Source organism: Harpia harpyja, chromosome 3 (genome assembly GCF_026419915.1).
Source record: "Harpia harpyja isolate bHarHar1 chromosome 3, bHarHar1 primary haplotype, whole genome shotgun sequence".
In the NCBI taxonomy this organism is placed as follows: domain Eukaryota; kingdom Metazoa; phylum Chordata; class Aves; order Accipitriformes; family Accipitridae; genus Harpia; species Harpia harpyja.
The window spans coordinates 41,624,517-41,765,512 of record NC_068942.1 but is presented as its reverse complement, the minus strand read 5'-3'; the positions used below and the strand labels follow the sequence as shown (position 1 = coordinate 41,765,512).

Sequence of the window (140,996 nt, the reverse complement as noted above, 5' to 3'; positions counted from 1 at the left end):
CTTTTATATCTGAGCTGACGTCATATGGTATGGAATATCTGTTTGGATAGTTTAGGTCAGCTGTCCTGGTTATGTCCCCTCCCGAGATCTTGCCCTGCCCCAGCCTGCCATTGGGGGGGGGGGGGGGGGGGGCAAAAATGTTGGAGAGACAGCCTTGATGCTGTGCCAGCACTGCTCAGCAGTAGCCAAAACACTGGTGTGTTATCAACACCTTTCTAGCTACTGATGCAGAGCACAGTGCTATGAGGGCTGCTATGGGGAGTACTAACTCCATCTCATTCAGACCCAATGCACCAAAGAAAACTCTTATTGTGGCATTAGACAGGTCTTTCTCAAACATGCCTAACACATCCGCATCACTGCATATCAAAATGAATCATCTGTGTTTTAGGCAGTGTTTTCTTTGGGAACTAAATCATTGCGTTACCATCTGCAAGCTTTGGGGTCCATAAGATAGCTTTCAAATGTTCCATTTCTCTTTTTTTAATTATTTATTTATATTGAATTGGTTGGAATGCAGGGCAGTTAATATGGATCTTTTCGTGGGAACTAATATTTCACTACTTGAAAAGGTGGGGGTGTTTATCAGCCTCTGTCTTCAATGACTAGTGTCTATTATGGAGAGTAATAACACACTCGACTTAGTAAAATCTCTCTTTCCCATTACTTTGCTTCAGCATCATTGTTACTGTAGTAAATCTGCTAAAGGAAACTATAACCTGAATGAAACTGAGCAGTGCTCAAACTGAAAATTAATTTGCTTGGAGAATCTCTGTAATGCCAGAGGACTTTAGAAAGTAGTATAGGAGGATCTTTTACTGAGTACAGTGCTCAGACTCTTTTTCAAGAGACTGAAAACATGAGTCTCATGACCCAAAATCATCCTAGATAGTAAATGATTTTGTATCATTGGGTTCTTTTTCTCTTAAGCTGCCTTTCCTTGGCTTCTGGATTAACTGAATAATTTAAATCTTGTTTAGCTTAAATTTGCCCTTGCCTTTTAGATTACATTAATGGAAAGTGTGTATTTGTACTTCATGTACACGTATACTTCAAGAAGAGATCTTTGTGGAAGAGATTGACTGTGTTCAACTAAACTAAATCAGTGCTGGCAAAGCTATGATGGAAATAGTTACTAGAGTCGCGGCTGAGATTCTGAAGAGGAATACTCAACTTTGCTCTTCTTTCATGTAGACATGGCTCTTCCTGTGCATAGATGTTCCTTTTCAGCTTCTTGTATGACTATTGATGCTTGACCTAATTTATGTGTTTTTTACATTCTGAGGTGGTAGTATTTATTGAGATACATTAAAATACATTACACATGATATTGTCAAGTACAATTATACTCTATGTTTTGTTTCTTTTTCAGAACGTTCTCAGGTAGACCAGTTGTTGGCTATTTCACTGAGGGAAGAAGAGTTAAGCAAGTCCCTGCATAGTGTGGACAGCAGTCTCTTGCAGGCAAAGGCTGCCCTGCAGGCTGCATATGTTGAGGTTCAACGGTTCCTTGTATTAAAGCAACAGGTAACAGTGGGCTTTTGAGACTCTCTGAACTAGAAGTTAGCAGCCTGAAAAACTGCCTTAAGTAGGACTGATTTAAACCATAACTGTTTTGTAGATAACAATGGAAATGAGTACACTGAGAAGTCAGAGAATCCAGATCTTGCAGGGGCTACAAGGTACGAGATACCATAAAACTACAACAGTCGAATGCTGATTTTCATATTCTTTGAACTCAGCATCTTTTAAAAATTGCATTTAACTTGAATTCACTCATGTAAAATGTACAATAAAATTGTAGTCTTTCAATATTGAAGTCTTTATTGTTCAAGTGTGATCTGTTGTCTTTGGTAGTGCCATCTAGTGGGTTTTTTACAAATTTTTCTCTTCCTTGTCTGTATTTCCCCAAGAAATAAGTTCTTGGGACCACTAAATTTTATTGTAAAATGTGAACATTTTTGTTCTGGGTTTTTTTTTTTCCCTCTCCTCTTTTACTGTTAGAAACATATGAACCTTCTGAACTCTCAGAGCAACTTTCCTGCAGTGTCTTAAGTGACAGAAGAAATAGCAAATCTCAGATGGCAGCTGACTTAACTCCTGCAGGCTCCTTCCTGCCCCTTTTGGACACTTTGTCATCTTCTGTACCTCCGCTGGGGGCTTCCGTTCATGTAAACATGCCGTCACCATTCCAGTCTTCTGGCATCACACCTGCCACTCCTCCTGACTCATCAGTACAAGTTAAACAAGAACCTGTGTCTCCAAAAGGCTCAGAAGAAAATGTGAATTCTGTACTCCAGAGGTCTCCATGTGCTTCCCGAGCAGAAGAGGTGGAGCAGAAGGATGGTATGTGTGGCTTTTCTTTGTTTTGAGAGAACTAGCTTTAAGAAAATGAGGAATTGGTTTTTTTCCCCAGAAGAATGTAAGTTGGGTCTCAAACCTGCAGCCTGTTGTGCAGGGCTGAACTCCCATTAACTTGTGTAGGACTTTGTCAACTTAATAGTCTTAGAAACTGGGACCTTCTTTACAATACATCCAAAGGGATTCCACATTTTTAAATTGTTAAGCGCATGCAAATTGTAGTCATATGCACCTATAGGTTTCTAGTTGTACTTTAAGAATAGAACAAACATGAATTTCAAGGTTACATCCTCTTAGAATAATTTAGTTAACAAAAAAACCCCAAACCTTAAAACCTCCCCTGTAATTTTTCTCTTCTACTCTGCGTCATTTAATGGGCATTGGTAGCTGAAAATCTGCCTACAAAGGAAAAATGCGTGCCTGAAGATCTTTTTAAAAAATTATGACCAACTACATTAGAGTATTCTGTGTTCTTCTTGGGCCCTGCTGGACAAGCACAAAGAGTATGATTTATGATACTAAAAATAACAATCCATCTTCTCCTTATCTCCATCTCTCTAAATCCCACAGGGCTGGAGATGGTCATTCAAAGTTCATGCGATCTTATTTGTGATTTCAGTAGACAATTTACTCTAAGAAGGATGTTAGGCACTGTTCACTCATGTGAGGGGAGTGGGAGTGAGTAGGGCAGGGCTACCAAAGAAGGTATGTGTTCACTTTTGTCAGGAGGAGAAACCACTGAATTAACTGAACTACTAACGTGAGAGCTACTGCTTCGGAAAAATGAGATCTTAATGGCTACAGCTGAAATTGCTAACTCTTTATTTAGACAGTTTAAAACCCCTAAAACTCATGTACTGTAGTCTGTGGTCAAAGACTTAAATGCCATTGGTACTTTCCACTGCAACTTGCTACTGTGACTGAAGGTACAAACTGAAGATAAAAAGCTCAAACATCCTTTCCTTTCCTAAGAGCCTGTGAAGCCAAGCAGGGTGACTCTAATGACAGTTGTTTGTCTGCTGTAACAATGTCACTTACCCAAACCTTTTAACTTGGATAATTTGAGATAATGGTTCATAAGCAAGATCCTTGGTACAGGTAAATATAGCCAACGCAATTTTTTTTTTCTTCAACTGAAGTGGAAAATACTATTGGAAAAATCCATGCTGTATTACTTTTATAAGTGTATTTTTTTTCTCAAGCACAAGATAAGTGTTGGCTAAATTGAAGCTTAGACTTCTGTAAATACAAGAATTTGAAGGGTTTTTTACCTTTTTGCAGTTTGCTTCAGACATAGAATTCTGTATAAATAGTGTTCTTTGTGTTTTTTTAGTCACCATTGCATTTCCTGTATTCCACTGTGTTACATTACACACGTGTAGTATTGTGAATTTTGCTTCATCTCTTTTTGGAGGATTTGATAGGGATTATGAAGCTCTGGGGGTGTACATTAAAGTAATCTTGGGGGGGGGGGAGAATCAGCTTTTGTGTTTGTTTGCATTGTTGAGATTCAGCTTGTAGGAAGCCACTGCCTTTCCTTCGCTTTCCCATTTTTATTGGCGTATGCTGTTCTGTTATGTTTAAACATCAATGAAGAGAGGTGTAATTTTTTTTTTAAGGTTAGAATTGGAAAATTCAGAATAAAGATGTAGTGATCACTAGCTGCAGTGGCATGAACTGTCTTGCTTGCAGAAACTTCAGACTTTATTGATGTCTGTGCAGGCCCAGCAGAAGCCGAAGAGGTTTTTCAGTTTTCTCATAAAGATGAATGTTCAATGTATAGCTGTATTTATTACTTAAATAATTACTTTAAAAATGTCTTAATCACATTAGCATATTTGTCAGTTTCCTGCAAACTTATTTTTGACATATTAAAAGCAAGAATGTTCTTTTGATGTTTGTTTGTCAAATTAATGTGGTTTTGGTATTGATCAACTTCTGTATGTGCTACATTTAAAATGAGTGTCTGCCATCAAATGAATTTGGTAATTTGGGGGGAAAATAAGCATTTACCATGAGGTAAATGCTGTAATTTGGGGGAGAGGAATTCTCTCTGGGGGCAGACTGCTTTCTGGGCGTTGAACATCTGGCTTATCAGCTGCCCTAGGAGGTCAGCTCAGCCTTGCCTTGAAGGAGCTGATTGCATTTTGTTTTCCCTAACTACCAGCAATCTCTCCCACCTGTGAAACTGGGGGATTCTGCTTTCTTGCACTGCCATGGTGATTTCCTACTTCCTTTTCTAACACATGCAGTACTCCAAGTGCTGAGAATAACTTTTGGTTTCAGAAATTTAAGTTTAAGTTGCAGGTTACTCTTACTTTCCTGTTTGTTTTGGTTTTAAGTGACCAAATTCCTTCCCTCCCCCTTCCTGTGGGAAATGAGGAATGCACAATGTTAGAGGTGTATTCAGAATTTAAGGGTTTGTGTGCCTTCTTCCCAGTATAATTCAACACAGTAACTGTTCAAACCTTGTCTAAGCATTCACTTCTTCTGTACAGAGGGTTTTCTAACAGGTTGCAGCTGTGTATGACAGTTACGGGTCAGGGGAAAAACAGCTTTCCATTGATTTACTTTAAATATGATACACCCTACACTGTCAGCAAGTTCTGGTTTTATCTTGGAACTTCCCATCTGAGGAGGGTGTGGGGCGAGATGTTCACTTTTAAGGTGTCTCTAGTTGGATGCGTAATTCCAAAGCATCAAATTTGTACTGTGATGTGTTAAACAGTCCAACAGCTTTGTCTAAGCATTGCTGTAGGTTTAATTTGCTGGTTTCTAAGAGACTGAAGCAGGGAAGTGTTTCAAATACTGCCAGCTTCCCATTTGCCTTGAGGGATCCCACCCAATAAATGCAGTGAACTTGAAACATCCTGGATTGTAGTTATTGCAAATGCAACCAGGGAATTTTAGGGTGTGGGAAACACAGCTGTGAGATGCCACCTGTGCTCTTAGCCTGTCTCAGTTGAGAGGTTGGATTCATTTGTTCATATTAGCTTCAAATTAAAATGACAGGGAGAGTATGCTTGCCCCATCATTTAGTCCACCACAGATGAACTAACAAAGCTTATCCTGATGGCATACAGTGCTGCCATTCCCACGATAGAAGGTACGATGCTGCAGAGTGGGTTGTGCATGACTCATCTACCCTGACTTAGGTCCAAGTAACTTGGTAGAAATAACTAATGCAGGTGGGTTAAGCACAAGGTCTTCAAACTGTATCACTGAGCAGCTGAGATGCATTAGGCATGCATTGGTTAATACCAGTCCTATGGCAGTGGTGACAGCTGGTAAGGGAGCACACAGTGAAGGGTGGTAGTATCTTAAGCTGACAATGTAGGATTCACCAAAGGTTGTTTGTCAGAACTTTAAAAGCATATAGTCAGCCGGCAACTTGAATGATGTGCCCCATTCCTTTGCTTGTGGGTACACAGATAAACATTTTATACCCCAGCTATGTTTTTTAAAGGCTGGACAGCTGACTGAAATAGCAGATCTGCATGTGCACATAGCTTTCAACATGTAGGAATATGTACTTTACATGCAGAATTAAGTATAAACAGAAAAATGCAGGGAAAGCAATTTTGCATAAATACTTATTGCTGTAGAGATTGAATATAACACTAGTCTGTTTTCTTCAGAAGAAACCAACCAGAAAACTTCAGTGTATCCAGTTATCTCTGCAACCATATCCCTATCAGAGCTGGCAGCTTGTTTCCAACACGCTAATGAAGATGTTCACAAGCCTGCTGTGGACGTGGGAAAGGCTGGACTTCCGGAGAACCCTTCTCCTCATTCACTGTCTGTTTTCAGCAGGAGAGAAGCAAATGGTACAGTGACTGAAAGCTTTTTACTGGATCAGTGTAGCACTTCTCTTCCAAAGCATTCAGTCCTTCTAGAAATGCCAATGGACAAAACCCCCAAATTGTCAGCAGAACCATCCGAGCAACAGACGGCAACCACTGTAGTCCCAGCAGAAAAAGGGAACAGGAGGAGGAGAAAGTTAAGGAAGAAGAAAACTCTGAGGGCAGCCCATGTGCCAGAGAACAGTGATACAGAACAGGATATAATTGACTCTAAGCCTGTCCGGAAACTCAAGGGTGGGAAGGTTCCTAAAGGAGAAAAAGTTACTACATCCACTCCTCCAAGACACGAGGATGGAGCTACTGCTCAAACAGCAAGAAACAAAGATGAGAATGACAGTGATGCCTCTCTGGAACTAGTGGAAGTTCCAGCACCCCAGTGTGAGGTGGTTGATGTTCGTTCATCAGAGTCAGGAGATGAGAAACCGGACAGTCCCTCAAAGAGGGATTCACGCAGCTCCGTGGATCAAGCAGTCCTAGAGGCGTCTTGCTCTGGTTATGATGAAGTGAGCTCTACCAGTGAGATTGGCACAAATTATAGGGATGATGGGAAAAGAAGGTAAGATTATTGTAGATCTCTCAAAAGCAAAAGCATTATACTGTATTCATAAGAGGACTCTCTCTTTTCTTTTTTCCTATTCAGGAAGTCTTACAACATCAGTAACTTCTAATTTCATTCAGGAGTGAAATAAGAGGGAAGATGAAAATTGAATTTGCTTTTTTGGTCCAACAAATGAATGTGTCTTGTTACCTGCTAGTTTCTCTAATGCAAGAACAAGGCTGCCCTCCACGGGAAGTTTGTTTTTGAGCTTATCTGTCACAGCCTATTTTCTACTAAGTGCAGAGTTGTATTCTGGAGTATTACTTACACTAATATTTTGTCTGAAAATGAGCATGCAAAGTCCATTCTTGCTACTCTTTATTTCTGTGTTACAGTGTGGCTGAGACACAGACTTCCATATCGTCACTAAGAGGATCAAAGAACTCATCAGGTATACCTTTTAAGCTTTTCTTCTGATACTTTGTGTATAGTATCTTGCAGGACTTTGAGTTAAGTCTGGATCAGACTGCTTCCAGAGGGGAATTTTGCCCTGAAGATAAAAACCTGCAATAAAAACTGAAGTGGGAAGTGATGCATACTCACTTATGTCATCTCACTGAATGCTTTGTGCCTTGACCCGTCCACATCCCCCTGACCCCTCCCACAGAAACACTTCTGCTCCACAGTCTCTGTAGAGCTGTAGGACAAACAATAATACAATCCTTTCGCTATTTTAAAGATCTTTCTGGACTTAATATCATATAAAGGTTTGTCTGGCGTTTTATATTACCTTCTGCCACTTACAAGCTCCAGCTGGGACCCACAATGAAATCTGACTTGAAGGTGCTGAGCCCACTAAATAGTTCTGCTGTTGGTGATGCAAACAACAGTAGTGTGTTTGCTTGAGTGTGTTCCCATAATCAAAGTACATGTGTCTCTGTCCTACAGAAGTGTCTTCGGAGCCAGGTGAGGATGAAGAACCTACAGAGGGAAACTTTGAGGGACACCTGGCTGCAGTGAATGCTATTCAGATTTTTGGGAATTTGTTGTATACCTGCTCAGCAGACAAAACTGTTTGCGCCTACAATCTGGTTGTAAGTAAGGTTGTAGGAATGGTGTTATATTAATTGCAGTCACAAGGTTGCAGTTCTGTTTTTGTAAAGCCTTACTATGTAGTTAAGGAAGCAGCTGCTTTTTCACGTGCCTAATTTTTTTTAATGCTATTCTTTTCTTCAAACCTCTCTTCTCCCCCTCCCCAACCCCTTCTCCCTCTGAAAAGGGGTAAGGGGAGATAGATTGCTGCATGTTAGCTGTCCTACCCTACTCTGTCAGGCACAGATCCTGAGGGGCATTATGGGCCTTTATGTTGACAGACCCTATGCTTTTCTTTTTAGAGCAGGAAGTGTGTGGCCATCTTTGAAGGACATACTTCAAAAGTGAACTGCCTCCTGGTCACTCAGACAAATGGAAAGAATGCTGCACTCTACACTGGCTCAAGTGACCACACTATCAACTGTTACAATATCAAGGTACTCAAACTCTGTGTTGATTAACATGTACTGCATTTTTATGCGAGTGTTTCTTTGCAAATATAAATGAAAAAAGCCTTTTAAACCCATATGAGCTGGACATGAGCCCCACTTCCTGCCTCATTAGAGTGGAGCAGGGAAAACAAACAAACAAACAAAAAAACAACCCAGCAAACCATTAAGTTATTTACTATCTTAATATTTTGGCTAGCATGTCAGCAGAGTTTTTGCCAGAACAGCATGATGGGATCCTGAATGTTGGGAACACCAAAGTGCAGGATGGTTGTCTGGCCATGAATATCATATTTGTCTTGCTATATTTCTAATTTCATTGCTTATGGAAGGCACTGCTCTCTTTGTAGAGCAGCTGTAGAGAGAATAGGTTATCGGTTATTCTGAGGGCAGGTGGAAGAGCAGACTGAGACTTCCTGAAGCTGGACTTTTAAGGATAAATGATAGGAAGGTTTGTCCAACCTGTGGCTTGAAGGACTAGAAAGCAAATTTTGCTTCAGGGGTGCAAACTGCCAGAGGTTTTTTACTCTTAAACTGATGATTCATGGCAATTCCCTGTGGGGGACTTCATGGGGATTCCTCAAACTCAAGCATGTAACAGGGTGTTTTTCATATATATAGTCTGTACTCTGAACTTCTATATGCATTAGGGGTTGTGACTAAAATAAAGCTTTTAGGGTTATAACTGGTTGCTGAAGTACAGTCAGTCTCAGAGATGGGATTGAGCTGTTTAAAACCAGGATCAAACTGCCATGTGACACCAGACTTTCAGATGTTTTTCTCCGCCAGCTCTGTTCAAAAAATGCAGCTTGTAGGTGAAAATCCTCATTCACTTTAGGCTTTTTTCCCTGAATTGTTTTCAGTTAATGAAAAGCTTTAAATACTTCTTTCTATTGCCAGACCAGAGAGTGCATGGAGCAGTTTAAATTGGAAGATCGAGTGCTCTGTTTACACAGTAGATGGCGGATCCTTTATGCAGGCCTCGCAAATGGCAGTGTGGTTACTTTCAGCATAAAGGTTAGTTTGTTTAAATATTGGCACCTAAAAGCCTGTTGTGATGCTCTTTCTCTCCACTTTGTGTTTCTTTCCATTCTTTCTTCTTGAGTAGTAAGTGTATTTGTAATTAAAGTATTTTGGTATAAGTGGGCACTGTTGGCCCCTTTTGGTCCTTTATTTTGTCAGTGCACAAAACTGTCCCATCTCCCCTTCCCTCTGGTTACCTCTTAACTGCTGTGTTGTTGTCACGTTTTTCCTTAAGGTTCCACCTGGCCTACCAGTCATGTGTCATGAGAGTTTTCTGACACAGGTGATTATTTGTGAATCCCCCTTTCTTGCCCATCAAAGTAGTGTGAGAGACTTTAATGTGTTGCTGGTTTTGCCTGCTCCATTTGTGGTTATAGACTCATTCACATGTTTTCTGGCAAAGAGGCTTAATTAGCCGCCCCCATGATATTTAAAAGTGAATACAAATCATTATTTAAATAAATTATTTTTCTGATTATTCTTTTCATGGATCCTAGACTAATTTCTCAAATTTATCCTTACAAATTTATCCATTTTTGCATTTTTCTCATAATACTATTTCCTCTCATTGTTCTAACTCAGAAGGAGGATTTACTGGACCTTTGCTAATCACGAAATATTTTTTTAAAAGAGAGAAAATTGAAGCCTAACATAAGGAGTTATATCCTTGATTTGGAAACTTGGTTGTTAAGATGCAGCTCTTACCACTGCTGAAATGGTGTTTTATTAAACTGAAATCAGATGCTATAACAAGTACAACACAAAAAAGACTCAGTGGTCTAGTCAGTGTCATAGCAAAGCTTTAATTCTTAAATACCATTTTTTCCTACCGCAACAGAACAACAAGCAGGTTGATACCTTTGAATGCCATGGCCCTAGAGCAGTGAGCTGTCTAGCCACAGCTCAGGAAGGAGCACGCAAGTTGTTGGTAGTGGGCTCCTATGACTGCACCATCAGTGTGCGAGATGCACGGAACGGGCTGCTTCTCAGAACCCTGGAAGGTCACAGCAAGACTATACTCTGCATGAAGGCAAGTGTCTCTGAAAATACGTTTTTGAAAAAGAATGCTTAAAATGGTGTGTTTTTTCTTTTCCTTTCTCATCTAATAGTTAGCAGATTGTGGTAGGAAGTAGAGGATTTCTCTATTTTAAATGATACAAACTGAGTAATTTGGTAGGAAAATTGTCTCTGGCTGCCTGCCATATCTCATGTTCCCAGCAAAACTGTTGGGGTTGTGTATGTAGGAAGCATGTTTATTTCATGTTGTTGGAAGATTCAGGGAATCTTGAAATGTGAGTTTGCCAACAGAGGGAAAGTTGGGGAGAAGATGAAGCTAGTTTTCATGTACCCTGATTGTACAAACCTCAGAGGAAACTGGAAAAAATGTAACTCTGGAGAAGTATTCTTCTTTTTTAATAGAAGAATCACTAGCACTTATTTACAGGTTTCTGGCTCCTGAGATTACGATCTGGAACATATGCTTGTCTGACTGCTTTGCTGTGACCACTATCATGTAACAGATGGGGGATGACTTCCATAAATTGTATTTGTCACTTTAGATATTACGGTGCAGTGGCATAGCCTTTTTTGTCCTGTGGACTATCCTAGTCCTGCTTGCATAGCAGCATACTGTGGTCCCTTCTTGATCCACGATGGATCTGTTAAGCTTCCTTTCTAGATTAGTACTTGTCAGGAGCACCATCTTACATGACCAGAATGTAAGTACACAGCACAGCCAATATTTCCAGGAAACAATGGGCTTTACTGTGCATGTGCAGAGCAGCATTCTACATTCAGTTTGTTTGGTCCCTGATCTGCTGCTGAGCTGTCCCTGAGAATAGTCCATAGGTAGGATGAGTTAGCCTAGTGGGCTGCAAGTTAACTGCTTCTAATATCAATTGTGAAGTGTCAAAAGTCATCATTAAGATAGCATAGTACATTTTCTAGCTCTTATGTAAAGAAGTCAGTGCATGCTTTTTTTTTTCATAGTCTGTTGATTTTAACTGTCAAATTTAGGAAATACTACAGTACAACTTTAAACTGAACAGTGTCTTAATGTTTTGCTTGTCCATTTCCATATCTGTTACAAAAATAAAACTTTTTTTTTTTTTTGGTAAGGTTGTGAATGATCTGGTATTCAGTGGCTCCAGTGATCAGTCTGTCCATGCCCACAACATTCACGTGAGTCTCATGAAGTTGGAATGACTTTTGCTATTAAGGCAGTGAATTTCTGTGCTATAAAGTCAGTATTTCCAGAATTTTTGACTGACTGGTGGGGCAAATTGCTTCCAGAAAAGGAAGTCATATGATTTTGTTAATGTGACTATGTACTATAGCTAACTAAGGAGACATGCAGAGGATACATAAACATGCTGATTCTTGTAATATCATATGCAATACCTTTTTGTCTGGGGATCTGGCTTTTGCAAATATTACTACAAACATGCTGATAATGTGGAAAGGGTTCAGAGCAAAGCAATGTGGGAGATTCTGGTGGGGGAAGAGTTTCTTTATTACAGGAAAACTTGAGGAATGCAGTGTTCCAAGCTAGCTTGTTCAAAGGCTGTTAAACTGTTGTGAATGCTTTGTCTCTAGCCTGCCATTGTGTTCTTCTTTTACACCATCTTTCCTCTGTGCTAGCAGAAGCATTCATGTAGCTATGTGATAAGTTAGATTAAGAAACTTATCAGAGGTAAATTTTAATTGACAAAAAAAATCATGTATTTCTGTGTATTTAGCTAAATTTGCCCACCGATCCTTGTGGCTACATAAATACTGCTGGTACTAATAGCATAGTACTAGTTGCAGGATAGGTGGGAACATGTAACTAATGATGGAAAGAGAAGTAGATGCTTTCCATAGTGGCATGCGTTTCTGTTGTACTGGAATGGCTCTGTGTTAACATGGGCAAAGAAAAGGATAAGTAGTATTTGATCACAATCTAGAAGTGCCTTCACAGGAAAAGCAAGTCTAATAAAGGGTGTTTCCATTTTTTGACTAGTAAGCATTGAAGCTAGCTACCCTATCAAGGTTAGGTAAAACTGTTTTGTTTTGTTTTGTTTTATTAAAAAACCAAACATCTATTTGCCTTTGCTTTTTATTGATGCAGACTGGAGAGCTGGTACGGATCTATAAAGGCCATAACCATGCAGTAACAGTTGTGAACATTCTTGGGAAAGTGATGGTGACAGCATGTCTGGATAAATTTGTTCGTGTTTATGAGCTACAGGTAAGAAAATAGATGGTTGCTAATGATATTTACCTAATATGGGTTAATTAATTATTTTGAAGTCAAATAGAAGTCATCTTTGTGCTTACTGGTCTCTCCCCATCCCTCTCTTTCCTGTCACTCAGAATATATAGTTGTCTCACCAGCCAAAATACATGGGTTTTAAAGAATATAACCTAAACCACTCTTTTAGAACCTGGGTTATCCTAAGACAGTGACGGCTCAGAAAAGTGGGGAAATGTTAGTTTTGTCTGCTGAAAGACCAAGTGCTTAGTTGGACGAAAAGACTCACAGAAGTCACGTGAGGAAAAGTGAGCTTTCATGGTGGCTATGAAGTTTGGAGTCCACCAGAGGAGTTTAGTTGCTACCCAGCAAACTGCTCTTGGAAGCATTGTCATTTGCATGTCTGTGAAAAATGGCTATTAACTGTCATGCTATTAAATGTCTGTTTCTGTTTCTTTCAAGTCGCATGACCGCTTGCAAGTCTATGGAGGCCACACAGATATGATCATGTGCATGACCATCCACAAGAGCATGGTAACTTCCTTCTTTTCACTGGTCTCAAAGAGAAGGTTGTAATTTCCACAAGCATATACAAGACAGTTTAATTTTTTCAGATAATGAAATCGACCTGCTGTCTGACTAAGAAGAACTTAGAAATGTCAGTCAAAAAATCACATTGCTGTCACAGCTTTGTATTTATGTAATATTATTGTCTGAGGAAAAATTACCTTCTAGCTTACTGTAGTCTTAAAACAGTAGTTCTGTTTACAGTGATGATTGCAATGAAGAGTCTAGAAATAGTAAAATATTTCCTCTTTTCAAGCATCAATCCTGTTTGACTTTTGCTCAAGAGAGTCACACAGATGCTAGAGAAAAACTTCACCCATAGTCAAACCTCTAGTAACCTTTGATAGAACCTAAACAAAGGTGTGCAATTGATTTAGGTGCACAGATTTCTTCATGCATCTGCCCTGCACAATAGGTTTTAGAAGCACTTCTGGATAAATAACTTGCTTAAAATAGTCATTGATAGCACTTATTTGCCTGCATGTGTAGGAATTTGTTTGCAAACTTTATTTCAGATTGTAAAATAAGAGGTATAGTAATGATCTATAATAACAGAAGAATCAAGTGTAACAGAACTGATCTCCTACTAGTGGGAATATATACTGCCCAAGCTTCACTTCTCATGTGAGTGAGATGGAGAGCTAAGTGCATTCAGGCTTTGTGCTTGCAGTCTGAGGCTTGAACTGTTCCCCAGCAATAGTCTGTTTTGGGCATTCTCTAATGAAAGTTTTCAGATGAGAAGCTTAGTGACAAGTGAAAGATTATAATTTTCTGTAGTAGTCTTAGTAGTAAAGTATAGTCTCTTACACACAGCATATTGGTTCTTATATGCTAGTGATGAATTTTCAAGAGACGAAAAGACTTGAACAAAAATAACAAATGAAATCTTCATCTTGCAGAGTTTTCTGTATTATGTGAGGACTTTTTTTAATGATGAATATCCTTTATGGGATTATGAGCGTCTGACTTTTCTTTCTAGAGGACAATTTTGTGTGGACCATTTGCCAAAAAAAGGGGGGTTTTTAAGATGTCATTTTGCCTACCTTTTCAGGATCTTCATCAGTCTTCTCTTTCTGAAATTCTGGTGTTCCTCCTCATCCTTCCTCTCCATCCCTTTTTGATATACATATAACTGGTTAAGTCCTGGAAATATATTCAACTTGACATTTACACCTAACTTTTTTCACTTCAGTGGATAGTAATATATTTTAAAGTTTTCTGAACTTTTAAATGCTTGACACTATCAATGATAGAAGTTATGGACACATGTCTTATTTGTTAGTAGGTTTTTGTAAACTATGAATGCAAATCTTAAAAGAATTAGGTTAGACCCATTTTTTAAATTTAGACGCCTTGCATGTTGATATTTTATTGTTTTTCACCTAATACATTCTACATGAAGCCTCCTTCAAAATTTGACTTCTTTCTTTTTTGTATTATTTCCAGCTTGCTTATCCATAAATGTTTCTTTTACAGATCTACACTGGATGCTATGATGGCAGTGTCAGAGCTGTGAGGCTTAATCTGATGCAGAATTATCGTTGCTGGGTAATGAGCAAAATGTTTTTAGCCTTCTTTGTTACAGTTTTAGACTAATTTTCTAGGGGTGGTTGCTACTTAGTCTTGGATATCTTGACCTTTAATTTATTATAATTCAGTAATATTTTTAAAATATATATGTACATTTTAAATGTAAGTATATATTACTAGTTCAATTTTTCATGGTCTTTAGTATATGTGTATTCTTTGGGGCAAGTTGATAGTAGCATCTTAAATTCTTTTTCTTCCTGGCAATTTTTAGATAGTGACATGTAACTGTTTAAAACCAAAAACTTCAGCTGAGTGACATAGAAAAACTAATTTACTCTGCTAAGTAAATTTAATTAAATTCCCAATGACTCCATCTCAGGTGAGCTTAAATCTCGTAAAGGCTTAGTTCCTTTCTTCCTCCTGCCATTCTCGCTGATGGTCCAGGCTTGGCTAGAGGCAGGAAGAATCTCTGTAAAGCTGTAATTAAAGTAATAGAGACCATTGAGGATGGAAATGAAATAAGAAGATTAAAAAGTTACAGGAGGTGACACGTGTGTGAACAGTCTTGATAGAATATTGTGAAGTTGCAAGAAGAAAAGCATTAGCTAAAATTCTTTTTCCCTGGCTGATTCTGGCATGTTTTTTCTACCAGTGGCATGGATGTTCACTGATCTTTGGAGTTGTGGACCATCTGAAACAACACTTGCTAACTGACCACACCAACCCAAATTTTCAGACCCTAAAATGTCGTTGGAAGAACTGTGATGCTTTCTTTACTTCCAGGAAAGGTTCCAAGCAGGTATGTGTTTGAACTAACGTGGTTGTATTTGGTAAAGTACTTTATATCACCACAATTGTGGGACTTGATCCTATTTCTCGTGAAAAGGGTTAAATTCTTCTAGTCTTTACAGACTTAACTGCATACTGTAAGAGTCATACAAGGCTAATAGGGTTCAATTCAACCTGTGACAGATGAAGAGTGCAGCTAAGTATGATAACTTGAGATATGGTCAATTTAAAACAGTTTGATCCTAAAATATTACATGGAAATGGTAAAATTCTTGAAATATTAGAAGAAATTCTGATAACTATACTCAAGATGTTATTAAGTTTTTGTAGGAAAAATATATTTTTAAGGTGAACAAACATCAGTCTTGAAACAGGTTTTTATCCTCTTAATTTTTATCCATCACTACCCCCCTTCATTGTTGTGGATGCTGATGCTGTTTATTTTTCACATGGCATTGGTTTTGCTAACAATCTTTAAATAAGTAGTGCATAAATTTCTGAGTAAATGTTAGCACAGATGGGAAAAAAAATGAAGATGTAAGAGTTGGATTAAGTGACGTGGAAAGTGTTGGGGGGTGGGTGGAAGGAGGGTTGTTACCTATAGGCTGATTGGTAAAAGTCCACATTTTACTCCTTGGCAATATAAACTACATTTCTGTTGAAGGGTTGTCAAAATACGCAATGGAAGGAGGTTTCTTTGAGAACTACGAAGCAGAAGTAGAATCCTTAATTTCTCTTTAAGCACTGGCTTTGGATATGTTTATTTGATATGCTCTTCTAGTCAGAAAGGAAGCTGGTTTTTATTTGCCTTGAATCATGTGGTATGTGAGATACTTTAATATATGTGATTTAATAGCTTGGCATAAATTCTTTTTTTTTTTTTTTTTTACTTTTTTTAGAAGCTTTAAGCTAATAAATGTATATTATCCAGAATGTCACTTTCACTGAGGCTTCAAGACTCTCTTGCAAAGTTTTTTGTGGGTTTTTTTGTGTGTGTTTTTTTTTTAATTATTATTATTTTTAACTGATTTCTCTGGTTCTTTTCTAGGATGCTGTAGGACACATTGAAAGACATGCTGAGGATGACAGCAGGATTGACTCATGAAGCTTTTCACCTCCCACATTGGGAAGTAATTTTATATGTCAGAATTATTCCAAATAACATCAATTTCTTACTCCAGTCTTTCCTTTTTTCTTTTCCAACTTGGAATGCAAATATGGAGTCGGGCTGAAATGCCTTACTACAGAGACTGCAGGTTGTGTTGCACTCTGTAGGAATAAGGCTGGTCAATTAAGACTTGGCCCAAATGGAAGATTCTTGCAAGTTTTTAATACATTGACAGATAAGAATATTCCCTCCTCTTGTCTGACTTGATTTTTTTTGTTGTTGTTTGTTTTTTCTGTTTGTTTTTTTGTCGTGGGGTTTGTTTTGTGGTTTTTTTTTTTAAGAAGCATAGTATTTGGGAAGCCCAGACGGGTGTTGAGAACTTAGATTACAATAGGTGCTGGTGTTTGCAAACTCAGCTTGAAGCCTGTGAAGTGTCTAAGACTTGTCTGGTTTTATGTTGTATCCAATTTTTTTAGCTGATTTTAATAAAATTCTGCAAACCAGAGTATCACAAATTCTAACAGTGTAACCTGAATATCCAGTGTACATTTTTACTTCATAAACGGAAAAGGTATTTTATGGAGAACTGGAATAAATAATTTTTTTTAATGTTAATTTTAACTTATTTTTTATCCTTGTGTAAAAATTGCTGTAACTGGCACAATATATACAGTAACAGACTGCCCTAAACACTATACCTCCTGAGGTATTTTGTTTATTTGGAGGAAAGCAGTTATTTCTTAAGAGGTATGCCAGTAGCAGCAAAACAGCCAGAACAGTAGCTCCACTCATGTGCTTTGCAATCTTAGTCTTTTTAAATATAGGTCCTGATGTACAGGAAAGAAGTAAGTGGTGTCGGCTTTTGTTTTAGTTGAATACCAGCATAACCACTGCTGTCTTGATACACCACCTTAGCTGGATTCCTGATTTTATTTGGAATCTTAGTGACTGAGTTTTGCTGTCCCGTATCTTCATGGCATAGCAAACTAAGAGAAATGCGAAGGCACTGCCTGTCTAAGTTCATCCACTTAAGTCATGTTTTGTTTCTGTTGTGAAGGGGCTTAATTGGCTTGGGCTATATCAAGTTCACAAAAACTCAACTGGAAAGAATGGAGCAGGATTTTAGAGGCTTTTAAAGTCTAAAGTTCTCAAGCAGAAGCTGAGGATACCAAATGCATATCGCATGTGAAAGTCTTGTTTTTACTAATGCACAGAAGGTACCACAGAGGAGCCAGTGCAGAGAAGACTGTACTTGTCAGGATTCCTCTGCAGGTGTCCCTTGGGGTGGAAAACTTTACCCATTAAGTTCAGTGAAACGTACTTCTTGCCTTTTGCGATCCTCTCTCCCATAATGACACTAATTTAGCAAAGAGCTGCCTTAAACAATGAGACTAATCTAGCAAGGAGCTTTTTGTTCACTTTTGCCTAACTTCCTGGTCAGGATAAAAAAAGCAGAGGTTTCCTTAAATTGTAACAGAAGGTAAAGACAGCCCAATGTCAAAACTGAGCTGCTTATAAATGAACCCAGTGCTTTTCAAACAAATTGACTGTACTATTTTTACTGGGCATCTCTTTCACCACTACTTTGAGGCTTGGTATGCCAACCATAGACCAAATAAGTTTTATAGCCTCGTTCTTTGACTATAAAGAAGCCTTTTTAGGCCAAGAAAGTGACTGAGGAAAGCCCATGGATGTTCCACTGCCATCAGATCAAGGAACTTCAGGGCCTTCTCTGAAGCACACTATTTTTGTATTGTCTTAGCGTACAAGCATAATTTCTCTTTAATTGCTTGACGTTGATGATTTTTTTGTGAGAGACAGGAGTAAAATAGCAATGAGATGCAGTGGCATCCTACTTCAGACATGGGAATCTCTGAGGTTCCAGTGCTTTTGTGGTGATTTGTTTGGGGTTTTTTATTAAGCTGTTTGTGGACAGGAAAAAACCCAATATGTGGCTCAGACCCGAGGCTATTTTTGAGGGTGTTTCGGTTTTTGGGGTGTGTGTTTGTGGTTTTTCTTTGTTTTTGGGGGTTTTTTTGTTTTTTTTTTTAATTTCTTTCTGTGGTCTGTGGATGAAGCAATTCAAGAGAGAATCAAGTTCAGGGAAATCTCTGAGCAGTGTAAATGTTTTCTGATGCAGGCTGTATTGCTCTAAAGTCTCCAAGAGTACTTGTTTTTTTCATGACCTAAAAGCAGAAGGCTGCATAATACTTAAACCATTTCCAAAATTACTGACATTCAAGAGTTCTTCTGGGTTTTTTTTGAACCACGATGAGGGAGCATGTAAAAGTGTGGCATAAACAATGTGAACATCTCAAGCTGTCCTCCTTCACAGACTGTGCTTGAAGTGAAGGTGTAGAAGTGTGTGTCCTGAGGGCAAGCGTGTGGAGTGATTGTAGCATTCTGAAAATGGTGTTTGAGAGTAGATTTTGTTAGTTCTTCTTTGTGATTCTTCACGTTCTTTCAGCTGTTTTCAGGAACGTGTAAAGATCTTTCTCACTAGGTGTTGCAACAAACACAGTTATTACACTTTATTTGCATTCCTGATTGCTTGTTGGGTTTATCTTTTCTAGTTGGTGGAAGCAGACTTCCTTTTCTTGTACTCCATGATATTTCCTTATCTGTCCTTGAAAACAGTCCTCCCGAAAAGTCTGGACTTCTGAAATCCAGCTTTAGCAGTGATGTCTTTTGCCACTTTGTAGGTCACTGCAGACATTGTAAGAATCTTAAAATGGATAAGAGGCAGGAAAATAGCAAAGTTGCATGAGTGTTTATAAAATTTTGCTTCACAAATTAAAAACCATTTTAAAAATTGCTCAGGGGCTCAGAGGAAAATGCTGTGCTGCTTTGTCTGAGGATATCTTAAAAGGATTTGCTATGAAGTTGTTGTGCAACTGTGGAAATCCCCAGGCTTCTCTGGAGTTCTGTGGGGAGGTATCCTATTTGTTCAGCTGGAATTCAGTGCAGCTTTCACTATTGGCCGTTCACTGCTTCCAGAGGCAATTGCAGAAGAGAGATGCCAAATTTATGTATTGGCTTGGTAGCTATTAATGAGATCCTCTCTGGTCTTGCAACTTAGGGTTTTGATTCCTGATATACCTCCAGTTGAAGAGAGTAATAACTTTGGGAAGGTGGACTGTTTGTGAAATTTAATGGAGTAATATTTGCGTGAAAAGCGGTACTGCACATCTGAAGCTTGTTTCAGGACTATTTTTGTTTTCAGTTTGTTTTTTATGCAAGTAAAAAGTTGTGGGTGGAAGAGTGAGTAGAGTAAGGGTTTATTTTCTGGTTAGCTGTGTTTATTTTATTAGTCAAATGTTAAATAATGAGCTCTGGACTTGCTATGTGGCTGACTACATATGGCAGGCCCTTTGGGGGGCAAGCCGCCATTTTCCTCTTAGCAGGACTGATATTGCGCCTATTAAGCTGTGAGCCTCCCCAGCAGACAGAAAGTGCTGAGAGGCATTGTACGCTTTAATGATATAAAGAATGGGCCAGGTGCTACTGAAACCAGTTATATCATCCTCTTCAAAGGCGTGAGAACTTGTTGTGCCATAGGCATACCAAGCCCTGACCGAGCTCCAAAAGGAGTAGCATAAAATGATCACTTAAAGTTCACGTGCTGCAAAGCTTAACCTTCCCCAACCCCGATAGCCTCACACGTATTGAATTGTAAGACAATGCTAGGATTGGTCTATAGTCGTTGCTCCTTTCTTCTCCAAATCACAGGGAAAAATAACAGCTAGCTGGCAGTGCAAAATACTCTATGGCCTAACACCGCTGCTTCTGTATGTGTAAGGGGCCGGACGGAAAAATGCTGCATCCATTGGTACAAAGATGCATTAAATATCTCAGCTTCTGCTTGCCTTCTGTCACTTACATGTGGATTGCAGACTTTAAACATGTTATCAGCGCATGAGCTGACTTCTGCAAAATAGCAGGAGTTTGGCCATGCGGTGTGTTTGAAGTAGTGCAGTTCTTAATGCATATTTTCACACTGTACAATAATGCTGGATCAAGGTAAACAATAACTGAAAACTCGCAATAAACTGCAGGTTCCCAGAAGCAAAAATGTGGTGTTGAGAAAATATTTTTCTCTTCTTTTGTATTAAAACACAGGTACAGATGAATCTTGGTTTTCAGGCTTGTGTGGTACTATCATTCAAACAGTCTAAGTTGTCCAGAGTTGCAGAATATGTAAGGAAGGATAAGGAAACGGTTACAGCTGCTGTTTGTAAAATATTTAATTGTGAAAGAGCAAACTGTGTAGATATATATTCCATTATATGCGCCTGCCAGCTTCTCAAATTTCATTTTGCTGTTAAGTGTTAAACAGTCTTTTTGAAGAATGGAAGTGGAATAAAACAACATGACTGAATATTTAATAATTTCAGCTGTGTAGAACATGTGCACAGATTGACCATGGTTTTCTTCTCTCACTTTGGTACAAAGCTGTGGGTGTAATAATGAAACTTTACACAGCAATAGAAGAAAAAAAGGAAGAGGAAAAAGAAAAATAAAAGTTCTTTATATTGTTATGGTTTGTCAGTCTGATTCTTCTTTGTATTGAATGATTCTTTTACAGGATTCAGTAGAACTTGACTTTGTCCTGGATTTTTCACTTTTTTAAGGCGGCTGGGAAAAATCAGACAGGCCACTTTGAAGCTCCAGCACTGACAGGAATGTTGCAAGTTTTTGCTTCCAGTGTGCAGGAATCTCGGACCTAGTCGTTTGGCAGGGAAAATGGAAAGTGTCCACCCAGCTGGTGCCTCCAAGATGACGTACTGACTCCCTTGCTTCATGGCCCGTTGCAAAGGGAAGTTGGTAGTTCACTCACCAGGACTTTAAGGAGCAGTTTTGAGTTGCCAGTCAAAAATCTTCATTTTGATCTGTTGACTGATAGATTTTGTTTTTCTCTTAACATCCCAACTGAGACCATCTCTGCCATATTTTTTGTATGGAAAATAATAGCTTAGTGGGGGTAACGTGTGGCTGGAGCCCGGGGCTCCTAGTGTTCCAGTCATCTTAAAAATGTGGTCTGGGTTAAAATAAAAGTTGAATTTAAAGGAGAATAACTCTTTATATAAACTGTAGGATTTTCTTTCTCTTTCAGAGTAAGTTACAGTGCAAGACAACATTAAGAACTTTATAGTCAAAAGGTTTTCTATTTCTTAGTGACCTTTCAGTTAAATGTGCTACTTAACAGAATAACTTTGAGTGGGTGCTATGATTTGGTTTCACAATTTTGCTTTACAACAGTGGATTGCTTTGTTACTCTTCACCACTAGAGAACTAAGTAGAAGGTTCTCCTGACAAAGTCTGGTCTCTTCACACCTTTTTTTGTATATTTTTTTTTTCTTTCCATTTTTATATTGATTGATGATTGACCAGTTCTGAAAGCCTGTCATCCTTAAAGCTGGTAATGATGGAACCTCTCAAGCTTAAGTGCTTTTTTTTTTTTTTTTTTTTTAATGCATTCAAGGAGCAAACCGGCAAGTGTTTGAGAGATTAAGCTGATTTCACGCTTGCCATAAAACTCCAAAAGCTGCTGTATATTCAGGAGAATGGTGGAAGAGTGCTCAATGTTTCATCCTTCTCTGTTCTTTCAAAATAAAAACAAAAAACAACCCTTAAGCTTAGGCCAAAATCCAGTTGGTTTTATTTTCAGTTCAATTAAACTAATTGTACTTGCACATTCGAATAATATTCCTAATGTGATCATGCTAACATAGTGTCTGATTCTGCTACAAGTCACCTCTTACAATAAAAAAATACACAATACTGTCAGGAAATAGGACCCCGAGGTGTGTGTGTGGAGTGGGGGGGAAGTGTGTGTGGATGCATAAATTTGTATGTATAAGAGGTTTTCTGTCTCAAATGGGAAACAACTTTCTCAACGTTACAGAGAATGCAGTTACAATAAAAAACATTTAAAATGTCCAATGTGTAATTAAGATACAATGGGGGTACTCAAAATGAGAGCAAATGGCACAGTTCTGATACTTTTGCTGAGGCACTAGACCAAGCTGTACCTAGGGATTGCAGTCTGTTGTGCCTTACTTCCACGGTTCTAGTGTAGCAGAGAACCACCTCCACAGCCACACCTATGACAACGTGATTGAGATGTGTAATAGTAATGTGATCTAGCATAATCTCATATGAAACATTCAGTCACCATTGTGAAGAGGCTGAAATTATAGTATCAAAAGCAGGACAAAGAATTAATGACTAATTACAGGTGGTAGTAAACACCTCCGACTTTCACAGTTAAGATACAGTCCCAGTTTTGCCTGACTTGAGGGAAGACTTTTCCAGTTGTCAGCATAAGCAGAACAATGATGCACGCTCCATGTATTTACCATGCAGAAAAAGCTTAATTCAGTCATCAGTAAATTAGTCCTTGTTGCCCAAAGGAAAATGTCAGGAAGTTATAAAAGTAGTTACAGAATACGCGCACTGGTCTGCCTACTGGGGTATGGTTGTCTCTTTTTCCAAAGGCTTCTTCCCATGCGCTGTTTCCCTTGGCAAGCAAAACATGTAATTAGGAAATGGTCTTGTTTGCACTTTGGGATGAATGGAGCTAGTTACTCAGAAGTCTTGAGTGCGTTCTTGATGAAGGTGGCCGCTGGCTCTGGTCTTACGCATACATCGTGAGCTGCAGCCACTGAAAGAAGAGTTAAAATTAAAGGATGGAAGACTTGTTGGCATCCTCCAACAAATTGTATTGAGACACCACCCTCTAGCGGGAAGGCAGCCGCTTGCTGACGCTTAGTATGAAGCACAGTGGCAGTGGGGAATTTTGTCTTGGGCTTCTTGCTCCTATTCCTCCTTCCCTTGCAAAAAGTGAAGAGTTTTTTTATGATCTCCTTAGCAGAAGACATGCTTTTAAGTTGAAACTTCCTAAGTCATCTTAATAAGATTTTCAAAAGGTAAAGAACTATGTTAAACCCCATTAACATATAACGCCCTATCAGTATGTTTGATTTAAATTGCCTTATTAAAAAAAAAGTCAAAAGTTTTTTGAAGCACTTTAAAGATGATCTGAAGAGTCTGCAGCTGTGCCCTTCAGCACCAACTGGAGTCTTACAGAGCAGCTGTTGCTGATGGATCATGGATGTTTTCTGTGTAAAATTGGTAGCGAAATTTTTAGGAGCTTTTGTGGCCTCTTACCAATTGGATGACAATTTCAGACCAACTCTTATAGGTCCCCTTGAGAACATGTGCAATGAATAATATGATTAAAATTTAGTATTGTGACCTTGTGTTAGAAATACTGGCATAAAGCAGTTTACCTCCAGGACATTGAGCTTAATGATGCCATCTCCATCTTTATCAAAGGCGTGGAATGCCCCTAAAGCAAGGAAACAAAAATATATGGAGTAGGTTAAATTACTGTTTGTGTAAAGATGATCCCAGATAGCAAACTAAATTGTGCTCCTGTTGTGTTACGCAAACTTGTGCAGGTATGTACTTACGTGCTCAGCAAGTATTTCTGCTGTGTTTTTTCTTAGCTAGGAGAAATGCAGTGGTTTCTTTCGTGTTTGTATGAGACGGCTGTCATATTTTAGATTCCCTGAGCACATATCTTTAATTATTAATACTATATATAGGCAGTAGTGCTTTAAACAAACTTTGTTTTGAGTACGACAGTGTGTTTTGGGGGCGAGGGGGGGAGGCAGCGCAGTAAAACCGGGGCAGCCACTCACTGAACATGGCGTCCAGGCGCACGAAGCAGCAGATGAAGCTGTCAAAGTCGATGTTCATGTTCTTGTCGGCGTAGCGCATGGTGATGATGTCGTAGAGCTGGTTGTTCAGCCGAAACCCTGCGGAGGACCAGAAACGGGGCACAGCTGGGGGGAAGCGCTGGTGCTGGTCAGGCCTCCAGGAGTGGTTGGGCCGTAGGCGCTTCCCAGGCCCAGCTGAGGCTCAGGGTGGAGGCTACTGCTGCAGCCGCTAAATAAAATGAAGTGAAGCTACAAGGAGCTTCCCTCTGTCCAGCTGCTTTCTTAAAACAGGAGTAACGTTTTGAAATTACGATTTGGGAGGGCCAAGAGCAAGTGAGTCGCCTCACGCTGTAAGTACGAAGAGGAGAGGTCTACGCCAAAGAGTCTGCGGCTTAGCTGAGCCTGGTAAGAGCAAAGCAACAAAAACCGGGTGACAGAAACATAGGAGGAAGTTGCAATGAAAACAACACAGTTACACAGTGGCCAAAAAATAGATAAGGAGGTAACTCCTGAGCGTGGCGTTACCGACCTGTGGCACCGACTGCTGCAGCGTGCGACTGCACTTCGTAAAGGGTCTGCCAAGATTTGGGTACTGCTGGTTGTTGGCTAAATGCAAGGTCATGCACAGCTTACGTGCTGTACGACTGAGAAATTTTTATTGCAAAATGTGTTCTTAGTTCTAAAGTCAGGGCAGGAGATATTTAAATTTTTTTTTTATTTTTTTTTTACATTGACAACTTTCCTGGCAGGAATGGAAACTTGGAAAATAAAAGTGACCTGTATTTCTGCTACAGCAGGAGTCCAAATCCAGGTGTAGTTTTGCCCTTAGCAAAGGATCGAATCACTGATGTTTTGTAAAGTACAAGATAGCCATCTGTTTCTGTTCCTTGATGAACTGGTAACTGATGTGCCAAAATACTACTGAAGATGAAGTGTCACTGAAATCGTCCCATCTACGTTTATAGTGATACTACAGATTTTCTGATTAAAGAAGTCATCTTGCTCTGTTACAGAGCTGGTAAAGACATTTGCTGGGGGAGGCCTGCTGTCCAGGGGAAGAAGCACACCAGTGTGTTTGAGACAAGAAGCAAGAAAAGTCAGAAGCCTCTCTTTGCAGGATGAATTTCATTTACTGCAAGTTTTGCAGAAATACTTTATTCTCACTGCACAGGTAGAAGAGGAGACTGAGCCCCCAGTGGCTCAGTGCCTAAGAAACATGAGCAGGAGTCAAGAAATGTCCGTCCAGTTGCCTCTGATGCAAACTTGGACATTGACCTGCTCAGTGCCTGTACGCTTGGGTTGAAGTTTTTCCACTGTTCTTTGTTTGTTACTTACACAAACATAAAGAATCCACAGCTTAAATGAGAGCAAATGTCTTCAGCACTCCCTGGTTCCCCTGAACAGCTGGACCCCAAGTGGGAGATCCTTAAGACAGCAGAGCGTCATTTAGCATAAAGTTTAAAGAGCTGAAGAGATCTATTTGGTTGGCAAGACAGACATACAAGGCTTGCCATTTGGATATTTGAGAACCTCTGTTGGGGGAAAAGAATTTTTTTAAATTTCTCTAGGGTCTGTCTTTACAAGGCAGCACTATGTTCCTGATTTCACCCTGTGATACATCAAACAAAATAAGGTTTCTTCAGCTGTTGGGCACTGGGCACTGGACACTGGGGGAAGTACCTGCATCCTTGACTGCATTGCGCATCTCATAGCTGTTAATAGTTCCTGAATGATCCGTGTCATAATGCTTGAAGATTTTCTGGAAAAAGAAAACAAATAAATACACAACAGAAATAAAAGCTTGTGCTCCTGTTGAATGTACCACTGACTGGATATGGGATGTGTGCCTCAGGCACTTGGAGGCTTTGCCATTTGCCTTACGTTGCTGCTGCTGGGCAGTCTGAGTTCTTAGCAGAGAGCTCCTCTCAGTCACAAAGTAAGATAATTTAGATCCATGCCCTAAGAAGCAAAAAGCTCTCCCCTAGAGACTCTCCTTGTTTGACTTGAGTTTATGCTGTTAATCCTCTCTCTTGATTGTCCTAATTAAGCTCTTTGTGAGGCCTGATTCTAGTTCCCTTCCTCCTCTTCCTCCCAATTTGCATGCATCTGTACTGTTCTCATGGGGGAAGTTCTTATATGAGTGCTGGAGCTTCAGAGATTCAGGTTATTTGCTTAGGCTGTGAGTAGGATAAGGAGAAATATTACTTATCCTTTTAGAAGCTAATTTGTAATTTTTTTAGGGTTGTTGTTGTTGTAGTGTATGTAGAGAGTTCTTGTTTCCTACACGAGCTTTTGCACTGCAGAAGCTGTGAAGAACAGTGTTGTGTATACCAGCAATACCTGCCAGCTTTTAATCTTGTCCCAGAGATGTCGAAACTCATCAAAGTTTATCTTCCCTGAGCCATCTGTCTGTGATGCAAACATTCAGGTAAAAAAACCACAATATTTTTAAGAGAAAATTAATTAAGTCTGCAACTACTGGTGAAGGGATGAATGTGAAACTGAGTTCAGGATCTCCTCAGCATTAAGAGCGGGCTGAGCTGTGCAGTGAAGTATTTGTGAATGTTTTTGTTATTGTGCGTAGTATTTTGTTTGAGGAGTGTGAAGTACTATTTGTACTTTGTGTAGAAGCAAACATCTGGTACAGGAGAGAGGCTTGCTTCTGCAGCTATTATAAAGTACGAGCAGGATGTTTTATTGGGCTCTTTCCAAATACCTCCAAACGTGAAGCTTACCCAATGTTTTGTAAGAAAACTGAGCTTTAACCTAGAGTGAAGCTCTTTCTGCCTTGCTTAAAGTTAATTGAGAGCTAAGCAAAATGTTGACTAAAGCCAATTACAAAACTGTGTTTAGGCTCCAACCATTATGGCTCTGGGTTGTAGTTACAATTTTGTTCTGGTTATGTTTGAATGCGCTTATGTTCTCTCAAAATCATGTGTTACATCAAACAGGAAAACTGAGTGATGTTGTATCAGAGGTAACCCCGTATGGTATCTTGTAGTGTGTTTTATTATACCTGCTCTGAGACAATTTCTGTATGTGTTGCATGCTAAACACACAGTGGAATGTATAATACATTATAAACTTAAGAGAGAAATACAGTAAGTTTGTTGGCAAGAACTGTAGTTAGGTTGAGTTGGTTTATAAAAATATTTTTGAAAAATCATGCTTTAGTACATGAGCTGGCCAGTCGCTGATACCTAAGGAAGGGTATCATACTGACTGACTTATTCTGTAGTTTTCTGGTTTGGGATATTTTCATCTGCCAACTACAGTAATGTTGAGATGACTGGAGTTAAGATGTGCCAAACCAGGAATGCTGTGTTCTCTGACTACACACTATAAGGTACTGTTCTCCTTCCCTGGCTTACTTACTAAATTGTGTGTGTAGTGGTGGGAAATACAACCTGAGTGGACTAGTGTGGTATCACGCACTCCTCTTTCACCAGAAAAGGATACATCCATTAAAGCAATCATGCTGCGGCAGGATTCCAGTTCAAATCCTTCTGTCTTTAGGTCCTTATCTGAAATAAATGATCCCAGGTGAAAACAGATCATGCAAGACAGCAAGTGCTTCTTCCTCTTAGATGTAACTCTACTCAAAGTAGAAGCCAAACCTACTTCCTTCATCCAGTAAGAAATGAATGGTAAAGAAATTTGAAAAGACTCTAAGTAATGTTATTGCTTGTGAATTAGAGATTACTTTTCTTGACCTGTTATACACAATAAAAACCTCTGGAAAACTCTAAACTAACTTCCAGGTAACTAAGCAAGCCCAGGGTCTGTAGGCTAAAGTTTGCTAAACAGGGAGAAAAGTCTGCCTCTCCATTAGAATTTTTTTTTTTTTTAAAGGGCATTTGCAGATTGCTAGAAATGCTCTATTATCCTGTGTGGTGCTTCCAATAAACGTTTGCTCGTTTCTGTGTTATCAGTACTTGGTCACTCGTAGAGAGCATCTCTATGAAAAGTTCAGCTTGCTAAAGTCTCAGATGCAAAGTCCATGGAAGTGTAAGTAGGAAATTTGTGAGTTTGAAACCATAAATAATTTTTAGAGTGCAACTCAGGGGCGGAGGGTTACATTATATCACAGATTTCTTTGTCCGGGGTTACTGAAAAAACATGGTCAAACTCACGTTTTTTTACAACATTATTGAGAACGTTCCTGAGTTCTTCAGCGTTGATCTCCATGTCCTGGTGGGAAATGTGGTGAGAATATCATTAATTACAACATTCCTTATTAAGCAGATCATTTTATGGATGGATATGCTAAAAGCATGAAGTCTTTGGTCACTTTTCAGTATGGCATATATATGCTTCAAACTAGAGAGCGTTCTAGGTCATATAAACATTAGTCCAAATCTTTCTTGAGGCTGCAGTACAAGGTAGGTCTAAAGTTACCATATAGTGCTTATTAAACTACAACTAGAAGAATGACCAGTAATTTCAAGCCACTGTATAAGCCAAAAAGCAAAATGCAAAAATCCCTGTAACCCATTTGCAGCATCTTGATTTATGCAGTTCTTTGATCTGTTTTTACTTTTAACTTCCCTTGTCAAGCATGTACTGGAGGGCATTGCATTTCTAACTTGTTTATACATGCTATGCAAAATAGCATCCTGTGGTAGTGATAGAAGTAAAAGCTTGAATTTAAATCGGGCTCCCTCATACACAATGGGAATAGCTTATATGTACATACGAGGATAGCTGTATACTTAATTGGATTTTGATTTGATTTTGCTTAGCTTCAAATCTCAAAGGAAATTTTAAAATTTAGTGGTTTGAATCTGTGAAGCAGTTGATTTAGGTGCTGCTGTGGCTAGGCTGCTTTGATGGCAGACACAGGGATCGGTTTGCATACTCACATCCCCTGCAATCTGTCGGAAAATATTTCTGAACTGTTGTTCCTCTTCACTCCTCTCACAAGCTTTTGCTGAAGGACGCTGAAAAGAGACAAGCAGAGACACATTCTTAGCCCAGCAGGGAAGGGAAAGAGCCTGGATGGCTCGCTCACCCTTGCACGAGGGAGCCTCTTAGTGAATCTGGAGGTCTTTGGAGGAACAGGTCATCCTCCTGTTCCTTTCCCCTTTTTTTGGTTAAATGTATTCCTTGGCAAAACTGCTGAGTATTTAACTTCATCCCATTACTCTCCTATCTCTTGGAAAGAGATGCTTTCACTGACAGATGTTTATCTTCTAGTTTTTTGTTTCAAAACATTGCAAAGGAAAGGTTTGGAGCAGAAGAGGCATATCTGCTCCATAGCTGCCCTGTAGGCTAGGAATTGACCAGAGGGACTTGGGCTTGAGAGCTCTTTGTAATGTGGGGGGTCCCTTGCTGGAGACAAGTAGCACAAGAGACAGAGGCAAACGATGAAAGTGAAGCTTTCTCAGACACATGCAAAGAGCAAGCCTGAACTCTGAGGCTGTTACTGAAAGAGGAAACTCTGTTTTATACCCCCCCCCCCCGAAATTACAGGAATTATGTGTAACAAAGTTAATTTCTTGGCTTAGTTCTTATTTTTGTTTGTCTAAATGCAGAGGGAAGTTAGGATTGGTTCCCACTTTGCCACCTGCATGTTCTGGCAGCTGAGCAGTGGAACAGCACGCTTGCTGTAAACTCAAGCCATGCCTCCAGATGCCATGAGCCTGGGTGCAGGATCTGGCCATTGTATCTTGTGTCCCTCACCCACCTGCAGGCAGAAACCCTGCATTCGCTACCCTGTTTTCCTCCTCTCCGGTAGTGAGAGAAAAGAGGCAGGGTGCAGGAGCTCCTGGGTTTACTCATCCTTTTCCCCTCTGGCCAGTGGGGACTGGTATAGGGATGTGTAACTTGTAGTGGGGGGAGGCTGGGATCATTGCCAGGAGCTCCTGAAGCCCCTCGGGCACAGTTTATGTGTGTGCCCTGTGTAAAGCGGGTACCGCTTCAGGGGGCTGAGCGAGAGTGGATTGGACTGCACTGCTCGTGGGGAAAGATCTGTCACAGCGGGGATCCTTGTATGAGAGACCAACCAAGAATAGTTTTCAAGCAACTACATCCTCCAGCACACGTGTTAAATAACTGAAGGGATAGTCTGTGTCATGCTCATTAGATCCACATAAACCATACGCAAGTTATGCTAAAATTTGATGTAAAGATGTTAAGTATCTTGGGACACTTCCTCGCCCTATTCCTGTGCTTCCCCCGGCCGCTGTCATGCCAGCCAGACCAAGCCCTATTTCCCCCTTTGCCACTTGCTGCAGAAACCTTTTTCTCATCTATGTGGGTTTTTTCACCGTCTTTGCCAGCATCTTCATCTGCTGTCAGCTCCTTATTGCTGTTTGCTCTGTCGGAAACAAAGATGATAGGCTAGAAGAAGAAGGAAGAGAGCAAAAGAAAAATGGAAATTACACAAGTAGATGTGGAAGCGAAAATATTTGGTGACAACCGTTTGGTGGTAAAGCACATGCAGCAACAGCTCCCACCCCTGAGAGCATGACTGGAGAAGCCAGAGCTGGGAATGAAAGCAAAGAAAGAAAAAAAAAAAAGGTGGAGGAATTTCTGAAGTTACTGTTCTCCTCATGCTAAATAAACTGCAAAAGTCTTTTTGCAAAATAGTGCAATCTCTGGCTTCTAGCTTTCCTTTTCAGAAAGCCGGTAACTGTTTAAACGTGTTCGTTGTGGGTTTTTTGGGGGGTTGTTTTGGTTGGGTTTGTTTTGTTTTGTTTTAGCAAAATAAGCCTCCCAGATTCTCAATTCTCTGTTAAACTGATGAAATTGCTCCTCTGTGAAGGACAGTAGTACTGAGAACAAACAGAATCTGAATCCTACACAGAAAAGGAGTATTTGTGTAGGAGCTTGTTAGTTATGCAAAACATATGTTCTTTCTCTGTATTAATTCTTGAAGCATTCAGCTGTAAGCAGCCATGTGCAATTGCTTTGTTTTAGTGCATTTAAAACAAGGAAAGCCACTACAAGATGCGAATGTGTTGCCCTAGAGTATTAATTGCAATCAGCCTGTCTTGAGGTTAAAAATGACTGATTACATTTTCAAGGTCCTAAATGTGTTGTGTGGAATGGAAAGCAGGATCCTGGACTTTGGTGAGCAGAAACTTCAGGAACGAGGAGTAGCTGCATTAAGCAATAGCAAATGTGAGGGCACATGTCTGGAGAAGGGGTGATTTTCACTAGAAAGGTTGTGTCGGGGTGCCTCTGGAGGGGCAGGCAGGAAGGGCAGTTTGAGCAACCCAGAGGATCAAGCTTTTAAAGCTGAAAAGTTTCTGTTAGCTTTTTGCCACCCCCTTGAATGAGCGGGGTGTATGATGCTAATGCTATGTCATTAGAATTTAGTGTAGGAAGACAAAATCTTTGCTGCCTGCAAGTGGCCTCTTATCCAGTGCCCTTCATTAACTAGATCAGTTTCTAGATGCGGAGAAATCATGATACCAAGGAACCCTGCTCCTGCTGCATGCATTGCACATGCTCCTTGCTTTGCTGGCATTCAGCACATAGCGCAAGTACCCACCTTGCCCTTTTTCTTCTTCTGTACAAAAAGAGACAAAATTAAAGAAAAAAAGTGGTTTTAAACAGAATTATAGATTTTACCCAGATTATGCAGAACTGATGGTAAAGTGTTTTTTTTTTTCTCTTGCCCTTTCTTACATTTATTTTTCCCATTCCTATATTCATACAATTTTTTCCCATTTCCTATATTCATACAGTTTTCAAATCTCCAAAAATGAGGGAAAATGCACCCACTAAGAAGTTGCATACTGAAGGACAGAAATTGCAGAAGCCATAGCAAAACAGTGTCCCATCTCATTTGGGACTTTGTCTGCTTGAATAAAATCTCTATTGTACCTTTAGCTCTGACTATTCCTTTTTCTTTTTCCCAACCTGTTGATGCAGTGGATATTGGACTTCCGTGCCCACAGGCCTGTTATCTGAAGTGGCAATTAAATTCCACCAGATCTGGACAAATATTTTGTTATCATGACAGCAAATGAAAGGGGAATACTTCTGAGCAAGGTTTGATGGAGCTCAATTCTGTGCAAGAGCATTTCCTCCGATTTTTTTTCAAGATTAATTGTATTGTTAGCTCTAGTATATTCCCACAAAGATGTGCAAGACCCCAGGCTGAAGAGTTAGAGCTTGTCATGGATGCTAGTTTGAATCAGAGTATCAATAGGATCCCTTTCCAGAAAGTATGTACTTCAAAATAAGTATTTTTTTTCTTTATTAGATGAGATGCCAGTTTCACAAACAAAATATCTTGGAGCATAGAGCTAGGCCTCCCCTGGTAAATGAATAATCTCCATTGATGGAGGCAAAGGCAATGCTTAGCATCCCGCGTCTTTATGCCAGGAGCAGATTTCAAACCTGGCAAAATGTTTTGGTCTGACCAAATCAGAAAGTAGTGTACATAATATATAAAGCAAGTGTTAATAGAAGCATGTTGATGAGAAAAAATGTGGGAATTTATGCTAAAGGAGCTGTTATGTGGCTGCAAATGGTTTCCTGCTGTAGGTTTTCCTTGATGTGATGCTCCTCCTCTCCCTACCCCTATTCATGTACAAAAGAGGCCCAGGACAGTACTTACTGATGGACGCTCTGCCTCAATCATGTTTTCAACCTCCCTAGAAGAAAGCAGAAAGTAAATAAATCGGGAAAGTGACTGTTCCCAACATTGATTGTTTCTGTAGCTGGTTTGTAAGCAGCTGCTTGAACTTTCCAAACAACCAGTGCTGTGGGCTGGCTTCCAAGCATTATCACTGCAGGCTCTAGACATAGGTTTTTCCCAGTTTGAGCTGTGCATCCCAAGTACCACTTCCAGGAGGGCTGTTGCCTGGTTTACTTCTCTAAAGAAGATCCTTGACAACACTGAACTTTGGCAGCAGGGAGTAAAACAGGAGCTGTTTGGCCTAAGTAGAGTGACACTGGCTGCAATTTGCTGAGCTCTGGGAAACTAGTTGAAGAGCAGGATGGAGAGGAAGTAACTACCTACTTCTGTATTTCTTTTGTGACTGAAATTAGGTCTGGTTCAATGATCTATCTGACCAAAACTCCAGCCAGTGGCATACAGCAATAAAAACCAAATAGATTCATTTTCATTATTGAAAACCGCTGATGGTATGTTTACAAAGGATATCCTGCAAGTAGTAAGCTTCTCCAAAGACAATTCAAAGCAGGCTCTTGTTAGATTACAAGGGAAGCTCAGGGAAATGAGTTTGTAGCTTGGAGTTTCTAATGAGGTTAAGAAAATTAAAAGCAGGGTGTAGCAAACTGGGAACATGACTACAGCAGACTAGTGAGCTCACCTCCATCTTTATGGTCAGATAAATGGATTTGCAACTTACTCTGAAAGACTTCTTTTCTCTGAGAAGACCCTTAGGATGAATTCTCCCTCCTGGTGGGGTTCGTACGTTGATGGGATGATGACGTACTCGCTGGGAGGTAACCGGAAGCGCTCAGAGATTTCTCGCATGTTTATATAGGTCTTACTTCTAGCTTTGGAGGCATTGTAGAGGAAAAAATCCTTTTGCAAGTGGTGCTTAGTACCATGCATCTGCAGAACAAATGAGTCAATTTGTCTTCAAGGAAGTCTTACCCATTCCCCAGGTGGCTTGTCATGCGGGCAGTACATGGTTGGGACAGAAAACACAAATGAAGCAGCAGCTTAGCAAGCAGGGAGCTGATGAAGGATGCTAACTGGTAACAGATACGGAGTCTGTCACCTTTAAGTTGCTACTGGCTGGGTCTAGTTGGCTTCTGAGGGCTGCTCCAGGGCCCACCTGCAGAGCCTTGGCTGACTTCTGCCATGTAGGCACTTTTACTTGACTGTTGTGTTGTGTGTAACCAAAGTTCAGCTACTTTCCTTGGAGGGTGGCATGGCAAGGAATGGTATATGCAAACTCCTACATGCAGTGTGGTAAGGTGAAGGTGCTTGCAGTGGAAACATGTCCTTGCCTGGACAAAACACGAATTCTGTATCTGCTAAAGAAACATGAAAATTAAACGTTGCATTGGTTCAAATATGAACATTAAGTCAAGAATTATGGGCTAAGAACACTTGCAGGCTGTTTTCTGCAGAAATAACCACCTGTAAAATTGTCAGCAAAGACAACATTCAGACTGTCATCTTCATGTTTTCCAGGTAACAAATCAGTCAGGTGAGCTTGTTTGGGAAACTTGTGATGCCAATGATTCAGCTACCGGCAAGCTCAGAAAAAACATAATCTGTGTACTTCTATATGTTTTCTTCGATGGCTGAAAATACCATTGATTTTCCAAACAAATTCTAAGACTATAGAGAAAACTCTGTGGCTGCAGGATATAGGCCATCGGCATTATTTGCAGGAGGAAACGGCAGTGGTTTAGGGTGGTTCTGCGTGGAGCGCAAAGGCAAAGTGCTCTCTGATGCTGCTTCCTGCAGCCCAGGCTCACTGACCGACCGTATCAGCCATGGCCAGGTCTCATAGAGAATAGAAAAGAAGAACTGAGGAACAGGTGCAAGTGAAAATGGGGCGCGGGTGAGAAGGAGCTAAAAATTATCGGCAAAATGTTACTAACAAACACTCAAAGCAGAAAGGTTAGCAGTTTCACCTCTGTTACGTCCCTGAAAACAAACTTGACTGGACAGTTTCCTGCTGACTTACAGACAAGCACAACAGTAACACTAGCTGTGAGTATACACCAAGATGTCAATCTGCCTCCGTTCTGCTCATACCTCTTTGGGCACCTTAAGGAGAAACAAAGAGAAGAAACAGTCAGAGCTACTAGGTGAGTCCACTTGTTTCTAGATCATACAGAAGGGTGTTCACATAGATTTCTGGGGGCACAGCCAGTAATTAAAATGCCCCAAGTTAGAGAAATATTCTAAGCAATTTCTCTCTTCCTTTCTAGATTTCTTGGGATCTACATGAGGTCCACTAAGATCTGAACTAAATATGTTTGTGCAAGGGACTGAGTAAATTGACTTCTTCACGAAGTCGATAGCAGGGACAGAGATTAATTGCTACATATGCATCTTGGATGTCTGTTTCCTTTTTTACACTATTCTGCCAATGAAATGTTTAGTTTCAGCAAGGATGAAAGGGAGAGTAAAGAATGTATAGGAAAGAATATGTTAAAATCTGGCATTAAGTCACTATAAAAGCCTAAAAAGTGTGTTACTTATAGACGGAGTAAACCCTGAGGTTACTACGGTCTGAATGGTTACAAAGCCTTGAATTTCCTTCCTTCCAGGCTTCCTCTGAGTCCCTTGTAAAGTAAAAATTGCAATTCATGTGATCAGGCTGAATGATTCAGTGACTTTCTTGGTAAATGCATATTGTCAGGATTTGTGACCATAGTGCGAAGAATGAAGGCTAGAGCTGGTACCTCGTAGATGGCAAAGCCAATGGTGTACAGGTTGGCTCCCAGCTTGCGTTCTTTCCTCCTATTTTTCTGCATCAGTGCGACGAGGAAGCTGCAGACGACCTGTTCATCCTCAGGATCATCATCTTCCTCCAGGAGCTTCAAGCGATACTGGGGATTGGTCCAAAATGTATCTGTGAAATCCCACCAACAACCCAAAGCAAACATGTAAAGCTTTTGTTTTCTAACAATACTCATGATCAGAGACAACTTTTAAGTTCCCTGCCTGTGGCTCCTAAGGAAAAGGTTAAAATTGGGCTAATACGTATGTATTTTTTTTGTTATGGGTTTTACATAATTCTAACAAAACTGCACAGCAAAGGAGCATATAAAATGAAGAACTGGCATCTGACAAACTTCTGAAGCACCTAAAACTGTCAGAAAGTGGATTTTGCAAGTGAAATCTAACTGTTAGAGTGAAATTGATCTCTTTAATCTTACTTGGGGTGAAGTATTTGAACAATGATTTATCTTTGGCAGGCCTGCCTTTTGGGCTTATGAGGTGCTGTCACAAACATAGTGACAGAAGGCTTCCAGCTACAAAATTGCGTGCCTCGTCCACTGAGGAAGCAAAGCTTTTCCTATGGCTGAGCACTGATTGGGCTGTGGTACAACTTCGCCTGTGGGATCTAACACGGTCCCCATCAAAGAGGCTGTATCTCTCAAGACCCATTGCTCACCTGGATAATTGCGGCAACCCCCAGCTGAGCAGCCTCTCACCCAGCGCCCTTCGTTGACTGACACAGTCCAGGTCTGGAGTTTATCGGCTTCCAGAGTATCAGGTGTGAGGTTACAGATCTCGAGTTTTGTGAAGTGCCTCATGAAATCCTCAAATGATATCCTGGAGGAATTGAGGGCAAACTGAGCCCAAATGGATTTACATGGTGGGTGGTTTTCTGAAAGATCCTGGTGGGGTGGAGGAGGGTGACCAACGATACTGCCACAATTAGGGCAAGTTTGCAGTGGGAGCGCCATGATTTCCTAATGCATTTGGCCTGCTGGTTGGTCAATTTACGCAGCTACAGCTCCAAACTGGGGGAAACTGGGCTGAGAGGATGGTACGTAGGAAGGGTGATGGAGTGCTCGTGGAAGTGTAGCATAATTAGGACTCTGCTGGTGGCACTCAATAAACCCTGGTGGGAGAATGAGGAGATTGCAGAGCAGGGCTTATTGGGAATATGAAGGGGAACAGGGATTACTGCAATGGTTTTAGCAGATTTAAGTAGTGCAGTGTGATTCATTTTTTTCTATGGATGCTTATCTACTAGAGAAGCACAGGCTTTTGACCGACATTCTCACCAGAACTCCCCATCCTCCGCAATCTTGTGCTGCAGGCGGATTTTCTCTTCTTTGTTAATGAAGTTCCACTCCTCTGACCTTCAAAGGAGTAAACAAGTTAGATTACGATTTGCAATACAGTTTCCATTAAAATTTCTACTCTTTACTGTAAGCCTCATAGAATGGAAAGTCAAAGAGTCATCTTGCTACGTTCATAGAATTTTTCCTTTGTGAGCTTTGCAGCCATTTGTTCTCATTGCTACCCTCCTTTCCACATGCCCAAATAAAAAAGCAATTGCCCTACTTGTCTCTGCCTTCTCTTCAGACTTCCTCTTAGCAGCTCTCAAAAATCTGCTGAACTGTGTTAATTTTATTTAGCTTGAAGAAAAAAGTGTTTGCAGACTCTCATTGCTGGAGTAGCTATTGAAATTCCTTTTAGTAAAACCTAATGAGAAGCTTTATCCAAACTCGTTCATGTACTGACATCTTGTTTCGTCCAGTTCTTTTGTAATTTAAAAGATTTTTCTACTGTCACATCTTGTTTTGAAAATGGACATTGCTGAACTTGCTAGACAGTAAAATCAGATTGACTATGCCATGAGACTTGGCTCTCTCTTCATTTCCATTGAGTAAAGCCCCTCTTAACACCTCTTTTAGGTGCTCTTCTTTTTACAGCTTCAGCTAAGCACTCAACTATGATCAACTTCAAAGTGCATGAGTCAAAATGACAGCAAAGACAATTCAGATACCTCATCATTAAAGGTTAGGGTCATGCACAAGCTGCATAAGGGCAAATAAAGCTGCAAATTTTTTTTTTTTTTCCAAATCAGGTGAAGCTCTGTTTTACTCACTTGTCACTCCAAGGTCCGTTCCATTCCACCTGCCCCCAGGGGTTTCTCAGCCTCACCAGACGTATTTTTTCCCCTTTAAATGTTGTCTAATTGAAAAAGAATGCAACAAGAATAGACTGAGGGTAGGTTCAAAAGGAAAAGCTCTGCCTGTCAAATAGCTGATACCAGCTCCTACCATGATGGTGCTTTCCTGGGCCATGGCCCGGCCTGACCTGCCTGGGGTGAGTGCTGGAAGGCTGTCACACCAGAAGGTGGCCGCCTGTGGTCACATTTGCCCAAGCAGTGGAATTTCCCCAGAAAGCCAAAACTTGGACAGGTTTGTTTCTCCACAAGGCTTTCATTTATTTAAGTATAGATGTTGTTTCCTGAGCTTATAATTTGTTTTGCTTTTTTCTTCCCTCATAGCTTTGCTGACATGCATGGTGCTAGGTGAGTGTAGACCACAGCTGGAGGGAAGGGACTGTACGTACCTCTTCCACGGCCGTGACAGAGTAGGCATGACCTTTGACGAGCCCGCAAGACATCCGGGTTTCATACTGCATTGGCATTATGGTCTGTTAGACACAAGATAAAAACTTGTAAGAGTCATGCAAAGCTCAGCCATCTGCTCTAAGGCAGGTAGTGCCACCCTGGGCTTTTGGAGGGAGGGTGACACCATTCAGGTGACAGCGTTTTTTGTCTTGTTCTCTTCTTTGCGTTCGCCAAGGTGGGCAAGCTTAGTGCCCACAGAATTAATGTTGTTGGTTAGAAAGGAGTGAAGCATGAACTAAAAAAGGAAAAAGTTAGTAATATCAATTGGAAAGGACATTTTGTGATTTACTTTTTCCCTTTGTGTAGGTTACTGCTTTTTGCACTTGGAACATGCTAGTATATAGCGTACTTAATCAAAATAATTAGATTTTCTACTTTAGGACAATTCAGCCCTTTCTGGGATAGTATGTTCTTGTATGGCTCAGTAAGGTTATTACATTAACTGGAAACATCAGAGCAGATCAACACCTAGAAGAATACTTTCATCTTTACACATGGCTGCTACCTTACCACAATGACATTAAACCACCCTGTATTTAATACACTGTTCCTACTAACTTAGACTATGTTTTTTTAAATTAATTTCCTGTACGTTTTATTCCATTATTGTTAAAATCCTCATGATTGAAATTTTTTCCAACTGACATTCAGGAAGGGTGTAGCTTTCTTCAGCAATCTGTTGCTCAGGCCTAAGTCTTGGTAAGCAACTGTTAGTGTGACTGATAGATTTTTATTTGCAGATCTCAGGATGCTGTTTATCTGGGAGATAAAGAATTGAGAGCAAGGTGGCAGGTGCACACAGTCCACTGTACTTGTAAGAGAGATCACAGAGATCAGTGGAAGGGAAGGCTCTGCTACGCGCACATGGACCATGTGCGAAACTTCCCCTCCTCCGTTATGTCTGTTATTGAGAGATGACTGCAAGGCCCTGCCAGTAACTCTGCTATCCCTTCTTGACACATTTGAGGTTGTGAGAGAGGCAGGGCTAGAAACAGAGAATTAGTAAGGTCGCACAGTTAGATTCTCAGCTTGCACAGGGAGGATCTCATCCAAATATTGCCTGGCTGTTGCAATTATTTTCCATTATTTCCCTTCTGCTCCTGTTTCTTTTTTTTTTTTTTTTCTTGCTCCTGTTTCCATACTTTTTATGCCTATAACCTCATATCTTTTTAATCTTTTCTTCATTTCTACTCATATTGTTGCTATCATTACTTATCAGAACCCCTTTGTCTTTTTTCTATTTAAAAACACTAACTTCTGCTGGTGCCCTGGGTCGCTTTTCTGAAGTGCCTTTGAAGCCTGCACTATCTGCCTCTTTCCATCAAGAGTCATGATTTCTTTTCTAGTGATGGCTTAGGAGTGTGTAATAACCAGCAGCACAATGGCTGCTGGGGCAGCAACTATAGAAAGAGAGAAACCTTCTTTCCGTAAACAGTCACTGGGGAGGAAATTCCCCCCAAAACATGGATGATTTGGGCAGCCATGCTTGCAAAACAAGACAGTCATACTGGGCTTTCCCAAAGAATTACCCATTTCAGTCTTCTAGGAAGACTAAATATGGATGTCAAAAGAGGAAAAATCAGCTCTTTCTGCTGCAAATGCAGAAGACAGTTTGCACAACCAAAAGTTTTAGATTATGTAATTGTGGAGGGTTTTTTGTTTTTTTTTTTCCTCTGTAAAGCAAGATATGTAATTTCATTGTCATGGAAATGCAGCTCTCTAAAGGGCAGTGTATGACAGCTGCCTGACAGAGAGAAGGAAGAGGCAATGTGTCCCTCTACAGATTTGAAAGCTTTTAAGCTTACCAATATGGGATTTTTCTCAAATGGTTTTAACATACCTCTCTTTATTTTGCTAGATACGTAGGTATGCTGGAGTTACTTTGTATTTCATCACACTTGTAAAACTCAACATGTTTTTCCGTTTCCTTGTTAGGCATTTTAAATGAGGATCTCAATGGCAGTATCAGCGAAGCCCTCTAGTGTCAGTCACTGTGTTTGAAAGCACTGTAGTCTTTTAACACATATGTCAAACAGCATCCATAAGAACAAGTCTTTAGTGTTGGGATAATTCAGTGAAGCCAAATAAGGATTTAAAAGCATGGGTGATACGTTTCTCTAACTGTCTGGAAATAAAAGCGCTCTGAAGTCAACCACTTCTGGAGACATACGAACCCAGGCTGGCCTCTCATCCGTCCCCTGGTAGTCTACAGTGGAGTGAGTCATCTGTGCGTTTTCTAGATTCTTCACCATTCGAGCAATCAGTTCCCCAATGTCGCTCCAAGGAGCTGATCCGTAGGAAAAGCCTAGGTTATCCTGGTACAGAGAAGGGGAGAAAAGTATCATGCAGAAAGATGAGGCAGGGAGAGGGAAGAGAAATGATACAAGAAAGATGAGTGGTAAAAGATAACTTTTCTTCTCCCTCATTGTGTCCATACTTATCTACAGTGGTTGATAGCACCGGTTGTCCTCTTGCTTTTAGTGCAACTTCATACTCCATAATGGTTATTGAAATGAATTTTTTTGCTTTTAAATTTACCATGATGAATGAAGAAAATCTGACGCTATGTTGGCAATCAAAGGGTGAATTTCCTACGTGTTTGCACACTTAGTCTTTGACACGAAGATTTGTGTCTTAACAGAGTTGCAGCAGCTGCAGCAGCCCCATATTAACTTCATTTTACTGGGCGAGGGCACTGGGGGGTGCCGGTTTTGCTGATTGCACTCCTTCTCTCCACCTCTGTGTTCTGCTTCTGTCCATTTCCCTTTTGGTGCTTGCTATTTGCTAATGGGTGGTGTCTAGTGGAGATTACTCCATCTCCTAGAAATGGATGTTTGCTATGGGGGCTAAACCAAGCAGTTCCAAAAGGTGGCATATATTTGATTATGGATGGAGAGGTCCCTCTCCTCTGCCATTTCTTACGGCTCATCTGTAAAGTTCATATGGACTCACATCAATGGAGCTGGCCATGAGGGATCCTCTGTCAATGGCATGTTTCATGATTTTATAGATATCCTTAGGGGCATCCTTTATCTCATAGAACTCTGTGACTCCTCCAGTGAAGTCCTCCATGGCTTCGGTGGTGTTGCCTCCTTTCAAAGCTTCGTATGACCCATGGAGTCTTGAAAAGAGAAAAGAAGAAGATTCTCTTTTACACAGATAAAGATACCTACCTATGTTTTTACATCTATCTTGTGCGTGTATGAATATAGGTATGTAAACACACATACTAAAAAAACCCACAAACCATCTGTTTGGTAAACCACAAATTAAAAGTTTTAAAACATGCCACCTGCACACATCAAAAAAAAAAAAAAAAGTTGAGAATCAAATATAGACCTCTGAATGAGTAGCAAAACCCCCTAGAAAATATGCTTTACCCCATCCCCAATTCTGAGGCATGAGATTCTATGGGGAAAGGCACTGGTATGTTCAGAGCCTCTCTATGTGCTCATTGTAAGTCCTGTACGTGGTGGTTTAACCACGTCCCCAGCCAAAGCCTCAGTGGGGAGCCTGGCACGGTCCAGCAGGTTGTTTTACTTTGCATAGGCCTTTTCCAGGAGGGCACTCCAGAACTCGTTGCGCTGGGAGGACTTGGTAAAGACCAGCTGGTTGTTGTACGTTGGTAAGCAGTCATCGATGATGACGTCCACCCAGTCTCCATAGCGCCAGAACTGAATAAAGGCAAACAGAAAAAAACCCCTGGGTTGACTCGGTGCAGGGAGGGGGAGCCTGGCTGAAAAGCCAGGCTAAGAGAGCAGAAATGTGGAAATCAACTGCTTCCTAATGTGGCAAAAAGTGATGGCCATTGGGAGGGAGGCAGCTGTACTGAATTCCCCTGGGCAATGCGTGCAGGACAGTGAGAGGTCCCTTAGGAGAGCCAAGGGAAATGCGGAAAGCAGTCAATCTTCTCTGAATAAGTGGTTCTTCAATAACTTGTTTTCGACTTGTTTTGTGGGCCTGAAAACAGATGCTCTTGCCAACTACCCGTGTGTCTGTGCTGGGTAGCATTGCATCTGAGCAGCGAGGCAGGACCAGGCCCCTGTTGCTATTCCTTATGTGCAGGACACAGCGATCTGCAAATGCTTCCTTAGTGGGTTAATGCTCCCTAATTGCCTGTATGGGCTGGCCCTTCTGTGATTGCCCTATTGGAAGAGTTTGGGGTGAGGCAATTCAATCCCTCTTCCTTCCCTGCTGTCGCTCACACTTCCAAAGGGTGGAGGAGCAAGAGGGAAGAGCGTGCCGAGAGCTGAGCTTTCTCTTGGCTAAATACAGTTACATCTGCTTCCTGCTAGATGAAGGGACTCACCTGGAAGTGAAAGATGCCAGCATAGTTTTGTATGAAGGACTGGTCATGAGGTATGACTCTACAGAGTAGTTTTTTATTCAGCGTGAGGCAAGCAATGGCAGCCAGGAACCAGCAGTCACCTGTAAACAAGCAGAAGCAGCAGACAGAATGAAGGAACAGAGCAACTAGCATCAAAGGGAAGACCTGAGATACTGCAAAGTGACACGTTAATTCTCAGTAGAGCATGCCATTGCCTTTCAGGAGAGGGCTCTTCTCCATGTGCTCTGCAGTACTTTAGCACTTTATTTATTTGTGCTCTGGAAATGCTCACTGGCATCATTCATGGCTAGGTACGTGCCTGTTAAATAGATGCTGTTTACTGTAATTTAGAAAAAGCCTACAATCTGACGAGCACTGTTATCTCTGTTAAGATTTCCCTGTCCCATGTGAATGCCTGTCTGACTTCCCTCATTAGTTCCCCTTCCAAGCTTAGGACAGAGACCAGCTGAGAGAGAACTCTCTGGCAGGTGGAGCTCTGTATAGCTGAGGTTCAGTCTCTCATTTTCATTTGCTGCTCTCAAGATAACCCGCTGTCCCAATCATCATTCTGTGGGGCCTCTTTCCTGCTTCATTGCTCTGACATGTTTTCCTCATTTTGAATCTGTGTCTGCGCTGTTGTAAACACTGTCCCCTTCTTTAGTGCTTTTCAGTTCCTCCTTCAGACTCTTGCACAAGTTTGCTGCCACTGTGGAAGCTTTGGGAAAGTGACCTTCTCCCATAGTACTTCTGTGTTCAGCAAAGGATGCCTCAGCCCTTAATTAAAACCTCCCAGCTGCTACTGTAAGAGATGTTATTGGGTAAGCTTGCCTGAGTAGTGTGTATTAGTGAGGTGAGATAATTATATGAGGTAGTAAAAACTAAACCTGATTGCAGGGAGCTGTAAAAGAAATTTATTAAACTGGTGGAGTGATAAAACATATAGAAATACATATATGTATATATTTTGGAAAGTCGACTGTATACGTCTAGCAGTATATTCTAAGTTACCTATTTCCCCTTAGGAAGGATGTGGGGTCCACTGTGAGTTTTCTAAACTATCCAATGTTCAGCAGTAGTCAAAAAGGTAAAAAATGCTATGAGTAGTTGGGGAAGGAATGCAAGACAAAAGAGAGAACATATTATGCACATAAATTCATTCATGTCCACACCTTGGCAACTGTGAAATTCTGGTCACCTCAAAAAGAAAGGCAGTTTTAAATAAAATAAATGAAAGAAAAAGTACTGGGAAGGTGATGAGGACACTCACAAGCACAGAATAACACTTAAATGAAAAGATTAACATACATTAGGATGTATCAGCTTAGGAAAAAGAATCACATGAGAAGTTATAAAACCATGAAAGACATGGGAAAGCTGAGAGGGGAATGACTTCACAAAGCAGTGCAGGTGAGTGCCGCGTGGACAACTGTTGCAGAGGCATCACTTGTACCTAAGTAGCGGCTCTATAAATCAAAGTATCTTTGAGCATCTGTGCTTAAGGTCTTCAATATAGGGGTAGTCCTTGAGTACAAGGCACACTTAGCTGGAGGCCTTCAGAAGCTCCTGTATGGAAATAACAGGACTAAATACCTGAAAAAATACAACAGTAGCTGATTAGATTTTTCTCTCAGTCAAATAACTCCTTCTCTTTATCTTTTATTCTTGTCTTAACTAATTTTGTCTCGCCTCAAAGCCTGAAAGAAAGGTCAAACTGTGTTTTGTAACACACTCATGATATTAGTTCATGAAAATCAAAACACCCTGCAAAGCATCTTTCACTTACAGTTCTTCCCTAGATTGCTACTAGGCAGATATCAGTAATCTGCTATAGAGAGAGGGAATCAGTAGATGTGTAGTGGTATACTGAGACAGAGGACTTAAAATGTCTCCTTGGAAGCAAAAGAAAATTAAGTGAGAGCTAAACTATGATGCAGACTTTTTAAAGTGCAGAGGTGAAATAAGAATTTCATACCTAATTCTCCTTGGCAGATATCTGTTCTGTTGGCTCCACCGATAATAAACCGTGGATTCTCACAGATTTCCTGCAAAATATAAAAAGATGGATGAGCAGGAGAAGCATGCATTATGATGCCTGTTTGCCACAGAAATAAAGGCTGGTTTAGAACAATGTTTTCCTGTAGGATAGTTTGTGGATATCAAAATCTCTTGCAGAGTTTTCAGCTGCAGAGTTTCACTACGAAAATGTTTTGGAATCTGGATGTTCCAGACTTCCAGCCAGAGTTTTCTCCATGTATCTACAGGGTCTAATAGCTAGCCTGGGGGACTTCCTCTGTATGAGGTGCAAACACATTAAAATGAGAAGAATAGGGAAAAATATTTTTCTATACCACAATGAAAAAAACCCAAACCACTGGAGGTGACAGGAGAACAGGTAGGTGGAAAGAACATCAGGGGACCAGATTAAAGTCTTTAAAAATGACTGCAAGTTTAAGGTGTCCAATCTCCAATAACTAATATGCTGGGGTATTAATAGGGTTGAAGAATGCATTCCATTAGGAATGAACCCAAGTAAAACCCCTCCTTAAAATTTGCCCAGGATCAGATGTTTAATACTCAGGAATAATCAATTGCTGGTTAAGAGATTTTACTCTTCTCCTCATGTCGCAGTATTTAACTGCCAATGCTGCATTCAGAAATGTATACAGGCATCATCTGTCTCTGAGGACAGGGAGGTCTTCTTTTGTCCTGCATTTAGGACAATGTACTGGGTTTCTCAGTATTTATACTAGTACAGAATGGGCACAAGATGCTGTACAGGCATAAATAATTAAGGAATTGCTGTAGGGAGGGAAGGACTACGTAGGAACTATGAGCAAATGAGGTGGGACTATTGCAGGGTTACACAGAACCTTTTCTATATGGGACAAAGAACTGTGGGGTATAGGAAAGCCGAGGGAAGAAGTAGGTACAACCTGTCCTACAGAGACAAAAAAAGGCTCTGCTTTATGCCACCTCTCATACTTAAATACTTGGTGTGGTGAAGAAAAAGAAGATGCTTAACTTTTGGACCCATCTCTTGTGAGGGTGAGGAAAGAAAGATATTGCAACTTGAGGACCACTTCCCTGAGCAGCTGCAAAGGTGGAAGAAGACAAAGTATAGTCCAAGAACCCCATCTGCTGGAAGATGGCAGAGCTGGAGTGGGAAGGAGAAAGAAGAAACAACTTGCAATTGCTTGTGTGGCAGTACAGGCAGCTGATGCTGCCTCTGTGGTCTAAAGTTCTTTTCCATGCCTTCAGGGTAGCCCTGGATTTTCCCAGACTCGTGTTTCAGGTCTAGTAGTTTCACTTGGCTTGAGCCCACTTTTTTGCTCCCTCACAGTAATCAGAAGAGTTGCTTTGATGTAAGTATTTGGATTAGTCATATAGTCAGATAGAGAGACCAGCTTCCAGCTCCCCCCGGCAGTCACCTTATTCTCTTCGAGGGAGGGAGTGGAGGATTTGACTTGTTATTTTGGGCCTCGGTCAGCTGTCCTGGGGTCCGGTTCTGTCAAGGCAGCTGTTTGAGATGCCTTCACGCTTTTTTCCACCCATTTGCTTTGTTGAAAATATTCCTCCTCACATTGCTGTGGTGCTCTCCTGAAAACTAGCTGTGAGATGCCAGGCTTTTTGATTGCTTTCTTTCAACCTTTATTACTGTATTTTAGCTTGATCCTGCTCCTATTGAAGTAACGAGCTTGAAATCCAGCATGCTGTGTTTTAGACAAAGGTAGTTAGATGGCACCTAAGTGTTTCCAAATATTAAATGTACAGTGATGATTGTTCCTCAGAGCAATTTATTGCATCTTGGGCTCGTTTGCTTTGAAGGATGGTTGGTAAAGGAATGCAAAGGAGGGAATCACACAATTGTCATATGGACTGATTTAGCTATGAGAGAAGTGCTTTTCTTGCATTTCTTTACGGTGGCTGGGTGTGTTTAGTACACTGTGGATATGCTTTTAATATTGTATTACTCTAGCTCATCTCCAGCTGTGCTAGCTGTGCTGAGCACAGCTGAAGTTAGAGGGAAAGGTTTCAAGGTCTTCCAAGGCTGATGAGAAGTACTCAGTCAGCAGAGCGAGATGACCTGGTCTTCAAGATGCTGGTGGCAGGTCTGTCCTTCCACTCTTCCTGGCTGAGCAAGGGATTGCTCTTCATCTCTTGGGTCAAGTTATCACAGAGAATCCCAATAGACTGCACTTCACGGATACAATTATTCATCTAGAAAGAGTCACCTCTGATCTGAGTGCCTGTCGTGGCTTAACACCAGCCAGCAATTGAGCACCGCTCAGCTGCTCGCTCACTCCCTGGCCCACCCCCACCCCCCAGTGGGATGGGGGAGAAGTCGGGGAAAGAAAAGTAAAACTCGTGGGTTGAGATAAAGACAGTTTAATAGGAGAGAAAAGGAAGGGAAAATAATAACAATAATAATAGAATATACAAAACAAGTGATGCACAATACAATTGCTCACCACCTGCTGGCTGATGCCCAGCCAAGCCCCGAGCCGTGGTGCCCCCTGACCAACTCCCCCCAGATTATATACTGGGCATGACATAGTAAGTATGGGACACCCCTTTGGTCAGTCGGGGTCAGCTGTCCTGGCTGTGTCCCCTCCCAGTTTCTTGTGCGCTCGCAGCCTCCACTGGCAGGGCAGTATGAGAAGCTGAGAAGTCCTTGACTTAGTCTAAACACTGCTTAGCAACAACTAAAACATGGTCAGTGTGTTATCAACATTATTCTCATCCTAAATCCAAAACACAGCGCTATACCAGCTGCGAAGAAGAAAATTAACTTTATTCCAGCCAAAACCAGGACAGTGCCTTAGACTGCCTTGGTACTATCCAAAGGACCTTTGTGTTCACTGGGTTGATTCAGTTTGGACTGTAATTTCATTACAAAGGGTCCAAGTTACAGCAAGGGAGATGGAATCCTAGGAAAAAAAACATTAGTAGTGCATGCTGCTTTCTGGGCAGAGGGTACTTATGAGTCGGTTGGAAGGGAGCACTGGAAAATGCAAAGGCAGCATGCAACTAAAAATGGCATTTGACCTTTGTTGTATTTTCATTAGCTTTTCTTCTGTGTCAGGAAAAATCCTCCGGTCAGCCTATACTGTTGCAGCAAAAGGCATTCATTCCTTTAAAATAAACTATGGCATGCTAAGTAAATTCCCTAAACTGATCCTATCAAGTAGAGGAAGCATCTTCTTTGGCCTGCCTAAGACAATTTGTAGCCTCATGCTTCTTCTCCCTTGGCCTCTCACGGTCTAGACCATGCTATTAAATGGCTGTGCTGCAGACTTCAAGGCAGAGGTTGATGTTGCCAGGCTGCAAGCTGGTTTTAGAGTTTTCAGAGTTGGATTACCCTCATCTGAAAGTCTTGCCTTGGTGACACTAAATGCCGTCTTTGCTTTGTGGTACTGCCTGCAGAGGCGCATATTTTGCGATTACTAAATTCAAATAGCTTCACACCTGTCCAGCAGATGATCTGACTAGATTTCATTCTAAGCAAAATCCACTAGTCTGCTGACTTGATTTTATTTGTATTTGTTATGAAAAGAAAGCTATTTCTGCTGATTTTTCTTGGCTATGGAGAGGATCACCCTAGGGAAGTTGCCGAATCTGATGGTTAATGCTGTGACCTCCTGGCTGTGAGCAAGGAGAATGACAGTGGTGCATTTGAAAGCACAGTGTCACAGCAGAGCCTTCCTGTTAAATGTCCTAGTGTCATTAGATCCAAACAGGACTGCAACAGGACCTTTCAATACTCTGCATTATGTTATAATACAGACCTTTTCTCCACCCTCAGATATCAACGACCTCGTCCCTGCTCTCTGCTGAGAGAAGCTCCCGCAGGCAGCATAGGTGTGAGAGGCTGAGGCTGTCAAGAAAGCTGAGCACAGCCTGTCACTGAGCTGGATACAACCTGGTGCAGGTGAGAACAGCTCTCTGGGCTTCTCTTACCTTCCATGGGCGAGCGAATGATTTAATATTATGCATTAACTGAGAGGGATTTTATTTCCCTTCTATGTACCTAAACCATGCTCATGCATATTCTGAACAGAAACACTGGATGGATCCTGCAGCTTTTGCTCTGGGAAACTTGCAGGGCTGTCACTTGGCTTTTGCCCGAATTGAGCATTAGGAGGTCTGCTCTGTGCATTCATATCGTGGCATGGCAGTCACTAGCTGGGTAGAATTACAGGGGCCTTCTCGCCACCCCCATGCCAAGGCTCGCAGCTGTCCTTCTGTCGGTAAGGCACAAGACCAACCCTTGTGCCCTTGCAGCAGCAGAGGCCAGTCATTTTGGGAGGTGGCAGGGGAGTACCTGACCTCTGGGTAGCCCCGACTGCAAAGAGAAGAGCCTGTAGGGCCAGATGCACGAGAGCGCGGGGTAGCTCTGGGGCTGGGATGCTGGGCACCTCTCACCACCTCAGTAATGAATTGCAGGAGCCTCGAGGAAAAGGTCGAGCCACAGCACGGCCATCGCCAGGGGAAGCGGAGAGAGCCCAGGTCCCGGCAGCCCACGCGTGGGAGGGGGACCTGCCCATGCTGGGCTCAGCGGGCGCCTCGGCTCAGAGCCGGGGATTGGGGGAGCGTCAGCCATGCGTCTGACTTGCTGTGGTGTCCTCGTAAATCCCAGGCGCGAAAGCAGACTCATAGCCTTTCCCTATGTCAGCACAGTATGCTGAGAGCTACAGCGAAGAAGCGCTGTTCAGCTGAGGAATGGCACCGTCGTCAGCGCTTGGTTATAGGGTTGGGAACCGGCAAACACGTGCCCTTTAGATTAACTTTGTGATTCCTCAAATAATACTTGGAGCTTCCGGAAAAACTTGCACTCAACAATCCCACGTGGATTCGTGTCATTGCAAATAATGCTCATTAAGGCCAGCATTAATCTTTCATGTATATTACATTCTCATACATTAATCTCATGTGGCGGGGCTAGAGCTTGGGTACAAATGGATCAGGTGGCATGACTAAGGGGACTCGGGAAGCCAGAGGCAGTGAGGAACAGGTTGCCTATTTATTTCACAGCTCTTTGTTTTAATGAGATCTTACAGCACATTGATCACTTGTTTATTTGCTATTTCTGGGGGTATGTGGCATATACAATATGCTATAGAAATTGGGGAAAGGATCTAGAGTGAAGCCTGTATTAGGATATTCTCTCAGGACTTCTGAACTGTTGGATATTTTGTTTTCTTTTAGAATACATTATCAAGTCTGATTCAATTCAAGCTTGACCTGAATTTCAAAGAAGTGATTAAAAACTATCACTTTATAAGACTATAGTTTATAAGCTAGTTGCTTTCTCTGCCAAAAAAATGCCATTGCAGTTTAGTAAGAACAGAAGTTGTCCGTATCTTTACAGACTATTACAAAACATGGCCTGTGCAGTTGAATCTTTGAATTTGGTACTTCAATGATTGCTTTAATCTCTTAATAAAATACTCTTTAGCCCAGTATTACTACTTTATATTCATTTGAATTTATGATGTTCTGTTAAGGTGTCTGTTGTGGCTATTCATGTATATAATGTTACCAGACAAGTACCAGTACTATATAACTTACAGTTTCAAAGTCCAGTGAAGCAAAGTCCTGGGTCAACCTGAGATAGCATCAATAGATATGGGTCTTTTGCCTCAGCGCCCAAGAGAAGAGTCACTTGGCAATTGTGGTATAGATGACAAGGTAGGGGACACATTATAAAAGCAGAAAGCATTATATGTGAGTCTCTCCTCTTTGGGGACCTGCTGGGCACAGCAGTGACCTGAATTACTGGGTTTGTTTTAAAACAAACACATTTGCAACAGAAGTCTCGTGGTTTAAAGACACAGGCATCGCTACAAATCAGGCCCGGTGTGTCCCCGGCAGGACAGCCATCTGTATCAGGGTCAGGACCGACTGGATCCATGATTCCACAGCATGGCAGTACTGGGCAGGCGCAGACTGCAGCTCTCTGGACCTCCTGCCTCTGCTCTACCTGCAGCTGGCACCGCAGATACATCAGGAGGCTGAACACTTGTGTCAAAAGAACACAGATAGCTTTGGTTTTGATGTTTAGGTTGTATTTTGAGTCTTACATGGTCCCTAGCTTGTTGCTGCTACATGAGTAGTAAGTATATATCTTCCAAACTTACTTCTTAATGAGTGGCTTAAAGAAACATCTTTGGGATAGAGACCCTGAAGTCTGAACCTTCCCAAAACAAAGGCTTGATCTGTGCATACTCAGTAATATTAGATAAGCCTGAGGTTACATTGTGCTTTTTTAAATGTTTTGATGCTTTCTCATCTGCCCACTTGCAGTCTGTCTGCCCCAGGGTGCTGGCACTCATCCACTGTACTGCTGTATTGCTTTCCTCTCTGTAGAAACAGGGGAAATCCCATCCCTTTACGATTGACTTGTGGCTGCATCTAACTCATTCACACACATTTCCAGGGGCTGATGCAGCCCCGGTGATGATGAAGGAATGACAGAGCACATATGCACAGGGCAAAGCAGATGGGGGACTCGCGTTGCTCCCTTCACGTTGCTCGTGTTGTTATTGTGACAGCAGCACGTGGCCTTCCTCTGCATCTCCAACAGCTACCTGCGTGAGCTCCCGGTCTTTCACTGTTCAGTTACGTTCCTGTGGTTAGTTTTATCTATCACCACTGACTTTGCCATTGAAGCACACATTTGGGTGTTGGGGAAGTATGGCAAATCTAGAAGAGGCAGCCAAAACCTGCCAGAGAGGGGCAGCTGGGGAAGCTCCTCAGAACCACGTCCTTGCTGCTGGGCAGAGGACAGCAGGGGCCGAGGCAGTGACCCGGGGGCTGCCTTGCTGGAGGGGAGCAGCTGCCTAGCAGGAACGACAGGGAAAGAGGATAATTCCTCCTGTGGCAGGACAGGGAATCAATTTGGAATGGAGGAATTAGTCCTCTCCCTGTGAGAGACTCAGGGTGTGAAAGAAGAGGAAGGCTGGCTGGGGAATGCTCACAAGACAGGAAAAAGAAATGGGATTAGTAGGCAGGATTGGGTCCTCACTAGTGATTCCAACACCCACATTCATGGTAAGTGGATACTATGCTAAACAACCTTTGCAAGTCGGCTAAGCAATGTTGAGAACAAACAGCTGAATAAAAGCATGTTTCAGACCATAACATGTCCTTTTATTTTCACAGATTACTTTAGCATTCCGCTGTTTTCCTAAAGTTGTAAGTGAAGTAAGGTAGCATTTAAAAATTAAGCGTCAGCAAACCCAATAACTTGTTGCAGAATGAGGAGAATTTTTCTTTGGTAGTTTCAGACAAGAAAATCCCTGGCAAATCATGCAAGAAGAAAATTAAATTCTGTATTCCTTTTTCTACTTATTTCATTCTATCTCTTTTTTTGTTTCATTTTGGTTTATTGTATTTCAGTCATTATGTATGCACTCTCTGAGCTTCCACAGCCCTAGCTAGTTACCTTCCAGGAGAGCTCTAAGGAAATATATTTCCAGCTTATTCCCCAGATCTCCCCCGACACACACTTTCTGCAAAAATGTAAACTCATGGTGAATACTTCAATTTACAGAAAGTAAAAGACACTCAGCAAACATGTTACTCACACGTGGTCTTTTCCATTCGAACTTGATGGGGATTTTCTGGCTATAGAAGAGGGAGGACTCATTCGGCGGGAAATCAGGATCTTCATAGAGAATGTTCTTCTCCAGGCACTTCTTGTGAAGCTCTTCATAGGTCTTCTCCTTTACTTTGATAATGGGCTGGTTGCGACTTATAATGGCAGAATAAATCCCCCCTGTGCCTCCACCTGCACCTTCAGTTGTAGTGCTAATAGTAGCGCTGGGAACTGACCCAGCAGCTGTCTGCTGAGCCACCGCTGCATTTATGGCGGACGGCATGGGAGTCGGGCTTAAAGCAAATGTTGAAAGAAAGCAAGATCTTGCAAACTGGAAGGAAATGCGAGGAAAGAGGAAGTTGCTGTGTAAACCGCTTTTTCTATCCGTTGAAAGTCTCCTAGTCAAATTTGCAAGCAACAAAATCCCATGCTGTTGAGCACGTTGGGCATCCTCTCAAAGGGCAGTATTTTCTCGTCAGAAATCAGAATTTATTCCTTGATGTGGAACAAGATAATCTGTTGGCTAACTCCCGTGCCTGAGTTGTAGTATCTATAGCAAGTGTGTGTGCCTGCTCTGTGCGTATAAGTGTCCAGAAGGGACAAGCTTTAACTGGTGAAATCTAAAAATAACTACAGGCAAAGAGTGAGAGAGAGGGAAAGTGAGAGGGAGGGGGTTAGTGAGATGGTGTCATTCTTCTGTGCAGCTTGTGCCGAGGCCAGTCGTGTTCCTGGGACAGGCTCCATGTGTAGGCTGACTCCTGGTGCAAGTGGCTCATCTTTTCCTTAAGTAGAGAGAACAGTGAAACTGGAAGCTAAACTCCTGCTGGTTTGGGAACGTACTTATGAAGTACTGCCAGCCAATAAACTAGTCCTGACACTCCTGGAGGAACTGTTGTACTTGACTTGTTGTTTCTACCCTTTACTGCAGAAAAGATATATAGAGATTTTTTTACTAGTGGAGGGGATTATCTGAAGACATGCTCTTAGTGGTGAAAAAGGTACTGCGGTCAGGTCAATACCTGCCAGCTGGGTTTGGCTCCTCTAGAGAGCAGCTTGCTAGCACTAAGATCTACCTGGTGATAGCTACCTCCCATGTAAAAGGCACCTTTTCATATAGGGGCAGAAAAGTTTTTATAAGGGGTCCAATGTGGAAACTGGGCAATTCTGTGTGTGTTAGGATATACCAATCTTAGAGGAGACATCTGACTTCACACATTTATTTTGTCACACAACAGTGGGATAAGGGACAAATTCACAGTCTCTGTGAAGAAAATCTAAATGCACATTGCTCTTCTCTATAACCCAGTTCTTTAAAAGGTGACATTGTTTATGTGTCAAGAAAAGCCCCCTAACATCTTGATTTTTCTTTGATTGGGAAGTCTTAAATCACATGATGACATCAGTGTTATTTTTGCCAGATGACACTAGTCTCTGGACTCTGGCTCATGTACACGTTGCTGACCTTCTGCCCTAATACTATGGCGTTTTCCAAAGCACTGATTACTTTTTCTTTTTCAGCCGCTTGCTTGCTTTACACATTTCAAATCAACAGTACAACAGACAATCTCTACAGCTCATTAAAAAAACTCCACTAGGGGAACTTTTACAGAAGGTAATATAGTTGGCAAGCTTGACCAACCTCTAGGAGTATTAATCCTCAGTCTCCTAATGGTGGCCTAAATCCTTTTCTTTCTTTTTATCATGAATGCAAGCCTTCTTGCACCAACTGGGCAATCGAAAAGGAGAGATTGAAGTGTTCGTGGAAATAGGAGTACAGTTGCTTCAGGGTGGGTTGTCCAGATGCAGAGTTGATGACTTCCTCATTACATTTAGATGTAAGGATTGCAGGTCTCATATTTGACATTACTTCGCAGGACAGCTTGGCAGAGCCACGTGTCACTTTCCAGGATATTTCAAGAGCAATGCAAGCATGAGATGCAAGGGCCTCTGACTGCACAGCTTCAGCAAAAATGCTCATTTTGGGGCCTGTGCATATGTTTGTTCTTTCATATTCTCCCTTCTTGCCCAACACACTAATTCATCTATTATGTCTCACACACAGAGCTCTGTTTTGAGAAGAATGTAAGTAGCACAGGTGTGATATTTGACAAACTCCTTGCGGGCTGCTGGGGAGGATCAAGTGAAGGATTAGCAGTGGGGTTTTTTGTCTTTTTTTCTTGGGATGATCAGCAAGTGTCAGGGTATGACCTGCTGCTATTGTTTCAGCTAACAGTTCAGCTAGTGCCTGCATACCGAATGGCAGGTGGGCATGCACTTTTCAATTCTAACCCCATGTTGCTCTTTACAGATGTTCAGGCGTATTTTGCGGTTATAGCTGTTCAAAAAACAGCTTCTCCTTTTCTTATTTTTTACTGAACAGATGGTTTTGTTATGTAGGTCTTTTCTGTGAGAAACAGTGCTTGCTAGTAAAAGACAAATGGTGTTTTTAAAGAAACACAATTTACCATAAGGAAGAATGGAAGTGTTGTCTGCTACAAATGGCAAAATAAATCTTTTGTCCATTAGGAATTAAATCACCTTTTGCGATGGAATTTCTTGCAAGCAGAAGTACTTCAATAGCTGACCTGTTCAGACAGAACAAAAGTAAACTACATGGATGATAACCTTTCTATTTAATTTTTATGAAGTTTTATCTCCAGTTGTTTTCACTCATTGAATTAATTTCCTTTTTTTGTAAAGGTATACTATGAATTTCTTTCTTCATTTATGGCATAAATATGTGGAGTAGTATGTGAGTTGCTACAAATATCAATGTAAGTGATATTATTTGAAATTTATTTTCTCATATCTAAAGACACAACTGCTAAAATTTTCAATAACTAATTCCTATTGAAATCCATAGAAGTTAGGCACTTCATACCACTGAAAGTTTGACTCCTGAGTACTTACTATAGTGCAGATATCATACTGAGGGCCAGAGTATAAAAGCTAGTCATTCACTTTAAGCAGGTACCCTTGGAATAATACTTAGTAGTGATTCTCAACAGTAGAAAGAAGGTTGGAAGGAATAAGGCATATAACTTGTTTCATTATTACTTTATTTCATTTACTTTCCAACTTCAGAAATACCAGTTAAAATGTTTCATTAAAACGCTCCAGACAAGAATTATATCCTGTCAGAAACACTGCTATACTTAAACATAAGAAGCAATCGTCAATTAAAGCTTAGAAGCTGATAGAAAAATAGGGTCTGTTTCAAAAATAGGGTCTGTCTCTCTTCTCACAGATGTAAAAGATCTATTTGCTACTGTTCTACCTGGATTAACTTGTCTGCATTAAACACAGCAGTATTTAGACTGCCAGTTCCTGGAGTGGAGGCTCACACTGTCCGCTAGAAGGGGCTGACAAACGGCTCTGCAGAATAAAAAAGAAGGAACCTAAGGGTCTGGTGGGGAGCAACCTGCGCTTGGCAGTCAGGAGCGGAGTAGTCGCAGTTTGCTCTCACACTTGCTATTCCCAGAAATCTGCCCTGAAGAGGAGAAACAGCAGCAGGTGGGAATGACTGACCAAGCACAAGGAGGACTTAGTAAGAGTAGGGGACAACGTACAAATGGACTGTTACACTACCTTTGGTTGGCAAAAATGGTGACCATACTTCTCTGTTTCCTAAGAGTTAATTTACTGATGTTTTTAGAAAGTAACTTCCTCATCTTGTTAAAAGAAAATTAAGTACATTTTGCCCTTTTATATTCACAAAACCCAACTGATGGCACGTTCAGATTTGACTCAAAGCAGAACTAGCATTAAAATAACATAGTTGGCAAGTGTAGCAAACGGAAAGGGCAAACAACTTGAGCTGTGGAGCAATGGTAGCCTGTGAAAAGAGATGCCTGATGTGGAAAGGGCTGTGGGAATAGGCAGGATATCTCCTAGTTCTGAAAGGGAAGAAAGCATCAGGACACACCAGTTCTGTTTGCAGAGATGGTGGGAAAAGGAGGCAAGAGAACATTAGGGTGAGCTGTAAGAGAATGGGGGAATAAGCATGAAGTGGGATGGCTAACTGCAGAATTAATCCCATTAAAATTAAAAACTTGCTTCATAACTACCAAGCTTAAATCTCAGCCAGATAGTAAAAACTGACCAAGAAACTACTAAAATATGTGTAAAGGAAGCCCAACCTTGGCAAGAGATGGAAGATGTGGTGAAACAGAGCTCTCCGTAAGCAGAGTTGCTTCACTGGGCTGGCTTTAACCAAAGACATTCAGTCATCGAAAAATACCAATTCTTTCCTAACAAAAGACTTTTTTTTTTTTTTTTTTTTTTTTTTTTTAGTAGTACTTTCAGAGACAGGGGAGCAATATGCGTGAGTCTAGCTGCTACCCTAAGCCAAGCCAGTATTGCACTTACATAGACCTGCGCCTTTTAAAAATCCAAATACCAGTTTTGAAGCCAGCTATTGGAGAGACTTTTGCACTCCCACATTACTGTCTTTTACTATCACACAACAGACTGGCACAACCTACTGAAACCTTACCTTCAGTGACTGAACTGTTGGCTAGCCTGTTGTTTGCTTTCCTGTACAGACTGCCTAATTTTGCATTGTCATAAGGACTGGAAAGGGGAAGTGTCTGTAATCACACTGGGTGGCTCCTTCTGTGTTTTCTCAAGGCAGCTTGCAGGCAGTGCTCTGGCGATAACCTCTGCGTCTGGCATATCTACTGATGCTGCTTGTCGAACTGGCCCAGACCTGCTCTTCTCAAGTACTCCAGTGTCTGAATAGTGGGATTTCCAAATACTCACATTAAACCTCATGCCAACAAGCCACAATCTCACCCATTGATTTATGATATTTTGGTGCAAGTGAAGGCAGAACTCAATCTTAACGCTTAACTGAAGCTAGCCTGCAGCAGATAGTATTTAGCTTTTTTTCCCTGAAGATACAATCCTAGTGCCATTACTGTTGCCGAATAGAAGAGCTATGCAAGTTTAAATCAGTGCTTTAAAAGAAAAATTGTAGGAAGTATTAGTTTAGGGGTGTGGGTGGGAAATATGTTCCTTGATTTGATTGGATTCAAGTGGACATTTTAAGTCCTCCCAACTTATTTCCCCTCAACCTCTCGATGAATTCTCTGAAGAAGTTGCATCTCCTTTCAGTTGATGCAAATCTCCCAGTCAGCATCAACACTCAGGGCTAGATTTTCCAGTGTCAGCGCAGAGGTCTTCATATTGTATGTGAAAACCACTTCTTCTTTCCCATCTGAAGAGGACAAGAGAGTTTACTATAGGATTTAAGAAAAACCCTTCTGAAACACAGTTACACTTGTCTCCCTCCAGTCTTTAATTCAGACTGTTGCTGCCACTGGTGGAAAGGATTGATTAAAAAAGAAGTAGTAGTCAAATCTGCCCAGTATACACAGAAGAATGCAGGAGAATTGGAAAAACTATTTATTTTTTTCTGACCTATCAAACTATGGAACTATTTAAGGTTTTTTTCCGGAAAAAAACCCCAAACCTTGTTTCAAGCATAGGTTTTCCTCCAAGCACCCTAACAGTCCTTGAGATTGACAGGTGGAGGCAGAAAGTCCACGTTCACATGATTCCCAAAGTGAAGGGACATGCTTGGAAAGCAGCCAGAAATAAGCCCTTTCTGTAGAAGCCACTGCCTATCCGTGTAGGATCCCTCAAAACTTCTAGAGATCCCCATATAGTCAGGAACTCCAGACACTTTTGAATGAGCAAAAGAACAGAAAAGTAATTCTGGTTTTGCCTCCAAGTTTCCAGTTCTAGACTAGGCAGGCTTACAGAGCAAATGGTCCTTAAGATGAAATGCTGTCTCTGGTCATATTATGTACAGGACAAAGTTATCTGAACTTGTTAATTCTGAACTGCTTTTACTGATGTATCTATTGCCTTACAAAGCAAGTGTTCTTCAGTTCTGCATGTAATATTAGTGGTGAGTAGCTGCTGGCTCCTTTCGCTAAATTCTGTCCTTGATATCAAAAAAAGTAGCAAAGAAAACTTAAAGATGCTCCCTACGCTGTAACACTTCCTTTACAGAGCTATCAGTTTGCCACCTCTAGTGAATGGCAGCAAAGCAACAGTTTTTTAAAAAACTACAGTAAAATAGAAGTCAATTCATTACCCTTGGAACAGGCTGTCACAAAAGTGGGTTGCTGTCCAAATCCCAGAACTATCACCCGTTCAACGACACATGTAGTGTGGTATTGTCCGCTTTCATCTCTGCGGCTGAAAAAAGAAAGTTATTTCATATACATTAGTTTCTGTCCATCAGTAGAAGTTCAGCATTATACAGAGAAAGTACTACTTCAGTCTCACCCTGAAAGTTCCCTATACTAGTTTCCTTTCCTCGGTTTACCTTTCTCCTGAAACAAGTCAAACTTTCTCCCATTATCAGCTGATTTTTCACTGCATAGCAGATTTCACAAAGTTAGAAGAAAAAAAGTTTGAGAAGATATTTTGTGGCAAAAAGCATAGCTTTAACAACCAGAAAAGTTCTGGATTTTTGCAAAATGGTAGTTAAAACTAAGTATAAATGTAAAGTTAATTTTAACATTTTTCAAGTAAGGTGTTTCAATCTGAGGCACAATTATCTTCCATTTTGTAACTAATTTAATTTTTATTAAAAAGCTCTAAAGAAACTCAAATCAAATGAAACTTTCCTTTCTGGAGTGAACAGAATGTTTCATCATTCATCTCAAAATTACTTTTTTCCAACTGCTAGTAACTTAGCAACATTTTTCTTTTCCATCCTTAGTTTTTAAGCTTTTCAGATTTCGTATCCCAGATGAAGAGATTTGAAGCATACTTTTAACTACATTATCCATGCTAGCCTACAGTTTTGCTCGTTAAATTTTATAGTTTTAGTACCACCTCCTGCATATTTTTGAATCCTGAAGGAATAAAGAAATGCCTGTAAAATCACCATTTATGCACTGCACAGCCCCATGGGCAACATACCTCAATAGTAAAAGTGTCATAGTGACATATTTACCATCTTTTCTTACAAGCAGCTATGGATATTTTTGGCTTTTACGTTGTTTCACTCAGCCTTTGCAGGTTGTGTCCCCTCATGCTTCCTTTCAAGTGCTCTTCTTCTATATTTTACTATGCTAATACATACGGTGCATTTGTTGATGACTTTTGGAGACTACATGTAATGGTGTCTGTTTGTGGTTCCCACATGGAATCACAGAATATCTCAAGCTGGAAGGGACCCATAAAGATCAAGTCCAACTCTCTGCTCCTCGCGGGTCTATCTAAAATGAAATCATATGACTAAGAGCATCGTCCAGACCCTTCTTGAACTCTGACAGGCTTGGTGCCTTGACCGCTTCCCTGGGGAGCATGTTCCAGTGACCGACCACCCTCTCAGTGAGGGAGATCTTAGAAAAAACAAACACTCTAGGTGTTGCTTATTTGCAAATCTCCTAGTTTATCTTCTTTTGTCTCTCTGATAGGCTTTACTCTTGCTGATGACTTTCTTTGTATTTGAGTAAATCTCTAGAATCTCTAATTTGACTAGACTGAAACAATATGAGACAACTCAGTATTTCATGTGTTGCTGCCCTTAGACTTATGCAGAACATTGTTTACCTCTGCAGTTTTATGACAGATTCTGCATGCTCTGGGACTTCACTAAGCAATAGATGACACTAATGCTTCTACATTTGTAAGAAGGCCTCATGAACTAGAAAAGGCATTTCCAATGACAGCGTGTTGGTGGCTTTTGTCCATAAATGCTGTTACCTGGAAGAGAGAACGTTCTTGTGGAAAGTGAATTTCTGATACAGGAACTGCTTCTTGTGGAGATACTGAAATGAATGCCCATCATCTAGGTAGAGCTCACCTATGGCACAGGCCTGTGAAACACACCAGATGGAGTACAAATTAACAGCAGCTTCTAGTGCTGGACAATGAAACCAAAAACGTCTCACTATATGTTATGCTTCATAGTTTGTTTTTATTTTTCTTTAGTGACTTGTATCCCTGGAAGGCTCAAGGAGTCCAGCTCTCAGAGTGCTTGAATACTTGGACATTCTGGCTTTGTAAATTGATGTGGGTGCCAGGTGTTACCTTATTTATTAGAAAATACAGTTGTGGGAAGTTCTCTCTCTGTATCCAAGAGGAAGTTTGTGGCCTGCTCATTCTCTGCTCCTTCCTCCAAGGGACTAGAGGAGGGCTGAGAAAGGTCAGAAAAACATTCTGCCTCTGCTATACTCAGATAGTCTCACTTTGAGGGAACACTGGGAGGGAGCTGGGAGCCCCTCCAAATAGGAGAAGTGGAGGAGAGCTATTGGGCATACAGATGCAGATACCATGGTGCTGATGGAACAGGCAGCAAGGACCTAAAAAGTTCAGATGGAGTAAAAGACAACTTTGTAAAGGGAACGTCATCTCAGAGTACCTCTGTGTCCAGGGCCACGTGGAGTTCATAAGAAACATCTACCATCCATTCAGTGGATTTTCCAGCTGTGGTCTTCAGAGGTATCACAGTGCCCCCTCGCTGGAATACAGGAATCTGTGAAAAACAAAGCCAGGGTAGAAAGGTTTGTATACTCTGAGCATATAATTTTAATTTGGAAGAAGGATAACTGCAGCTTGCTCTTATCAAAGCTCAGAAGCGAACTTTTACCACAAGTACATAAAAAAAACTATTCAACTAACAATGGGAATAATAGTAATCTTCCTGTATGTGTACAAGTGAAATATCTTTGCTTGGAGAAGTCACCCTTACATCATCTCACTTTTCTCTATCACCAGGACACATCAGTGTTCCATCTAACCACAAAGGAGATGGGACTTTTCTCCTCTACAAAAGCTATTTTAGATTACATTCCTATAAGGAAATTCAAATGCCACTTTTCTGATTTTGAATGTTGATAAAACAAAAGCCTATTTGTTTTTTTTCTTCTGCTCAATGGAAGTAGTATTTTAAAACAAAAACGTACATTCTCCAGCGTTACTGGGATCTTCAGAGTGCCTGGATCTTCCATTCGTTTAAATTTTCTGAAATCATACCAAATCTAGGAAAAATAAAAAAAGAATGATCATGACATATGGCAAGATCTGTTCCCTCTGCAGATGCAGTTACTATTCTGCTTAACCTTACTGTCACTATTCCTGAAAACCTATTTGATGTGCAAGAAATAGCATTTATTTTTTAAATCAAATGACCTTCTGGATGGAAAGAATAAATTCTCATTCTGAGGTGCAAATATAAGCTGATCTTTTCTACAGTTTGCGTAACATCTTGTATGTCTTAAAGCATCTGGAAGTGCAAAACAATGAAATACCTTTATTTTTATCTAGAAATGTTGGGATCCAGAATAAGCATATTTATATTGAAGTGAAAATTAACAACAAAGGTGCTAATAACAGGTCATGAAAAAGAGCTACATCTGAAACTTCCCATGCACCACACTCGCCAGCAGGTTTAACTCCTTTAAGTGTGCCAGGCAGTCAATTCCCATAGAGATCTTAAGAAAAATATTATTCTTAACTTGTTTGGAGAGCCTGGTCTGTTTTTCTCCTTATATTGAGAAGAATTCTAAGCGTCCTCTGGTGTATTAGTGGAGTCACAAAGCTCTGCATGGTCTCACACACTCCCCTTTGCTGCTGTCTTTCCTCTTATTCCTCCCTAGAGTCTCAGGCTTTCCCTTAGGAACTATTTTCCCCAAATTCTTTCCCTTCCTCTACCTCTCAGCTGCTGCAGCCAAATGCTCTTTGTAGGAGTGGATCACAGTGCCATCCCGTGGATAAATAACTTTACTTCAGAGGTGAACTGATCTCTGTACATGTGAAAGGCTTTGCTGCACAAATCCCAGGCTACTGAGGCTTGCGTTTCCATGTTATAATTTTCCCTCCCCACAGCATCCCTCTGATTTCCTTATGAACTTTCTTCAAAGTTCCCTTTCCTTCCACATAAAAGAGAAGTTTAACCCAAGAAGAAATACATGAAAAAAGGGAATTGACAATTTAGTGAAGCTGTTTTTTGGTGTTCCATGAGAAGCAGCAAGCCTTGAGGGGAGATTTAAATTACAGCAGATCTGAGATTTGTGCAGCAGCTCTTGGAAAAGCAAGAAAGTAAATTTACTGTGAGCCAAGCATGCAAGGTATCAAGATGGCAGGAAGGTTCAGAGTGGCACAGAATGGCTGGCCAGCACTTGGCACAGCAGCAGTGCTCAGCAGTTACGAGATGCGGAGCTGGAAGGTTGCTATATAAAATACTTCTTTGGGCTGAGCAGCTTCATATTCATCCTCACCTCCTCTGACCCTGGAAACAGAACGCTCACTGTCTTGACCTCTTGCTCCGTGACTGGATGCACCAACAAAGCATTTCCTAGAAAAAAACATAAACGTGGTTGTGATCCTCAAGGCTGCATCTCATCGGAGCAGAAGCTATGTGCTCTGGGGTTGTCAGCCTCCCATTGCCATTTTAGGGGCTCGCATGGGCATGCCATGTGCTTAGGTTCGCTTTCTACTGGAAAAAAAGGCATATGTAGGGAGCTGATGGCTGCTTGGGTCTTGTTCTGTTATGGCACTGGGATGCAGCTGGGCTGCACTGTATACCCACCAGTTTGGAGGCGCTTCTGGGTCCCTCATAGTCTAAGAGATGATTGCCTGTCTGCTCTTTGGTTGAACACAAAAATATGCTTTTCTAACCAAAAGAGTGGAAGACAGGAATGTCTTCATTAAAAAAAAAAAAACCAAAACTGCTTAAGCTTATTACACTGGGGATGGTTCTTCTTTACTCTTAAAAAAAAAATACATTAATGTATATAGACTGTACAGTTTGTTAAACTTCCCTCCTTGCCCACTGGTAATGCAAGCTGAACTCCCAGAGTCCTCTGAAATGCTGTGCTTCACCACACTTAGCTTTGCTGCTGTGTCCTGCCTACCCTGGTCAGACTTTTGCATGAGAAGTGAATGCCCCTTCATTTGAAAGCCATTAGTAGGCACTTTTGAGCTCAGAGGTAACAAAAAAATGAAATGCAACATTCCATTCTCATTCTCTCTTCCTGTATAGGCTGAATGTGCTTTACACAAACATGCATCTCTTATGCTTAATTTCTGAGAAAACTGACTTGAACAGCCAGCCATATCAGAGTAAAAAACAATCAGCTTTGGATGGTAGTTGTTTGCTACTGTCATTTCTGAAGCAGACTGTGGTCTTAACTGCTACAGCAAACTTTCATGGTTCAAGTTGAAACTGACCATGTTTTTTCAAAGTGACTAGGTGAGACTGAACTCAGTTTTTGCATCTCATACGACCCCTATTTTCAAAGTGCTGTTAAAACCAGGTCCCTTAAAGAGGTCTTGAGCTCTATATTCAGTTACAATATAATTTTTAAGTCTTGGGCAGAGTTTTTATGTTTTCTTTTTGTCACGTGATGCTCTATCACTTCAAAAATATTTAACTCAAATTCCAGAGAATAAGGAGGCAACTGCTTACCCAGCATATATTCATTTTCCACACCAAAAGTTTCTATTTTCCCTGGAAATTCTATCCAGAGAGGCCTGTAGAAAGAAAGATAGTGGGATTCAGTTAGTTTCTCCCCTCCTACCAGCCTGTTCAAGGCCTTCTGGCATTTTCAGGCTCTATTTTCTCCCTCTCTTTACAAGGTACAGCTATCAAGAACTGAAGATGCCTCAGAGAAATGCTTCTGTGCCTTAAAGTACCCCTTTTGAGTCATTGACGAGAGTTCCCAGTACAACATGGGTTAAGACACTCCAATATACCTATGGTTTGGCTTCTTGCAGCCTCACTTTCTTTCCTCCTGCCTTCTTCTTTACAAACTTGCACTACATATACCTTCCTTCTACCAAAGGAGAGATGGATGAGCCTTTCTGTCACAGTCTATCAGCAATGCTGACGCCTGATGAGCTAGTCCCTGCAGCACAGTCCTTCCTGTTCTCAGCAGCTCACTACTGCTTTTATAGCATGTTTCCTTCTGGTTACAACTGAAAAACCTGCACCAGAAATTCATTTTCAGTTTTTCTCAAAAAAGGGTAGTGCAATAACCATCTGGTTACAGAACAGGAGTTATATATTTAAAGTTTGAGAGATTATGACAATAATAGCTCATTCAGAGACAGGGTCTGGGTTTCCTTACACAAAAAGCCTTGCTCACCTGCTCACTCATAGGCATCCACTTGTTCACTGTAGCCCTGCTGTTCATGTGCTTGCTAATTAGAAACATTTGCCACTCTCCTTGTCTCAGTGAGAAAAATATCATGCTTCCTCTCTAATTCTGTACCTACTGCAGCAAATTTAACATAATCAAAGTTTTATGTTGTGTGCAGTGCACATGTCAACATAAGCTTCATTCCAAGATAAGACAGAAACCCACTGTCTATGTCAGTGCATACAACATGGGCATCTACGCCTATATGCATGCAGACAGATGCTCACACTATGTCTGTAATGCAAATCATCTTAAAAACTCAAACCACTCAACCCTTGTCAAAAAGACCTTTATGTTTTTAAAACTTAGGAGATGTATTGTATTTGCATAACAATAAGTAAATGTAAATGTGATGCAAAAGGACAGTTCTAGGGCATCCTTAAAGACGCAGCAATACCAGGGAGATTACTGGCATCCATCTCTTGCTGAAAGGATTGTTGCATTCAGTTCCGCTGAGGCACTTTCTCAGAGATTAGAGAGCAGCAGAACAAAAGTTTATTTTCTAATTTTGTTTCTGTTCTGTATTATTAGATTCTCTACTAAAAGAAAAATTATAAGAAATACTGCAGAGATGAATGATCAAATTATCAATATGAAATAAGCTTTTATAACAGGAAAAATTCCGCAGTAACAAATATTTTCATGAGGGGTAAAATGGCCTTTATGTTTTTAGTTCAGCAAGTTCAGAGTCCATTAAGCACTGTTTTAAGTGTGGGTTGGAATATTACATAATGTTCTTTATCGTGACAAGAAGTTTGGAGTTAACAGTGCTTCAAAAACATGTTTAAAGACTGTGCAGTGTTTATTGAATTAGTGTGTTCCTGGCACCATTTGGAAAAAAAACCCAAAACATCTGATTTTCCTTTGAGAACCTTACCAAAGCTTGCAGAATGCATGAAAACAGAATCTAGTAATTTTTTTATGTTTTTTTCTTTTTTAATATTTAAATAAGTAATCACAAAAGTAAGAGATGGTAATTTAACTTCCCTCCTCCAAGTAACTTCCTGAAGATAATCACTACACCTCCTGACTTATGCTCTTACCTCATAACCGGTTCAGCCGCTGTGTGTGCCCGATAGAACAGTGTGTATAAGTATGGCAGGAGGACGTAGCGCTCTCTAATGGCTTCCCTGATGATCTGGGTGTTCTTCTCCCCAAAGAGCCACGGTTCTCGCCGTTTGCTCTCCATGTTAGAATGACCTCTGAAGAAGGGCTGGTAGGCTCCAGCCTGATACCAGCGAACAAGTAATTCTGGTTCTGGATCTCCAATAAACCCTCCCACATCAGCTAGATATTGCGCAGACAAATAAAAATACACATTTTTGGAAATTATTCTGAAAAACGTGAAGTTCTCCTCTAACAAACATTCCAAGCGTACAAATCCATGCATTTCACCGTGTGCTTGCGGTTCTGCTGTTGGGCAGCTGCTTGTCCAAATAAGAGTGGAAAACTGGTGTAACAAGTTATCCTTTAATTAAAATCTCAAGAGAGCTTTTGGAGGCTAAGTGAGTGCCTTCCCCAGTGACAGAGGACTGTCATAGTGATGCTACGGAACACCACCTGAGGACTGCTGCTCCAGATGGGACGCAAACACTACATAAGAGTTAGTAGAGAAGTGATGGTGACAGCCAGGTTATTGGCTTCTGAAACCAGACTGATCTGTGAAACTGCCTGGAAATGCACTGGACTGTTGAGCTTTCCACCATTTGTGTTGAAGTCTATCTTGGGATACAAACTTTGCGGCACCAGTGATTTATGCATAGTGAGCAACTCCAGCTAAACACCTTACCTCCACAGAATGAAATCCCTGCCATGCTGATGGTGAGAAGCATTGGAATGGATATTTTCAAGTAACCCCACTCTGCTGTGTTGTCTCCAGTCCACACTGCCCCTGGAAATACCCAGTTTCAGCATTACACAGGAAAGTTGGGCATATGCTTCAGTTTATGCTTGCAGTTAAGGAAAGAAGACAAGAATGGTCATGAACTACTGGTGAACTGCTGTTCATTGCAACTTTTTTTCTTTATACACGCATGCTCCTGAAATATGCAAGAAAAGCAGGTAGTGGTTTGTCACAGGACACAGGTTGTTATTCTGCCTTTAACTTGTACACACTTTGCCAGTCTCTCCTGATTTTTTTAATCACTTGCACTCTTATGAGCTCACCATGTCAGTATTTCTAAGATAGCTTCTGTCCTCTCTAGACTTAACTACTACACACCAAACTTAATAGAATAAAGCAGCATGGAAGGCATCCAGCTAGTCCTTACCTACCATATTTCTGTGATCCAGCGAAGAAAGATCGTGTGAGGACAAATGGTCTCTCTTTTCCTGAAGAACGTCTGATGAGTCCTTCTGCAGTTGCCATTTGCTGAAAATCATAAATATAAAAGTCAGGAAGACAAACTCTATAATCAGGATATTTTAGCCCTTCCAAGGCAGGAAAATTAAGAAATCTGTACCCACAAATAATACGTATTATTAAAGCAACACTTTCTTACTAGAATATACTTGAACAAAAAAATTATTAATATCGTGTAGTCACAGCCAATGTCATTTACGTTGTTATGGTAGAAAGGCATGGATGTTGTCACATTTTCTCGTGACCAATCACAGTGTGTATTTCAAATATAGCAACATCCAGCACAGCAAAGTTTCAGTCCTTGATGGAGGTTACAGAATACCTATTACTGTGTAAATTACCACATTAGACATACTCTATGAGAATAACTGCTGGTTTGTGTCTCCAGATACTCCACCTGGTAGAATCCATAGAGGTTGTGTACTTCCCGATGCTCCCAGTTGTTGTAGTGCACAGCATCTTTCTGCATTGTTAGTTCTGCCCCTTTGAAGACTGAAGGTTCATTCATGTCATTCCATACAAAGAGGATATTAGTGGATCCCTATGACACAGGGTTGCAATTAGGACGTAACAGACCCATTGCTGTGACTTAGTGTGTTTATCTCTAGTGGGTGTCAGACCAGTCTGGGCTATGAGTAGAAAGAGCAGCATCAAAGGAAGACCTGGTAATTATACTCCTGTGGTCACTTGAAAGCTGCTAGTCATTCATCTCATCTCTCTTGGTGGCTCTTTTAGTCAGGGTGGCAGCCTACAAGCCCACTTGATTTTTGCAATTCTTACAAAACTCAGTAGGTACGTGCTATTCCTGCCTTCAGGTGAGGGGAAAGAGGTAGGGAATAGCGAAGTATTAAATAGCCACGAGGAAAAAATCAGAGAAGGTCGGAAGAGGAAAACTGGAGAGGGAAAGCAGCATAGGAAATGTCTACTATGCATACCCACTAGGGGAGTGGTTTCAACAACTCTACTGCAAAGCAGAACTTGGGGGTGGGGGGAAAGGAACTGGAGGTGTCCAGCAGTGTTCACCCAGACACTTTCAGCGCCAGTCTGGAGTGCTGGAAGGAAGGTCAGGGTGAAGTGACCATGAGCTATGAGAGAGCACTCCCACATCACTCCTTGTGTACTATCATGGTAGTAAAAGCTGGAACTGCAGCAGCTGTGTTAGACTACAGGTAGCTAAAATGCCTGCAGTTTGTCCATCCTACTTGCTGGAACTAAGTGAGCAGGTTCACTGGTAGCATATGGGTTCCAACTTTCTTAATGTAGACAAGTCCATGGAGAAAATCCTTCTGTGGTACTTTAGCTTATCAAGGTATTTTCCTCTACATTATGACAATACAGTGTCCTGGTTTCAGCTTGGATAGAGCTAATTTTCTTTCTAGTAGCTGGTATAGTGTTATGTTTTGGATTTAATATGAGAATAATGTTGATAACACACTGATAAAGTTTTAGTTGTTGCTAAGCAGTGTTTAGACTAAGTCAAGGATTTTTCAGCTTCTCATGCCCAGCCTGCAAGAAGGCTGGAGGGGCACAAGAAGTTGGGAGGGGACACAGCCAGGAGAGCAGACGCAAACTGGCCAAAGGGGTATTCCATACCGTGTGACACCACGTCTAGTATATAAACTGGGAGGAGTTGGCCTGGGGGGCAGATTGCTGCCCAGGAACTAACTGGGCATTGGTCGGCAGGTGGTGAGCAATTGCATTGTGCATCACTTGTTTTCTATATTCCAATTATTTTATTATTATTATTGTAATTTTATTATTGTTATTATTATCATTATTATTTTCTTCCTTTCTGTCCTATTAAACTGTTCTTATCTCAACCCATGAGTTTTACTTTTTTTTTTCTTCCTGATTCTCTCCCCCATCCCACTGGGTAGGGGGGAAGTGAGTGAGCGGCTGTGTGGTACTTAGTTGCTGGCTGGGGTTAAACCACAACGTGCAGCTACAAAAGCCACCAACTTGCTTAGCCGGTAGTTTATCTTCTCTCTTTTCCCCATTTTCAGGCTTTCTGGGATATGTAGATCAGAGCAAATAAATACACACCTTGTATGTTTTGAAGGCAAATTGATCTGCATACCATTTTCGTACTTCAGGATTGGTGAAATCCAGGTAACAAGAGGATCCTGTGGATGTGGGAGATCTCAATTATGTACCTGATTTTAAGCATAGGCATGCATTGTCTTTGCACCTAAATACAGCAGCCTAAAGCTAGGATGCTTTCCACACTGGGCAGCAACAATGTAGTCACTATTGTTTCTGAGACAAAAGCTCAAAAGCAAATTCCAGGCTGACTTGGAACCCCTTGCCGTGTTCTGCAGACCAACGCATGTAGATTCTGGAGGTCTGAAGCTCAGCACCATTTAAGGATGATTGCTAGCAGTTTGAAATATGTTTGGATGTGAACAGGAAGCCAGTGAGAGACAGTATCCCCGGTTATTTTGAGCTCAAACAGGAAAGTGTTGCTGAGAAGCTGAATAACTACATATTGCCATGCTACTAGAAGTTGTAATATGTCCTTGATTTTTCCCATATTCATTTCTTTGCCAGGACTGTGGTCTTTCTGTCTGTAAAGAAGGGGGACGACCTCCTTTGCCTCCCTGCAATAAGGCCTCCTCATGAAAAATAACATGTCAAATCACTATATCATGATTGAATCAAAGTCTTCAGTATCAGGGTTTGTTCACGTAATTTCATCCAGCCTATGTAAGCTGTGCTCACTGTGACAGACCAGACTGCATTTCTGTTACCCAGACAAGTTGGGAAGAGGGATGGCTGTTCTGATCAACAAATCCAACTTTTTTAGTTCTAGGCACTGGAACCATCTGCAGATCCAACAGACATAACAGAGGAAGTTTTACAGCTGAGGCAATTAGAACATGACTGTACCAAAGAAACCACAAAGTATTTGAAATTATGAATATTTACAAAAAATGCAAGGAATGTAAGAATTTAATTCCACTTCCATGGGTACCAATTAAACTATTCTGCAAAAATTTTAAAAATAAACAGCTTGAAATGTAGAGACAGAGTGGTTTTTTACCTGGCCAACAGATGCCCTCAAAATCTTGCCCATTTCTGTCTTTCACAAAATATCCCTTGTCTTTTGCCTGTGAATACAGGGTATATGTGGGATCAATCTTAACATGGGGATCTACAATGACGACAAGCTGCCAGGATAAGAAAATAAATTGCATCATTAGCATGAACTGTACTGAATAAAACAGTAAGAGTTCCCTTTCAATAAAAGGCAGATAATAATTTCACTTCAGGTAAAGAAGGTAGCTGTGTCATTAATTTTAGAAAGCAGTTACCAGTTCTTGTATACACTGTGCTAGATTTATGTATAATAGCTGAATTTACAAGGAGAGCGTGAATTCATGCTTACCCCTCTGAAATAAGGGCCAAAACCCATTGTTTCAGATAAAAGCAACTACCCCAACCCCTAAAAACACTATGTTTAATTCACTGATGTATTCTGTGAATGAGAAAATATCTGACTTCCATGTTCATGTCTCTGCTTAAAATAATTTGCCTTAAGACATTTAAATATATCTTAGTTTGTATAGCATAAAACAGCAACAGAATTTTCTAATTTTTTTAAACATCCAGGTATTGTATTTTGCAGTTACTTTCTGCTGCCATTAATGGCCTTGCTGTAAAACTGAGAAAGTACTATAGTCCAACTAAGAGATTATAAAACTTGAATGCTATTTCCACAGTCCCCTGTTCGTTGACTTTTGGCAAAGATCAAGCATTATGCAATTCTACAACTTCTAGATATTAACTGTGTACGTTTTAATACCTCCATAACACCAAGGAAAATATTTTAGCTGTAAAAGCAGAAATAAAGACTGACTAAGTTAACAGAGTGCACATCATACCAGGACTTCACCAGAAAGAAAAAACATTTAATTTATGGTAAGTAATTTTATCAACATAAAGGACAAACCTCAGTTAGTATAAGCAGAAAATAAAAAGTATTATCAATACAAAGAAAAGCTGAAGCAAGGATAGCAACTACCAATGATGAAAGCTCACATTAAGCAGAAAAATTTTATACTGTGCCCATCAAGGACAGCACTGGGCTGCTTCTGTAAGATGGAGCTTCACATGGGTCAAACTTAGCCTGATGGTCAGGGTACCAAACAAACTACAAAATAATAAAATGTCACGAGGAGCTGAATTAAACAAGACAGTTTGTGTACTGGAAGCATCACCAGACCGCAACACAGTCTAATTTACTCTGCTGTAGTTAAACTGTTTCCAGTATCTGAAGTACTTTGGTTAAATCTAGATTGGTTAGCTTCGCACTAGAAAGAAAATTTTCTTTCTTCCTGCTGTATTATGTACCTTGCGTTTTTTCTTCCTGAGGTGTTCTTGCATCTTTCTGGGGTTCTGGAATTTCTTTTTGTCCCAAGTAAAATACTTCTTGCCATCCGTGTGCTCTATGTCCAGCCATATCACATCATAAGGAATGTCATGTTCATCAAAGCCAGCATCTACTGCCTTGACATCTTGCTCATCCTCGTAATTCCACCGGCACTGATGGTAGCCCAGAGAAAAAAGAGGGGGCAGGGCTTGAGTGCCTAGGAAGATAACATTGTTAATGCCCTTCAGGATTTTATCTAGAGACTCCAGTAAAGTTAACATGATTAATATGTATTTGTCTGGAGCTAGAGAATGCCACCCTAAGTTAAGTCTAGAGCATATTCTTCGTACCAAAGTGACTGAACTCTTGAAATAACAAACATTGCAATGAGCGCAACAGCTAGAAAGAGCAGAGGGCTGTAACGATAATACAAGAGTGAGAAGGAATTTGCTGTTCCATGATGCTGAAGTGTATTCCAGTAACCATTATAATTTTATTCTTTAATTTTTTCTAATGTAAAAATATTCTAGATTAGCTTAACTGTCATTAATGCAAACAATTAAATAGATTTTAATCAGTAGAATACAATTCCTGTGACTGCTTGAACTTGAGTAAACAGGCCCACAGGTGCTGCAGTACAAACAGAACCATGGAATTGCAATTGTTAGGACTTTTTAAAATTAGAAAACATGTATGTATATATGTATGTATGCATATCACAAAAGGGAGTTGGGAAACTTTCCTGAGCATGCACTTCTGCTTGGCGAGGTCCTCTTGTGATCTGGCTACTTTCCTATTCCTGCTCAGCTGAACCACATTTTCTCCATAACATCTGTGCAGCAAACAATCATTGCTAACACACTAAAGAACTACCAGGGATGTTTCTGTGCTTTTAATTCTCTTTAGTACATAAAGAATTTTGCTTTCATAAAATGTTAGTCCTCTTGCCTCCATTTTTTTAGTCTCTTCCTGACCCTCTTGCTTCTTTCCTTTCCCATATCTGGATGCTATGTCTGCTCCCTTCCCCAAGGGACATACTAGACAGTTACCTATCTTCTTTCTCTACTCTCCAGAATACATTACTCCATAACTTCAGTCTTTTCTCATTATAAGGCAGTCTGTCTTGCTGGTGACTGGCAGTTCTAGCCTCCTGTGTCTCCTCTCTTCATCTAAGGGAGGAGTTTCAGATAGCAGTAATTATGCTGGCTTCTCAATTAGGGCCAAGTTTGATCAGCTGCAGATGCTAGGGAAAACAAGGATGGAAGCCTGTCTTCACAAATCACCGGCCTGTGCTCTACAAACTGCAGTCTGGGAACAACTGGTCTCCTGCACACAATGGGTCAGGTAAATATTAACCCACTCTTGGGTACAGAATGTTCCTTAGTGAATCTCCTAGGTAAATGTGCCATACTGACTCCAATTATGTGAGTTAGTACCTGTCAGTTGTGCAAACTGCTTGAAGATATCAAATGCAGTTGGTCCCATCAGCAGGAAAACATCAATGATCCCACTTTCTGACATCCAGCGCACATCAGTTAGAGGCATTGCTCTCTGCTTAGCAGTCTCTGCAGCAGATCCAGATAGCATGTGCTTTGAAGGAAACCAAGGTAAAACTGAATCTCTCTCTATCAAACTTTTGCTCAATGAAGTAGCAAAGACGGAAACCCACAAAATTCACTAACACATACCTGGCAGGTACTAGGAATACACACTGAATGTTTCTTATATATCCTTCACAAACCCTTTACCTTGCATACTGCTTAAACAAAATAGAGTAATAGTTAATGAGGAAAAATGGGTAATGAGGGGCAAAGCAATTAAAGCTTTTCTGTAATTAAAGACTGCATTTTCTGCAGGATCTTTGAGTAATATCTATATCACAAGTAATAAAGAAGATTAATAATTTTAACCACATAATGAAGTGCTGGAATAAAGCAAGATTTTTTTTTTCTCACTGTTTCAATTTTAACAGAATTCATATGTTTCTGTGTCAAGACTTGAATGAGTTCATTTCCTGAACATTTTATGTTTCTCGAAGGTCAATTACATTCCACAGAAAAATGGGCCCGCTAAGCAGAAATGTGTGGCAATTCCAAGACTTTAAAAACTCAGAAAAATTCCTCAAATCCAAGAGATTGTCAAGATTTTTGTCCACCCTTTTTTCTGCCTGCTACATCCACCTGTGTAGATTTTTTCTGCTCCAACATTATCTATTCCCTCTCTGCCTTCTCCTGTAGACCTGTTAAGATACAAGTTCTATAACTTGACTCTTGAAAGGAGTCATCTCCTTGTTCTTTTCAGTGGTTTAATACAACAAATTTAGCAGTAGGGAGGACAGGAGGAAGAGACTGACAATTCTTCACTAGGGAGCAAAAGATAAAACTCCAATAATGTTGTTATGCTCCTATTGGCTCTGCTCTGGAGTGTTTTCTTTCATTATTAAATTCTGAGGAAAGTGAGCAACTCTCACCTCAGCTACTGCCTTTGTATTAATATCCACCAGCGTTTCTGAAGAGTTCAGCCAGAAGATCCCTGTAGTTCTGTTAGGCTTGTGTGCTAAGAGAAGGGGCACTGAACCATAAATGCCTATTTTGTCATGTATCTTGTGGCCGAAGATATCCAAATTATAAAGCCGGTAGGCATCGCCATCACTAGGACAAACAAACAGATGTGTTTGTTATATGTAAGCATCCTGCACTAGGCCAATTTTAGCTCTATTGCCATACCACTAAACTCAGTGAACACTCTGTATTGTGGTCTTTTGTTTAGCATCCAGAGCTGAAATGTGGACAGCCTAGATTACTGCTTCTTTGCTTTGGTCCTAGCTATCTGAATCAAGAAACATTTTTGCTGCCAGTGAGACTACGGTTCATTTGCTCTAAGTCCTAAAATATGAATTCTGAACTCTCCCATCTTCCCATGGATTTGCTCTTTTAAGAGTTCTGCTTAAACATGACCAATCCTGCAATTCAGAAAAAAAAACTGCACAGAAAATTGAGAGAGAACAGAAGGGGTCATTCATGAAATTGCAGAGTGGAAAGGGAAAGCAGAACAACTTACTCCACGTGGACAGGGGCTATGATTCAGTTTGCTGTACCATTAAACTAAAATATACACTATATAATATACATATCTCAAGCTGTTGTCTGCATTAAATTATTAAGACAATGTTATAGCTCTCCTTTACAAAAATTATACTGCTTTCACTAGCAATCCTCCACCTTTACCTGGTGTTTTTGAGAAGAAGTGCTTCTGTGTGTTGTGGTATTCCATAAACATGGTCAAATCCATGTAAAGAGAAGTCCATGCCTACAGAACTAGGACCTGTGGGAATAACATTAAAAGAGAAGACCACAGAGTTCCACTCACAGGCTTAGCTGAAAGCAACAGAGCAGAGCAACCTAACTGAAAAAAAAATATTAAAAAGCAGGTTTTAATAATTAGTTATTTCATACTTGCTTTCAACTTCACTTTATTACTTCTGTACTACAGAGGTAATGTTTTAAACAGATTTTATTGTATTTATTCTGAATTTGGTCCACATAAGGAGATAAAATGAATCACTTTAATAGAAAAAAAATACATGTAATAGTGGGTCACTTCTTTATTCTGTAGTGCAACTGCTTAAAATTATCACCTGTTTCTATCCCAGTACGTACAAGCCAAGCTTTGCAGCACAGTGGTACAGCAGGGTGGGCTTTAGAGTCAGAGCTGCCTGTCTTCTACTGCTCTTCTCTTCAGCCTTAGCCAGGGGAGTGGCATGCACAAGAGCCTCTGCCAGTGATATCACCTTGGCACATTACTGAATCCAGAGCAACTTTTGGCAGGTGACCAGAGATCCTGCAGACTGACAAGCAGTGGCTTCAGGATCAGAACCTGACCATATGGACTTTATTCCTCCAGCACAGAGAAACAGAAAAAACATGATGTTGGCCTAAAATAAAAGGAAGCTCTTTCAGACTTCCCTCTTCCTACTGCAGCTGCTGGGTAGTGTTGGTTGCTATGAAAGTCTGCATGATATTGGTAAAGGACAAAGCTAGCCAACTCAACTAATATAGAATACAACTGGACAGACAGGAGATGATCATAAATTTTGGTAATTAATAATTTCAATTGTATTTGAGCTTCTGACTGTTCAGTATTTCCTTTTGTAGTTCCCCACTTAAAAAGAGTTTCTTTGTGACAATTATTAATGCTTACATATCATCATTTCTGGTATGTTGTGAGAATATTATGCACTGATACTAAAAAAAGAAAAAAAAAGAAAATAAAAAGGAAATAATGCATTATATACCAGTCAGCCAATGCAATAGTGTTACACTGTGTCAGAAATGGCACATGGTGAGCTGATGAACTGACTCACATTTAATACATTCCCTCCTGAAGAGAAATCTATGAATATTTCCAGTACTTTTGTCAAATTTGTTACCCATCACCGATATCTGACAGGCAAGTTAAAAGAAGGAGCAAGCGAGACATGGATGAACATTAAGCAGCTAAACAGAAAACAGACAGAAATATGAATGAACATAGGTATATATAAAGCAGTAAAGCTGTTTTCAGAACTAGACTGAGACTTACCATGAGCTTTGATGTCTAAGAAACTGCCAAATTTCTCTTGCCAGAGACCTAGATCCTCTTGTTTCTCCTGCATAAATAGAAATAGCTAAGCCTAGCAAATGCAACTGCTCACACCATGTATTTCTAAGAAAGGTATGTTTATTCACATTAGATTTGTACATTGTTAACTGCTTTTTTGCCAAATATGTTTAATATAAATAAATCCAAAACACAATTCAGATCCTGCTGCAGGAATTTACACTGAAGAACTGACGTGCTAGTGGAGCACACATGCACTCTGTTACAGCATAAAAGTAATACCTGAGGTCTTGGATAGCATCATAGAATGATAGAATAGCCAAGGTTGGAAGGGACCTCAGAAGACCATCTGGTCCGGCCTTTCGTGGGAAAGGGAGCCTAGATGAGATTATTTAGTACCCTGTCCAATTGCATCCTGAAAACCTCCAGTAATGGGGACTCTACCACATCCCTGGGGAGGTTGTTCCAGTGAATGATTGTTCTCACTGTAAAAATTGTCTTTCTTCTGGGTGTTGAAATGATTATGAAATGCAAAGAGCGCACAGATGGAAACAAACAGGACAACCTACAGAAACAGAAACCAACCCACTACCCTAAACAGTAAGGGTCAGAAAACAAAAAAACTCTCCAGACTCCTGTGTGTGTAACTGACACTTTAAGCCTCCTTCAAACTTTGAGCCTTGTGCCCTGCCATTCATTGTCCTAGAATCCCCACTTTTTGCAGCCTCTTTCCTGGTTTTCTTTTCTACATTCATCCCAGAATAAGCAGACGTGGCCTCTTGCAGCTGTGTGACTCCCCCAAAGCAAGCACACTCCCTGGCAGAACTCAGAGTTCAGACACAAGTATGCTGAAGGCAGCATAGCTCCTGCCATTTATAACAGCATGGTGGAGTAAGCAGCCATCTGCTCTACAGGAGGCTAAAATTGTATCATGGACGTAACTCAGCCTCCTGGTATGTGCCTTTATGCACTGCCAGGACCTGGTCTTTTTTCAGAGAGAATCTTACTTCTGTCTTAAGCATGAATGTATGCAGAGGCATAGTTTTGGACTGTTATAAAACAGGTCTTGTTCCTTTGAAATTCTCTTTGCAATGAACAGGGAATCTGAAAATGACCAAATATCACCACAAACCTCCTTTTTACACATCTACTCCAAATCAAAGGAGAGAACAAAAGAGAAAGAAATTCTAAATAAAAAGGCCACAGAAAAAGCATTTTTGAGTTAGATCTACCTGACTGATGCCTTCTACAGCCCTGGTAAAACACATAAACCTTTATTCAACTATGAATTTGCAAAGTATCTCAATATGAGATACCAGGTCCTTTTTGAATTTCACTGGTAAGTGGTTAGACTATGTTTGTAAACATAGTACCAGAAGAAATGAACATGTGACTCTAATTCTCTTTTCTACAAAATATTGATGCTGGAATTGTAGTAAGCATGGGTTACCTTAGAGGAATCACTTGCTGCCTCCTTGTTTTCTGCTGTAGGTTTTCTAGTGAAAACAAATACATAGAAATAATCAGTTTATTGTTAACGTAAGGAAGGATTTCAAACAGAAAATTCATATAGCATTCTGCACTGCCTTACACATTATATAAGAGTTTTTGTGCTTGACTATTCTGAAAATTGATGTCATAGTTGAGAGCTCTAACTGGCAAATCATTTTACTATTCAATGTCTTAAAATAACGTTCACTCCATATTTGAGTTAGGTTGACTTCTTGGCCTTTCATATTTATTTCTATCTGCATCAGTGTTTTACCTGCCCAGAAGATCCTCACTTCTTTGTCATTCTCTGTTAAGGCCTCTCAGTTAATTACAATTTTTTAAATAATGCTCTCTAGGAGAGATGCTTGCTATGCTCTTTTCCTAGTCATGACATGTCCTGCATTGTGGTTTCTCACCTTTCCAGCACTTTGCAGTGGGATTGACCTGTAAAATCTTGCAGCTATACAGCACACTGTAAGTTGAACAAAACTTACTTCAAGAGCTTATATGGTGAATAAAACTTACCTAAAGAGTAAATTTAGTCACAAAAGGAGACAAAACTAATAACCTCATCATACTTCCACCACTCATTCCCAAGCAAGACAAGGGGTACCAGGATACTTTAGTGTTTTACAAAACTGGCTGTTAAATGAGGTTAGCATTTTGCACATGGCTGCTGCAAGGGATTAAAACAGTCTGCAGTTAATTGATCTAGAATTTCTTTGTTAAAACTTCACCATTGTACTTACTGGTATGAAGTAAAAGAGAAGACAGATTTCAATGCATAAGAGCTTCTATCACAGAAATTGCAATTCCATAGAATTGTTTCTCTTCAGCTACAGCACAATCAGTACATACTACGATGCAATAGACAGATACTGTACCTGTCACTGGGAGGTGGTCGTAAGTGCTCAAAATATAACAACCCATTGGAATTCATGCTCAGAACAGTCTCACCCTTGGACTGTAGCTCAATCTGGAAGGGGCATGCTGTGACTTGAAGTTTGTAGTCCTCATTAACACTTGACAGCACCAAAATACCTGGCTCCTTCTGGGATATGAAGAGTCTGGCAAATGAAAAGCAATGACATGAATCAGCAGCACAGGAAATCCACTGTAACTAAATAACTATCTGAAACAAAAGATGGGCCGAGAATATCTGCATACATTATAAAAACCTCAAGGCTAATGTTGAGGCAAAGAATGCCAGAAATACATGCTGTGTTCAGGGCTCACCGCACAGTGCAACAGGTGGCTACAGAACTGCTGTGAAAACTACCCAGAGTTTGCACTCCTTTCACATTAACAGGTAATGCCTTAGGTAAAAATGATGCATCATAACAAGTACGCTATTTTCTGATTGGGTCAAATAGCCTCAAATTTCTTATGTATATGACAAAACTTTCTCCTATGTATGTAACATGAATTTTTGAAAGTAAATCAACCACATGCATTTTTATTTTCTATTCCTGTAACAACTTTGTATTGTAGAGAGACAACTGTAGTGTAGGACAAATGAGGGAGGAGGGAAAACATTCTTGCAAATGAAGCTGTATAAGTTACTAAGGTGACAAATCATCTTCCCGTCACTTACCTCCGGGTGGTAGGTTCCTTTATAAGAACATCAGGAACTTTGTATCTTGCTCTGAGAGGAGATGCCTCATCAATTTTAAGCCTGAAAATATTGCCCTCAATCTCACAAATTTCTACTTGTAGAAGAACCTGGGAGCAAACAAACAGTTAAACTGGTAGTGATAAAAAATACCAACTTACTTTTCAACTCAATATCACCAAACACTTAATGTCTGGAAAAAAAACATGCCTGCTTTCTGATTTAATGTTCTTTAGCATTGCTAGGCAACAATCATCATCCATATGAATTTACGCCAGCTAACTCTACTTCTCCCCTTTGAAGAAGCAACTCTTTTTAAGTGGAGACTCTATCTTAAGCAGCATGGAAAACAGGGGTAGCATACTCTAATCTTGAAGTTTGGACAATTTCACTACTGTGCTGTCAATGTAAGAGTGGGATACTACTGAGATGTGGGCTTTTTGCAAAAACGTCAGTGTTCTGTGTTCACTAGTATTCACAGTGGTGCTAACACTGATGAACTGTGTTAGAAAGACACCTGAAGAAAATGCATAGTACTGCCCTACCCACTGTAACTTGCTATTTTATGTTCAGGGAACTGAGAAGTCACTCTGTTCTAGCTCATACAAAACGACTCCTTTTTCTTCCATGGAGGATCCCTACAAAAGAAGTCCAATTTTTTTCTTTTTTTTTCCTTTCTTAATCTCTCCTCTTGTGAGACACAACACTGGCTGAAGAATTTTGGCCTGGTATCTTTTCCCTCTACCTGGAAGCCAATCAGCCCCGCTCTCTTCAAAGGCATGAAGGAATGAAAGAGCCATAATACCAGAGGGACAGTAGGCAAGAGAGAAAAGATTCATTTGGAGTTCCAGATCCTGCTTCCTAGGAAATACTTTACATTATGCCATCTTTGTATAAACCCCCGAATAGTCTAGGAAGCCACAGAGCCTTCAGTCTTTCATCTACCTTAAAATCTAGACAAAAAATAGGCTCCTTTTTCTGTGCTGACTGCAAAGAAGGTCAGGATTAACAAGAGAGGCAGAAAATACCTTTATGCAGAGTATCTACATAGTGTGATGCTTAGAGCATGGAAGAGAGCTGTAGTTCCAAACTCCCATAATCTGAGGTCAGGTTAGGTTGCCTGAGTAAGTCTGCTAGCTGCTATGCTATTAAATTAGAGAAATAGAAGACACCCCTCTTCCTGGCTGTCTTCTTAAATGCAAAGAAGGCTTCTTTTCCCCCCCCAAATTGCCTTTGAACAAACACAGGAATACAAAGATATGGTTAGGAGGTGCTGGAACATAGGTCTTCTTATTCCATTACAGAAAAAGAATTTATTCTTTTGGAATAGTGGAGAAAACTCTGATTAAAAACATTTTTTTTTCCAGATAAAAAAAGTTCTATTCAGAGTTTTCATAAAGTCATTGAAGGTTTTTTTTAAGTTCCTTAAAATACGTGTTCTCCTTGCACAGTCTCAAGCTGTCAAATAAATACTGACCACTAAGGACATCTTTAGGCTGATACTTTGCATCATGTCTTAAATATCTATCACTGAAGAATCTCAAAATGTGCAAATATTATCAGACTTGTTGATAATATTCACTGCTCTTTTTGTAAGCACCCTTTTATGCGAGGTGGGATCTCACCTTATGCTCTTCATGAATAATTTGGAATTTGACATTCTCATCACTTGATGTGACTGAATCCAACAATGCTCGATACAAGGATTTTCCAGGACGTAGAAGTTTCTGACGCCTGTCAAGACAGAAAAATATTTTTGGTCTCCCTAATTGTTGTGGCTTATATCCCACAGAGGCATATAATATTGTTAGAAATGTTTACTTAATAATTTTGTCTTGAATTTTTTCAAATACAGTTGTTATCAGTGCTTCAAGTCACAGGGAAAAAGAAGGACTATAATTCTGAGCACACATACGTGTTTATGAATGAAATGTTAGAGGGGTTTGGTCGCCCATCACCACTCTATAGGGTTTTTTTTAAACAATAATAGTCTTAATTCACGTGTCCAACTGAATTCTCAGTTGTCCAGTTACATTCTTCTTCTTTCCATGACCCAAAAAATTTCAGCTGAATAATCTGTTTTTCATTTTCTGTCATATACTCCTGCTTGGTTGGCAACCCCTCAGCGAACAGCTTCTACGTTCTGTGGTGATGAAGCAATATATGTCTGTAATTTGTTATCTCCTGCATAGGCAATGAGGAAATTGTTTTTCAACAAGCCTGCCGACTACAGAGTTTTGACTACAGCTTTTGGCCCTGATTATATTTTTAGGACAGAGACCTTGAAACAGAGGCTCTTTCAACTGTTTGTAGAATGCTCCTTGCTGAGCCCAGGTTTTACGAACTATTGGAAGATAAGTATCTTGGAGGCTACGTTAAAGGGAAGCTTCTCCATTAGTAAACTGACTTTGTTTCCTCGCAAACAGATATTGCACAAATGCGAGCAATCAGATAAAGGATTTCTTTTAAAAGCAGAGCAAAGACAGGATCCGATGCTTGCCAATGTGTGGCAACCTCCTGCTGAGAAATTAGATGTGTTACGTTAAACCGGTGACAGGCTAGAAAGGGCTGGCGTGAAAAGAGGACGAGTCCTGCTCCCACAGGCGAAACGTTATTTGGGGTTTTCGGAACATCATTTCCTGCAGAACAGAACTGAGTATCTGAAACTGTAACCCAGTACGTCAGTGACTAATTGGTATAACACTGGACAATCATTCCTTTCACTCAGGCAGCACGGGATAGAAGAAAATGGAGGATGGGAGGAAAAAAAGGTGGAGGAGAGCTATCTCAGAAATGGGATGAGAAGGATCCCTTAGCTTAAGGTTAGCTTTAAGAGACTAATGAGCTAGAATTTAGATTTGATGCTGAATTCTGGCCAAGGTACTTGCTCAACAGGACTGTAATCATGCATGCTATTGTCAGAGACTAATGGTTTCTATTGAGAGTTCTGTTGTTTTGAACTATGGATATTCAAGAAATGTCTACATCAAGAAAACAAGCTGCGTCTGAGTGTACCTATAGTTAAAATATTGCTGGGGCTTTGTCAGATGAGAGGACTGACTCTTGAATTTTAACAAAAGAGGTTTTGGATGTAAGATTCCACCTTTTAAAATATGCTGATTATTGCTTGCTGACAGGTGAGTGGAACGCTCACTTTGGAAGATAAATCCTGAAAGTAGCAGACTTGCTGTGATTAAAAATCAATATGTAACTTTTTCCTGTATCTTTTAATATTACTAGCTTTAAAAAAAAAAAACCAACCCTACACTACAGTTGTTCTCTTTACCTGTAAAAAGCAATCTGGTTGCATTCCTTAAAGGTGCTTTTGTCCACAGCCTCATCTTGGACACTAGAAAGAACAGATAAAGAAAATGTTTAAATGTGTTCACCTAACACCTGCTGAATGATCAGATGATGGGGGTCCTCCTCAAGAGGGCTGAGGATTAAAGAGAGTGCAAACGACTGTGGTGACATAAAATGTGTTGGACTTTTAAGTACTGTGTTTGGATATGGGAAGAATTTTACACGTTTAGTTCCATGCTAAACCATTTCCTTTTAAACTTGGATAATTCTGGCAAACAATTGAATCTGTGACTAACAGAGCTGAATTTCAGCACGAGTGAATTCTTGGGGCTTTGCATTTCGAAGCCAGTCTCTCTGCAGTCCTTACAGTTAAATACTATGTTCCAGTAATAAGAATGGAGAAAGAAGCAGGACTGGCAGAAAAGGAGAAACCCTGCACCCTTCCCTTCTACCTGCAGTGTGACTGACGAGGGCGGAAGGCTTCTAGTGGCCCTGCTGGCAGCTCTATGTTATCTCTAGGCTTGAAGTAACTTTTAGATCTATTAGACAACAGTAAATTTTTGGCTTGCCTGAAAAAAATGGACTGCCAGTAGTGTCTATCATCAAAATACTTCCCAGAACATGCTGACTTCAGACACACATGGAAGAGAATAAGGTATTAGTACTAGTAGACAAAGAGCTGATGCTTATAATTATATACATGCAACATATAAAATGCAGACGGCAGCCACGAAGACTCGGTCACCACCACCGTGAACTAAATATTAATAGACCTGGATTATTATTAGAGACCTCAGAGTAACCCTATATTTAGGCAGTTTAACCCTTCCCATTTTTGCCTGAAGATACACATGCGCTTTCGGGTTTTCGCACCCGGTCTGTGGGACCCCGTCGCCGTCTGTAACACCCGGCAACCTGACCACCTTCCAGCGGCGCACCCTGCGCCCGAACCATCCCGCCCGTCGTGAAACCTGCCCTCCGGCCCCCCCACGCCTGCCCCTCACCCCCGGCCGGCTCCGGGCCCTTGCTGGGGCCCGGCCCCCACCCCGCCGCTCCCCGCGGAAAGCTGTGGAGCCACCCCGGGAGCGAGGCGAGGGCTGGCCGCCGAAGAGCCGCCGCCGGGCAGCGTTACCTGACTTCCCCCGGCGTGAGCGCCTCCATGGCGGAGCTGCCCCGAGCGGCCGCCGGCGGGGAGAAGGGGTGACCGCCCGGGGGGCTCCCCAGAGGGAGGGGCGGCAGCCGGGGACGCTCCTCCGGTAACGGTCTCGCCTCGCTCGCGGCAGGTGCGGAGGCCCCGGCGCGGCGCTCCAGTCACCGGCTGCCGGCGGGCTCCGACCGCGGCCGGGCCGGCGATCGGCACCCGGGGGCGGTGACAGCCCGGGCCCAGCCGGGGAGCGGCTCCGCCCCCCGCGCCGCTCCCGCCAGCCCACGGCGGCCGCGTTCCTCCCCGCGGGGAGCGGAAGAGGCGCGGCCAAGACGGTGGCGGCCTCCGCGCGGCGGGATGGCGGCGGCGCCGCGTTCCGGGGGGTGGCGGCCCGAGGCCGTCCTGCTACGGCTGCTGGCGGTGCTGCTGCTGGCGGGCGCGGCGGGCGCCGGGCAGCGTTCCAAGTGGCGGCTCCCAGTGCTTATGGTGAGTGCGGGGAGGGAGGGAGGCCGGCCGGCCGGCCGGCCGGGGCTGTGGCGGCGGTCGGAGCGTACGTGTGCGTGGCGGGGGTGGGAGGCCGCTGCCGCTCTGCTCGTCCTCTTTGCTGGCGGAGGGAGAGGGGAGAGAACGCCGCGGGAGGGCGTCCCTGCTCGGGCCGCGCCTGTGTGGAGCCTCACCGCACCCGGGGCTGGTAGGAGGGCGCGGGGCCGCGGCCCGCCTCCCGCCCCGCTGCCGGGGCCCTCTGCCAGGCTTGAGCCCCTTTCGGCAGGTCGGCGGTGGCGACAGAGGAGAGAAGGCTTTTGCGGGACACGGTCTCGATGGGCGGCGGAGGGAGCGTGGTCCCTGTGGGGTCCGTGGGGAGGGAGGACGGCTTCCCCGGCTGGGGCCCGGCCTCGGTGGGGCCTGTGCGGGGAGAGGGCGCGCCGCGGGCCCCCTCACCCGCTGCGGCTGGGCTGGCGGCCCCCACCGTCGGGCTGCCCTGTGGCCCGGCGTCGGGAAAGCTGGGCCCCTGAAACAGTGAACCGAGAGAGACGCGGGGCCCTGGGAAGGTGAGGGCATTTCCAGCGCTTCTGTTATACCGCGCGTGTTTGAAGTTGCGTGGAGGAAAGCTGTTTTGCGTCACGTTAAACCTGCCTTTGCCAGGCTGTGGAAGGGGGTAATGCACACTTCCTCTTGAGCTGCAGGAACAAAATGAAAGGATCACGGTGAACACTCCTGTTGATTCTTAGAACAAATTTTTTTTTTTTTTTGTTGGATAGTTCAGACCTTCTCATCAGCAAGAAAATGCCAATCATTTCAACAAATGTCGATGAAGTTGATTCAGTTTTGCAGAACAAAAAGCCCCAAGCGTCTCAAGCCATCTTTAAGAGTAGGTTGAAGGGGTGGTGAAGCATGACTGGAAAATCCAGTAAGGCTGGCTCCTGATTTGGCATTCACTTTCTTTGCTGTGTAGACTTAAAACTCAGAGAGGAAGATGGTGTTTACTTAAGCTTGGTGACCTTAAGCCTACTAATATCTTTTCCTTTTTTTGTGCCTTTGCAGGGGAAAAAGTTTAACTTTGGGAAGATTCTCTTCAGCAACACCACCATTTTCCTGAGATGTAAGTGATTACGAGAGAGTAACCTGTTCTCTCTGCTGTTTGACATCCCCCCTACTTTAACATTTGGGACTCAAAACACCATCAAGTGTTTAACTTCACCGGTTGCAGTGACAGCTAATCTAGTACTGGATGAAAGCCATAGCTCTGATATTGTTGGGTGTGTTAACAGGCTTGCAGCTTCCCAATTGTGATCTGTTTAGGCTGTAGCAGAAATGAATTGTTCTGTTCAGGCCATCTGTGGAGAGGGCAAGATGGGCAATGTGAGCACCACTTCATTTCAGATAGCAGGTAATCAGGTGTGGGATGTGCTGAGCCCTACTGTGAGGTGTGCTTTCCCCATTTAAGATATGCTAAATTCCTCCAGCTGGGAGATTTGGTGCTGAGTGGGACAGTGGCTATTTGTATTGCAGGGTGACTGATGCCAGTGTGCAAGCAGCAGTGCTTTTTGAGGCCCTGTTCCCGTTTAGCTGGGTGCTTCTGGGAGTGGTAAGGGGACGTCATTGCACACTGTGGCAGAGCTCTCCTGAGACCTGTTTTCTCCTCCTGATCACTGTGTGAGTGTGCTACAGAGCAAACATGTCTGCAGCCTTCCCGTTTGTTCTTTCTGTTTATCGCTCTTTGCTGATCTGGCCAGGGCTATGGGTTATGTAGGTTACTGCTCAGAGGAGAATTTCTGTAAAATATCCTCTTATCTGTGAACATGAGGACAGCATTTAGATAGCAGTGGGGTGACGTAGGTGACTTGTGGAAGTACCTAGCTGATTTAGAAAGGCTTGAAATCTTTTCCGTGCATTTTGAGCACTTTAAGGGGTTGTTTGCACCAGTTCTTACCATCGAAGGGGGAAGCTGTTTGACCTCCAGCTGCTAATTGGGCGGTTATCCAGGTACAGTGCCTGTGAATGGCCTTGTGCACTTGTGTCAAATGAGGAAATAAAAGTCCCTTTAGAGACAATGAGTGGGATCTGTACCTTTGTCACATCAAGACTTAGTTTCTGCTGTGACTGTGCTCTTTTTTTTAACTGAGAAAATTAAGCTATCATGAGGATTGGCTGATGCTTCTTGATGAAATTGCATATTGCTGTGCTCTATTATGTTTAGTACTTACCTTATTGGTTTACAGGTTTAATTTTGGGTACCTGCCCTTCTTGGGACAGTTTTTTGAAAGGGAGTTAGTTAAAGTGCCTCCATTAATTCCACATGAATCTGAAATAGGAGGCTAGTATTAGAGTGTTTATTAGTGAAAGTCCATCGTGTCGGGGTTAAGGTTTTTCCACTTGTCAAATGTAGCTCAAATGCTGAGTTTTGTGTCTTGCAGCAAGACAATTGCAAGTGTGCAGCTGCAGGATCAAAATGTAGAAATCTGATGCTTGGGGAAAAGGAGGAGGGGTCTGAAAGGGCATTTGGAGCTTTGGTAGGTGTTAGGCTTTCTTGTCTAAAGTTTAATGGAAATAGTGTGCTCATACTAACGTGGCATCTAAGATGTGGGTCCCTGCAGTGAAGTGTGTTGTAAGTCTAATCATGAGCTGTACAGCTGAAATAACCAAGAGAGAAGGAAGGAACTAAGGCATGGAGAAAATAAAGTATGTTTTTTACAAGACAGGTTTGTGGCAGATCTGGCAGTAAGAATTCAATTCCCTAGCTTGTGATGTGACTTCAATGACACTCTGCTGTCAGCCTTAAAACAGGTGTCAAGCCTTAAAATTCTTTAGTGAAGACACCTGTTTTACATACCAGTGTGATTAAAAGATTTACATGAATTTAGATAATCACTGAAAGAGGAAGGAGGAAAGGCTAGGAACTTAATTTCAGTTTCTCAGCCTAGGTGATACTTAAATCGCATCTGATACTGGGAAGCTTCAACTTTACATACTGTTTCTTATCTGCCAGTGTCCATGTGGAAACTGGCCTCTCTTCTTTTGTTTGCTGTCTGTTGCCTCTTCCATCCGTTCTGTGATGTTTGTGTGGACAATATGTCCCTTCTTGCCAAACATGATTCCTCATGGGTTGTTCATGTTTTTGGTGAGCACCTGCATCTCCTCCTCTACCTCCTCTTCCTTTTTCTTTCCCCTTCTTGGTTTTTGGGTTTTTTTTTTTTGTGTGTGTGTGTGCTGTATTGGTGTCTGATGCTTTCTGCTTCTGACTGGGAAGACTGCCACTGGTATTTACTATTGTCAATAATGAATTTATTTTTATCCACGACTTTTCTTAAGTGCTATTCTAGAAGGCATCTGGTTTCCTGTCTAGGATCATGCTAGAAAGCCTGCTCTCTGTAAATGAGTACAAAGACTGCATTTGAGTTGAATGTTGCTGGTATTGTTTGAAGGCTAAGGAACTTAGATTTCCATGTTGCTGAATTCAATAAATGCCATGGGTGCCTTTTCTGTCTTTTAGAGTACTTCCTTTTCAAGGTTTCTGTAGCTCTGATGGTTGCAGATATTGGCGGATTGTTCTAGCGAAGACCTGTTTTACCTTTAGTTGGTGTTACAGCTGAACATAGCATTTCAATAATTTTAGTTATTTTTAATAGGTAAAAAGGTATTTAAAAGGTTTTTTTGAATCCCTCCTATTTTTTGGTAGCACTCTTTTGAGATGTTCCTCATTTGATCAATTTTGTCAGAAGACTCTTTGTCTTCTAAGAATTTGCCACCTACCCATGTCACTGCCGTGCTTCTTTTGCATCTTAATTTCTTTGTTGTGTCCTCTAACATCTAGGGCTACGTGGAGAATGTATGCTTTGTTTTCATGCTTACCGGAAGGTGTCATAAGGAAACTTTTATTTTTCAGTGACTGCATTCCAATCTTTTGTGGGTTTTTTAAATCTTTGGTATTACAGACTCAGTTGTTGAGTTTTCAGCTCTACATGTACTTGCTTTAGTAGTCATGTGGTTTAAACTGGGATTAGTCAGTTAAGACTCCATGGCAGGGTCTTTTTTTCTAATTGCATTTTTTACCTGCAGTGGTCAATACGGAAACATTCATTAAAAGCTTTGTACATGTAACAAATTTGTGGGTGTCTAGTCTGAGATGAATGTCGCCTGGGGACTTCTTAGGCACTAGAAATATGCTGTCAACTCGAAAGAGTTTTGCTGTCTGTTGACTGGCAAAACCCAAACATAATATTGTTTATATAACCATAAAGAGCCATAAATGGCTCTTCCAAGACTCTGAATAATTACTGCTCATTTTGTTTATCGGTGAAGCTTACCTTCTTAATGTCAAATTCTCTTCATCAGGCTTTAGTTTCAGAATGAGATTTGAAACACAAAAATCACACAATCTTTCCTGAGTTGGGAGGAAGGGGAAGTCTTGTGTTTCATTTTTCGTGCATGTTGTTCTCTAATAAATCAAAGTAGAAGGTTGTGTTACTGCTGTTTTAGGTAGCATTACAGCTTTGCAGAGTGAGCTAATGTATAGATGGCTTGTTTGTCTTTTGGGAGTGGAGCGGTAGATGTTGACTTGCAAAAATCTTACCTTTTTATTTATTTTCTTGGTGATGGTATTGGTATATTTAAATTATCTGTGCAAATTGCCCTTAGTATTAACCTGTTCCTAGCTCTCTCTTCCGGCTATGTCCCCCATGTATCTTGGAAAGGGAACTCCTTTTGTGTATTGTAATCACTGGGAGTCACTGCTGTTCTGTTTGGTATTTGCAGTTGCTGAAACATCCCTGATTGTCTTGAGAACAAGAAGTTTCCAAATGATCTTCAGCTCTTTAATAGAATTGTGTAATGTTATAGTGGAATTCTGTTTTCCACATGCTTCTTTCTTTCACTGAACAGTAATGGATTAGTTGAGGAAAATGTTTTTCTATTGCTTTGCTTTCAGCTTCATGTTTGAAATAAATTTATGATAGTTTGGCACAGAATGGGAGGAAAAGTGTGTCAGGTAGAAGGTGTGTTACATGCTTTTATCTGTTTTTTTTAGTTGAAGGGGATGAAAAAGCTTGTGAGCCCTCCCAGAGTTACAATGTTACTTGGTACTTAAGATATTCTGACTGCTACAATGAAGTCTTCAACTTTGGGGTAAGAACTGTGTGGAAAAGCATGGGTTGTGATTTTTACGGATAAGCAGATAGGTGGGTGAGGGCATTGGAGATGTCTTGCGTGCATCCTTCTTGCTCTTTGGGCCTAAAAGATGCACTCCTCCATTGGAAGATAACAAATTTCTGGATCATTGGGAATGGAATGGAAAGGAGTTGATCCACAGCTTGCTGAAATTACTGACTTTTCTGGGTTTTGGGTAAGGTGGAAGTGTTTGTCAGAATTCTAAACCCACAAGCTTAAATAAGTGCATTGAATCTAAACTGAAGTGTGTGAGTTTATGGTAGATGAAAATATTATTTACAACAATGCTTAATGACAGAAAATAGAAAAAAAATAATATTTTCATGTTTAGTCTAAATTGTGTTCTTTATGGATGCACATTGCAGGTATTAGCAATTTATACAAAATGTATAGTGTTTCTATCAAATGTGGTAGAACACAACTGTGGCTTATACTGTAACACCTTTTCCATGTTTACTTAAAATATGAGTTATGACAGTTGTAACTACTAACCTAACACAGTACTGAGGTCTTTAATTTTTCATATAATGATGTAGAGTTCGTTTGTGTAGACTAAAGATTATGCTGGCTGCTGCACCTCCACTTCTGGAATACTAGGATTTATTTATTTATTAGTATTGATTCTTACTCAAAGTCTGTAGGGGTTTGGGTTTTTTTTTTGGCCCCCATTTTTTGGCCATTTTTATAGTCTTTTGTGGTCTTGATGGCCTTTATCCTATTAAATTCTGTTCAAGAGTGTGTGCAGAGGGAAGTTATGGTGCTCTCCAGGTCTTGCAGCTGCCTAATGAGATAAACCATTTGATATATTGGATGCTAACCGAAGTTCTATTCTATGTTTGGCAGGATGAACAGGCAGAGTACTATTTTGGGGCTACATCTGAAGAGCATCCGGGTTGGTCAGGATACTATGCCACGGCTTCTCTCCTCTTTCCAAATTGCTCCGAGCTCTTCAGGCCTCAGGTATGGGTAGAAACTTCACAGTTTGCTCTGTTCTCTCATACAATATACAGAGAAGGTGGTAGTTCCTGTTAGATGTGGTAGCATCCTATGTCAGTATCGCTGTAGGTTGGAAGGTACTTGTTTTTATCTGTTTATGACAAGCCAACTGCCATCGTGATTTCTTGACTTAGCTTTACTTCTGGCTTGCTATTCAACATCTGGCCCACCATGGAGGAAAAAAAACCCAAACCACTGTAAAATGCAGTGCTTCTTTTTGTTTGTGGTTCTGTATTCTGAATTCGTTTCACTTACAGAAGGCTACTGCTAGTTGAGTGTTGAGTAGAAGTGTGAATCTCTGTCAGCTGAGTGAAGCTCCCACTAAATTTGGGTCAATAAAGGACTGGCACTTTCTGCTCAGATAATGTTAATTTATAATAATGGAAATGAAAGACTGTTGAGAAATGGGTTACTTAAGCACTGATAGCAGGTTAAAAATGAAAAATAAGTAGTGCTAAAATGTGTTTGAAGCAAATTAAATTAGGAAGAGAGAAGACAATGCAAAACAGCATATGAAAGTAAAGTGTGAACATAGGCTCTATAGTAGCTGTATATCACCAGGTGAAGCTGTGCAATCATACTAATGACAATATCAATATAACCTGCTGTCTTTCTTTAATGGTATACTTACTTAAGTCAAGACAAATTGTGCAGTGTTGCATCTGTATGCAGCCATTCCTCATTTAGACAAAGGGTTGTGGATAGAGAAATGTCTTGTAACTATCGAACCTAGTGTTGGCGGGGGTGCATGGGGGGTGGGGAGTGGGGGGTGTTGTTTGTTTGGGTTTTTTTGTTTGTTTGTTTGTTTTTGTTTTTTTTTTTTTAAGAAAAAAGACATGCCTAAAGCTGACTTGAAAAGGGTTTTTAATAATCTGTTTGCATGTCTCTAATTCCTTTGATATGCAAAGATGGCGTGAAAGGTTTTTTAAAAAAATAATCTGTATGCTGCCTAATTTTCATGTTTAATAATATGACAAGTGTCAGTTCTACTTTTACTTGGTTTTATAGAAGAGATCTTATGGGTTTAGCTGTGTAATGTGAACTTGGGCATCTTAACTGAATGTTCAGGTTGGTAAAACTGGGGTTTTAAAAGACTTTAAGTGACTTTTCCTGCAATTCGTTTGAAAAGTCTGCTGAAATTTTAACAAAAGATATTCCTTTCAGATACTAATTTCTGAAGTTTAACTGAAATTTCTGCTTTTGATTGTTCAGCTTTTTTTTTTCTTGTGGTGTGGCAGTTTCAGTAGACTTCAAGTCACCATGGTTTGGGACAGTTGGCAAAATCTGGATCTCTAATATGTACCCACTTGTATTAATTTGAGTATTCAAGACTCCATCTACAAATGGACAGTTGTTTGATTTAGAAAAATGAAAGCTCTTTAGTACAGCTGTTCAGAGAATCCTTCCTTATAATCAAGTTTACTGGAAGCTGTTCTGGTAATGTTATGTTGTTAAAAAGTGCCTATAAATGCTGTACCTTTCTTATATCTTGCAGATTTTCTATAAAGAATTTGTTCATCCCGAGCCTCTGTCACCTGAGAAGCAAGAGGTAATTTTTTTCCTTCTAATGAGCGAGTGTAGGCATGGGAGAGATAGTTATGGCATATCGATTTATCCATTTTTCTGTGTTTCTTTAAGGGCTTAAAAGATAAGAAGGAGAGTGGAGGAAATCATACAATGGTGGCAGATAAAACTGTATGTATATTGAATTTAAACATGGCTTGGAATTCAGCAGTCTTAATTTTTTTTTTTTTTAATTTATATTTCTTTGTATAAGAAATTACTGGTAGCATTTACAGGAATGGTGCAATTCTCTGGTTTTTTGACACCTGGATTTTTTTTTTAGCTTGAAACTAGGTAGCACTGTGTGGAAAACCAGAAAACACAGTAACAGAAACAGAGTAACCGCTGCTTCTGTATGTGAAATATAGAACTCATACCATTCAAACTGATGGTATAAATTAAAAAATAAATTTATTTTTTCGTAGTACTTTAAAGTAATCATTGATATGATCTGTTTTAAGTGGTGGCTAATACTTAGAGATTACATTTGGTTTCATCTTTAACTAGTCAGTCTTTTAAAAAGTTGTACCGAACAAGTTGAGTGATTACTTTTTGATTTTCAAATCTGTTAGTATTTTTATTATATATTAAGTTCAAGCCCTAACCAGGAACGATTGTCAAAACTTCAAATTGAATGTCCTGGATGCCAACAAAGAAAATACATTTAACTGCCTTTGTACTTACAGGGCCATCTACCTTAAAGCTAAAGCTGTGTGTGCAGTTGTGAAATAAGGAATAAATGCAGCAAGAGATGGAGATATTTTAAAGGCAAAATTGATGTATAAAAATATATATCCATTTTCTTTTAAGTTTACTGTGTTTTTAACTAAGTCTTTTAATTTCAGTCAATTTGTAATTTTTTTTTTTGATACATAAAATTCTATTGGCTTTAGATCTTGTAGTCAGAAGGTTTCTTAAGAGAAATGCATGTTCTTAATACTGAAATTCTCTTGGAGAGACAGTTATAAAAAAAGGTCTATGTGGTAGTTCTGCGGTAGAATACGTGTAGAAAGTCTTAGTTTTAACCTTAAAACTCTTGCTAAATATTGCAGTTTCTGAGATGGCTAGAACTTCTTCAGTCATGGAATTAACAGTTTTGTATGCTGGAACTCAAAAGAAATCTCTGATTTGTTTTATGGTGCAAATATTTATCTGGGCAAGCTTCCTCTGTTAGTTCATTGGCAGGATTTGAGTCTTATAGGTATGAGAGCTGTTCCAGGGGCAGTGGTAGTTTCCACAGGAAATGATTACTATGGAAATTTTTTACTTCTCAGCTACCTTTTCTGCCTTGCACTGTAAAATTCAGCCTTTACCAGGGAGCTGAGTTATATGTAGCCATGCTGTTGCCAAACGATTGATTTCAGGAGGAAAGAAGTATCTCAGTGATGGTCCTAACTTTTCTAGACTGAAAACAAGGAATAGGAGGCTTTGCTGAATTGTTTGTAGTTTTTGCCGTACCTTTGAGATGGCTCTTGCAGTAAGCCAGTATTAAATTTGCAAATAAGCCCTGATCACCTCCCAGGTCTTTGAGGATTCTTCTGGATTCTAACAACTAAATTTTAAGTATTATGTCTAATAAATAGCATTCAAATTTACATATCAAATATTTATTAACAAGTTTAGGCCTGGGAAGAAATAAACTTTGTTTTCATATGGAAGATACTACCCATGCATGGTGAGTCTATTTCTGTCTTTTTCGTGTCTTCGTGACTATGCACTGTCTACATGTAGACATTTTATTTTCAGGCAATGAATGCTGTTATCAAAACTTGGCGAGATGGGCCATATATATTTATTGTGCAAATTGGAATTACAACTGCAAAGGATTCTACTACCAAAGTTAAAAGAACGGAGAAAACACCACCTTCCCCTGATCAAAACAAGCCCTTTACAAGTAAGATAGCTGTTTATACAGTAAGCTAAAAATACAGTGCCATTTTTTATGTATACCACTCTTGAGTATATCCTGAGGTACTTTTAATATATACTGTATGGTTCAATTTCATAAGACCCTATCTTTCACTTCACATAGATGTTAAGTATTACCTACTACAACTCTTTCTTATCATAAGAAAATAGGTGGTTGGTAGTGTCTTCAAGATCCTAAGGCTGTTGGTCTGTCAGTTTAATGATGGAAGTGAAGAATCCCAAGCAGTTCAATTGTGAGGCTTGGTGCTGTGTTTCAAAAATGTCCAGACTGATGCAGTGATTTATTTATATTAATAAGCTCAAGTCGTATAGAATACAATGATCATAATTGTCACCTTGAAATTATATATAGTATATCTAATGGTGCATTGATAGCCTATCCAAACCTCAGAGAAGTTTGAAAATCGCCTTACAAAGTTAACTTATGTGTGTTTTTTAACTTTCCTGTTACACATGAATCTCCAGCACAAATTACTTTAAATACTGCCATGAGTTACTTGGTAATGGAACATGTAATTTTAATTGCATGCTTTTAGCTGAGTGTGTTATGAGTCTCAACTTTCTTTGATTAAAGTGCAAGTTAGATTTAAAAGCTATGTGAAGATTTAGAATTCCTTTACGCTTGAGTAAAAATCAGTTAAGTTTTATCCTGGCTTCCTCCTTTTGGTTCTTGTTCAATTTGGTTATTGGATTGTCTTTTGACAGTGACAGTAGAACTGAAGGGGCCATATGAGTATCTCTCACTTGCAGACTATCCTCTGATGATTGTAAGTAAAACAGCTTTTCTTTGATGTATAAAGTAGTCAGTTGACTTGAATCTCAAATATTCTCCTTCCATACTTTAGGAAACAGCCAGTGTCTCAGAAAAAATAATTTAGCAGAGGGGTTTTTTTAGTTTGGGGGTTTTTTTTTTGGTACTAAATACAGGGTAAAGAAAACAGACATAGATTTCAGGTGTTTGCATATGCTGCTAATCTTGTCCGTCTCTGGATTGTTTGACTTGATGCCTGTCAATTTGTAGTTCCGGAAGTTAACGGTATCGTTAGCTCTAAACTGAGCAGTTCTGCTGACAGTTTTTCTCCTTAGCTCATGTCTTAGAAAATTTGCTATTCTATGCTTTTGTTTACATCTACCCTTTCATTTGTCACTGCTTTCTTTGTTCTTTTACAGCTTAATCTTCCTTCCTCCACCAGCTGTCTTCCACCCCATGAGGAGGTCTTTAATACTGCCTAACAGTGAAAGCATAATTGAACTACAAAGAGCTAATCCCCTTTTTATTCAAAGGAGTTGTTGACTTGGTTGCTAGTTGCCTCTGTGGAGGAGGCTAAGAAAACAAAAGAACTTAAGTATTTATGTAGTATAGACTGACTTTAGCTGGGGATCAATAACAAGTACAAGTAAGGTCTCTAGCCTGACTGTATTGGCAAGAGTAGCCTGTAAATAGGAAAGTCTCATGGTGTTTCTGAAACATATGTTTTACTTCCTGCATAAGTAAAAAGCCTCCAGCAGCTCTGTTGACATGTAATTCACTAGTGTGAATGTCCTCGTGTGGCAGGTCCAGAAAAAGGTCTCTGTCTAAATGTTTCTGTAATGGAGCATCTGAATGTGAGCTAGCATGCCTAGGTCCTTACCATTTGAACTGCATGGATTAGTCAGATGTGAAAATCTGTAAGGATCAGTAGGCTGTTCTACTAAGCAAGGTATTTTCAGTTTCTGAAGGCTTCAATGGATTGTGCAGCTAACTTCAATGCGTGCTTGGTTTAAAAAAATCTACCTTCTGTAAGAGGAGACTGCTTGATTATTACTGTCCTATACTTTGGCTAAGTACTTCCTGGTATTCATTTAATATCTTACTCTCTCCTTCTTATGCCTCTTAATCTCAGTGTCCTTTTTGAAAACTTAATGTGCTCTGGTATGGTGCTGTCATTTAGAAAGTTCAGCACTGAGTAGCACTGTCAAGCTTATTGTTTACTGTAGGAGACATGTACCCTGAAAGTTCTGAAGCAAGTAACACTGGACTGGGGGGGGGGGAAATATCGCAGAATGATAATGTTTAAATGAGAATCTGGGTTTCTTTTTCAATTCCAGATTTTTGGCTGACCTAAAGCTTGGTCAAAACGTGAGGTTTCTGGAAATTAACTTTTGAGAGAAGTTGTCAAATTATTTGAACAGAGGGATTACAACCATCAGTTGCTTACCTCTGTTCTGTGGAATGGTGTGTAAAGGTGACTTGTAAGCTTATTTGCAGAGTACTGTAAATATATGATGAAGTTGGTAATAGAAGAATATGTGAGAAGGGGCAGCGTTTCTAGTACTTGATGATTTGCCTGAGCTCTTGAGTTTTTGAAAGCTAGTAGCACTTGGTATCTTCCTTAAAAAAAATTGCATGTGAATAAATTGGCAGATTGCTCTTCAGGAGAGTAATTGCTCAGAAATTCAATTACTCTGATTCCCTTTATCGGCAGTGAGAAATTAGACTGTTACTGTAAAAGAATCCAGAGAAGACAAATGAAAAAATGCTTGTTTCTAGTCACTTTTGTATATAAAAACTTCAAAAGTTGCTATACGCAGGGAGAAGATAGAATGGAATGGAAACAAGAAATTGTTTTTCTGGGTCTAAGGTTCCTATTTCTTGCTTCTTTTTGTGTGATAGTTTTTCATGGTGATGTGTATTGTGTACGTATTCTTCGGGGTTCTATGGCTTGCGTGGTCAGCCTGTTACTGGCGGGATCTCCTGAGGATCCAGTTCTGGATTGGTGCTGTTATCTTCCTGGGAATGCTCGAGAAAGCAGTTTTCTATGCAGAGTTCCAGAATATCCGCTACACAGGGGAATCTGGTAGGTAGCAATTGCAGCTTGCAGTTTAACTGATGGGGCATAGCACTGATGGCTTATGCTAAATTGGGGTGACAGATGCACATTAAGTATATCATTACTTGAGGATTGTTTTAAAACAAAGAACAGGGAACCAGAGTTTCTGCATTTTTTCAATATATTGTAAATATGATCTGTGTTCTTCTAAAGCTAAAATGCTGTTGCTTTCTCTGACTCCTCAGTGTAGTGTCTTAGGGATGTAAAATGGTAGATTCTGGAGAGAATTTACTGTAGTGCTGCCTTGAAGTTTAAAATAGGACTTCTAAGTGTATCTTGTAATTAATTTCTGACAATTGGTATTGGCCTTGGAAAGAGACTTTGAAACTCCTTGTTTAACATGGCAGCATTGCAGATGACTTTTGGTATTCAGCCCATAGCCTGATAATCCGTCTTAAGGGATTCTCTCCACATAAAACTTTGGGAGACTGGTTTTGAGTTTTTAGGATGGATGCACACAAATAAAACTTCAAATAAAACCTCATTATGACTCTGTTAATTGGCCACATCCATTGTACAGAAGGTTTTATTGGTTGACTCGCTTGGAAGATCATCCAGGCTGATCTTATGGATAAACATTTTATGGATCATTTACTCTCCACTTCCTATGAATGCAAGATTTTTCAGTAGCTTTTTTTATGCTAAGTGACCTATAATTTCGAAAGCTTACTCCAGATGTAGGTAATAAAAAGATGATACACTTTAATAGCCTACTTTCTGAAAATAATTATGTCTGCTCTCATACTACAATTGCATGCAGTAGTTAATAAAACAAATTTTATTTTAATAACCCAGCTTCCTCCTCTTTGCTTTTGGTAGTTCAAGGAGCAGTAATACTGGCAGAACTGCTTTCTGCTGTGAAGCGGTCATTGGCTCGAACTCTGGTCATCATAGTCAGCCTGGGATATGGGATAGTCAAGTGAGTAATTCTGTTACAGGTTTGCGGTGGTCTATTAAAAGGCTTTTCACTGTTGGTTTCTAATAACTTAGGGCAGTATTCATCTCCCTGTACTTCGCTACTTAAAAGGTAGGAGCTTTAGTTAAGTGCTGTAAAGGTCTAGACTTCACTAGTCAACAGAGACATACAGTTCCGTATGGTAATTACTCTTCTCCCACCCCTTTTCTTGTACCACTGTTGGGTAAGTTTCTGAGTCACTGTTGAGATACTCCACAGACTGGAATGGGAGCTTTATATGCCTGCCTTCTGGGCAAGGAGGAGCTTCTAGAAATGGGGAAGGTCAAGAATCACTGACAGGAGAGGGGAGCTTTAGGAGGCTTTTGCTGCCAAGATTGCTGCTCACCTATCTGTCCCCAGCTGTATTCAGTGGTAAAACATGCTGTGTGGTAGTGGAAGCTTCTAGCAAGTGTGGGTGTGCTGGGGGAACTAGTGAAGAAGAGGTGGGCTGAGACTTGAAATGGTCGTAAAAAGCTAAACAGGTTAACTAGGAAACAGGACTGTTACCAATCTCTTCCTTAGTCATATCATACCGTAAGACCAAATGAATAGTAAGCTTCGAGCACCATAATAAAATTCTTTCTGGATCTAGAAGTGGCTTGTAACAAGGACCTTTTATTCACATGCTTCATGCCTTACATTAGACTCAAGTTGACATGATTTCCCTTTTTTTTTTTTCCTCCCCCCCCCCCCACTTAATCTAAATTTCACTTTTTCCTACAGGCCTCGCCTTGGAGTTACTCTTCACAAAGTAGTTATGGCTGGAGCCCTTTATCTATTATTTTCTGGCATGGAAGGTGTTCTTAGAGTCACAGGGGTCAGTAATAACTACTTGAATTTTCCCATATGCTACAGATGCTACTGGCTTTATTTACTTATATGCTAAGGGAGAATCCCAGGGCTATGCTGAAAGAAGGGAGCAGAGACAATGAAGTGGTTAAACTCTAAGACTGGATATGTGTTATTGACAAGTATTTTAAGCTTGATGTCTTATCTATCAGGATGTAATTCTGTGTATTTTGAAATAATTCTAGTAGTTTTCTGATTAGTCAGGTGGTGTGGTTTAACCCCAGCTGGCAACTAAGCACTGCGCAGCTGCTCATTCACCTCCCTTACAGTGGGATGGGGGAGAGAATCAGAAGGGTGAAAGTGAGAAAACTCGTGGGCTGAGATAAAGACAGTTTAATAGGTAAAGCAAAAGCTGTGTATGCAAGCAAAGCAAGACAAGGAATTAATTTACCACTTCCCATCAGTAGACAGGTGTTCAGCCATCTCCAGGAAAGCAGGGTTCCATCACGTGTTAACAGTTACTTGGGAAGACAAATGCCATCACTCTGAACGTCCCCCCCCTTCCTCCTTCTTCCCCCAGCTTTATATGCTGAGCATGACATCATATGGTCTGGAATATTCCTTTGGTCAGTTGGAGTCAGCTGTCCCACCTGTGTCCCCTCCAAACTTCTTGTGCCTCCCCAGCATACTCACTGGTGGAGTGGTGTGAGAAGCAGAAAAGACCTTGACTCTGTGTAAGCACTGCTCAGCAGTAACAAAAACATCTTGGCATTATCAACACTGTTTTCAGAACAAATCCAAAACATAGCCCCATACTAGCTGCTATGAAGAAAATTGATTCTATCCCAGCCAAAACCAGCATATCAGGTTTCAGACACTATATTCTGCCTGGACCCTTTTGTCTAGTACTTCAGATTAGGCAGGGCTAGTTGCAGACGGAAATATACAGCTTGGGTCACCTGGCCATGAGTCAACCCACCCTCCCCCAGAAAACCTAACCAAAACAAAAAAACCCAAAACCCAATTTTGGAGGCTGTACCTGGGGAAGTGCATGTGAGTGGTGCTGCTACTTGCTTCATTAAGAAGTGCATCTCGGGATATAGATTTCTGTTGTTCTGTTTTTGGTATTTTGGGATGAGGTATTTAACATGACATATATTTGGTACTTTTTCAGTTTTTCTATGACACTGTGGCTCTGATAGCAAACTTGGCCCTGTCCATGATTGATGCCTGTATTATTTTGTGGATATCCTTTTATAAACTGCAGAATGTTACGAACTTATTCATAGCTTACTGTTTCTGACTTACACTTAAAAGGAGTAAAAGGTGATTTGCTGGTTTCAGTTGGGACTTTGATAGTTTTTGATGTACGTGCAAAGGCAATTTTTGCCACTTTCATTCAAACACATGGTTGACAGTAGAGCGTTCAGTTTGTCCATGGATAGTGCAAAAGATTTAATTACTACATCTCTAACAAGCTGATTGCTAGTTTTCTGTAATGGAGGTGGCCAGAGCATGTAGTTGCAGTAATCGCCTCAGGAGAGGCTCCTTTTAACAGTGCTAGATTGACTTAATTTGGAAAACTTATTTCTCACCTTGCTGGTGGAGAACTGAGAGCTGACAATGTGGTATTGTCAGTTCCCCTCTGTGCATTGGGCTAAACTTTTGATTCAAACCCTCTGCTTCTGTAGTAAAACTCAGAAGCATTGTGGTGGAGTATTTGCAGTTTTTCATAAAATAGCCTGACCCTCCTCACTTCTTCTGTACCTTGTTTCCTTTTCAGTTTGTTCTTACTGGCTCTCTCTTTGTCTCCAGGCCCAGAATGATCTTGCCTCCTTGGCTTTTATTCCCCTGGCTTTCCTAGATACTGCCCTGTGCTGGTGGATATCCTTCACTATTTTACTTGGTGGGGTGTGTTGTTCTTCAAATTTGGTTTTTTTGGGAATCTTTTTGGCTGAACTGTGGGGTTTTTTTGTTTGTTTGTTTGTTTTTTTGGGTTTTTTTGGTATTTTTAGTCAGCTTCAAGTGTATGTTCTTTCTACTCCTGGTAAAGTTAATAGAACCTCTGTAATTGAGTGTTCAGGTAAGCTTCTGCTACAGCCAATGCAAGGAAAACTAGGTAACCAGTAGACACCTGTGTTAGAGCAGCTCCTGAACATAGACTAGTTAAGTCTGTCTTACCAGTCCCTGATTGTTGAAGAATGAAATTAACTTGTTCTAGTGTAGCACTGTAATGGTACTGTAGTAGTAGCCTTTGGAGAACAGACTTAGTTTATGTTTTGGGGAGAAGGTTGCTTCGCAACATCAAACCTAAAATTCTTTCTGTAAAATTCGAACTCGTCTTGAAGTAGGTGACAAAATGGGGCAGTGTTGACTTTTTGGTGTCTTGACATATTACATCCAAACAACTGTAATCTTGTGTGACTTTAGCAACTGCTGTCAAATGCTGAACTCAAAGCCATGTATAGCAAAATCCCTAAAAAGTGTTTTTAGTGAAAGTCAATCACAAAACTATGTGAATACCTTGCTGCCCAGCCATGACAACCCCAATTCTCTCCTACTGTGATGTCTCTCCTAAGCACTTGTTTTGTCACTATGGAAATAAAATTGCAGACAAAAGGGTGAAGGTATTTGTATGCCCTAATTGGTTTTTAACTCCCTTCTGGTTCAGGCTTGGTTTTCCATTTATCAGAAGTACATCTGCCACTTTTCTGGAGGAATGGGTCATAGTCCAAAATAGATGCTTGGATACCATCTTTGTGTGACAAGAGTTCTGGTCTAACTTTTTGGAGGGCTAAGTGTCTGGGTGGGAGAGCTGTTGATCATAAGATCTGTGTCCAGCTTGTCCCTTCAGAGGCTTTCCTTGACTTGCTGTACATATTCATCAGCTTAACTCAAACAATGAAACTGCTGAAACTTCGAAGGAATGTTGTGAAACTCTCTTTGTATCGGCACTTCACCAACACACTCATCTTGGCAGTAGCAGGTAAGCAGAAAACTATGTTAATCAAATAAGAGCACTTGCCATTTCCATATATGGCTTGATTTGATCACTAAAGGAGATTTTTGAGTTTGGTGACCTTTCTGTAAATACAATCAAAGTAATTGGTATTTCTTACACTTGACCCATTTCTCATAGTGGGTCTATACCAAGTATTATGTTGATACTTCAGAGGCAGTGGATTATTAGTCCTGATGTTAATAAGATCAGTAGTTCTATGTAGCTCCTCTAACAGAGCACTTTCATCCCTCTTAAAGCTGCTGGGGCAAAAGATTATTATCCTATGCTGTTAACTTCACAGAGATAGTTTTTGCCAAAATCACAGTATCACTGTGCACTATGGGATTTTTAAAATGTCTGAAGACCTGATAGCTGAAGACCAGAGTGATTCTTGGAAAAACAGTATTCTTAGTATTGTGACATATTGCCCTGTGTATTCTGGAAGAATACAGAGTCAGATTCTCTTCCCATTTGTAGTAGTGGGGAACGGAACTTCAAGAATAAATCTGTTGGTACTTCCAGGTGCTCAGCTCCTCATCTGTTTGGAAATGCTATCCATACAATGAGCAGAAAACTTCTAAGGACTGTGCTTTTTTTATTTAAACAAACAAGTGCATTCCTTTTTAATCAACAGGTCTGATTAAATTCCTTTCAGCGTCTGGTTCTTAGTCATCATAGAACACCTTAGTGGAGGGAAGTCTGATCTTGTAAAACTGTGGTGAGAGCATAGTTTGAGCATTGGAACTCTTGTGGGTCAAGATCTGAATGCTTAGGCATTCAGGGAGATCAGATGGTTCATTTATTTCAAGGTAGGCTTTATTTGTCAACTGGTAATGAAACCATGGTTTGGAGACTAGATGAAAATAATGTAAGAATAGGGATGAGGAGTTGGCTAAATACTTCATACTTGATTTATGCCTTGTGTCTCTGAAGAACCAAGAGCAAAAAATACTGGTCTGTGCCTAAATTACTGTATAAGGTCAGTGGAGTAAATCAATCTCTTGTTTTCCAAAACTAATAAATTGCATTCCAAAAATTCACTATTTAGGTCTTTGCCCTTTGTTTAGGAAACACAGTCCTGTTAGTAGTACATTTGGATTAGCGTATTTTGTAGTAATAAGCAGCTTGTTTGTTTTAATATTGCAGCATCTATTGTATTTATCATCTGGACGACCATGAAGTTCAGGCTGGTGGACTGTCAGTCGGTAAGTTTGTATTGAATGCTTTCTGCAATTGCTGCCTCTTGATAAGTTTACATTTGGCAGTGTAAGAGGTGAGATTGGGCATTCTGAACAGATTTTTCTGTGGATTATGTCTAGAGTAATGTACCACATGCTAAAATTCTCACTGTTGTGGGTAATGAGCCTCTTTGTCAGATACCTATAGTTCACCCTTGGAAAGAGCTGAGGACATGGAGTCTCTTTCTTCGCAACTTTTTCTATTTGTGCTGCTGTTTTCCTTGACAGGACTGGCAGGAGCTATGGGTGGATGATGCCATCTGGCGTTTATTGTTTTCAATGATCCTTTTTGTCATCATGATTCTGTGGAGACCATCTGCTAACAACCAAAGGTTCAGCTTTTCTTACCACTTTCTAAAAATATTGGGTTTTGGGAATGCTTGTTTATCCAAAGAAGTACTGGTGGGTGATTTTAGTTGCTGTATACTGATCCATAAGGATACTAAGCAGTGTCTGTAGGGGCTTGAGGAAAAGTTAAGTGTAGAAAGTCACATAGATAAAATTCAGTCTGTTCCTGGTGATGAACTTATTTAAAAAGAAGTGACTTAAACTTTTGATTAGGTAGTTTAGCATAGGTCTTAAAAACAATGAACTACACAGAATAATCAAGTCATGTGAATGTTGGGGTAATGAATCTGTTGGGTGGCAAGAGATAATAATCTAAGGTAGCTTTCATTCTTTCCCTCCTAAAGGTTTGCTTTCTCACCACTGTCTGAAGAGGAGGAGGATGATGAGCAGAAAGAGCCAATGTTAAAGGAAAGCTTTGGTAAGAGAAGAGTTTTTTTCCACCTAATTTCAGTGTTGAATAGGCACTTCTGTGGAGGGAGGTCTCTTGTTTTCTGGCAAAAAGTTAATTGCTGTAAAAGCAGAGTCAGTGCCTCCCTGTTGCCATTGATTTATGCAGTTGTAGAGGAAACATGGGCTTTATGTTTAGTGTTTCCATTGCCTGTTTAATTCTGGGGTTTTCAGATGGCACTGAACACACTGCTACTGTTGTGGTTGCTTTACCATGTCCACTGGACTTTGTTTTAATAAATATGTCAAGTGATAGGTTTGGATCTAGTTATGATGACAAGGATCTCTTGGATATTGTTGCTAGGCAGTGGTTTAGTTTGCAGTTCTCTTTTTTAAAATCCAGTTTAAGGATTTTCATTTATTATCTGGTCTCTGAACTCTGCAGTCTTCTTCATTTTTCCATATTAGGGCGTAGTACAGGAAGGTCCAGTGTAAAGACATGGATGAATATGTTTACATATTCATGAAATTATGTACGAATGAAAGAGTCCTGCTCTATGACACTAGGGTGCATCTTTCTCTCCACTCACCCCCCTGCTACTATAAAATCCTCTCTTCTTCTGCCTGCCATCTCCCTACTATGTCTATTGTAATACTACTGTTCATAAATTGTGTAAAAGGTAGGGTGACATACCCACTGCTGCTGTCTGTCCACAAATCAGTTCTGCTGGGATATATCAGTGCTGTTTGACTTGTTCAGGAGCTGAGGAGGAGTGTGTAATCCCTTAGGTGCATTTGCCAACTCAGCTATGTCTGGCTGTCTGCCAGGCTAGGAGATGCATGTTGCCTCTCAGCTTTTAGGTCAATCAAGCAGCTTGTCAGCAGTCAGTAGGTAAAATAAATTTTGGGAGTTGTGTATGTCTCAAAGTGGTTGAGGTTGGAAGGGACCTCTGGAGGTCATCCTGTCCAAATCCCCTGCTCAAGCAGGGTCACTAGAACAGGTTGCCCAGGACTGTGTCCAGATGGCTTTTGAGTATCTCCAAGGATGGAGATTCCACTGCCTCCCCGGCCAACTATGTCTTTGAGTTCTATGCTGCTTATGTATGGCTTAAATAAAAAGCAATAAATTGATATTTCCTAGGTAAAATTGCAAAATTGAAGAAAAACAAAGTATTCCACCTGTCAGGAAAAATACTACAAGCCTTTCAAAGGGAGAACATTGTCTTAATGATTAACTTGTCTGTCTTATTCTGTCTCTTTGGATTTGATGAAATATTCTGAATGAATAGCCAACACTTTCACTTACAGTCTATGAACAATTAGAGTTCTGTTATCCCAATCTTTTTTCCTTCTTTTGTTTTCAGAGGGAATGAAAATGAGAAGTACAAAGCAAGAACCAAATGGGAACGTGAAAGCAAACAAAGCTGTAAGTATGCCCTCCCTACTTTGAAGGATATAGATCCGTCTACTCTTGTTTGGTTGCCCCCCAGTAGTAGCTCACAAATAGGCAAAGTGTTCAGCCTATAAATGTGAGTTTCCTGCTTTGCTTCAGAGTGGGAGTGAGTCAAAGTGTATGTTCACAGTACTTATGAAAAGAAGTAAATACAGTGTTTTCATCTAATTTCCTGTAAGTGCAATGGAAGCTTTAGAATTCAGTCTGTTCTTCAGGAATGTCTGCACAATCCAGTATAGATAAACTGTATAATACTATATTCTGATAATGAATAATACATTATTTTAACAAGTTTGTCAGGCTGAGAGGGAGGTTGAGCCATATTTTAAATAAATTAATTGCCTTCTAATTTTGAGATTTGTGATTCATTATTTGAATGGGGTGCTGTGTATGTACATACCTAAAATAAGTTGGGTGGAACATTTTTAACGTAACTGCGTTTTTTCCACATGGCTTATAAGCAGAGGTAGTTTCACGTTCAGCCAGGAGGTAGAAAATATGTCTCAGAATCTTTTAATGGAATTCATGAATAAATTTAAAAGGAAAGAACCTGTAGGAATTAATTATAATAGCAGTAATATTTTTGTCGTTAACGTTGTTTTTCTCAAAGGTTGCTTGCAACTGTATGCTACTTATCTGAGGATAATGTGAAAGTCAAGCTTTTCTATTTTGGGGATGTGGGAGATCAGAAAGGGTCAGTTCTCCAACTTTAGAACAAGTGTTCTTGTGTTGTGAATTAGAGAATGTTCATCAGATAGAAATGAGAAATCCTGACAATGCAGTTTAACTCGCCTTTGCAAAATCTAGCTTGTGCTTTTTGTAATAATTTTTCATCTATAACATCTTCTAAAGATGATGTTCTTTTGTGGGAGACTAAACTAGATTGTGTAAATAACCAAAGTGTCCGGAGGGCCTGCTTTTCCTAGTCACCATTAGACTATCACAGAGTTGACGGTAAGTTATAGGTAGGGTTTTTTTCTTTTTTTCTTGGAATATGTTTCCTGTAATCCAGATATCAAGTTGAAGATGGGTTTTTTGTTTGGGGTTTTTTTGTGTTTTTTTTGTTTTTTCAACTGACATTATAAATATATTGGTTTTTGTCAAATAGGCTGAGAAGAAAAAGGCTTGCATGTGACAGCATTTTGGGAAAACTGACTTTTTGTCTTCCATTTAATTTCTGTACCTGTAGCAGGAGGATGACCTGAAGTGGGTAGAGGAGAATGTTCCTTCATCGGTGACAGATGTGTGAGTATTTTTATAGTTACAGTAAAAGCAGGTTCCTTGGACACAGGAACACAAATACATTAGAATGTATTATAACTTGCATGCTGCGCTTACATGAGCAGATGCTGAGTTCAGCCTGGAGTTGGCCTCCAACTTCTTAGAATGCTTCCACTTGGCTTTATGCAGTCTGTCAGACTTACAGTTCAGGCCACTTGAACACATGCTGACTTAAGGAACACCATTGTGAACTCTGAAAACACAGACTGATTTGTTTGCACTTCATGAAAGTTAAAACTAACTAAATAAATCCAGAAAACAAAGAACAAACAAATGCTCTCTTTCTGTTTAGAGCTCTGAAAAGTCCTTTGAGTATCTTGCTGAATGTAAACCACTGAATAGTGTCATTTAGTTCTCAACTTTATTTGGAATGTCTTCTGAGTCATTTTTATGCTTCTGGCAATATAGTCATCTATGTAGGCAGTCCATATCTATTCCGCTTTTAATAACTGTTACATCCTAAAAATGTCAGTGCCCGTGTCTAAATTTTTCATAGCAAAACAGAAGTTCACAGATTAATTATGTTCACAAATCTGAACAGGTAATTTTGGCAGAGGCTCTGGATTTAAGTACAAAACTCTGCTTGAAGTTAATTAAAGACAAGAAATCAAGTGAAGCTTCAAGGGGATGAAAAAGTGCATTTTCTCAATTGAATTTGTTTTTCCCAGTTCTACTACTTACTTTTTGAAGAATGGTAGAGATTCCTTAAGAAAACAAGGACTAGACTGGTATAAGTTAGGAAGGGGCACTTTGAGGTAGTCTGCTGCAGGGTTTTCTGTTCTTGAAAGTATGATCAGGGATGTGAAAAGATGAGATCCCAATAGATGGGAGGTCTATTGTAGCTGAAAAGGTATGGTGTCAGTGTACTTGTTTGACTTCTGGGATGTGTTTTTACAATGTGGTCCAATATTGTAAATGTCTTCGGTGTAGGTCAGCAGCGTTCCTGTATGAATGATGCGGCTTATTTCATGGCAACTTGGAAATTGTTCAGTTGGTAATGAGAAGCCTAGAAAAAAAAGAATTTTAAAACTGAAGGTCATTGAGGATACTCCTTGGGCTCTTCCTCTTTTGTGTGTCTTTCTCTAATTTCTGTCTGTTTAATTGAAAGGTCTGTCTTCATTACTGCTCTCCTGAGCCCTAAAAAGCTTAAGGTGCAACATAAGGCTGAAAGTGGTTGTCAATATGCTGCTCTCAGTAGGTGCTCTAATTCTCTTAACTATTATTTTTTTTTTCCCCCACTGTAGTGCTCTTCCAGCTCTTCTGGATTCAGATGAGGTCAGTAAACAAATCTTCAGTTCAAATTAGTCTTCTGACATGCCAAAGGAGTCATGACTCAGCTGTTAAGGACTTGGCTTATTAGAACTGGAGTCTCTGATCTTGCCAGTGCAGCAGTAAAATAATACAGGGCGGGGAAGGATAGTGGGGACAACCATGGTACAACTTCTTAGAATACAAATGTGTATTCTAAATGTGTATTCTAAAAGAAGCAGTATATCTGCTGTGTAAGTTGGGCTCCTGACTTAAAATGCATACGAGTGTGCATTTGTTGCAAATGTGCAAAGCGTACCACCTTATTTCTGAATAATGTAAACCTATTGGGGGAAATGACAACATTGGGTATTTTATTTTGCAGGAAAGAATGATTACACACTTTGAAAGGTCCAAAATGGAATGAAGGAGTAGCTTTTTTGCTCTTGGAAGTGGAGACACCTCTTAAAGTTGCTTGGTGGAGCAAGTGCATCCTGCTGATTTGTTTCTTGATCTCAGCCTTGGAAGTTTGATGCTTTATTGTCATGAGGGCATCTTGCTGTGGAAGTTCACAAGGACATTATAAACCTTTTGGAAATTTGAATTTACAAAGTTTCTGCAAGTTTGGATTTTTAAGCAATTTAAATGTGTACTATTCCAGCACCTTCTGTAACTTTTCAAATATTTAATCTGTGAAACTAAAATTCCTAATGTCTGCTTGAGGATTTTATATTTCAATGTTACAAATGACACTTAGAGGTGAACTGCCTGTACCTTTTTGGGGGGAGGGTGGGGACAGATAGAAATAAGCAGTGAAGAAACAACAGACCCATTTTCTGGTAGATAATGGCTTACTGCTGTTGTATGTCATGTGTCCAACATGAATGAAAGGTTTTTAGAGAGAAGCTCCTGTTAATGAAGAAAATGAAGATGCCAGAAAGGAAATATTTGGAAAAGTTACAGTGATATGAGTTTTTAACAAAATCAAGTGCAATTTTATTCATAACACTGTGTAAGAAAGATTTTTCTATTTTAAACGCCATTGACCTATAGGTAACAGCTGCATCGAGCTAACACTTGCTGTTGTGGCACATCTCATTGCCGGCAATGTGGTGGATGCCTGGAAAAATGATTTGCCCCTACCTTCCATGTGTTGCATGATTTAATTTAAAAACAAAAAACCAAAAAACAAACCAAATGTCACCAAACCCACTCCTGCAGTGCTCCACAAGTGCTTGACTACTCATGTTAAGCAGATATTAACTAGACATTTCAGCAGAACTCTTCTCCCTGCACATGTAACATCTCCCACCATGAAGTTGGCACTCTTCTATGAGAAGATAGCATTGCTTTTCACAGGGTGCAAGCACTGCTTACCTTACTTGAAAGAGGCTTTAATGGGAGTCCATGGTGCTGGGATAGTTCTGTTCCCAGTGTCTGTTTAGAACTGCCTCCCATGTAAGTGATTTGATGATGAGCTTTCCTGTCCCAATTGGTCCCTGTGGCCAAGAGGTACTCAGAGATCACTGTGTTTCAAAGTTGAAGACTTCTGTCTATATAATTGCTTTTTGTTTCTCCTTTTCAAATGAAAAAGAGCTTTTGGAACAGTGTTCTGTTTTTATTCTATGCTTGGCTGTAGAGGCTTCACTTGCAATAACTTACACATGGAAACCCATTGTGGACTGTATGACAAAAGCTCTAATTTGGGTTTATAACCTTTACAACTGATAATTACCAGGCAAGCAGCAGCACAGCTGGACTTCTAGGGAGCTGATGTGGTGGCTGCTGCTGGAATGGCATAGGGAGTCAGCTTTTCTGGTTCTTCACTCATAGCTATGTCAGCAGAAGTGAACATGTGCCTGTACTTCATTCATTCCACTGTAAGGTCTGGTAGCTTAGCTCTAGTTCATCTGTAGCAGCAATTTATGCTGAAACATGGCACTTTACAGTAGAGTAGCTGAGGCACAAGTGCATAGTATCTTCTGCTAGCTGTGCCGTGGGAGCAGCAAACCCTCAGTGGATGGGTAGAGAAAAAAAGCTGTGGCTATGACACCTCAGTCTGCTTCTGCAAGAGTTGCTGGAGCTCTTCTGCCATCCCCTTTAGGCCACACATAGAATCTTTAATTAGGAAACACTTCTAATTTGCTATGCTTAATTGATAGAGATGAAAAAAATGTTACCTCTATGTCCTTTTGGGGAGAGGAAATTTTGTGAAATAAAGCTACATGAAACTCGCTATTTAATGGGGTTTTTGTTTTGTTTGGGTTTTTTTAGGTCCTGTGGTTTTGGGTTGTTTGGCATTTTTTTTGAAACAAATAGGGTAAAATGTTCTCTACTGGAAGCACAAAAGAAGTTTGTATGTACTATTTAATAAAAGCTAGGCAAAGAGTAGAAAGGCTTGCATTGTGTCCTTCCACTTTCCTACTACCTGTTCTCTCACATGAGAAAGTGTCAACATCCTCACAAAGCTCCCTCGCTTTTCTTTAACTCTTTATTGCATGGTATTTATAATGCAGTTATTCCCGATAGCTATTTTTTTTCTTAAGCTTGACGACAGAGGGGAAGTCTGTCATTTGAAAAGCTAATAGAGATAGGGCGAATCATAAATTTCTGAACAAAAGTGAAAGATCTAAACAGTTTCCTTAATTGCATTCATAGTTTAATACTTTAAAGACTAAAATAAATGTAGTAGCAGTGTGGTGCTTTCAGCCTACAACTACAGTGGTCTTGGGCAGTCCTCTCTGCCTTCTACCCTTCCACCTCTTAGTAACTTCCGTTAGTACTTGAAGTTGTCCTGAATTCCACGGGGAGCTTGTTGCTCCCTTAGTTAGCGGTTCTTGTTTTTCCATTCGTTAGGCAGAGTTTCTGTACCCTTGGAAGGTGGTATCTGCTTCCTAGCATGCAGCAGGCACGTGCTGTGACTTCCTTGTTTGCATGTAGAGAGAACTTGTATTGGAGCCCAGTTCCCACAGTATCATGCAAGCTATGGCACACACACAGCTACTGCTGCAATTATGATTGCGGAGGAGGTGACTAAAAGCAGTAGATGAGATGTGGGTCAGGAGCGAAGGGTATGTGTGCAAGGGAGTTGCAGCAACGTGGCTTCTCCCCTGACAGCACGTTTGGTCAGATGTGTGTGTTCTACTAAGGAGATCTTTGCTTCTCCTGATTCCTCGTTTTGTTTCTTAAGGTGTGTGGGCTCCACGACTTGTCAGGAAAGCTTTGTCAGCAAGCTAGCTTGGTAGAATGCATGAAACCAGAAAACCTGCAGGATTGTTACCTTTAATTATGTAGACAGGGAACACTTAATTCAAATTTATGCTCCTTCTTTCAAAACAGGTATTGTAATTTTAAAACAGACCATACAGACTACTCTGAAGACTTGGTGAGCAGGAGGGAGAAAACACATCTATGCTTAGGTCTAAGATCTGTGGAAGTTTTTAGTGACTAGAATGGTGGGTAGAAATTGAATTTTCTTTAGGAAATTTGGCTATTGACTTCAAATATCTTCAACAAGCTGTTTCTAATTGAGTTAATGCTCTACTTGAAGAAAAAATCATGTCTGCCAGGAATTCAGAGGGAGGTTTTTTTAGAGTTCTTTTGCCTCATCAGTTCTGTGTGTGTGGATTTGTTTATTTGTGAGAGGTAGCTGTGATATTACCGATGCAATTGTTGTAGGATGTGCACGCCATGCAGAAAGCTGAAAACAAAGTAATAGTGAAGAAGATGATGTTGATCAGCTTTTCATTAGGGTGGCAAGATGTTCCTGCTAGGAACTCTGAAGGAGGGACTGAGTAAAGAGATCACATGGGGTGGTAAAGAAATGCAACAGGCTTGATAGGCACTGAGTGAGTCAGGATCATAAGACCAGGGGTAGGGATGGGTATGTTTGTCTTATTCTGTAGATGTAGGGGTTTGTGGGCTTTTTTTTATCCTCCTGTTCACTTAATATAGCATTTTATGTTGTATGCTAAAGGAACAGTATACTACTTTTAAAACTTGATGAGGCTAATGCCTCACACATAATTTGCATTCTGGTAAAAATGGATTACAGCTATTTGCATGTGAAGTCCTTATTACCTGGTGTTACTGAAACTTAACATTTCCTTTCACTAAATTGGTGCTATGACCCTCTTCCGTTCGTAGGAATCCTAGGTCGAGACCAGATACGTGCCTGAGCCATAACTCCTTTGGCAATTTGCAGGTTTGGTTATCTGCGAAGGGGATGCGACTTGGCATGATTTCATGCTTTAGCAAGGTTTCATTCCTGAGCAGGAAAGAAGTTGAGAGTATTGTGCTTGTTCTGCCATTCCTGTGCTTCGCTCTCCCAGCACAGAGGGTCCTCAGTTCCCGTTTTCTAAACCAGCCATCTCTGTTGGTGAAGGTGCTCAGAGAACTTAACACCATGTGCTTTTTTAGTTCGGTTTAGTTAGTTTAGCTCCTAGGTCAGTGGTGGTGAATGTTGTACCTCTTCACAGCCAAAGTAAATGCAACCGTAGCCTATTCTGGAAGGGAGAAGGTAACAAGGTAACAAGTAAAGATTTCCTCCTGGAGACTGAACTTCACTGGCCGAGTTCATTAAAGTAAAATTTATTTTACTTAAGTAAAATAAACATTTACGCGCAAGAGATATTTTGCTGTTCTCATCTGGTTTCCTTAGGTAACGCAGGTCAATTTTCATCTTTGTATACAGGGCGACTTCCCTAACTGCTCTGGTTTATGTTAGCAAAGGGCAACCAGATCCCTCCGATACTAACGTTGTGGGAAGACAAAATGAGTGTCTTGCAGTCTTATCTCCTTTTCGGAGATGTAGGAAGATGCACAAGGGTCACCTCAGGGCGAGGCGCGTCCCCTCAGGGACAGGGAGCGCGCCCGCCACGGCCGCTGGTGCTGGCCGCGCCGACCAGCGTTTGCCGTTCGTGCCCGAGCCCCCAGGAGTCTGGGCGGGCTGCTCGGGGGGACTGCGCTGGGGCGCGGGTGCCCCGTGCCTGGTAGAGCCGTCCCGGTCCCTGACAGGGCCCCCGCGGGAGCGGCGGCTGGCACGGCGCTGCCCGCCCCCGGCCCGCCTGAGGGACGAGGCGAGGGCGGGAGCGGGGCGGAGCCTGGGCGCGGAAGCGGCGGCGGGCCGGGCGCGGGGGCTGCCGGGAAGGGCGGGGAACTGTGGGCCGGCGGCAGCGCTTCCGTCGGGGCCGTTCCCCCAGTGCCGCCCCACCGCCGCGCAGGGTTGAGGGGAGCCTCTCCCCGGTCGGCGGGCGCTGGGGGCAGCCGGGCCCGGAGGAGCTGCCGCCATCATCATGCACGACGCCTTCGAGCATGTGCCGATCTTGGAGAAACTGCCGCTGCAGATCGACTGCCTGGCGGCCTGGGGTGAGCCGGAGCGGGGGGGGGCCCGCGCCGCTGCCGCCCCGCGCCGCTCCTCTCTCCGATCCCGGCCAGCCGGGACGCCCCCTCAGCCGTTCTCGGGGCCTGCCCTGTGGCGGGCCGGGAGTGGCTCGGGGCGGCTGTGGGACCCCCGCTGCCTGGCAGGGCCGGGCGTGCGGGTAGCGCGGCAGCGTTTCACCGTTTTTTGGCTCGTAGCGTTGGCTTGGGTGCCTGCAGCGATGGGGGGGGGGTGCTGCCGGGGCCGAGCTCCGGTGGCGGGAGTGCCGGCGGTCGCCTGCCGCCCGCAGTCCTGCTCGCCCGGCGGCAGCCCTGCTGAGGAGGAGGCTGCCATCATTTCCAGTGCTGTAACCGTGGATCGGCTAGTTTCTTCCTAAAAAAAGCGTTCCCTGTGTTTTGACTAAAATTTATCTTGGAAAGCCAGTGGTGCGTTCACGTCTTAGATTTAGAATCTGTTTGCATGTATGGGTGGTATATAAATGAAGGTTATATTTTTGGGCATACTTGACAGTCAAGATTTTGGTCAGGTGATCGCACTGGCTGTCATAATGATAAGGCTTGGTAAGGCTTTTTGAACTGCTTGAGCAGTTCCCATCAGATGTACTAAATTGGTAATTAAAAAAAGTCCAGACACTGTGGAATGGCGACCCTTTTAGTCTGTCTTAAGAACAAAATTACAACCTGAATAGTAGTGCCACATTTAAACATGGGTTGTCTGTGCTAGAGTTATGTAGTAGAGAAGATGTGAAGAGGTTTATTCCTGTGTTGAGGCTTTTATCTTCTATCTCTTTGAAAGCAGTTATTTTGCTGAAGTAGCAAAAAGCCTAAACGCGCAGGCCTATGACAGTATGGTTGTGGAAAAAGAGGTGTAATTCCCTTTCTACAACTTTCCTGTCAAACAGTAGAAGAAAGGTCTTACAGGAAACAAGACTTTATTAAAACACAAGTATCTTTGGTAATGAGGTAGTACTCCTACATGTAGAAAAATATTTTTGTATGCTTCTTTCCTATATGATTTTCAGGAAGGAGGATGAATTTCTGTCATATGTCGTGACCCAATAAAGATTCTATGCCTCTTGTAGGCTATAAATGCTGTAAATAGGAAGAGTCTGAAACTCTGCCACAGAGTTTGTATATAAAAAGGTTCTCTCTTATAAATCTTGAATGACTGTTGGTCGTCCAAGCAATTCAAATGCTACTTAAGCAAAGCTGCCACTGTTCTTTCAGGCATAGCTGACTATTTCAGAGAGTTCTTATAAAAACTTGACAATTTAAAAAAAAAAACACAAACAAACCCACATAGAACTCCTTGTTTTTCTTCCTGACAGTTCTTCCCATTGTGTAGCACAGTTCCTCTCTCGGAGATAGTAATGTCTGAAGAACAGTATATTGCCGATTTTGATTGCACAGAAGTTGCAATGCTTTGCTTTTATACTTTTGTATAAACAAGTGGGATGTGATATCTAGGCTGTACTCTCTGTTTAACTACTTGATCTTTGGCCATCATCTCCTGAGGATGAAAGCTACTTCTGAGCACTTCCGCTAGAGATATGATAGGAGACGTGTGTGTAGTCACCACAGAAAGTCCTCTTTGGTATTTGAAACAAGTTTTGAAGTGTTCTGGTAAATGTAACTTGGCCGGGAAGGGCAGTCTTTGTTGAAACTAATTAAACTCTTTTTCTCCCCTGTCTCTGTAGAGGAATGGCTCCTTGTTGGTACCAAACAAGGGCATCTTTTGCTTTACAGGATCAAGAAAGACATAGGTAAGTTGATTTTAAGAAGGGGACAAAAAGTTGATTACGTTATTTTTATTTCCTGCACTTTAAGAGGTTGTAGTGATGTTACTCGAGTGTGTTTAATCGCTGATTTTTTCCTACATAGAATTTAATGAATATTTGTGTGGGATCTTTGGTGAAAGTGTACATACCATTTATCAGGTGTGCAAGAAAGACCAAGTACTATCAGCCTTTTTTCTGTTTTAAAGTATGTTTTATATCAGCTCTCCGTATGTTTGAATTTATAGTAGGTTAGTGCAATTTTTGTGAATACAGTGCACAAAGCAGTGCAGAAGCAGTGCCGTGTGCTAGTTGCCAGAGGTTTGATGTATGTCTTCTGGTAACGAAGGACTGGATTAGTGAAAGAGCAGCTTTATTCAGTAGGTCCATGAGCATCAAGGGATGGGGAGGAGGGATCCCTCCTAAGTAGTTCTGTCATGTATTTACTCTTCTCCCTGCCTCTTTTACAGTCATAAGTGTTCATAGTCTATTCTAGAGATGCCAGAAATAGAACTGTTCTATTTTCGGTTTAGTTAAAATCGATTTTCACTGAACAGATTTGTATTTTGCATTATCTGCTATTATGTAGAAACCGATGTTATTGAATACAGTAATGTCGTGTAGTGTGGGACAGGAAAGAAAAAACCAAACATCTGTTTCCAAGATCATCAGCTCTTGGAAGGATGTTCATTTGTAGCTACTTGGATCCTAGAGACTGAATTCAGCTTGCTTTTTCTGAAACTTGTAGGCTATCTATTCCAATCAGAACATGCTAGTCTTGAGTTGCTAGTGTCTTATCTCACATGGTAAATTTCTCCCCCTTTTTTGCATCAATGCCAGGAGAGGTTATGTCATCAGAAAGTGTCTGTAAGTCTTTATCCCTAAAACTCCTTTTAAACCCTTGTGGTGTAGTGTTTATTCCTTGTCTACTTTGCAGTGGTGTGCTCCCTAGCAATTTAAATTGCTGATATTTGATTGGTGTTGATAAAGTCTGTATGGGTATCTTTGTATCTCTGGATTTCAAAATACTTAAATATAATTTTTGTAATCTAAAATTCCAGCAAGGCAAAAATGTAACTATTGATGAGGCCCTCAGATGGGTACAAGAAGTGTAATTTACATTTTCACCTGACTATGTAGAAGACCTTCTGATGCGTTTAGCTATTAAGTAAAAGATAGCACAGATATGTTAGAAGAGTCATTCTTCTAGTGTTAAGTGGCCACGTTTGCTTTCCTAATTCTTTGTAATCTATTTAGTGTAAGATATATTCAGCCATAAATTTAAGGACAACTTCAGTTTACATACTCTTTCAAATCTTTCTGGTAGGTTGCAATAGGTTTGAAGTGACACTAGAGAAATCCAACAAGAACTTCTCAAAAAAGATTCAGCAGGTAGGAAATACCATTTTCTTGACGTGGGGATATTTTTGTTTTCAGCAAAGAAACAAAATATCAAATGTACTTCTGGAATCTCTGCTAAGCTTAACAAAAAATTTCCCCCAAACTATAGATTCTTCTAGAGGTGGCACAGCTTGGTGTTTTTGCCCACTCTTCCCATAACAGGAATAAGCTTGGTTTGGCTGCTAAAGCAGAAAGCAAAGAATTGGAACTTAAAGGTTTATTTTTGGCTTTTATGGAAGTCCTGTTGTTTGCAGTAAATCTTCAGCTGCTCTGACTGAGAATATTTGTAAAAATGATGGTAATACCCTGACAGACTGTAATATATAACACGACTTTCGGGTAAAATGCTATAGGAATGTGAATGTAATTCCTCTTATTTGGAATTTAGTACTAAAGTAACTGATTTATCTACTGTCAGTCTTCATTTTTTTGGAGAACTTTCGCTCATTGATTATATTGATACTCAGGAAAGCACTTACCTCAAAGATCATGCAGCCTCTTTCAGCAACACTCCGCATATCCTTTAGAAATACTTCTGTACTAGTAACATACCACTTATTATAGCATTTTTTAGCAGCTTAGGTTGCAAGCTCTGTGTGCTAGCTTGTAAAAACTGAGTGTAAGTGAAACAGATTGCAATAGCTCGAGGAAGGTTGTGCATAGATCACTGCCTTGCTGGTTTGAGAGTATCCAAGATGCATTTTCTTGGACTATCTATAGTCAAGCCTTGTTTAGAGGTTTAGTTTATGAATGGAGTCACTAATAGAATTCTTTCTTTCAGATTCATGTTGTTTCTCAGTTTAAAATTCTGGTCAGTCTATTAGGTAAGTGAAGAAAATGTGTTAATATTTAATGAACTCTTCTCGGTGCAGCATAGATTGAGAAGCAGCTTTGCGTGTCGTAAGCCAGCTTGGAGAACAACGTATTAAGGCTAAGTTTTGTGACTGAAAAATGAAAAAATACATAGGTGCACTAAAGTGTGTGTGTGTATATGTACATATGTATAGATATAGTTTGTCTGTATTGGCATGTATATGTACATATATGCATGCATATATGTATGCACCGTATGATGGGGTCTAAAACTTCTGTCCAAACTTGTTTGATGTATGAAACTTTACTGTTGATGTGTTATACCAAATTCAGTTTATATGCAGATGGCTATCTTTTACCATCTTGTGGAAGATCTAAGTGTGCTTGTCTCTGTCTATTTTTGTTTAACCTTATGAACTTCCCGTGTCTTTTTTTGCTTATGTTGCTACTCCCTTTTTTATGATCTCCAAGTCCCGGCTCTTCCAGCTCCAGCATGCGTAGATTTCTGCTGCCTGCGTCCTCGTGCGTACAAAAACTTGACCACAGTACCCTCCATTTGCAACCGTTCACTTTCCACTAATTTCAGGAGCCAGTTCAAAATGGTCTTTGTTCATACAATCTTCCTTCATGAACTTGCTCTGCTCTGGCCTGCTTGCTGTCCCTTCCACTCCCGCTTCCTCTGCTTGGTTAGCACCTGCTCTCAGTTCCGTCATATAATTTTACGAATGCTGGTGCTAGTCTTCTTTTCTGCATTTATTGTCTTGTATTTATATGTGCCTTAGCACGTTTCAGCTTTTGGGAGAACATTCCTTTCCCTTTCTTGCAGCTCTTAGTTTCGCAAGTTCTTCTTTTTACGTAAACATAAAATGTGGTAACTTATTTGAATTAGCAATGAGCTCTACATGTATGAAATATGGAATAATAATTGGAATTTTGTTTAAAACAGAAAATAACATTTATGTCCATGACCTATTGACATTTCAACAAATCACCACAGTTTCCAAGGCAAAAGGTGCATCTCTCTTCACTTGTGATCTTCAGGTAAGAGGAGGAACACAATAGCACAGATGTCTTTACTATTTGTAATAAGGATAACTTTTTTTATGTTGCTGTATTGATTAGGTTTGCTAATTTTGTGTTACATGCAAGTTGGTTGGGTACTGGTGCTTTTTAAAATTAGTACCTACTGGATGTTGAAGCTTTGCTTAAGGCAACAATTTTTAATGTAGTCACCTTAATTTTCTTCCTGTGCTTAATAAGATACCTTCCAGTGCCTGTTGTGATTGTAGCCTTTAACCTCCTGATACAAAACTTAAAGGCATTTTTATCCTGTAGTAACTTTGACTGTTGTCTTTTTTGAAAGGTCCTCTTCAATGTAAAAGCCATTCCCTTCCCTTAAATTGCCAGTGTAGTAGCTCAGTGGTTCCCTTCACCAAGCATCTCCATCACTGTTTTTGTTACATTTTTGTTTCTGTTAAAATGTATTGGCCCAAGGAGTCCCAGGGCAGTTGTGGTAGATTCAGGTCATAAAATGGTTCCATAAGGTACAGCAATTCTCTGTTCATATGCTGTGGTTTATTAAGAAACTCGTTTCTATCCAAGTGAGTTTCTCAGCCTACCTATGTCATTCAGAAGCCTTATTCATAACCAGAAGAGATGGCTTAGTGCTTTTCATCACTTTTTATCTCTTTGCCTCAAGGGAGCTTAGTGTTAAATATTTTCTAGTAAGTACTTGGGGTCTTCTAGTTGTTAAAACTAGTGATGTCTTTCAAAGCATCTTTAAATCTGGTCATTCCAAAGTACCTTGTTGTTTGTGCGTACAGGCACTTAGCTTTGCTAGTATTTCTTGTCAGGAAACTTTTCCAATAGGCTAGAATATTAAACAGCTATTAATGTTTTTGTCTGTCAGTTTAACACGTTCTTTGCATTGTTCCATTTCCTCGCCTCTCCTATAGGGTTCAAGCTGTTTATCCTAGTCTTCAGAGCTGGGCTGATAGCTCTCTGCTTATCTTCTGTTTGTGTGTGTGTATGTCTTTGGTGCTCTTTTTTTTTTTTTTTTTTTTTTATTTCCTTGGTGTCACAATCCCTGCCAAAGTTCATTTTAAGTATCCCACCCCTCTTCTCTCTGTGCTTCCTTGTTTAGGGCCCTTCTGACATGGATGAACAAAGCTGCTCTTCAGCTGACAGCTTTGCTTCAGGCTGAGGATTCTTTTGGCCTTGTATTATCTTACTTGCCTCTTAGTTTATGAGTGCCTATGAGTTAGGCCTGTCTATTTTCACAGCAGTCAGATACAGGGGAAGAGGTGCTGAGAATGTGCGTGGCAGTGCGGAAGAAGCTACAACTTTATTTTTGGAAGGACAGAGAGTTCCATGAACTACAGGTGAGTTCCATTGTTTCTGTAGTCTAGCATGCTTCAACAGGGAGTGTACTTGCTCTTTACTGTTTGCTACGCAGTCCCTGTTACTCAGAGGCACTGCTGACTTTCAGAGCATTGACTGCAGTTGGTTCTGCAGTGATTTGACAATGAAGCAGCAAATAAAAGTGAAAATACATGGTTGAAATCACAATTAATGGCATTAATACAATTTCATAAATTAAATCAAAGGCTGTGTTCTATATTTTAACATTCTGGTTGTAGTACACTTGTAAGTCATTGAAATGTATTAGCATGAAGCCTCTATAAATGTATACCTAACAATAACACTATGGAAGTGAGTCCACTTCTACTCAAAGTTTTCCAGGTATGTCATTAAGTGAGAAGGTAGTTACTGACAACAAGCATAGAGAACTGCACTTGTGGATACCAGAATGATAAAAGTAACCAATGGAAATGGGTAGAGAATTTTTCAGCTACGCTGCTCTTCTGGGAAGTTACTAGCTAACTCAGGGCACACCTTTTTACTGTGAATGAATCTAGCCTTTTAGTTGAATGCTACTGTTCCTTGACCAGCAGAAGTTGGGCGTGTGTCTTGGGGAATACAGTGTCAACAACAGTGCTGCCTGTTACACTCTGTGTTGCCAGATTTTACTTTTGCTTTTCTCTTGTAACAGCCATTTTAACCTGTTTTCCCTGTTTTCCTCAGGGGGACTTCAGTGTACCTGATGTACCAAAGTCTATGGCCTGGTGTGAAAACTCCATCTGTGTAGGCTTCAAGAGGGACTATTACCTGATACGGGTAAGAATGGGGTTTGGAATACAGTGTTTAAGAAGACTTTGGTAGCAGTAGACACTATGGAGGCTGCTCCTGTGCTCAGGGATTTAGCTAACAGACATTTATGAAAAACAGCATCTGGTACTCTTGCTATATGTGGTTTTGGGAAGGGCAGTCTAAGTCTGCCCTTTTAAACCGATGTTTTGTCAGGAAGTGATCTTCTGTTTATAGCTGTTGAAACCAGTATTTGAAGCTCTTGCAGAAAAAAGGTCAGTGGAAAAGATACATTTTGTTTTGGCACCGGTCTGTGTAAGCTCAGTTTGCATTTTATTTAACATATTAAGAAAGGAGATAGCTCTAAAAGGGGAAAAAGGACCAAGAATATCTTCTTATCTGGCAGACAGTGGAGCTTAACCATTTTTTCCTTTTTTGATTGCCTTGCTGAACTGTAGTCATTTTAGTTTGAAAGTTTAAACTTTCTGTTGTTAATTTAGTATTACAATTTCCACTTATGCTTCATTTTACAGCTATATTTGATTCTCTTTTCTGCCTTTACAATTGGCTTCTGCTGATACTATAGGAAAATGAGATGAAGATGAGGTGCACCACACGTATGTGCGTGTATACATGGGTGGCAACACTGATCTGTAGCTGACAGGAAAACAGCACAGTAATTTTTACAGTCACTTCAAACTGACACTGCTCACAAAAGAAGTGATGCCCTTCTGCAGCCCTCTCCTAGATGTTGATTCCCACCATTCTAGTGATATGAGTAGTTGTACAGCTGCTCAAGCAACCACAGCGGAGACTTGTTCTCCAAGTGTCTACTTTAGGTTGGCTCAGTTGCTTGACTGACCCATCCTTGAATGGCTTCATTTCACTAAATAGCCAGAAAAAATATACACATTTCTGTGGTATTTTCTGCTGGCTAGCTGTTGTTGATTTATAAGAATGCTTGAGCTGTAATGCAGGGGAAGCAGCAGGAACATGTAGATGGAGTTTGAAGGAGAAGAATTCTCCATTTTGAGTTGTTAGAGTGAGTTGTTAGATCAGGTCATGAAACAGCTCTTTGGATTTTTTTTTTTTGGGGGGGGGGGGGGATGGGGAGGGGGTGGGGAGGGTCAATTCCCTGGACAGCATGTGGCCACAAGAATGAGTAGCTAGGGCAAGGGAAAAAGGCTAGGCAGGCTGCTAGGCTTTTAGGTTTGTTTTTTATGGGCAATGCTCACTCATGCCAGAATAAAACCATGTTAAAGTTTTGGCCTAAATGAAATCCTCTGGTTACACCAAGTAACCAAGTTTGGACACTTTAAGTGGTGTTGCTACTGGCTATGCATTTTATAAACCTGTATGGGCTATGTGCTCAACTACTGTTAAAGTAACAGGAATACATCATCTCAGACACAAAAGTATTCTTTATTTCCACATGATGTATAAGCAAGATAAATGATGATATGCAGAAAATTTTATTGCTACTCTTTAAAATTGCGCTTGTCCTGTTAGTGATTAGTCTGGGTTGTAAATCCCTCTAGGGGGTTTTTGGCTTTGGTCTTATGCAGCTTCAAAATACAGGTTATTTTGAAAAATGGGTGTTTTATTTTCTTTTTTTATCCTAGGTGGATGGAAAAGGATCCATCAAAGAACTGTTTCCCACAGGGAAGCAGCTGGAACCATTGGTAGCTCCTGTAGCAGATGGAAAAGTTGCGGTTGGCCAAGATGATCTAACAGTTGTGCTAAACGAAGAAGGGGTCTGTACTCAGAAATGTGCCTTGAATTGGACAGATATTCCTATAGCCATGGGTGAGAATTAGCAGTAAATTTTTTTAAAATTTGCTTCTTTACTCCTTTGTATATGACAAAATCATTATGTTCCCAGTATTTAGAAACTAGCTGGATTGGGAGTATGACAGCTTCTAAAATGTTTCAAGTTGTACTCTGTGGAAGGTTTCATGTGTTTATTCTCGTTTCTTCCCCTTCTTTGCTTGTAGTCTGTATGCCTATCTTGTCCTCAGGAAATAGGCATATTGCATATCTTTTATAAAGGGACAAGATTTGAGATGGAAGGTAGTGTATTAAAGCACTGTAGTTCTTTTGGGCACCTGAGTGCCACAGAAATTCCTTATGTTGAAAGATGAACAAAAAGCCTGGTAGTAGTCTATTAGCAAATTGCTGTCAGTGTTGGGCATTGAGTTTTGTTTTTAATAAGCAAAAAAGGGACACATTTCAACAGGAAAAAAAAAATTGAAGACAAGCCTTACATTAAGTCATGGCTTGTTTCAAGGAATACTTGAGAACAACCAACTTACATTTTTCACTTGTTTCACTAATAGAACACCAGCCTCCCTACATCATTGCTGTTCTGCCGAGGTATGTGGAGATTCGCACTTTTGAGCCCCGGCTGCTGGTACAGAGTATTGAGCTGCAGAGACCACGCTTCATCACCTCTGGAGGGTATTGAGTATAACTGGTCATTACTTTTGTTGGGCTGTCTGGGTGTATGGTAGCACTCTGGAAAAACTGAGAGAGGAGGTGCTTTTCTAACTCCCTCGGCTTAAGAAGCAGCATTGAAGCAGTCTGTTGTTTTTTATGAGCAGATGGGTGGAGGCTATATCTTGAGGAGGAAATGATAGAGTTGAGTGTCTTTGGGAATTTCTGATTGCTGGAGATAAATTCTCCTTTCTGCTTTGCAATATTGCTCGTTGCCCCTGTATCTGATTGAGCCATGTGTGTGTTAACCAGGATTGTTTTTTCAGATAGGGTATTGATTCTTTCTCAGTGCTGGAACTTAGGAACTGACCTTTTTGTCTTGTTTACAGCACAAATATTATATATGTGGCAAGTAATCACTTTGTTTGGCGGCTCATTCCAGTGTCAATAGCCACACAGATCCAGCAGCTTCTGCAGGACAAGCAGTTTGAGTTGGCTTTGCAGTTGGCAGTAAGTACTCAAAAACCTTTTGGGTTTGCAGTGGATGCGCTTGTGCAAAAGTACACAAAAGGATGTTTGCCTTCTGCTTGACTGTAGCTACTCTGGAGAGTTTAACCTCCCTACTGTCCATTTTGCACAAACTGGTAAACTGTAGCCTTTTTTGACTTAAGTTTTAGTTTTGTGCTGCTTTTTCTCCATATTGATTTATTGTGCTTTAGATTTTGGGATACCATCTTGTATGTGAAAGATTATGTCTCTTAGCTGTTTAATCGGTTACCTTCTTTTAGACTTTGAAGTCAGTTGGACTTCAAAGTCTTCAGACTGCTTGTAAACGGTTTTGCTTGGAGTTGTGTGTTTTGTTTTGTCAAATGACCATTTTTTTTTGTAATGGCCCTCCATATTACTCCTGAAACATAATAATTTCTTAGAGGTGCTGAAACAGTACTTTTAATTATATTGGTCTTACTGTTTTAGCATTTTCTGGTTTCCGGAAACTTCCCTGGAACTACATTAAAATTAATTAATTGCATTTTGTATTGCTAACTTGAAAAAAAATTTTGAAAAGGCGAATGAGTGAAGAGATAGTTGCTGTGATAGAGCAAGTATATAGATAACCAGAGGTAGCTTTCAAACCTTCCAGGTTATCTCAGTGACACAATAAGCATAGCATCTGAGAATCGCCTTCTACCTTCAGAGGTGTCACTTTGGAAGATTATCTTTTTTCTTCTTATTGTCTCCAAATGATAATACTCCTGTTATTTCTGTAGAGTGTTTCCTTCTCATTTACAAGGTCCAACAGTTTTTAATGTTTGTTAATTTTTATGTGTGTAGGAAATGAAAGATGATTCAGATAGCGAGAAGCGACAACAAATTCACCACATAAAGAACCTCTTTGCCTTCAACCTCTTCTGCCAGAAGCGCTTTGATGAATCCATGCAAGTTTTTGCCAAGCTTGGTACAGGTAAATGCTTGGGTTGGCATTGAGATACCTAGGTTAGGAGGAATTAAATGAAGCTCACAGACTATTGCAGGGGTGTGTGTATGTTTGTTTGTTTGTTTTCTGCTTTGTTTTTGTTTTAGAACAGTGGTGTCTTGTGTGGACCAGTCCCCTGTGAATGGCAAATAGCCTAGGCAGCTATTTAGCTTTTTTTTGTGAAACTGGTTATAGTATTTGATTAACTTCAGTCAATGAGTTAAATCAAATAATGAATTTGCCCTTTGTGCAGAATATATTTGTATTGTAGGCTATTTTATAGTGTGCATAGCATGTACACAGACCCTTGAAGTTGAGGGATTCAGCAGCTGCCAAAAGCCTACTTGTAGCTTGGAATGAAAATAAGGAACATCTGTAGATTTGCTAAATTCTTGGACTCGGACCAAACTGAGGACCCTTAACCCTGTTTCCTGTTTAATGGAGCAAGCTGCTGAAGCCAGGAAACTTTTCTGTGGTTTTGGAAGTCAAAATACTCTCTGATGCTATTCCTCTGGTTTGTACTAGGATTATCGGAAGAACACCTGAAGGCTGGACTGTACCACAGAATAGTGCTTAAGACTGAGATTCTTTTATTGGTGACAGCATATCCCTTGTGCATTTAAACCTAGAACTTTTACTTGTTTTGATGACACTTAACATCATATTTACTTTGGAAAGCTACAATAAAAAGAAAGGACTGAGAACTCAAAATACTTTGAAATTAAATTAGAGGGCAGTAGTTTTGAATTTGCTTAAACTCCATGAAAACAGGTGCTCATTAGTTGCAGATGGTGCTATTCAGTTCTTGTTTCAAAAGCACAATAAATCTTCTCTTAAAACATTGCTTGTTCCTAGAAATCCTGTCCTACTGTCAAGAGTTGTTAATGCTGGGATTCTGCAAGAGCAGTAAGAGGATTATAATAATGGCTTGTTCTCCAGGTCTGCTAAACGCACAGGTTGGAACTTGTTGTGCCTGGATTTTGAAACAGTCTGTCTTTTGCTGCTTTTGCCTTGTTTTAGCTTCTTTTCTGTAATAAGCAAATTTTGTTATCTGGAACCTTGTGGACATACAAGTTGACTACAAACAACTCCATTGGAAAGCTAAGCTTGCTCAAAGGTTACATACATTTGAGAGTTTGCAAAAATAATGTTATGAATGGTTACTAATACTAGTTGTTTTTTGCTTAGATCCCACTCACGTGATGGGTCTGTATCCTGACCTCCTGCCCACAGATTACAGGAAACAGCTACAGTATCCCAACCCCCTGCCAGGGCTCTCTGGGGCAGAGCTGGAGAAGGCACATTTAGCTCTGATAGACTACCTAACTCAAGTGAGTGCTCCTATATCTGTTTTTAGAGCAGGGTTATTCAGTTTTACCATACTTTGTTGGTTAGCTTTGACGTGCAGGAAGCAGTACACCTACTCCAGCTCTGTCATGCTAGCCTTAATGGGCTGTCTTCATGGTTGGAAACTATGGCAGCAGCTCCTGAGAAAGCAGGGGAACTGGAATATGTGAGGTGCCCCACAGATATGTGGGAAACTTCGCATGTGACTTTTGTGAGGACTGGACAAAATTTACTTATGGGCCAGATCTGAACATGAGTCCAGTATTTTATTTCTAGTAGCCTTCTGAAGAGGTCTTAAGTTCTTGATCTTTTGTTTTTGTTTGGTGACTATTGTGCAGGGCACTCTATCCAGGATACAGGTCAAAAGCGTGCATCAAAAGGTGGAACAGGAGGTAGTGGGTACTGTAACTTCCTGTCCTCTTTATTTTGTTAACTGGAATCTGAATTTTCTATCACCATTCTTACTAGACTAAAAGGAAGCTTGTGTCTGAAGGAGGATAGTTTTTGTGCCTAGTAGTTCAAAACCGAAATTGTTTTCCAAATGTTTTAAATGTCTTCTGACTTCTCTAAAGTGTCTCTATTCAGCTTAACAGAGTTTCCTTCTGACTGTTTTCTCAAGACTCTGGACATCTTGCAAAACCATAAATTTGCAAAACAAATGTGTACACCTGAATGTGGTTGGGAAGGCGATGTATTGAATAGTTAGTAACAATAAAAATTCTTTAAGAAACAATTGATTAAAACAAGTTATTAAATTGGTTTAATTTAGTCTTTTTACTTGGTGGGTTATGTTTGCTGAGGTGGGATGGAGAAATCCATGGCCTTTTTCTGTTAAAATTTTGTTTGATGTCCTGCAGAAAAGAAGTCAGCTGGTGAAGAAGCTAAATGATTCTGATCATCAGTCCACTACGTCACCCCTCATGGAAGGAACACCCACGATCAAATCCAAAAAGAAGCTGCTACAAATCATTGATACCACCCTTTTAAAGTGTTACCTCCATGTGAGTTCCTGCCTGACCTAGAGGCCTTTCCTTTACCATACAAGCTCTGTTGGAATCTCAGGCTGAAATGTTTAAGAAGGAGGATAAAGAGCTACTTCAGAAATTCTCACACAACCGTCTGTTTTTGGTCTAAAAACAATCTGTGAAACTTTGGTGTTAGCTAGTTTGCTCACTGCTCAGGAAGTAGTTTCACGGAATAAAACAGATGTGTCCATTTCTGGTTGCTGCCTCTGTCAAAAGAACGTGGCCATGCCTATTTTGAAGTTATAATGAATGCTTCCTGTGTTGCCTTGTACTGCTAAATGCAGGAGAGTACGATCTTTGCTGTCAACAATGTTTTTCAAAGCTGACCTCTATTCTTGAAGGGGAATAGCTCTGATATATTGTTTTCTTTCTTTCCCAACAAATTATGGAAATGAAAATGGGCCTTGCTCTAAGATGTTAGTGTTGTTTCTTATGCTATAAGGCTTCTTTTTTTCCTTCTCTCCTGCAACTCATGTTTTGTACTGTAAGCTTAGGAGGTGCACACTAGAAGTATGTTTAAGTGCTCCCTTTTTTCTTGCAGACAAATGTAGCACTGGTGGCACCATTGCTACGTCTGGAGAACAATCACTGCCATATTGAGGAGAGTGAGCATGTACTAAAGAAGGCACACAAATATAGTGAGCTGATAATACTGTATGAGAAGAAAGGTCTGCATGAGAAAGGTAGGTATGAGGTTGGGGTGGGGAGAGGAGAAGGGATAGGAGCATGTATTCTAGTATTGAGTTAACTTGTCTTCAGTGAGCAGGCAATATTCTGAAAAGACTTTGTTTCTGGGTCTCTCTTGTGATTAAATTGGTCTGTTACCCATTTGGTCTGTGTGTTGAAAACAAAACTTTGTTTTGTCTCTGGTAGCAGAACAGGAAAAATTCACTTTTTTGTGGTTCAAGTTGGAGTGATACTTGTGGTACAAAGCAATGAACATTTTTGTTGTTCTGAAAGCATTACAGGTGCTGGTGGATCAGTCAAAGAAAGCCAACTCACCTTTGAAGGGTCATGAGAGGACAGTGCAATATCTGCAGCATTTGGGTGAGTGTGAAGGAGAGCATTGTTTTTGTGAAGGTGTTACTCTTGTTGGGTGCGATGGGTTAACCCTGGCTGGACGCCAGGTGCCCACCAAAGCCATTCTATCACTCCCCCTCCTCCTCAGCTGGACAGGGGAGAGAAAATATAACAAAGAGCTTGTGGGTCAAGATAAGGACAGGAGAGATCACTCACCAATTACCATCACAGGCAAAACAGACTCAGCTTGGGGAAAATTAACTCAGTTTATTACAAATCAACCAGAGTAGGGTAATGAGAAATAAAACCAAATCTCAGAACACCTTCCCTCCACCCCTCCCTTCTTCCCGGGCACAACTTCACTCCCAGATTCTCTACCAACTCCCCAGCGGCACAGGGGGACGGGGATGGGATTTACGGTCAGTTCATCACATATTATTTTCTGCCGCTTCATCCTCCTCAGGGGGAGGACTCATCACACTCTTCCCCTGCTCTAGCGTGGGGTCCCACCCACAGGAGACAGTCCTCCACGAACTGCTCCGACGTGGGTCCTTCCCACGGGCTGCAGTTGTTCATGAACTGCTCCAGCATGGGTCCTTTCCACGGTGTGCGTCCTTCAGGCACAGACTGCTCCAGCGTGAGCCCCCCACGGGGTCACAAGTCCTGCCAGAAAACCTGCTCCGTGGGCTCCTCTCTCCACAGATCTGCAGGTCCTGCCAGGAGCCTGCTCCAGCACGGGGTTCCCACGGGGTCACAGCCTCCTTCAGGAACCCACCTGCTCCGGCGTGGGGCCCTCCATGGGCTGCAGGTGGATATCTGCTCCACCGTGGACCTCCATGGACTGCAGGGGGACAGCCTGCCTCACCATGGTCTTCACCACGGGCTGCAGGGGAATCTCTGCTCCGGCGCCTGGAGCATCTCCTCCCCCTCCTTCTTCACTGACCTTGGTGTCCGCAGGGTTGTTTCTCTTACATGTTCTCACTCCTCTCTCTGGCTGCCGTTTTTTCGTCTGTCCCAACTTTTTCCTTCTTAAAAATGTTATCGCAGAGGCGTTACCACTATCGCTGATTGGCTCGGCCTTGGCCGGCGGCGGGTCCGTCTTAGAGCCGGCTGGTATGGGCTCTCTCGAACACAGGGGAAGCTTCCAGCAGCTTCTTGCAGAAGCCACCCCTGTAACCCCCCCCACTACCAAAACCTTGCCACACAAAGCCAATACATTGGGCTTAGTGGTTATTCTACTGTTCAGCAACTTTCTAGAGACTGTAAAGCTAAAGGGTATCCTTGTCATCTTGTCTGGTTTCTCGCATAATGCAAACTTCAAGGATTAGTTCATAAGCATCTTGTTGAATCTTGAGTATCTTACTGAAAAACATTCCTTATTTCTGATAAAAATTTCCATTGGTAGAAAATGTGCCATAGTATTTTGTATTTTCTTCCAGTGATGATTTGCCACCACTGACAAAAGGGAAGTCTAACTTCTGGGTTAGTGCTTTCCAGCTGAAAGTCTAACTTCAAGTTGCTGGGGCTTGTAGTAATTCCCGAGATGAAGAATCCTATATTAAGTTTTTGTTTTCTGTGTTTAGGTAGATCTAGATCATGACATGATGGTTATAGTTGCTGGTCACAGCATCATGGTAGGAACTTGCTTGGTTGACTATTCATTGTGAACTCCCAAGTCCTTTTTTGTTTTTGCTACTTTTGAGAACAGTGCCCTCCCATCCAATATTACTTGTTTCTAAATGCACAACTGTTTAAAAAGTATCAAGCTGCTAGTTTGGGAGTGAGTAGTTTGAGGGGAAATACCTTTGTTCATTAGACTTATACTGTTGGCAAAGTTTGGTATTTTTTTTCTGTAATCATTTCTTTTAAGAACTGCTGGCTTCTGTTAGCAACATGTTTATTCAATGATAATACATTACTTAGAATGACATTGAGACCTTTCCCATATGTGCCGTGTCTGTCTCTTACACTTCTTATTCATTGGTGTCGTTTGGTAATGTCACTCATCTTAGGGAAGTGTAGGTATGTTATATTCCACATACAGCTTTATAAAACAAACTTTTAATCTTATTTAAAAAATAATTCGTCACCTTTATAAATTCATCTCGATTGACCTATGTCAGCTGTTTATTTGTTTTACTTGAGATTGATGATGTTTAAGACCTATAATTATCCAAGTTGTTTGGCATACTTTTCTAAAATTTTGGCAGCTTGCTAAATTTCTCTTAGGCTTCTGGAGCTTCTCTGTTTCAGGACCTCCTGAAAATCAGGTTTTTTGTATGCTTCTTGCTAAGCTCTTTAAAACTGATAAAAGATGTTTGGGTCTGTTCACTTCAGAGTAATGAAATACAGTGGGAGCAACCTAGAACGGAACGTTAACTATTGATAATAAATGGAATGTTTTACACTAGTGTCAGTTGCAGTTTCCCCCCCCCCCCCCCCCCAAGCAGATAGCAGAAATGTAACACGGGGCGGGGGGGGGGGCGGTTAACTGCACTGCCCATTCTGCCTTGATTAATTGATAAGTGTCATTTCTGGGAGTCCCTTAAATAGGATGATAAAAGCATTTCAGACTATGGGGTTTCTACAGATTTTTCCCTCTGCCCCTACTTTGGCGAGGCTTCTGTAGTTAGGAGCTTCTGATATAAGTAATAATTGGGTTGGTTTTTTTAAATTATCTTTTTAAATTTTAATTATGTGGAATGTATTTTTAGTTGCTTTCACTTACCTTCTGAGTGAAGTAGAAACTCTTCTTTAGTTGTCTCTTGTCTATAGGTTTTTGGGCATTTAATGAAATGTTCTTAAATAGTTCTCAGGTAATTAGAGAAAATTTCCTCCAGGCTTGTAGCTGTGGTCTTTTAAGTTATCAAGTATGTATTACTGATTTGGATTTGATACTTGCCATGTGTCAACAGAGTAACCACTTATTGTTTACTGCATCAAAGCAAATATTGTTAATTCTGTGATTCGGCTATGTCCATCAAAAATATACTTTATCTGTGCAGAGGTAGGCACAGGAGAATTACATATTTGATTGGGTGGTAGCTAGTTTTCTGCATTACACCATTCTTTATCTGTTAAAATAGTGTTATGCAGAACTTTCTATTAAAGCTCATACTTAAATTAGGGATTTGTTGCTGAGAGAGTTTAGAAATTCAGTTTCTGCTTTAATTCTAGCAACACAAAACATCCTTGCCTGTGACCTTCAGTGTAAATCCCCATGCAGCTGACTGTTATGTGCTGAGGGAGCCAGTTGTTTCATTTTGTGGTGTGATGCAATGTTGGCCTTTTAGTATTCTGATCTATAAGCTTTGGTAGTTACTTGATGAGTTCCTCTTCTCCTTCTGCCTTATTGAGTGTTTTGAGTAGGTTGTAACTTCATGTTTGATTTGGTTGTGATTTCAGCAAAGGCAACTTCATCAAGTGCTTTGGAAAGGAGCTATTCTAATTAATCTCACACTTGTTTATAAGGAGTTAGACTTTCTCTTCTCAGTCTCTTGTTCTAAATAAGAACTTACTCCCATGGCTTGTCCTGTCCTTTATTTAAATTTTCTCAGTGAGGCTAGCAAACCGATTACCATACAGTGCCCTGTTAATTCAGAAAGTTAATTGAAGTTCAGTGAAATTCAGACCCATGACCATAGTGCCATTTGCCAAGTTACTGTTTTGTTTCTGAAACTTTGAAATTGGCTCTTCTGGGGGCTATTTTAATTGTTTTACTTCATAGTGCTCACCTTTTGGTTTTTAAAATACTGCTACTATGAAGATGCTGCTTGGTTTAAATATTTAAAAAGTAACTTACTCCTGATGATATTGTGGGATGAAGAAAAGCAAACAATGGCTGCCTTTTTATAGGGTTGGTGTAAGTTTCTGTTTCTTGTATGGTTGTGTTGTTGCATTGTTCCGGCGGTGAATGCCTCAGTGGTTCTGATCAGGAGGGTAAGGGGAAAGTCATGTTTTCCTAACATGTTTTATAAACTTTGTGAACCAAATTGACCAAATGAAAGTGTTCTTTTAAAGAGGGAGATCCTAAATTTTCTTAAAAAATGGAAAGTTATTACCTGTCATGTAGTGTCTATGCTGGTTACTTCAGTACTATGATGCTTTACTACTTGTCATGAAGTATTTGACCATTTGCTATAGAAGTCATTAGACTGGCAGGCTGGAAATGGACTGAAGCAAATTACACAAGAACAGTGCTTTTTCTACCCTAATAAAAACAAATGGTAGGGGAAGACTTTTGGAATGTCATTAAGACAACTGATCTTGGTTTTGGTCTGAATTGTTTACATTTGGTGCTGCTTAGTATTTGAGTTAATTCTTGTTTCTGTTTCAAATCATGTTTACAAAGTAATGAAATGGCAGTTTTAACCTAGGATGTGTGATTTGCGTGACTTGATTAGGGAAAAAACCAAACCGGATTCCTCCTGTAAATTAAGCTTTGCTGGCTCTGAAAGTGTCTGCTTGTGTTGTGAGTAGATAGTTCTTTAGGATTTTAATACTGAGCACTGCTGTTTTTTGTATTCCAGGTACAGAGAACTTGCACTTGGTATTTTCCTACTCTGTCTGGGTGCTAAGAGATTTTCCTGAAGATGGACTGAAAGTAAGTGTGGTTGAAACAGGCACCTTGCCATTGAGATTCTTAGTGCAGTGTATGGAATTGAGAGAACTCAATGTAAGAAGCCATGTATTAATGCTAAATCCAATTAAATATATAATTTATATTTTCTATGTTCAGTACTGTGGTAAGATTAGCAGTAGATAGAGCAGGACAGCCTTTCAGTTTTTCTTATGCTTTGCCATTCTTGGAATACCTTATCTTGGAATAAGTAGCTAGGAACCTTTGATACAACATTTAATGTTGTTGATGTCACGCTTTTTGCACAAGAGCCTGATTGAGTATTTAAATGGCAAATGTTAATTTGCCTTTCTTATTTTCCCTTTCCTCTTTGATACAGAATTGTCTCCCTGTATTTGGGAGGTGTTGGGCACTGTAAAAGAAGAGTGTTAACTAAGGCAGAAGTGGGGATGTTTGTTAATCCTTTCAGACGCGAGATAGCTTGAGTGCCTGAATTAGCTGCTCAGTTTTTTTTATATTTCTTGTGCTTACTCTTTGGACACATGTGATGATATGCTGGGCTTCAGTGCCTCAGAGAAAATATACCGTGGCACTTAAATTAAAAAAAAAATCACCATTCTGTGAATAAAATTTTGTTTAACAGATATTTACAGAAGACCTCCCTGAAGTGGAAGCTTTGCCACGAGACAAAGTGCTCAGTTTCTTGATAGAAAATTTTAAAAGCTTGACTATTCCTTATCTGGTAAGAACTCAATCTCTACTAGTGCATTACATTCAGTACAAAATGTTACATGTATGGCTTTAGTTCTCCAGGCATTGGAGCCTGATGCTGTTTCAGAGAATGCTAGCTTTGCCATAAGTTGTGCAAAGAAAAAAATAATTAAAATGTATGAAATCCTGAAGTCAAGCTTGGTAAAGGCAAGCATGGAACTGCTGCTTGCTTGTAACAAATTACTTCCCAGAGGAAGTGATTATAACTGAACCTGAACACATATTTACAGGAACACATCATTCATGTCTGGGAAGAAACCGGTGCAGACTTTCACAACTGTCTGATCCAGCTGTACTGTGAGAAAGTGCAGGCCTTAATGAAAGAATATCTCAGTTCTTATCCTGCAGGTATGTTTAGCCTTTTCTGGTGGGAAGACCAGGGGCATGGGACAGCACAGGGGAGCCTTCACAGTGTATTGCTGTAAGCCTTCCCTGTTCACATCCAGAAGACATCCCAAGCAATGAAGGAACTGGAACAACAAAAGTTGTGGGTTTGTAGGGAAGTCTAATTTATTGCCTCCCTAGAGATCTTAAGGAACCAAGTGACACTGTGTTCATGATTGAGTGGAATGGCAGCTACTGTTCCCTGAATTCTGCATGTTAAGGGTAGGGAAGGCTCTTGAATAACTGAGTCTATTGTTTAAGCAGCCACTTGATGTGTTTTAAGGAGCTGCAGTAATTTGTCAGGTGCACCAGGATGCCAGCCCATGTAATGGGTTTCATCAGCGTTTGTTTCCTCCTCATAATGATTTGTTTGTTTATCATCTTCTTTGTAGTAGTGTGGTGAAATAGTTGTGATACTGTAGCTTCTGTTGTTTTCTTCCATATAGATAGAACTCCAGTGCCTGCTGGGGAGGAAGGAGGAGACTTGGGGGATTACCGGAAAAAGCTTCTACTTTTTCTGGAGAAGTCTAGCTGGTATGAACCTAGTCGACTAATTAGTGACTTCCCCTTTGATGGTGAGTTCAGTTTCCATAGCTCAATTAAACCCTAGCTTACTGCATTGTACAGCAAAACTTTCTCGCTTACTGTAGAATCATGGCAACTAAAAACAGAGAAGATGGCTGCATCTGTAGTTGTTGGCTGCTGGTGTGTATACTAGTGTATACTACCTCATGTTTTTGCTGATACAGTTGGGTTTACCAGTCTCTGCAGGATTCCTGTAACTGTTGGCTTAAGACCTTGTGGTGTCTCCCATCACTTAAATATTTAGCCTAACTTTTTCGTGAGCCTGAATTGCTCAACAGATGTGAAGTTTGTTGTTTCTTAAGGTTGCTTAAGAATTCATAAAATGTTACTGAGAATAGTGTGAAGTAGACTTACAGTCTCAGTGTAACTTTAACTTGTGCTCAGACTACAGTTTATAGTTCCTTCTGTTAGTCTGGTCACTAATGGAGCTTATGTTGTCATTTCTCTGTGTAGCTATTGACTAATCCTCCATGCTATCACTAGGTCTCCTAGAAGAACGTGCTCTGCTCTTGGGTCGTATGGGGAAGCATGAGCAAGCTCTGTTTATTTATGTTCATATTTTGAAGGACACCAACATGGCTGAAAAGTAAGTTTCGTGGTTTTGTTCCGCCCCCCCCCCCCCCCGACGTAGTTTGCTCACTGCCCTATGGATAGGATGTGTAGTGAAATGTTGCTGTATGTGAAGCATGAATGCTGTACGCCAGGTTTCCCTGTTTTCTTGACTTTTAGGCTCCTCCAGGCGTCTGTTCATTACAGACGATGATGCCGTCCCCTTGAGGTTTACCTTTTCGTACTCTTCTGTCATTGCACTTTAGAGCAATATGACTGTCATCAGTCAGTTCTTTGTTTCCACCTCTCCTTAGCTTCTGAACTTCTGTATGTTGTTTTGCTTCCTTTCTCTTTGGAGTGACATTCACTAGCCCAGATGCAAAGTTAAGCTCTTTCAGTTAGTTGAATCCTCTCTAGTAGAGATAAGGCATTTTGCTAGATGTATTGTGTCAGGGAACCTTCTGAATGAATCTAAAGTACTTGGGTGAAAATAGAATTAACTGATACTGGCAGGTATAGCTGAACATTAGGGCCTATTTAACATAGCTTATTTTAAAGCTATTTTCAGCAAATGCCTGTTAGAGGACATTCAACCCTGGTATGCAGTGTACACTAATGAACACCTTCTCTGTGATTCAGATACAGTAATTAGATATATCTACACATACATTTTTATGCTATGATGTGTTGATTTGAGACATATTTTTTCCCTTTTTTTAGACAGCTGAATTAAATTTAGTTTCTGCATTAAAGCTTTTTAAGTTGATTGGAAGTAGGAGACTTGCACAAAATCTCCCTTTTCTCGGCATTGTAATGCAGAGTAAACAGTGTAATTTTGTTGTGCAACTTGCTTAATTGATCAGAATTGAATGTACGGTCACCTAACTTGGATGGCTTCAGTAATCAAAACATTTAAATGGTAATTTCTGTGGACTGATTCTCTGGGTTCTAAAACTGTCCCTGCATTTCACTTGATTCTTCTCTGTTCTAGCTACTGCCATAAACATTATGACAGAAACAAAGATGGCAACAAAGATGTAAGTAGCTTCATCTTTCCAGCCTTCCTTTTCAGTAAGGAGGTATTAGACTATTCACTCCATGTTAGGGACTTTAAAGTTTTTGCTCTGTTACAGACTTTTTCAGGGTTTGTATAGGTGGACAGGAACCTATGTATAAGCTCTTGGAATTTAGGCATTACTAGATGATTGGGGGTTTTTTATATTTATAAATTTGGTTTTTTTGTTGAGAATATTACTGCATCACTGGAATGGAGCATATATTCTGTAGCTAAAGTTCTGATGGAATTCAGAAGACAAAATACTGTGTGCATATTCCACAAACATCTACAAAAAAGTTAATGATAAGAGGCAATGAAGTGTTGGTTTCTAAATGTTATAAATGAATTACGTAAGATAAATGAGGGAGGCGTGGTTAAAACTACTTTTATAGAAAAACTTTAGTGTAGAATGCAAGTCTTAAAAGGCCTTGGACATCATTGGTACTTTTCAGTTTTTGTTCTTTTAAGATAAGAGCTGTCTAAATTAGCACTTCAGAATTTTGAATGGCATGGGTACAAGTTACTAGTACCATTGCTGGGTTCTACCAGCACTGTCAATTGTGGATGTGTACAGCAGTTTCAGAACTTTCCTTTTGTGTGCAACAGGTCTATCTGTCACTGCTTCGGATGTATCTCTCCCCACCTAGTGTTCATTGCCTGGGACCAATCAAGATGGAAGTGCTGGAGCCTCAAGCTAATCTGCAGGCTGCTCTGCAGGTTTTGGAACTACATCACAGCAAACTAGATACCACCAAGGTAAGACAAGACTTGTAAGTACTCAGTTTGTACTGTTGGCAGGTGACAGAAGGTACTGGAGTAGGCAAGTGAACAGACTGTAAGAGTGTAAAGCTAAATGTGTCAATTTCTGTTCTGTTTTGTTCTCTATTTCTTTTTAATTTTTCCTAAGTAAGTATATGTTTTGCTCCAGGCGATAAACCTGCTCCCAGCAAATACCCAGATTAGTGAGATTCGAATCTTCTTAGAGAAAGTCCTTGAAGAAAATGCTCAGAAGAAAAGATTTAATCAAGTACTCAAGAATCTTCTCCATGCAGAGTTTCTGAGGGTAAGTACCTGTCATTTATCGGGATGGTGTTTTAAAACAGATGTTCAGTATTTAAATTAACTGCTCCTTATACGGAATGTGTGTCCTCTAGATGGTGCTGTAGTGCACCTGAAATTAGTAGGCTTGCATCAAGTAGCTTGAATGTCCCTTTTTCAGGAGATGGCGAGTACATTCATTTTGGTTTGGATGAGGTGCGTGTGTCTCTGGACTCACTGTGCTCTGGTGTGCATTGCAGGATGATCTCAGAGAGCATGGACTGGATTTCTTTCAAATAAACTAAACCAGACAATGCAGTTCAATAGTTCACCTGAACACCCCTTAGTGGTTAGAATGCCTTAGTCTGTGGACCAGACTAGTTGAAAGTAAAATCCTGCAATTCATATAATGTGGGCGTTGGATGTTCAATACCACTTGCTCTGCTGCTTTTGTGCTGTGCAACTTGCTAAGGTAGATATAGCCACTGAAAATTAAATGTTGTGACAGTTTTCAGTTTCACCAGACTAAAGGGAGCTGCGCTGTGGTATTGCTTTATGAGCAAGGGTTGTTTGTTTTTTTTATTCTTCTTTAGGTCCAGGAGGAGCGGATCTTGCATCAGCAAGTGAAGTGCATTATTACAGAGGAGAAGGTGTGCACTGTATGTAAAAAAAAGATAGGTAACAGGTGAGAGAGCATATACCTTAAAGCTTGGGAAACTGAATCAAATATGAATCTGGTAGACTTATACTAAGAATGTTGCAAAATTTGGAATGTGTATATACACAGAGTGAACAGCAGTATGAAGGAGACATTTGAAGAGTGTTTGAATTACAAATTACATTGCTCAGCTGGGTGGCTGGGAAAACATCAAAGCTTTAGTCGGTGAAGTTTACTGCAAGAGTAGACTGCTTTCAACGAAGGAGAATAAAATCCCTTCAGAAACTCATAAGACTTCTCACTTCACAACTCTAGAAGGTAGAAAGTCACTTTTCATACTGAATTTGGAAAATTTTCTAAGAACACTGCCTACTACCCACTTCATAACTAGAGTTGATGTAAAGAATCTTAAACTAAGATATATGTGTGATAGTTTTCTATATCTGATGGCTTTGTGGTTCCCTGGCTGATTTACATTTTCTAGCCTAATTATCTTAGGACATCTAAAAGTAGAACTAATTTCAATTGATACCCAGATGCCAATAACTTTTCTTCTGTCATTCCTAGTAGGTAATTATGGGTTAGTATAGCATGCAAATTTTATTTCTGCTTTTTCTTTTTTCTCTCTGAACTTCAGTGGAATGCCACATGACTAGCTTATTCATTGTTTCTCTTGTTGATGTGAATCCTTCTGAGATATCAGTAGCATTCACAATGATAGGGAAGGCTGCTTCTTCCAAAACATTTTGATGAATGTAGGTCTAAATATACTTGTTGCTGTGCACATTGAATTTTTTGCTGTTAGTGTGTAGCGTGTAGCATCAGAATTTAAATCTGCATATGCAGTATTGTTTTGGTTGTCTAGGATTTTTCTAATGCTGTTAAGTTCAACAAGGTTTTGAAGGGCAAACATGTCAGCATGTCACCCAGTCTTTAACTTGTTACTAGTGACAAGTAAAGTGTGCCTATAGAAATGAAAACAGATACTATTTTTTTAAAAACAAAACTTACAAAATCCGTAGAATTGTTTTATCTGGTTTTCTCAAGAATATATTCAGGCTGTAATTAAAACAAGAAAGTGTCACTTTCATGTAAGCCCCTTTTTCTGATTCTGCACAACTTGGATGTTCTTGTTTGAATAGGGCAAACTGTTTATCCGTACTGACAGTTGATTTTTGTGTTCTGTCTCTTTACAGTGCATTTGCTCGATACCCTAATGCAATAGTCGTGCATTATTTCTGCTCCAAAGAAGTCAACACACTGGACACCTGACCTTGTCATGGTTAATAATCCATAATTTCATTCATATGAAATTCGGAACTGACGACTTAAGAAGTTGATGCCTCTGAGATTTTTGGGGCTTGTTGCTAGGTTCTTTTATACTGGCTAGAAGTCATTTGTATCTGTGGACTGACCGAATCTATCTGGTAATATTGATTTACTAGAAAATGACTTGAACCATGTTGTTATAGTGCTGGCAACTACACCAAACCTCTCAGTACTCAGATGAAGAATAGAAACTGATTTTTGTAGTGGGTTTTCTATTGCACTCCAACCTTGCGAATGAGTTGTTAGACAACTGTTGGGCGTTCACAAGTCAAGTTTTACTATAAAACTTACCTCCTTAGAGTGACAATGTTGTGATTTGGCTCTGTATGTAAATAGTTCTTTAAAAAAAAAAAAAAATTCCTTTAAAGTTTTTGCAGCTGTATCAGTGTTGCATGGAGATCACCAGGTGTTTGGCATGGAGAAGGCTTCTGTGCCTATTTCTAGACCTGGAAAACAGAATTTTACTTTCATCTCAGTAATGGGAATGTTTAAGTGCTGGCCAAAGGAATCTTTTTATTGATATTCAGTGTTATCACCTGACCTTCTGATAAGAAGTTGTTCCACAGGAGATAGTCAGACAAACAGTAGGTACCACTAGTAAGCATTTTTTTTTCTTTTTACTTTAGTTTGAGAGCTATAAATTGAATTAACTTGTGTGGTTTTTGCACTGAATATGGACACTCTTAGCATGAGTGGAAGCTCAGAGATTATTCTAAGTTCACATCTGCACTCAAATGAAAAAGCAAAGAACACCCTGTAAAGCAACTTCTGAAGGGAGTGAACTATAGTTATTGATTAAGCTTCTAGACTACACTTGAGATTTGTGTATGTAAGTTTTTTGGTCTCTGGTTCGCTTTCCAGCATTGAAGTAAAATCCAGACTATTTCAACATCTCTCTGTTTTAAATGCTCTAGAACTGTGTTCTGCTCAGGCTGGTACTGTTCTTAAGTTACTCTTGGGCCAGAAGTCTTAACTACAAGAACTAGATTGTACCATACTCCTTGTAGGCTGTAATATTTTTTGTCTAACTTATTTTTCCACAAACTTTAACCTATAGCAGATTGGTATGAGTGATATTAAAATGTTTGATTGGTGCAGAAAGAATCTGTGCAGTGGTCATGAAAAGGCAGCAGTACCAAATAACCCAATATTGGGCTATTTGACTCCCAACATCCTGGTCTAGCAATACTTATAATATGTAATTATTAAATAGTATGGAGCATGGCATGTAACTACCAGATACCACCTCTTAACGAACAAGTAGATGAATAAAGCCTGTCTGCCTAAGGTGTAATTGGATCTCAGTTAACGTTACAGGTTTACTTAAGCCATTGTTACATGAGCGTTTTTTAGTAACAGATCTGCTGTAGGCTGACAAGAGTCCTAATTAATTTTCATTTGCCAGTGTTAATAGTTTCCCTTGATAACTGTTTGGTTTTTCCCTTTCCACATATGTTTGTATTTATTGTTCATATGCCATGCATTCTTACGGATTTCTTGGTCCAGTGTTATGCTACTTTTGTACTTGGATGTCTTGGGCAGTATTGCTACTGATGTCTTTCTGCAGAGGCTGGGTAGAGGGAATCTGTGGTGTTAATGTTTTTAACCTTGTATTTCTTCTATTTGAAGAAGAGAGCCTAAAAATACTTCTATTGGATTTGCACATTCTGTATAGATCTTTATATACTAGTTCAGGTACAGAGGGAAGATGGTTTGGGAGAGTTGTGTTTACAGGTCATTGAGAATGAAAGAAGGGTATTTAAAAAGGCCCTGTATTCTTTGTATACAGATATAACAATATTGCTCTGATTTTTACCTATCTTATATTTAGTACTGTTAGTCTGATTTTTATTTACCTTTGTTATCTGCTACCAGGAGAGCTGCATTTGCATATGAGGGTCTTCATTGTGCTCTTACTTAAACGGTTAAGGTTGTGCCTCTGTTCACCTCCATTGCATACCTTTTACAGAGATGTGGTTTGTGCTGTAACTTTTTTTGTTGGTTCTTATAATGTGGTTTGGGTTTACTAACCATACAGCAGGTTTATCTAAAGCAATAGATTGTAATAAATATTGTGAACCAGTGTGTGTGTTTCAGTCATTGTGCAGTTAAGCTTCTCTGGGCTGCTGTAGATTTTTTTTTTTTTTTTTTTTAATATATTAGTCCTTACTTTCTCCTGGAAGTCAGACCTGATACAGGAGCTCCCAGTATCGCTCCTGCTTTAATATGTGTAATTCAAATGAGGCTATGTCATATGAGAGCTGTCATCACTTCTCAATTTTGTTTTTTAAATCTACAAGTTTATAGTATGCTTGTGAATGTTCTCAAAATCCTACTAAACCCACTTTTGTATTCTCTCTTTGAATAATGTTTTTGAAAGTCTTATACCATTAAATATGTACTTATTAGAGAACACTAAAATTACTGACAATTATTTTTTGAGTGGTCATATGCTGTTTCGGGGTGAGGAGGGATGTTGAGCTCTGTGTGACCAAATCAGGAAATGCTTAGATTCACAGGTTTGCCACTGCTTGAATTGTAGGTCATAAACTAGTCTAGTGTTGGAATTAGAATATAGATCCTCAGTTTTCCCATTCTATAGAAATGGGAGATATCAGCACTGAAGAAGAATATTTTGTTTCCGTGTTGGACAATTGAGTATATTGGTATTTCTGGAGAAGACCAACCCACCAAAAAATAAACCCAAATCAAAACCTTGATAGCATCCTTTGGAATCTCACCTCTTCTAATTATGTACTACATCTCAGCTCTCCTCTTAGTGCTGCGAATGGGAGCAAAAGGGGTCCCTTGTGATATCTACGCACATTTTAAGTACTATATAGTATAGTTGGTGATGGTGTCATTTGTTCATGCTTGCTGACAAAAAAATAACTGAATGAAATCTAGGTATACATCTACCTTTACCACTATGGGGATGCTAATCCAAGCAGAAGTTAAGTTACCAGGTGGGAGGCCATCTGTGTTGCCTCATGTTTTGATGCTGTTTTGCTTGCTTGTTTTCTTAGTCTGCTAGGAAATGACGGAAGTAGCTTCTCTTTGGATATTAAGTTGGCTGTCAACATTGTCTGTAGATAGCTAAAACTGCACCTAAACACTGTTTGCTAATGGATGATCTGTTGACTATGAAACAGTTCTTAAGCATGTGTTCTAAAGAGTTTTCAGTTTTTCTTGAGAGAGAAATTCAAGAGAAATT

General features: G+C 40.5%; 5 protein-coding genes across 16 annotated transcripts in view; 3 read left to right on the top strand and 2 right to left on the bottom strand.

Annotated features, from left to right (window-relative positions):
* The window catches only part of ZNF106 (zinc finger protein 106), a 44,526-nt gene extending 23,436 nt beyond the window's left edge, over positions 1-21,090 (top strand). For 2 of the 3 annotated variants that reach the window (XM_052782200.1, XM_052782202.1), the window contains 15 exons: positions 1,373-1,527; positions 1,622-1,682; positions 2,005-2,346; positions 6,000-6,780; positions 7,158-7,213; positions 7,711-7,856; positions 8,157-8,291; positions 9,204-9,320; positions 10,165-10,356; positions 11,445-11,507; positions 12,436-12,555; positions 13,021-13,092; positions 14,602-14,673; positions 15,308-15,454; positions 16,493-21,090. In XM_052782200.1, the coding sequence (XP_052638160.1) occupies positions 1,373-1,527; positions 1,622-1,682; positions 2,005-2,346; positions 6,000-6,780; positions 7,158-7,213; positions 7,711-7,856; positions 8,157-8,291; positions 9,204-9,320; positions 10,165-10,356; positions 11,445-11,507; positions 12,436-12,555; positions 13,021-13,092; positions 14,602-14,673; positions 15,308-15,454; positions 16,493-16,549 (2,516 nt within the window). In that variant the 3' untranslated portion in view covers positions 16,550-21,090. The remainder of the gene's footprint in view (positions 1-1,372; positions 1,528-1,621; positions 1,683-2,004; positions 2,347-5,999; positions 6,781-7,157; positions 7,214-7,710; positions 7,857-8,156; positions 8,292-9,203; positions 9,321-10,164; positions 10,357-11,444; positions 11,508-12,435; positions 12,556-13,020; positions 13,093-14,601; positions 14,674-15,307; positions 15,455-16,492) is intronic. The other variant, XM_052782203.1, reaches the window with a different exon arrangement.
* A 1,092-nt stretch (positions 21,091-22,182) lies between these two features.
* CAPN3 (calpain 3) lies at positions 22,183-53,010 on the bottom strand. Of its 2 annotated transcripts, XM_052782204.1 has the most exons (24): positions 52,239-53,010; positions 44,624-44,693; positions 42,634-42,752; positions 41,865-41,998; positions 41,277-41,445; positions 40,499-40,639; positions 38,264-38,347; positions 37,794-37,879; positions 36,964-37,041; positions 36,345-36,505; positions 35,629-35,798; positions 34,976-34,987; positions 33,606-33,814; positions 32,849-32,885; positions 31,775-31,792; positions 30,517-30,618; positions 29,139-29,216; positions 28,410-28,467; positions 27,736-27,800; positions 26,617-26,685; positions 25,957-26,035; positions 24,259-24,375; positions 23,845-23,903; positions 22,183-23,216 (listed from the first exon to the last, which is right to left on the bottom strand). In XM_052782204.1, exons 1-24 carry the CDS (start codon positions 52,530-52,532, stop codon positions 23,190-23,192), a joined length of 2,436 nt encoding a protein of 811 aa, XP_052638164.1. In that variant the 5' UTR covers positions 52,533-53,010; the 3' UTR covers positions 22,183-23,189. The 2 variants fall into 2 exon arrangements, with proteins under 2 accessions (XP_052638164.1, XP_052638165.1); XM_052782205.1 differs by lacking the exons at positions 30,517-30,618; positions 31,775-31,792.
* Positions 53,011-56,579: 3,569 nt separating this feature from the next.
* GANC (glucosidase alpha, neutral C) lies at positions 56,580-83,496 on the bottom strand. 4 transcript variants are annotated; one of them, XM_052782196.1, is made up of 23 exons: positions 83,285-83,496; positions 82,136-82,198; positions 80,475-80,583; positions 78,832-78,959; positions 78,122-78,304; positions 77,197-77,242; positions 75,729-75,795; positions 74,375-74,471; positions 73,618-73,798; positions 72,584-72,737; positions 71,129-71,364; positions 69,819-69,945; positions 68,822-68,901; positions 67,176-67,319; positions 66,691-66,787; positions 66,206-66,307; positions 65,460-65,703; positions 63,684-63,748; positions 62,494-62,570; positions 61,180-61,254; positions 60,636-60,749; positions 59,978-60,090; positions 56,580-58,456 (listed from the first exon to the last, which is right to left on the bottom strand). In XM_052782196.1, the coding sequence occupies exons 1-23, from the start codon at positions 83,311-83,313 to the stop codon at positions 58,324-58,326; spliced, it is 2,664 nt and encodes an 887-aa protein (XP_052638156.1). In that variant the 5' UTR covers positions 83,314-83,496; the 3' UTR covers positions 56,580-58,323. The 4 variants fall into 4 exon arrangements, with proteins under 4 accessions (XP_052638156.1, XP_052638157.1, XP_052638158.1 ...); XM_052782197.1 differs by having other exon boundaries at positions 69,819-69,885; XM_052782198.1 differs by lacking the exon at positions 67,176-67,319.
* A 112-nt stretch (positions 83,497-83,608) lies between these two features.
* Positions 83,609-109,256, top strand: TMEM87A (transmembrane protein 87A). 2 transcript variants are annotated; one of them, XM_052782195.1, is made up of 20 exons: positions 83,609-83,782; positions 84,839-84,896; positions 88,821-88,918; positions 89,804-89,920; positions 91,452-91,505; positions 91,595-91,651; positions 93,266-93,413; positions 94,154-94,215; positions 96,102-96,285; positions 97,138-97,237; positions 97,997-98,090; positions 99,878-99,950; positions 100,944-101,048; positions 102,210-102,268; positions 102,530-102,633; positions 102,994-103,067; positions 104,401-104,462; positions 105,679-105,734; positions 107,015-107,045; positions 107,404-109,256. In XM_052782195.1, the coding sequence occupies exons 1-20, from the start codon at positions 83,654-83,656 to the stop codon at positions 107,443-107,445; spliced, it is 1,707 nt and encodes a 568-aa protein (XP_052638155.1). In that variant the 5' UTR covers positions 83,609-83,653; the 3' UTR covers positions 107,446-109,256. The 2 variants fall into 2 exon arrangements, with proteins under 2 accessions (XP_052638155.1, XP_052638154.1); XM_052782194.1 differs by lacking the exon at positions 99,878-99,950 and adding an exon at positions 99,237-99,312.
* Positions 109,257-112,257: 3,001 nt separating this feature from the next.
* On the top strand, positions 112,258-139,865 carry VPS39 (VPS39 subunit of HOPS complex). Of its 5 annotated transcripts, none has more exons than XM_052782189.1 (26): positions 112,258-112,385; positions 114,095-114,160; positions 115,013-115,039; positions 115,500-115,564; positions 116,355-116,397; positions 117,333-117,427; positions 118,672-118,767; positions 119,471-119,563; positions 121,156-121,339; positions 121,870-121,990; positions 122,356-122,476; positions 123,299-123,428; positions 124,629-124,771; positions 125,645-125,788; positions 126,354-126,495; positions 126,773-126,859; positions 131,362-131,435; positions 132,055-132,153; positions 132,413-132,530; positions 133,013-133,141; positions 133,635-133,737; positions 134,692-134,737; positions 135,364-135,513; positions 135,686-135,820; positions 136,389-136,480; positions 137,650-139,865. In XM_052782189.1, exons 1-26 carry the CDS (start codon positions 112,313-112,315, stop codon positions 137,723-137,725), a joined length of 2,652 nt encoding a protein of 883 aa, XP_052638149.1. In that variant the 5' UTR covers positions 112,258-112,312; the 3' UTR covers positions 137,726-139,865. The 5 variants fall into 5 exon arrangements, with proteins under 5 accessions (XP_052638149.1, XP_052638148.1, XP_052638150.1 ...); XM_052782188.1 differs by having other exon boundaries at positions 118,669-118,767; XM_052782190.1 differs by lacking the exon at positions 115,013-115,039 and having other exon boundaries at positions 118,669-118,767.
* The last annotated feature ends 1,131 nt before the right edge of the window (positions 139,866-140,996 follow it).

Coding starts and splice junctions, on each gene's coding strand:
- CAPN3 (XM_052782204.1), bottom strand. CDS start 52,532: ATGCCGTCCGCCATAAATGCAGCGGTGGCTCAGCAGACAGCTGCTGGG. Junction 42,753..44,623: donor TATCTGCCAAGGAGAATTAG/GTATGAAATTCT, acceptor GCTTGTTTACAG/GTGACTGCTGGTTCCTGGCT. Junction 41,999..42,633: donor CTGGCATCTTTCACTTCCAG/GTGAGTCCCTTC, acceptor GCCTTTATTCAG/TTCTGGCGCTATGGAGACTG.
- GANC (XM_052782196.1), bottom strand. CDS start 83,313: ATGGAGGCGCTCACGCCGGGGGAAGTCAG. Junction 62,571..63,683: donor GGAAAATGAATATATGCTGG/GTAAGCAGTTGC, acceptor GTTTTTTTCTAG/GAAATGCTTTGTTGGTGCAT. Junction 58,457..59,977: donor AAGAACGTTCTCTCTTCCAG/GTAACAGCATTT, acceptor TTCTTTTTTCAG/CCGCAGAGATGAAAGCGGAC.
- VPS39 (XM_052782188.1), top strand. CDS start 112,313: ATGCACGACGCCTTCGAGCATGTGCCGATCTTGGAGAAACTGCCGCTG. Junction 117,428..118,668: donor TCTTCACTTGTGATCTTCAG/GTAAGAGGAGGA, acceptor CTATTTTCACAG/CAGTCAGATACAGGGGAAGA. Junction 132,154..132,412: donor GCTTGACTATTCCTTATCTG/GTAAGAACTCAA, acceptor ACATATTTACAG/GAACACATCATTCATGTCTG.
- TMEM87A (XM_052782194.1), top strand. CDS start 83,654: ATGGCGGCGGCGCCGCGTTCCGGGGGGTGGCGGCCCGAGGCCGTCCTG. Junction 98,091..99,236: donor GTGTTCTTAGAGTCACAGGG/GTCAGTAATAAC, acceptor GTACTTTTTCAG/TTTTTCTATGACACTGTGGC. Junction 101,049..102,209: donor ACTCATCTTGGCAGTAGCAG/GTAAGCAGAAAA, acceptor TTAATATTGCAG/CATCTATTGTATTTATCATC.